Source organism: Neolamprologus multifasciatus, chromosome 14 (assembly GCF_963576455.1).
Source record: "Neolamprologus multifasciatus chromosome 14, fNeoMul1.2, whole genome shotgun sequence".
NCBI classification, from domain to species: Eukaryota; Metazoa; Chordata; class Actinopteri; order Cichliformes; family Cichlidae; genus Neolamprologus; species Neolamprologus multifasciatus.
Window position 1 is genome coordinate 27195804 of NC_140452.1, and position 144179 is coordinate 27339982.

General features: G+C 40.1%; 1 protein-coding gene and 2 long non-coding RNA genes across 3 annotated transcripts in view; all 3 read left to right on the plus strand.

Annotated features, from left to right (window-relative positions):
- zbbx (zinc finger, B-box domain containing) overlaps nt 1-6267 on the plus strand; it is a 102477-nt gene extending 96210 nt beyond the window's left edge. The window contains exon 21 of the mRNA XM_085184389.1: nt 1-6267. This exon is cut by the window's left edge and continues 22965 nt beyond it. The gene's annotated coding sequence lies outside the window, so the exon portion shown is untranslated.
- A 37468-nt stretch (nt 6268-43735) lies between these two features.
- LOC146504225 (uncharacterized) lies at nt 43736-119988 on the plus strand. Its single transcript, XR_014868639.1, has 3 exons — nt 43736-46764; nt 59371-59579; nt 114802-119988. It is a non-coding gene; the product is annotated as an uncharacterized LOC146504225 (long non-coding RNA).
- LOC146504226 (uncharacterized) lies at nt 102461-103732 on the plus strand. Its single transcript, XR_014868638.1, has 2 exons — nt 102461-103042; nt 103159-103732. It is a non-coding gene; the product is annotated as an uncharacterized LOC146504226 (long non-coding RNA).
- Nucleotides 119989-144179: the final 24191 nt, after the last annotated feature.

Below are 144179 nucleotides of genomic sequence, written 5' to 3' on the forward strand. Positions count from 1 at the left end.
GCCATTATAGAGATCCAACGTGTCAACGTTAGCCCTGCGATAGGCTGAACTGTGCAGGGTGTATCCTGCTATTCACCCAGCAGAATAGGTTACAGCCCCTCTGCAACCTTGAGTTGGATAAGCAAATGAAAATGGCTTCTGGCAGAGGACCTGAGCTTGAGGGTTAAAAGACTCCCCGGACAGAGAGTGGGAAAGTTTTATATATTTGGAGGGCATGCTTTTTTGAGTTGAGTTTGCATGCTCTCCCAGTGTTTGGGTGGTTTCTCTCCAGGTACTCTGGCTTCCTCCTCTGCTGCAGAGACTCAGGTCTTTTGGAGTGAAGGGCCCACTCCTGAAGACCTTCTATCACTCTGTGGTGGCCTCAGCCGTCTTTTATGGTGTGGTCTGCTGGGGTGGCAACATCTCTGCCGGGGACAGGAAGAGACTGAACAGGCTGATCCGCAGGGCCAGCTCTGTTCTAGGATGCCCTCTGGACCCACTGGAGGTGGTGAGTGACAGGAGAATGGTGGCTAAGCTGTCATCCCTGTTGGACAACATCTCCCACCCCATGCAGGAGACTCTGACAGCACTGAGCAGCTCCTTCAGTGGCAGGCTGCGGCGCCCACGGTGTGGGACGGAGAGATTTCGCAGGTCTTGCTGTCAGACTCCACAACAAAGACTTTTGCAGCTGATCAAACCCACACAAACCCACACAAACCCACACATGTGCAATAAGACTAAGTGCAATACTCTTTTCTGCCAAAGTTGTATTTTTACTCAGTTGTATATAGCATTTGTATTCTATTTTTATCCTATTGTATATTTTATTTTATTCTATTCTATTGTGTATAGTATTTTATATTATTCTATTCTATTCTGTACAGTTGTGTACAGTATATTATATTAGTCCGGTGTTGGCAGCGATACAGACACTGTCGTGGTGAAGATAGAGCTAAACAGTTAAAGCAAAGCTGTGGAGTCACTGGTCAATCTACCTTAACACCCTCATCTATGGCCATGAGCTTTGGGTAATGATCCATCAAATGAGAGTGTGGATACAAGCAGTGGAAATGAACTTCTTCCACAGCACGTCTGGGCTCTTCCTTACAGATAAGGTGAAGAGATGCAGTAAGTCATTCAGGTGGGGTTACAAGAATGGGGCTACAAGCAGAGCTGGAACGAAAAGGAACCAGTTGAGGCGGATTAGGCATCTAATTAGCTGCTGCTGCCCCTGCGACCTGGAGCCAGATAAGCAGTGTAAGAATCACTCTTTGATATAGAAAATTACTTATCATTACATTTATTTCAGGCTGCTGAACATAATTTCTGTCATTCCTCCTCCTCGTTGTAAAATTTCTAGCCAGTGAAATGCATCAGCTTTCTGGCTGAAATAATTTCTGATCCTGTGTGTTGACGACTGGAGCTGATTGTTTCTTGATAACAATCCTTTCTGGAATATTCTACAATGTTCCACTTGCATTCCTCCATTCCGTTTGTCTGAATCTGCCCCAATCTGTTTTTACTTTCAGCTTCCAGCCATGGCCGTGTACGCCTCACTGAATTTCCAAGTGCTGGGAAATGGTCCCCCTCTTGCTAATGAATACGCCTTTTTGGCTACGTGTTGTGCTGGAAACTGACTGAATGGTTAGATGCAAAAGCCTCAGACAACAAACCTCTGATACACACATGCACGCCTTTGCACATAAATGTGCACAGTTGGTATCCTTTACGGAGGGAGATCCTAACTAATGAAGGCTCTTTCTTTTAATGGCAAGTCAATGAGGCGTCCGAGTCTCAGTCTGCAAGAGATTCATGAGTGTGAGTTTGTGTGTGTGTGTGTGTGTGTGTATGTGTGTTCTTTCTGTCAATGGGAGTAACAGATATTTGTAACAGATAGCGCTGAGTTAAAGTGCTATGAATGAATGCTTAGGGTGATTAACATAGACCATAGTATCTTAACGTCACAGTAGCTGTTGCGCTAACCAAGCATCTCATGTAATATTAGATGCAAACAATGGCAGTTTATCATAAAGCTATTAACCACTACATTAAAAATCCTGCTTGATACCGTGTTTAGCCTTTCCTGTTGCATCCAAATAGCTCTGACCAGCAGAGCTTGGAGATGGGACCTTTGGAGGGGATTGCTGGCAGTTCATCTTTTTTGGGTCCTGGTGGGCGGGGCCTGAATTTTTATCAAAGTTGGGATCTGGTAGGTTTGATCTGAAAGGGGAAGCTGCTGCCAGACCCACATTACCTAAGCAAAACTTTGCATTCTAACCAGATAGGTTTACTTCTGGCCTGTTAATACCTTGAATAATGTTGTTTACATCTTACCTGTAGATTTCGATGTTAAAGGAAACTTCATCTGAAGTAAAACATGTCCATAAAAACTACAGATGTTAGGATTTAACCATCAATTAACCAATGAGTATTTTTGGAAGTATCCTGAATAGTTCCAAGGAAACAGACTGTGGAAGGAACGGTCTGGGGAACTCCTGAATCTGACTGTCAGATCCTCAGTAGAGGAGCTAAATCTGGAGGCTCAGGGGAGAGCCTCACCCCTGACCATTAGAGTTAGTTAAAAAGTTTTTGCAGTGCCAATACACCTGGGGGCATAATAGATCCTCCCTAAGATCCTGAAGGCGCTGGGTATTGTGGCTCTTATCTTCAGTATTGCATGGTGGTACTGGCATGTTGGTTGTACTCTCCTTTTTTCTTTCTTTTTTTGTTTTAACACAAGGAATTGAATGCTTTGCTATGACCATTAGGGTATTCCATTGTATGGTCCACCTTTAGATTAATTAAGGTGTCAAACATAGGATCAAGAAGAAGTGCCGAGTGCATTTTGAAGTTGGGGAGGGATTGTTGGTTTAGTGATACCTGAGCAGTACAAGCAAAGTATTTGGTTTGCAGTCTCTTTAGTGCCTGTTTTGTAGAGCTACATGATTAAATGTTCTGCAATGATTGGAGTGTAAAGGTTACAAGAAAATTTATGGTGGAAAATGAATGAAAAGATTCACTCATATCATCTCTGCTGATTTTTATCAGACATTCTGAACTTCTATCGCAAGCTGTAATTTCCCCCCACAAAAGAAACAACAAAAAAAATGGAAGAAAGAAAAGAAGTGGTGACTGTTACATAATACTGCCTCTCATAAGCAGCTCAAACAACACAGTGTCAGCATGAAAATGGCTGGACCAGAAATGCCATAATCATTCTGGATCGCAGCTTACAACCTCATCAACTGCCATCACACACAATTACAGCCCACTCAATTTACCCAGCAACTATGGAAAAAGACTAGAGCACTAAAGACATCCCTGAGCACCCTAATTAACACTTTCAACTTTAACACAAAAATTAAAACCAGTGAATTGGCAAAGTGAATAACAGACACCACAGCACAGAATAGTGTCTCCCTCTCTCTGCTTCCCTGTTGGCTTAAATAAACAAGACTGTTTTTTTCTCTTGGTCTTTGTTGGCCAACAAGCTACAGTTTTGGTGGACGTTAGCTGGGAGGGAAGAGAAGGTCACATGGCAGATACTACACTCCCCTCTTTTAGGTTTTCTTACTCAAATTACAAACAAATCACAGTGTGTCTTATTTTTTGCTGTTTGCAGTTTTATTCTGTGAAATTTAACTCATTTTGGGCTCTTGCACATGATATTCTTTATATATCGGTGCCAGGTTTGGCCTGATGTGATTATAGTCCTGGCAGCAAAGCACTCCATAATGTCACTACTTTAGATTCATTTATGTTCAGTTCAGCTCAGCTGTACCATCTGGTCAGGGTGATACTGACTGCCAAACTAAACCTACTGACAAAACAATTTGTAGCCATACAGAAAGAGACAAAATACCCCATGTATCACTTCACTATATATTTACATAGATCTCTCTCGTGCTCTCTCTTGCCAAAAGGGCCTTTATGCACTTTGGAACTCGTGCAGACTCAAACTAGGCAACTCTAGTTGATGCAAAAACTTTATTGAAACAACTGACTTTGAGAAACCAGCTAATATGGGAGTCCAGGGTCACAGGGAGGGAAATTGCTAGGGAAGAGGAGAGCAGAGTTCATTCCAAAGGTCTGGAGATGCTTTTTCCATTAATACCGTTTATAGTATGAGAGGCAGGGAAGGATGATTGCTCACTTGTGAGCTGACATTCTCAGGAGGAGGTATCCAGTGGGGTCTGAGGGTTTTTGAGCCAAGGAAAACCAAGAGATTATGCTCCCCAGTGTAGGAGGGCAGGCAGGTATGTGATTAGTGAGTAGGCAAGTCCAAACAGAAGTCGTGGGAAGGAACGGAGCAGTGTCGAGGAGCCAGGTGAGTTCTGGTAATTAGTGAATACTAAAGCAACTGTGGACAAGGAGAAAACAGGATTAGCACAGAGGAGGATAGAAAAAAAAAACATTTGGAGTTTACCACTGGTGAGTAGCAGACAGCATGGCCGAGAATGGAGGCTCGAGCTGGTCCTTAAGGTGTGTCTGGACCAGGGCAGGAGGAGAAAAACAAAACTTGTCCTTGGAGAAAGGAAAAAATAAACATATTCCAAAAATGCCCAAACACTTAACCGTGTGTTCTTATGTCAGTGTCAGTTTCATGTTGTTCTTTTGTAATCACTTTCATTCTTCCTTCAGTAATTGCTTTCTTTGTGTAGCTTTGGTCCTTTGTTTTCCCATCTCTGTGATTATCTGCTCTGCCTTAATCGTTTCCACCTGTGTCTCATTTGCTGTTCAGCTCCTCATAGCAGTCCCGTGTCTCCCATGTCAGTCCCTCAGTCTGCTTTCCCAGCCAGTTTACCTGCCTGTTATTCTGCTTACTACTATCGTTTTCCATGTCTGCTTGTGTGTATCCTCTGACTTTGGTTTTACACAAAAAAAAAACCAAAACAAAACACAAAACCAAACAACTGTAATACGTATAATAATCGTAACCCATTCATGGCAGTTTGTGATATATAGTCACAAGCTTTAGTGTATCGCTTTGTGTTGCTGGGCATATTTTGATGCTCTGATCCACATTTGAAAGTTGGAGGAAGAGAACTTCGACTTGGCTTGTTATGCCAGAGACCAAGTGATAGAGTTTGGAATATAGAATTTATTACAAATATGTTGCTTGGTTAACTTCAGGCATAAAAGCTGCAAGGTTAGGTTTATCCATTAAATATGTAACAATTCATGTCTACGAAACTGAAAAAAATAGATCAATTTTTTTGTTAAATGCCTGTTGCGCTGGCTATTCTCTCCTTGTGTCTCTTCATTAAACGCATCTGCACTAAAACACGAGGTGAGGAGATGTGGCAAGGAGTCAAAGGTGCACAGACTGACAAATGAGGGGCTGGATTCTGCAGACGCTTTTGTTTAGTTTTCCCTCCCAGCCAGGCTTTGTTTTACTCTTGTAATTCTAATCAAAGTTAAACGTTTGTGCTGCCTTTAGGCTTTCTTCCTCACAGTAACACAAAGGAAGCCAAAAGGTATCAGGCAGTTTTACCAAATAGCCTTGTGTATGCTGAACCTTGTAAAAATAAATTATGTTGTCATTTTTGCTTTTAATCACAGAAGTGTGATTTAGCTGTATAACTCAAGACTTCTGAAATTAACATGCAGTATGAACGTGTGTGTGTGTGTTTGTCTGTGTGCGTGAGTACGTGCATGTAATGATGAATATTTGATGTCGAGAGTCTCGCTACATACTCCTCTCAGATCATGACATCATGTTGGCACCAGGGATAATTTCTGCATTATACATGAGGTCAATCGCTCTTCAAATCAAATACCACTGATTCAGCCCCTTGTGCCTCCAGATGTTTCTCCGCTTCACTTTCTTTCATGGGGGCATATTGTATCAAATATTGAGTTTGAATATGTTGGAAGCTTGTGGGCAATAGACAAAGAAAAGCCTATATAAAACAAGATTTGATTAAAAAATATCCAGTATTACTCAGTTTATGGTGTAATTCAATATCTTTCCTTGGGGCGAAATTAGAGATGTACTATCTGTCATTTTTATTAGATATGCTGGATATATCTAATATGGGCATATTTAATCTTTGAACAAGGCATCAGCAGTACAAAGCTACAGTACATCTATCTTTTATTAACTTGCTATGTGTGTTTTCTTTTTCTTTTTTTTGCAAACTTTGAAACTTAATAAGGATAGAAGGAAAGAAGCCAAAGAATCTGCATTTCACTGATTTCCATTAGCCAGTTTTTGGAATTCCTTGGTTAACTTAACTTCAACCCTTTCTTCTTCTTCTTCTTCTTCTTCTTCTTCTTCTTCTTCTTCTTCTTCTTCTTCTTTTTTTTTTTTTTACAAAACTACTGCTAATACTGTCCTTTGTGTGTTTGACTAAGTCATATGACCCTGGGTCTGTGACACTTTTTGGAAGAAGGCTCTATAATTTGAAAACGTTTATAAATTTTGGTGAGAAAAGGACAAGTTTTTTCCCTAAAATGTGAAGTTTTGGAGATGAAAGAAGCATCGGTTATGTTGTCAGTTCAACTTCAGTTCATGCCCTCCTTCTACCCTCCATCTATCAAACTATTCTTAACTTTGAACTGGGAAAAAAAAAGAGAAAAAGCAGTGAAACGAAGGGCAAAACTACAAATTTCATGGAGCCACGTTGAGCCAAGACACCGAAGTACAAAGCAGATAGAAGCAGAAGGGAATAGTAATTATGTGTTTGTCTGTGAGGGGATATATAAGTGTGGAAAGCAGACTGGATGCAGAGACCTCCAACACAGAAGCGGAGAGGAGTTCCTCTCCACATTTCACTCTAAACAACATGCTGGAATCAAGCTGTGCAACAGTGTGAGAAGGAGGGCAAGAGGAAAAAAGGTAGAGAAATAAGCAAGAGATAGAGATAGAAAGAGAGAGAGAGCATCAAACACTCTGTAATAACTGGCTCTAATTAAGACCAGAGGGAGTAGGGGAGTTATTAGCTGTCATAAGCAAGTTTATCACACCCAGAGAGAGCATATATTAGTGTGCGTAAGTGTGTGTGAGAGAGCGAGACTGGGCGAGTAAGAGAAAATACTTGCCTGTGTTTATGCATTTCCACTGTACGTGGCTTAACGTGTGCAGCAGACATAGAGAGGGAAAAGAAATGAAGTCTGTGCACGGTCTTGTGCAAGTTTGTGTGTGTGTCTGCCCGTATGTTTGCACCTGCATTCACACAGGCAACAGTGGTATTCCCACCAAACACCCCAAATGTTACTAATATGTATGCAGCTGAGAGAGATACCCTCACATCTCCTAGCTCATCAAAAAACACTCACAAATGCGTTATTATCAATCCCCATTAAGCTGCCACACACACACACACACACACACACACACACACACACACACACACACACACACACACACACACACACACAAGGTAGAACATACTTTAATTCTTGCTCAACTTGCTTTAATTTTTTCCATTTTATGACACTTATTATTTTTCACTGCTATATTTGCTTATCCCTAAGGAAACTTTTTTTCCCCTCACAAAGCACAAAATTAAATGTCAGCTTTGAAACTAAGAGACATGCATGTGAGAATTACCAGCTGCATTTGGAACACAGTCAGCACTTTTTATTGTGAACAATAACTACTTTTAAACCTTATTTTCTCTCTTTTTTTGCCTGTGCTTTTAGCATACTGGAAAAATTCTTTAAACACAACAACATATCACCATAACACATACTTATTTCTTTCTACTTACACAGTATGAACAAAGGCTACGGCTAATGAAACTTGAAATCATGGCTAGGCTAATACTTCAGGTGCTCTTTTATGTTTCTGTGTACCATACCAATTTAGTTCAAGAAAATTAGCTTCTTTCGATGCAGTTCGATTTAGTTTGATCCCTCAGCTCTTTCTGTCCACATGTCAAAGTGTCCTTGAACAAATAACAGCACTCCAAAGCTACTGGGTGTGTGCCTGATAGATAAAGTTAATAGAATAAAGTACTATATGAATGTGTGTGAATCTTGTAGAGTAGAAGTGTTTTGAGTGTTTAATAAAAGTAGTAAAGCAATTATTACAAATACAAGCCCTACTATCATTGCCTCACAGTCACACCTGACAGCCCTTTGCTCCACCTGCAGTCTTCCTGCGTTTGTCCCATCTGTTGCTGTAAAATCAATCCATCACTTTCCATCTTGAACAATAAGAATAACTTTATTCAACTTTACAAAAGGCATTTTGGAACTTTTGCTTTAAATGCAATAAATCAATAAAGTTTTTTTCAACATAATTTAATTTCCTCAAGATTTTGAAGGACTCACTACCTACCCTGCTGAGATATACTTTATAGTTTTTACCTCTTTGGGATCCTCCTTGTTGGTATAAAAATACATTATGCCTGTCAAGTAGTGAGTCATCAGCGTACAGATAATCACTGCCACGGTTGAATGAAATGTTTCCCGATATTTTCTGAACTGGTTGCCGCAGAGGATGCTGCTGATTGATAGAGTGACTACTGTTACTAACATTATATCCATCTATCCAAACATCCATCTATACAACCATCCATTCATTCTGTTCTGCTTATCAGGGTCGCGGGGGAGCTGGAGCACATATATGTGTGTATATATACAGTGGGGCAAAAAAGTATTTAGTCAGCCACCGATTGTGCAAGTTCCCCCACTTAAAATGATGACAGAGGTCAGTAATTTGCACCAGAGGTACACTTCAACTGTGAGAGACAGAATGTGAAAAAAAAATCCATGAATTCACATGGTAGGATTTGTAAAGAATTTATTCGTAAATCAGGGTGGAAAATAAGTATTTGGTCAATAACAAAAATACAACTCAATACTTTGTAACATAACCTTTGTTGGCAATAACAGAGGTCAAACGTTTACTAAAGGTCTTTACCAGGTTTGCACACACAGTAGCTGGTATTTTGGCCCATTCCTCCATGCAGATCTTCTCAAGAGCAGTGATGTTTTGGGGCTGTCGCCGAGCAACACGGACTTTCAACTCCCGCCACAGATTTTCTATGGGGTTGAGGTCTGGAGACTGGCTAGGCCACTCCAGGACTTTCAAATGCTTCTTACGGAGCCACTCCTTTGTTGCCCAGGTGGTGTGTTTTGGATCATTGTCATGTTGGAAGACCCAGCCTCGTTTCATCTTCAAAGTTCTCACTGATGGAAGGAGGTTTTGGCTCAAAATCTCACGATACTTGGCCCCATTCATTCTGTCCTTAACACGGATCAGTCGTCCTGTCCCCTTGGCAGAAAAACAGCCCCATAGCATGATGTTTCCACCCCCATGCTTCACAGTAGGTATGGTGTTCTTGGGATGCAACTCAGTATTCTTCTTCCTCCAAACACGACGAGTTGAGTTTATACCAAAAAGTTCTACTTTGGTTTCATCTGACCACATGACATTCTCCCAATCCTCTGCTGTATCATCCATGTGCTCTCTGGCAAACTTCAGACGGGCCTGGACATGCACTGGCTTCAGCCGCGGAACACGTCTGGCACTGCGGGATTTGATTCCCTGCCGTTGTAGTGTGTTACTGAGGGTGACCTTTGTTACTTTGGTCCCAGCTCTCTGCAGGTCATTCACCAGGTCCCCCCGTGTGGTTCTGGGATCTTTGCTCACCGTTCTCATGATCATTTTGACCCCACGGGATGAGATCTTGCGTGGAGCCCCAGATCGAGGGAGATTATCAGTGGTCTTGTATGTCTTCCACAGTTGATTTTTTCACACCAAGCTGCTTGCCTATTGTAGATTCACTCTTCCCAGTCTGGTGCAGGTCTACAATTCTTTTCCTGGTGTCCTTCGAAAGCTCTTTGGTCTTGGCCATGGCGGAGTTTGGAGTCTGACTGGTTGAGGCTGTGGACAGGTGTCTTTTATACAGATGATGAGGTCAAACAGGTGCCATTCATACAGGTAACGAGTGGGGGACAGAAAAGCTTCTTACAGAAGACGTTACAGGTCTGTGAGAGCCAGGGATTTTCCTTGTTTGAGGTGACCAAATACTTATTTTCCACCCTGATTTACGAATAAATTCTTTACAAATCCTACCATGTGAATTCATGGATTTTTTTTTCACATTCTGTCTCTCACAGTTGAAGTGTACCTCTGGTGCAAATTACTGACCTCTGTCATCATTTTAAGTGGGGGAACTTGCACAATCGGTGGCTGACTAAATACTTTTTTGCCCCACTGTATATATATATACTAATATATATATATATATATATATATATATATATATATATATATATATGTGTGTATATATATATATATATATATATATGTGTATATGTGTGTGTGTATAGGTACACAATTGATAAGGTAGACAATCAATTATTAATTGCTCCAATAAGTTCCTCTGTTGTATCTGCTGTGTTACGATCACCTGCTGCTGGAAATGGAACCCAGTTATAAGTTGTGGTTTTGTCAAAAACAAAAAACAAAAGATCGACCTGTGGAGATATTATGAACCATTATCACATAGCAGTGACATCAGATATTAGATTATAACATTAAACAAAGCAACATTTTGAATGGTTCACACTGGCAGCTTACTTGGGTAAAAGACTTTTACCCAATTTAATATTGCCCCACAGTTCACATATTTTGCTAGTCAGCTTTGTGTTTTTCTCCTCCCCCCTCCAGTTTGATGTTATTCTGAGCCTGATCATTTTGATATTAAAGTGGAAGAGTGATACACCAAATACACCGAAAGGCAAGATGCCTGAAGAGTTCCAGAACTGAAGCGTCACAATCATGTATTAACCCGATCTTTTCGTACTGATCTATGCAGAAATTTGCATGCAGACTAAGCTTTTCAAAAAATGATGACACCTGTCAAGTTGTGGCCATCCCAGCCCTTAATATCTCTCCATATGAAGCCCTGCAGTTAAATAACATGCTGCTGTACCACATTACATGTTGTTGTAATAGCGAAGCTGCCCTTACAGTCCCCGTGGAAATAAAAGCAGGCTCTACTGAAGTTCACCAGACCCCAAATAAGCTCCAATAATTGAGAGAGCAGGAGTCATGTCTGCACCATATTGCTATGAGCTGCATTCACAAGTCAGGTGAGGAAAGAAGGAAGATAAGAACTGCCTGAAACGGAGATTGTATTTACACACACACACACACACACACACACACACACACACACACACACACACACACAAAATCTAATACATAATCTTGAGATCTTTAATTTTTTTTAAACATCCCCTAAAATCTTTTAGCAAAGAAACCCACCTCCACACCAGAATATAGTTGCTTCAAAGGGTGTTTCCTCTCTTTTTCTTTTTTCTGTATTTGCCTCTCTTTATTGTTAATTTTCCTCTCATTGGAGCCAATTTCCCTGTGTTGCTTTTCTTGAACCTCACAGGGGGTTTAAGTAAGCTCACTAAGGAAGCACAATTATGCAGAAATTTGCCTACGCTGATAAATGGCTTTGTATTTTTCCCTACATTGCACCTAAATTTACACTCTGCTGTTTACCTACCGCCATGAACTCGTATTACTTTATTTCCGGCTCCAGATTTTCCTCTTTAATTCAGGTAATGTATCTTTAATCCAATAATTCTGGCTTTCGCATATTCCCACCCCTCTTTCCTCTCTCTTGGCCTATAGTCACATCTTTTTGTATTTCTTCTCTGTCTCTCCACTCAACCGTCCCCTCGCCTTCTTCCTTGACCGTGCATTCCATTACAGTGCAGCTTCCATTGATTTGCTCTCTGGCTGAAGTGCTATTGATTCCAATACATGCTCCACTGCTACTGAGCTCAGGCAGTACTGCTGTGCAATAGTCATAGATACACACACATGCACATGAGCACACACCAAACACACATACTTGTTTTTCTTGTATTTCTTACATTCCGTATTGACACAAGCACATTTGGAAATACAATAGATTCCCTTCTTTTTTATGTTTTTCTTCTTTCCATCAAAACTCGTATTTCTAGGTCTGGGTATTATTGGCATATTGATTGGCTTTGCATTACCAAAAAGCACATCTTCATGTGTAATTTCTCAGCCATTATTTTGGAAATGATTGTTAGAGACTGTGCCGATAGTCAGGTTTTACAGTGAGAAAACAGGAGCCCATACAGAGAGGTTAGACTTTTAAGATGTCTAAGCACATATAGGCTTGCATGTTTAGAATTCTTTCATCTGGTAAGCCATGAGTTTATTTATTTATGCTAACATGCTGAGTGAAAGTGCTTTTTAATGAAAGAGATAGAGAGGGAGAGGCCAATGAGGCTGTGAATGTCTGTGTCCATGTGTAGCTAAAAGTGACGTATATACATTTACCCATGTGGAAAACTGCTGACATGTCACGAACTCTATATTTTTTTGCTTGAGTGCAACCTTTTTTCTTTCTTTCCCAGTTTATACCTGTTTATTTATCCCAACTGTCATAGGAAGAGAGGCGGGGTTGACAGGTTTCCAGTCTGTCCTCTGCGATCCTGAATTGGATAAGAGAATGGATGGATATTTAAATATTCATCTTTTTTAGTTCTTAGTCATTTCTTTCAAACAGAACTGAGACTAAAATTAGAGCATGAGTCGTTTGTACTGACGCCAACTTAAACCTGCATTCTATTTCAAGGATAGTTTGACGATGACAAAAGTGGGTCTATGAGAAACTGGCATTCTGACTCAAACTCGGTAAACACTTGCCTGATTGTGGTTATTGGCTCAGGTATGCACCGTAACTCATATGGAAAAGACGTTAAGTCTGTTTTGTAAATCTTGAGTCATTAGTCAGTGAGCAAGCAGTTTCACAGTCAGATCCGCCCCTCCTTGTCACATCCATTTTTTCTTAAACCAATGCTTATCTTGAGGCTTCAAAATGGGACTTAAGAGAGCAGTGAATGATGTCATAGTAGTTACAGTGCTGTGATATAGTATTTGTGCCCTTCCTTATTTATTAGTTTTTTGCATGTTTGTCACACCAAAGTACTCCTAATCCTACTTATTTAACTAAAATAGTAACTTCACTCGATTACATATTCACTCAGTTAATGAAAAGCTGTACTTTGACAATGTGTAGAATTGCTAAGAGCATATAAAAATATGTACATTATTAAGACTCAACTGAATGTTCTGAGGCAAGGTTTGTTAAATTATTGTTGTATAAAGAAGATATGCCAGGCAGTTTAGGAGTTTCTTCATTAGTGCCAGGAAATTTGGATGTCCAACCTTCATAACAATAGGTGATCAATAACCAGTAAATGAGCTGCCGCCTGTAATTTGGCTGACAATATGAAATCTATCACATATAATAATATGCAGGGCACTGTGATTAATAGATTGCAGTGGTGTTATTTTTAGTGATTGTTGGTCCCTCTAACGGCAGACTGATGAGTGAGAGGGGATTAGTAGGCATGCAGAAAGGGCAGTCTATCACTATGCTTAGTTTTTGGCTGATTTTCATATCTCACAGAGGATCCTGGTGAATAATTGAGAGTCGTGAATTTTAAAGCTTCATATTCTATAAGCCATGTAATGTCTTTTTTGTACGTAACAAAGGGTACCGGTGCAATTCAATCGTAACATAAAATCAACGTGACATCTGCAGACTCGAGTGAATTGGATCATAGTAGTAAAAACACAGGGAGACATTTATGTCATATTTAATTTTATGATTTTACGTTTTCATTTTTTTCCCCCCATTTTACTAGTTTGGACAGAACAAATTTGTGCCTTTCAAGTTGAATTATGTTTCTCCCCATAGAAGCACAGCCCCTTATTGCCTCCAACAGGATGCACGCCTCATCAGACACATTTATACACAAGACAGATCTATGCACACGCCTGCAACATACACACTTATCGCAGGGCGATCAATAGCAGTGGTGATGGATGCTGCATTCTGATGCACGCGCTGCCCTCTGACCTGTAATTGAATTTGCAGGGTTCAGACACTTTATCATGACAGGACCATTTGTGCTACAGGTCATCGGCTGCTAAATGGTTGATAAGCTGGCACACTCGGCGTCTGCAGCTCATATGTCTGCTGTCAAAGCAATGGGCTTTGCTGACTGATTTCCGGAAAGTGTGAGAAAGCCACAGATTGTGCAGGAGGTTCAAAGTCTGGACATGTTCATGTGAAACGGAGTGTGTGTGTCAGAGCCTGTATTGACCTTTTGCAAATATATTTGTATCTGAGTATAGATTTCGTATACCATAGACTTAAGATGGTCCAATGTGAGAACTTTTATTTATTTTTTGACACTTTGGCCTCAACTCTGTTGTTTACAATCTGCCTACAGTTGCCTAGAGCACATGCAGAGGAGTAGCATCACTGCTGAGCAGGTGGTGGTGGTGGTGCACAGTAAATTGTGTGAAACATGTTGATGGAAAGTCAATTAGTTTGTATGTTAACACACGCACTTACACAGAATATCATTTTTTTAACCTCCTGAATCTGATAGTACCTTCAAAAATCTAGTATCTGTTGGGCTCCACTGTGTATGATGAAGAGTAGAAGTGTAGAGATCCTCCAATCGATTCCTAATACTTGTTTTCTCTGGTTGCTTCTCATCCGAGGAGACTCTGATGGTTGCGCAGACAAACGAGTGGGAATATCACATTGCTATCGGCACCCTGCCCGATCCGTGAACCATTCATTGACTTCTCACTTTTAACACCTAGTGCTTTCCCAGGCAGTTAACTATTTGCTGAGGCCTAGTCTATATCAGCTTTCAACTTCAGGTATGTTAGTTCAACATAAATGCAAATGAGCAGAGATTAAAGTATGACGTTCTTTCAAAACTTCCCATAAAACTGCACAATAAATGTATTCCTTGTGGGATACAATTCATAAACAGAAAGCACAGCAGAATTGAACTCATTAAAGTCCAATTTGATGTTTTCACTCACATTTCCTGCTTTGCTTGAGGAATCCCATTCAGGAAACTCACATCGCTGCAATAACTTGGGTAATTGGTAATGAGTCTGTGTATTAGAAGCATTTCAAATAATCATTTCAAAAATCACACAGCAGGGAATCAGATAATGCAAACGGTAGGTGCAATAAAAACAGGTAAATTGAAAAGGAAATTAATAAGAAAAAGGAGAGAAATTTATGTCCACTAACTGTGTTTCTCTTAATCTTGAGTGCTGTGCTTTTCATTACGAGAGCAAGCTTTAATGTCAGCCTTTTCCCCAGAGGCGTCCACTATTTCTCAGCTAATAGCCTTCACAGTACTGTAACCCATTAGTTCGGAGCTTTTTAGGTTGGAAGTCATCTGCGGTTTTTGGTTGATAATTGCTACTTTTTATATTCAAGCATTGCACAATGATCAAGTACCTGGAAAACTAATGATGTTACCATGCTAACATGCTAAACAGGATAGGGCAAAAAGTAAGCGTTACACTATAGATACCAGCATGTTAACCTTGACATTTTGAGCACTATAGCTTGCTGACATTAGCGTTTTGCCCAAAGCACTGGTATGCATCACCCTCCCACCTGAAGTCAGAGGACTTTGTTTGCCAACTGACAGATCCTTTCAGCAAGTACTTACGTGATATCATTCAAGACAGGGCTCTCCTTTAGGACTGCTGAATCCTGAGACTGTGTTAAAAAGGCTGGATGTAAATCAGTGTCTCTCTTGAGTTTGGTTCCATTGTGCCAGACATGATTAATTGCTCCCAGAAAACTTATCTCTCTGTGATTTTTTTTTTCACAGCGGTGTTCTTTACATAACAGCTACTGTAGCTTTCTTTTGTGTTTCACAGGTGAATTTCAGTTGGCATAATGTATTAAAAGCACCGTGTTTCTTAGTTTTTCAGACTTTTTGGCAGGGTTGACACCTTTGAGGCTGTCCAAAGAGAATTACGTATGTGCATATATTTTAAAAATAAGTTTCTGATTTGGATTGGGCTAGGTCTTGGCAATAAAGCCAAACTTATAGGAAACTGTGTCCTTGATGCATTATTTTGAACTAACATGAAATATGGGTTTAGCCTGGCTTCCAATGAGGCTATGTGCCCTTGGTTTTATATTTACAGGAAATAGCCAATAGCCTGGATGATCATATTAATCATGTCATAGTTTCCCCTCTGCGTGCATGTTTGTCTGTGTTTGTGTGTGCTTTCGCTGTGTTGTGTTATTTCAGGATCCACTCATTACACACATACACACACGTGGTTTAGCAGGACATTTTGAGGAGAGTAAACAGCGAATATTTCATCAGCTGTGTGAGCTGGCAATATTTGGGCCTGCAGTAACAGCATTACAGTCTATTTGTTTGAGGTAGCGAGGCTGTGTATATGTGTGTATCAGCACTGCCAGAGCCTATGGTGTTGTGGGATCCAACCTCACCTAAGCTGTATTTTCCTTTGGAATAATAAACCTGCATGCAAGACATCAGATGCCGAAAAAGTGTATGTGGCAAAAATAGACATTGTAGGAACATCTGCTGTCCACAGTTTTCTGATAAATTCAGTTGAGAGCTTTGCAATTATGGAACATGCTTTCCAAAAAGTGTGGTGTAGATGAAGTGGAGGAGATGAGTGAAGACATTTAAGCTTTGAGGTAATTAACTGCAGTTCAAAGGGGTGAGCTATCACTGTACCTAGACTTGTGCTGACAGGGTATTCTCTGTCCTGCTAGCATGTAAATGCATCAACACAGACTGCTGAGGTAGCACTTTAAGATAGTCTTATTTAAGTGTGTCACAGTGTGCTATGGGTTAAGTATAAAATACATGAATACACACACATATGTATATATATATATATATATATATATAAAATTCCCCGCTCGCCCCTGTGGGCGGTCAATCCTTCAAACTCAGGTCCTCTACCAGAGGCCTGGGAGCTTGAGGGTCCTGCGCAGTATCTTAGCTGTTCCCAGGACTGCGCTCTTCTGGACAGAGATCTCCAATGTTGTTCCCGGGATCTGCTGGAGCCACTCGCCTAGCTTGGGAGTCATCACACCTAGTGCTCGGATTACCACTGGGACCACCGTCACCTTCACCCTCCACATCTTCTCAAGCTCTTCTCTGAGCCCTTGGTATTTCTCGAGCTTCTCATGTTCCTTCTTCCTGATGTTGCTGTCATTCGAAACCGCTACATCGCTCACTACGGCCGTCTTCTCATGTTTGTCTACGAGAAGCTGGTGTGTTTGGGATCATTGTCATGGTGAAAAATGAAGCTGTTGCTAATCACATGCTTTCCAGATAGTACTGCATGGTTGATCAAAATGGCACTTTCTGACAAGAAGAACACCACTGGTTAAAATACAACCCCAAACCATGACAGAGCATCCACTGTGTTTTACAGATGGCGTGGCAACTCTCTCCTGACGTCCTCAACTTGACAATGATATGAAACAAAAAATGTGAAACCGTATTTATCACTCCATAAGACCTGTTACTGCTGATTTTCAGTCCGACTCTTTAGTAATTTAGCATACCTCAGCCTTTTCTCCCAGTTTAAAATGTCATAAGAATTCCTCTTTGAAAACCACACTTTTGCTGACACCATTTCTGTTTAGGCTTCAGTGAACAGTAGATGATCAACTGAAGAGCTAGACGCAGCTTGAGAGATGCATCTAGCTACACACTGCACACAATGTCAATATATGGTAAGTTTTCAGCAAATAGCTCTTTGTAAATCACCTTGTTTGTATAAAAGTACTGTTTTCTGTCTGTCAAACTGTGTCATCTTTGGCAATTTTTACAATATCAACAAAAGAAATGGCAGCCAAGTATGTGTTTTTGACAGATGCCTATTATGAAACTGCTTAAAGATTCAATCTTTAAAAATTGCTTCTTTGTTAAGTTGACTCACTCTGAAAATGTTCCGGTACAAGGATTGGACTGAAAATGAGTGAAAAGACAGCTAAAGAAAAACTTGGGAAGACCTTTAGAAAGCCTGGAGAACTACCGCTTAAGACCACTTTTAAAAAATGACCAGAAAATCTGGTTCATTGGAAGCAAAATATATAGAAATAAGGGATAGCTCAAGACTTTTGCACAGTTCTGTACATTGAGGAGTCAGGAGGTTTTTTTCGGGAGTACATATATCTTAATATCAGTTGATACGCTCACAGATTAACCTGCCTGATAGGTGGTGATGTGTGCAAGCCCACCAAAAATGGAAAACCGGAGAGATAAGCAGAAATTTCACATTACATCTCCCCTACTAAGCATCTCCCCGTTATTCATCCTTTCACTTCATGGACTTCTCAGCTCTTGTCTCTTCCCTCATCCTAATGTTACAACTCATACTCCTGTTCATAATTAGGTCCCCTGACACTTTCCTCACTGTCCAGCTGTAAGGGTGTGCTTGTATCCTTGTGCTTGTGACACTGATAAGGAACATACTCCATTTATCATATCACAGGTATGAGTCCCCGATGAATTGAGAGTTAAAATGTCCCTTCTTCCAAGTGTGTGCTTCAATGTGTGTGTTCGGACGTGAATGTGCGAGCAGCATTTTTCAAGCAGGGCTGTGTGTACAGCAGTTTGGTGTCTGTGCATGTGATGCACGCAGTGAGAGACGAAGCAGCAGGAGAGTTGAAGGACAGTATGTGTTCTTGAAAAAATACGTCAGTAACTAAAAGGTTCAAAAAGTAGTTTCTTTTTCTCCTGCGTGTGCCACATGTGGCTTCATCCCTAGCCTGTGGAGGGCAGTGTGACCCCAATAATTCTGATGACACCCGAGAATTATAGAATAAAATCAAACTATACGGTAGAGAAATACCCTTTTACTGCTAGCTTTCTAATGCTTCTCACAAGTAGTAGCGGGTTTTGCTGTTGCCATTTTCTTAAATGATCCTTAGCTCAAGGTTGGCAACTTGCACTTTAAAGTGTAATTATGGTACAAGGGACATACTACACAAAACTATTATCTGATTCAAAACATAGTATAGTAAAGCATTTGGCCACCTAGGACAGCTCAAAAGACGCACTGGTAAAGTAACAGATATTTTCCTGGGTATTTTATATTTCCAACTGAAGATACTCTTTCAAGCCCCATGTTGATCTTATCCTCTTGTGTTCCTCTGGAAAAAAAAACTACCATGATAAGTTGTTTAATAGATGTGTGAAATATTGCCACTGCATTTCATCAGTGCCACATGTCAGAAGTCATACGAGCAGACTCTGCAGAGTTGTTGCACTTAAGAATCAAGTGCTTCTTATTCACAGAAGTGTCATGTCCTCTAGCTTAGGCTGTGCTTTTGCAGTTGACAAAGGATATATATATATGTATCTGTGATGCACAGGTTACTGTAGTATGTGAACTCCCCCCCCCCCCCCCCCCCAAAAAAAAAGAAGAAAACAACAACAAAAAAACAACCTACTTTTCTTTTCAATCTTTTTTTTTCCAATTTGTAGAAGTGGTCCTGTTCATCTACTTTATTTTGTTGTATCACAAGTGAAAATGTTTTTATGCTTTTACTTTCAACCATGAACCTGCTCCAGGTTGGGTCATAATCCCGTTGTGCTCTTGTACAGCTCCTCATAGCTTGAGAATGCACATGAATGCATCAATTCTAAATAGTGAATCTTACTGGGTGTTGGAGAGAGCAACAGTAGCTGTTCTGCCTTGAGGCAAACAGACCATGTTTTCTGAACACTGTACAGTTTGGACTCACCCTGGCTGGATACCTCATGCTCACTGGAAGCTTCCCTCTGGATATGATGTTGGCCGCTGTGTTTCCAAGACTTGGAATCTGTATCATATATTTTTCACGCACAGACATTTGTCATGAGTGAATGCCATATTATGTCAAGGAATCCCATACCTACTTCTGTAGGTCTAGTACAGTATTTCAAAGACAGCAGATGGTGGTAAATAAATTACAGCCTAGATGCTGCCCAGCAGCATGTCTTTCTCCTGCTTCTCCTCCTCATGATTGTCAGCATTAGAGGAAGTGAGAGGCAGCAGACTGTAACTGTCCACAGTCTTGAAATCATTAGGTAAAGTTTTGTGTTGCTTGTCTGCTGAAGAAATGTGAATGACATATAGGATTAGAACGGCGCATGCAGGATATACACCTTAAGGCCTTATGATTTAGTGACTATGAAAACCATTTTATTAGTTTTTGGAGATTCAAAAATTGAGTCCTAATGATTTGACAGCTTTGGAAGGGAGTAAAACCGTTAACTTACCCAGCAGCAGCAAAAATGCTGTATATTTTCAATTGGCCAGAGGGGAATAAAATACAGCGACTAAGGGAAGGAAAAACAAGAAGAGGAAGAAATCACCTAACGCTATTTTGATATGCCCCTGTAATATACTTTGTGCCCCTTGGGGGAAAACCTTTGTGATTGCTTCATTGCTCTTTTAAATCCCCTCCATTACTGTGTGTGCATTTCAAATGCTGCTCTACAAAGTACACTACTTCTGCAAGCCCTAAAGCCTTAGGGCTAGAACTATTGCCATACTAACTGGGGATTATAGGCTTGCATTTGCCATTTACTCCTTGTTATTGGTCTTCGGTGAATAGCTCCATTTCCTATGTATGAGAATGCTCTGACTGTCCAGGACTGAGCTGAAATCTCTATGCATAGTGATGCATTGGGCAGCATGCTGAATTATTGATCGGTTCCCATGGATGATGATGATGATGATGATGAGACTTTGTAGCTTGCTGGGTTAGCTCAGGGGCAGATGCTTTGATTAAGAAGAGTACCCCTCTTCTCCTGCTGAGAGAGAGAAATGAAAACAGAGAGTGGGAGAGATGGGGATAGTAAAAATCTAAAACATTCATCAGCAAACAACAACTCTCCAAAACATTTGGACAAAGAGGGAGAAAGGATGGAAAGAAAAAGAGAGTCAGGGGAGTATGCACACATAAAGGGGAGGATAAAAACCGTGAAAAGCCTGATGAAAGAATAAAGAGGCAGGAACTAAAGGGGGAAATATGAAGCATACAAATGTAAAAACCCTGCTGTCAAGACAGTAACTGTTTTACAGTCTGTGGGAAACTACTCTGTTCGTTCAGCCCAGCACTGCCTGAGCTCACTGTAAGCAGGTTGAGTCATTTTATCTCTACATTAACGTTGCAGCACTACTACAGAATGGTGTTCAATTTTTTACATTGTGCTTTCTTTCTGCTGTGCAGAAACACTTTGTATGCGCTCTGAAATCCCAACCTAAAAAATTATTAGTAGCTGCTGGTTCCTCAATCGCCTCATTCCTTTTAAAGCAATGTGTGTCAGCTCATTTTGTACTTCTGTTTCAAATGTGACGTTGTGTGCACATTGCTTGACATTATATTGGGTGTGACACAATCGCCAGTTGCTAGGGGAAAGTGTGTCTTCCCTGGGTGGTTGGCATTGGTTCGTGGAGGTTTCTGGCTGTTGAATGACGAAATCCTTCATGTGATTGCTTTGGTTGCTAGGAGATTGTCTGTAGTTTTTCATGGTTATTGGCAAATACTCGCTAACTACTATAACCAAGTGGTTGTGAGACCTGAAAAGGTGTGACACAAAGCAGAAATGGAAAAGGTTTGCCTTCAAAATAAAAGTTGCATCTAACACATTTCTAATGGCATAACTTTTACTTTGAAGGCAAATGGTTTTCATTTTTCAGTTTTCACCACACCTTTTGACGTTTTCACTAGACCTCAGAGAAGAGTGGGCCAGTGTTTGTTGACAAATCCATCCATCACTACTACTTCATTGATCACCACAGCAATATGCTACCACGAAAAGCAAACACTTGCTAGCTAGCAAGTAATACATATTTTTCTCTAGCCACAGGTTGTTTCCAGGGGGTCACTGCCTTGTCAAAGGCCTGCCAAGCAGAGCTTCACAAGAGAACAAACACAGCATCTGGTGATGTCCAAGGTTTGTATACTTACTGCAAGTTATATTAGTTTGTCCAGTTACCTTTTACTCACATATTGATTGGTTCTTTGATTTGCAACTACAAAAAAAGTTTTTGACCTAATTGCAGTATCTTAAACAGGCACAGGCTACATGCATTTGATGAAGCATTCACACTGTAGCATTAAATATTATTGAAAATGTCAGGCAAATGGCTTAAATGGGAAGTTGTACACACAAATAGAAGTATAATACATTAAACAGTGCAACTGCAAACTGAAGCGCATTACTGTTGATGGACTGAGTTAATTAATGTTTCTGTATCAGGTACATGTGTTAGCACAGCTAACAGGTGTCTAAACAAATTCATTTAAAGGTGCTTTTTATACAGCCCTGATTTAGTCTGCTGTGTAATTTTCTAATATCGTTTAACATTGAAAAGAGAAAAATGCATGCACCTTAATTTGACCACTTTATGGGGTTCTAATGTATAATTTAATTTCTTAAAACCACTGACACACTCACCAAATACAAAATATAGCCCATTAACCACCATTTCACACCCATTTCACTTAAACTCATTCAGCCTGGAAATTATAGTGAAGTGTAGCACACCATTCTCAGACTAAAGACGTGGGGATGTATGTCCATTTATTTGCTTTTAATGCAAACACATTATTTTTCAGGCTGCAGTTCAAGTGATAATGGGACGTGTGTTGATCGTCTGCAGTATTGACGACTCTGTTTGAAAAGTTTATGAAGATACAACTGACAAACAGGAATATGTTTATATTTAAAAATACCATAGCTACTCTACTGGTGAAAACTGACCATATTAAGAAATAAAACAAACAAAAAAAAAACCTTAAGTAGACAACTCCCTTTTGTGCACTTCCTGAAGCCCAAAAATGAAAAATGTAATGAGCAAAAAAACCTTTCTAAATGCTATTAATAGACTCAGAATGATTAACTGTTTCATTTTGTGTATTTCTTTGGTTTATTTTATATAAATAAATACCATCTCTTGAAGTAAAATTCAGCAGCTGCAAAACTTCATTCTTTGGCGACATTTAGTATTCAGTCTATCACCAAATAAAATCTGAACAAAATGAAAACATCATTAACTCAATTTTCTCTCTTCCTAGTGTGTCACTTTATTTCCTCTCTCCCTCCTGTTTTCTCCACAGCTTTACACTCTCTCTTTCTCTCTCTGCTTCACACTCCCTTTTACCTCAAGTTGTTTTAAAGACACTGGGGGTTTCTGTCTAAATTAGACCCAGTCAATAGAGGAAGTGTGCCCTTAGGCGAGAAAAACTGGTACTTTCCTAATATACAGTATTTGAGACAGTGAGTAAATGTGTGTGTTTCTGCAGTTATGTCTTCATGCCGCATATAAATCTGTATGCAAGCTAAGTAGGTCTGTGTAATCATTTTTGTGTTGATCAATTTTGTACAAATGCAAAATTTGGATTATAGAAAACTGCACAAATGGCAAATTAAGATATTTTGAGAAAATCTATTATTCATCATGACCAGCTCAGATGATTGACAGAAGACGGCTTAAAGAAAATCTTTAAAAATGATTTTAAATACCCAGCATGTTCTGACTGTTATTATTCACACCTTCAATTCCGTCTGTATCAATAATATGCGTGTTAATGAAAAGTACCAGCAAGGGTATACGGAAAATATTGGGATCAGATTTTGTCACCTATGATTGAATGTCTGATGGATATTCCTGCAGTCCTTACAGTGTGACATATTCAAAATACAGTCTTTATTGTTTTTTGTTTAGAGACCTTGAAAATATTATAACAGATCATTCTCTTGTTTTAAGGGAATGATCCCTTGAAACAAGCTAAGGCCAGCATGTTAGCTAAAGGAAATGAAATACAAAACAAGACTATTCATGTAAATTTGGCATCTGAGAAACTAAAGCTGCAACTAAAGCGTCATATCCTGATAGACAAAAGTCATTAGCGTCATTACACGTCAGTCAAATAAATACCTGACCATCTCAGATTTGAATCTGAAAATAAACATTCCTTAATAGGAATTATGCTACAGGTCTATGTTGTCTAAGTCTATGTTGCTATACTAAAGTATATATATATATATATATATATATATACACACACATACAAACAAAACACTTGCGCGATCCAAGTGTTTTAGGGTGTAATATCTATTATGTCTATATAAACATAGACTCTCAGAGGTGTAGCTCAAATTAAGATGGAACGATGGATGTGGGATTTCCCTAAAATATCTGGATGTCCAATCTCTTTTAAAATAATTTGGTTTCAAAGGGTGTGTGGTATAATTGCACCCAGCAGACATTGTCTGTTTTTGTCTAAAAAAAACGTCCTCCTGGCTCATGAGGGTGCATAAACTAAATTAAAACATCTTGCTCTCCAAAACAATCTTTGGCTAAGTATTTCAAGTCCTATTTGGAAAATAAGAGGGAACACTAAAACAACATTTGGATATATTAACAGCAGCCTGTTCTTCCTAAAAGTAAGTCAGATTGGGTACATGGTGTTATATCTGGCAAATAGTTAGATGACATTTTTTTTCTGTATCTTCACCAAAATTTGAAGGTAAAGCCTGAAATTTTGCATGATTTCTGTTAAGTATATTTATGTTCTTTTTTGTCCTGGCTCAAATTTCATTAATTGTGATGTAATCACCCCTTATTGCTGACACTGTAGAATGGTTAATATTCTGACGTAACTTTTAGATGTGTTCTTTGATAAAGATGTATTGAAATTGCAGTGGCAGTTGACATTGTTAGTTATGTTGTTATTTTATTTAATGGATTAATTGTAATACCTGTATTGAATACAAGGGCCACATTTTATATGTAGGTACATTATGTATCTTTTTTACATAGGTTTAATAGGTCAATAATTTTCTTGATCATCACAGATATCCACTGTCATGATTGTTAGATATATCCCTTCAATATTTCTGAAAGAAGGCATGTTGCACTGTAAGAGTAAAGTTATGTTAGTAACCCTCCTTGGAGACATAACATTTTCCTGTGTACTTTATTGCTGCTCAGCATCATTTCTTAGAACTGTGTGGTACACAGGAAATTGCATTGGAACCCATGATCATCTCTCTGCTTCAGTGATTGCCACTATGAGCTCCCAGCATGTTCCAATACAATTTCACTTTAATGATAAACTTTTTCTTTATTGATGTCCTTATTTTCAAATCTTTATTTTCAACTCATGCAAGGTGCATGAGTTGAATCATTAAGTGACTTCCCACACTGCTAAATGCAAATTAACTCTACAAGGGTTTAGTCATTTTTTACACTCTCTCTACATTTTAAATTTCAGCAACATTTAAAAAATACAATAATATCGCCCTCCTCCTATCCCCTTGAAAATTAGTGTTTTTCTAGGTTCTTAAGTTCCCAAGTATTATCATCATCATCATCATCATCATCATCATCATCATCATCATCATCTTTATTTATAAAGCACTTTAAAACAACCACAGCTGACACAAAGTGCTGTGCATTGGAATTAAATAATAAAAATACATAAAATATAAATAAAAACCAAATAAAACAAAAAAGTATGTTTTTATAAAAACTAAGAGAAATACTAAAAGAAAAACTGAGTCTTGTTTAGGCCAAAAGCCAAAGAATAAACATGAGTTTTAAGATGTGTTTTTTTTTTCTTTTTTTTAAAGATGTGTTTTAAATGTGGACAGCAAAGGAGCCACTCTACTATGTTATAACAAATATTTTGCTCTGAGAGTGAAGGCTAACTTGTGGTTCTGCTTTCCTCCACGTTTTGTGTTTTATTTTTTATCTTTCTACACCTTTTATTCCTTTTAATTCTTCTCTTTCCCCTCCCCCAGATTATCACAATAGATCCATGGCCTTCCCTAGGCTTGATTCTACCAGAGGTCTCTTCCTGTTACCAGATGCTTGGGTTTCGGTTATCACTTGATAACAATAATAAAATACAACAGCAAATGAATGAAAATGAAATCCAAAATTAATGAATGGAAGAAATAAATTTGACTGAATAAAAATAAATAATGTTCATGATGCTTTTCGATGGTCCAGGTGAGATTTTTGCCTTCAAGCGACAAAGGGGCTAAAGCTGTCCAAAGACATTTCAGTGCGCACTCAACACATGAGCAGTTGTAGAGAGCACAACTGCCTTTAATCTTTTCACTTTGATGTCAGTTGCTTCTCTTTGAAGTTTGTTGCTTCGTGGTTGTGATTCTATCATTTGGACTAAATCTGTCCACAGACAAGTAAACTAACAAACTCCTGTCCTAAATTCAAATAACAACACTGTGATTCTCACGCTGTCACAATTGGAGTATCCAAAGACCAGTTTAGAATATTCGCTGTTGTCCCAAAACTATTAGTAAAATATCAGCGAACCACACCATGATGAAGAAAGGATTAACATGTATACAAACACCTCTGTCATGATTGTTATCATCCCAGTGCCAGTGACTTTTGGTGACTTTCATGCATAATCTTAATTGCCAAAGATTCATTTGTGGTGATACACTTTGTATTTTTAACCACACCTTTTCCAGTTAGGCCAACATGGTGCAGAATTACTATAAGAAAATCTATTTTACTTGTTTTTACAGTAAGATATAATGCCAGGTTGATAAATAGACTATACGACTGTTTTCAGTATAAAATGAATCACCTTGTTAGTGTCTCCTATAGTGCTGCATAGTCTGCAAGGTTCTGCATTGTGCCCTGTAATATTATTTAAATATGACTTATAACTATCAATAATTTTGATCTCTTTTAATAATCTAAACATATTAAGTAGTGTTCCACTATTATCTATGACAGCATAATATGCATCTAAAAACGTGACCATTTTCAAAGGTTATTCTCCCCGAGGAGGTCTGAATCTGTTACATCAGGGAATTAAACAAAGTGTGTACAAAAATGTCGCGGATATCATATTTTTAAACCACAATCTGAGATAAAAATAATTTGAGATAAAATAATGTGTAACAGTTACAGATACAGATCTACAATGTTATGGTGCTGCTAAGGAGTATTAACTTTTTTTTTTTTAAGACATATGATCTGGCATTTGCACAGACTCCATGCTGTGATTGGCTGGCTCTACAGAGTTAATGTGGTTGTAAGAAATTCTAGTCCTCTTTCTATATCTTTCTTGCAATAGTTTTTCAACTACACTTTTCATGTGTATAATCCAAAGTGAAACTATCAGTGACTCCCTAAAGAAATTACTGAAAATGTGTGCAGTTATCGTCCCCTTTTCCTCTGTGGCTCCCTTCCTGTGTGGCTCTTTGAAACAACTATAAACACGTTTGATTTTTGATGTCTGCACCACATCTTAGGAACTACTTCTGAGGGACCATAAACCTGGCCCTTGCAGGAAAGTCTCTCCAGAGACTGTTACAAGTGATATCCTCTTTTAGTCTGTATGGCTGTATAAGCTGTGCAACAGTGTGGCTCATTGATGTATATATGTTTTTTCACCAGTGAAGCCTTATGGCACAAAGGAGTAAGTGAAAGCAGGGTATGGATTTACCTGTTAGTAAAATAGGTTTCAAATTGATTCACTGTTCATTTCAAAAATACAGCAAAATTCTTGCACAGAACACATATGACCATGTTCTAGTGTGAATCCTGCTTCTATCGTTTCACCTCTCAAACTTTAAAGTTTTAAACTCCAAGCTATATATGCATATTAAATAAACTGTCTACCGCAACTACTAGCTGGAGACCACAGGAAAAAAAAATACTATGACCATATGCAATGAGCTTGTGATCTTGCTGCCTTTGTAATCATTGCTTCAAAGATGGGGTCCAGGTTTGTGACTGTCACTTTCAAAGCAACTTTGATGCATCAAAACGGCATCAAGCAATAAGATGGAGTCAGTTTGCAACTGAATGGTATGGAAGCCCGTTTCTGCCACAAAAATAAATAAATTAAAAGAAAATTTAAAAAAATCCCTAACTTGAAATTTCAACTTATTAACTCTAAACTTCAACTTATTTTCTTGAAATTTTGACTTATTTTTTCAAACTTTTGACTTATTAACTCAAAATTTCAACTTATTAACTCAAAATTTTGGAGAGAAGTAACTCGGAATTTCGGGTTAGCTCTGCCAATCAGTAATCTACATGGAATGCGCACTCAAAACCGGATCGCAACAAATTGGCGCTTTCGAGAGTACGTTTGCTGATAGTAGGGCCATGTGATTCAGCTAATAACACAAGGATTTCATCATTTGTGAAGCCATGCTGAAAATAATCAGCAATTTGTGCATTCATAACTGAGTTGGCCATAACATGCAATCTGTTTGTGACAATACAGCAATTAACTGTGATAAATCTGTGAAAACTGCAAATTTGTTGGCATCTACATACATAAGAATTCAAATAAACAAAAACACACATTAATTACTATTAGGGATGCAACGATACCAATTTTTACAAACTGATACGATACCGATACTTGGATCTGAGTTGACTTGCCGATACAGAGTACAAAAACCGATACTTCTACCACACACACACACACACACAAATGCAATGAATTGGAAGACAGGTTTTATTTTATTCTCTGCCGATAAAAAATACAATCTTAATAAAAATGACCACAAAAACATTTCAAGTGAAAAATAAGCACTTCTGTTAAGTCTCCACATTGTAATTTAACAAAATATTACTGAACTATCGGCACTGTCTCGAGCTTTCAGAATAATAAATAAACACTTCTGTTTGGAATAAAATAAATACAAATTAGGTTTGAGAATAAAATAAACTTAAATTTTTGCAGTTTCCATATTGTAAACAAACAAACAAAAGAACAAAAGTATTTGGCATTGACGAACTCCTCAACTCTTGGATCATCAGTCCACTGTGCCGTTAAACCGAGAACTGACATCGCACACACACTGCTTGTCTTTACCTCTTCAGAAAGTTTTGGCACCATTATCTCTCTGATGTATGGGCGGTTGGGAATTTCATATCGCGGCTCGAGTATGCTGAGAAGAATCCTATGTTTTCCACGACTGGCATTGGCTGGTCATCCAGAGCGATAAAATGAGTCAGAGCCTCTGTTATTTAAACTGCCTGTGGATTTTCTCTTGACATTTTTCATCGCTTTTCCAAAACCTGAGCTAAAGTTGGCTGTTCCGGTCCACACTGCTGACATTTTGCTTAGCCTAGCTACAGCAGCATCCAGTTTCTCTTATTTATCTGGAGCCGCCAGTCTCACTCGCCTAACCCTGTTTCTGTTTAGCATGGGATGTCCCCCTAGTGGCCAATCTAAAAAACTACAACAGAAATGACATGCCACCCTCTGATTAATGAAATAAGTTAGTATTGGTTCATGGTATCGGTTAACTTTTACGAATATGAGTACACACACATTTTACAGTATCGACACCGATACCCGATACCAGTATCGGTATCGGTGCATCCCTAATTACTATCATTATTAAATGATACATAATAATTACATTCAGAATCCAGCCAGAACCTCATATATTTTAAACAGAAATTCTACAAATTACAAACTGTACAAATTGTATGACTATTCTACAAATAGTCATACAATTTCCTGATTAATTGCAATGTGTTGGCAATCTGTGTTTATACATTATATGGCTATTATTTCCAAACCTTGTTTGTGTGAGAGCGATTGCAGTGAGTCCTATTTGAACCATAAGTGTTGAGGCATGTTGCAAGTGCCCCATAAATGAAGTTGGATGCCCAGAGGTTGAGGATGTTATATACTCAGCCTCTGGCTGAACAGTTGAGTATCACAACTACTACAACTACTTGCAGTTGCTCTGACAACAACAACAAAACATTGAAACACTGATCCTTCCTACTCGCAAGCAGGTTGCCATCCTATTTTCACTCTTGTGTGACTGAGCCATTAAAAAAATAACACACACACACACACACACACACACAGATATGCTGACTCGTGTATATCTGTAACCCCCACATACTGTAGTTTTGGAGCCTCTAATAAATCTCCTAGTACACTGGGGCTGGGTTTTGCTGTTAGGCACACCCAAAGGCACAGTCGATCTGTTTTTTTTTTCTTTTTTGATGTGTGTAGGCTGTTGCAAACATGTCACTGCAGATGTAATCCAGATAATTTGTGTGTGTTAGTATGATGAATGGTAGCATGCATGCGGCTTTGATTAACTGCCACTGAGGTCAGATTGCAGTGGTCAGCCAAAAGGCCAAAAGCTGTTTGAGCTGTCAAAAAGGCATCCACTAAACACTGGCACACATGCAGACACACACAACGAGGAAATGTTCTAATTTCTGTTTAGAGCAGGACTTAAATAATTTCCTACAGCTCTCTTTATATGTGCAAAGTTTTTATACATTAGCTTTCTGTAGATTTAAGGGTGACAGCTTTTACTGGTGGGTCCAAATCACTGGGCAATAAATGAAAAATCATTATGAACAATAATAATTTCCTAAAATAATAAGTGAAGCTTACAGTGAGGCTGCAAGTATGCTTTTTTTTGTGTGCTCTAGCTTTGCAGATGCTGCAGAAAACTCATCTATTTTGTTTTCACTAATAAACATTTTGAAAATGTAAAGGTCAAAGCTCTGTCTACTTTTTTCTTAGAATGCTTTTGGAAAAGACAGACAAAAAGAAAATCAGCAAGAACCAAGACCTTATTTTAAGGATGAGGCAGATTCGGAGAGCCGAGACCATGAAATGAGCAAGAGAAGATTTAAAAAGGTTAACCTCTATCTCGCTGCACTTATCTCTCCACTCAGTCCATTTCATTCTTTCTTTCAACAGTCCTGTCGTACGTCTGATGGCTTAGACCCCTGCCAGTATAATGAAAGTGGAAAGTGTTCCTTTTACCCCCCATTTACTAGAAGGACAGTAACTTATATTTCACATGTGAGTACTCGCCACTGATTTATCATCATGTATGTCTTATCAAGCAGGTATAAATTTAGCTTGTAAAGCTGTCACATTAATGAATGACTGGAAACTATGAATTAAACCAAACTGAAAAGCTTCACTTAAAGTCAAACTGATTCATGTAAAAAATGAAACTATGGCAGTGATTTAAATTTCAGGCGCTGTTGCCATGCTAACCCTTAAATATCCATGTAGAGACACTGCGGAGGGGCGTGGTTTGCAGTGCCGCTTCAGGGAAGGCCGACGCACCTGAGCGGCATCCGCAATCAAAAGTCTGTGCTGACTGTGCTGCTCCCCAAAGGAGGGCCGCGGAGCAAATGCCATGCCCACCACCAGCCCACCCACCTGCTCAGCTCGAGCCGGAGGTCAGTGCGAAGAGTACGTGGGAGGAACCTGCCATGACATTGCTGGAGATTTAGGCGCGCGACAGAACTCACCAGCCGGAGTTGGGTGAGGAGGCGCCTGAGGGAATTCGCCAGCCGCAGGTGGAGCTGGAGGTTATGGGGCGCGAGGCACCTCGCCAATCGGAGGGGGAGGAGGAGGCGCGCGACAGTACTGTGAAGCCGGAGGTCAGCGTGCTGGCCAAACCGGCCTCCAACCGGCCTTGTAACAGAGCGTTGAAGTGCTGCGTGGTCCTGCGCGCCAGGCGCCTGCCCAGCCACCTGTGAGCCCCGGGTCACGAACCACACCCGCCACCAGCGTTGGGAAGGTTACTTTTAAAATGTATTCCACTACAGATTACAGAATACATGCCCCAAAATGTATTTTGTAACGTATTCTGAATACTTTGGATTAATTAATATATTATCATGCTTTTTACAACTACACGAATGTACTATTGCTGTGTGATTTATTAGTATTACTGAAGGTTACTCGCCGTACCAATACCAACTAGATGTTTAAATCTTAATATAAATGAGTAACAGTAGGTGGACATTAGGTAAGGCTGCACTTTTTGCAGCAATCTCATATAGAAAACTATTCCGCGCGTATATAAAACAGGTCCCCGGCTCTGAACCGTAGTAAAGGGACCTCTGGCCAATACGTCGTGTTCTGTGTCGGGCTGGTAGCCGAAAACTAGCTTTACTTTGTTGTCTTGGTCAACCGGAGAGAGGCGTTGAAAGGCTGCTTCAACAGAACTTATTGTTTCGGAGGAAAACACGAACACAGCGTACAGTGGAGTCTTAATAGCGTACTTACAACTGGGCTCGTCAGGCACTCTTTTTGGCTGCAGTGGTTATTAATATATTTACATGCTTCCATCTCCCGTTTCTGCTCGGTGACAGCTCGTACTTTGCTTTGTACTTTGACTCTCCTTTTTCTCCCTCCCTCGCTCACAGACACATAACGGGTATGGCAGTCCATTCTCCCTGCAGCACAGACTACACTGCCCATGAGGCTACATTCTTTAGGGCGATACCTGTAACACTCTGCCTATTGCCTTCATATTAAATCATTTTAAAACATATTCCTTCATGCCATTATGAGACATGAGATTGAGACACGGGCATTTAGCCTCTTAATGCGTGTTTTGTTTGGGTTTCCACCGGCGTGGAATTACCAAAAATAGAGAGGGCATAGCCTAACATATGAAACAGGAAAATACTGCCGTGTAATCCATTTATTTCCACAAAGTAACTGTATTCTGAACACCACCTTTTTAAACGGTAACTGTAACAGAATACAGTTACTCATATTTTGTATTTTAAATACGTAACGGCGGCCCATGTATTCCGTTACTCCCCAACACTGCCCGCCACATAGACATATACTGAAAATTAACTAATATGATGAAAGAGACAATCGGCATCTTCTTGCAGGTCACCTATGTGTAGAAACATTACATCCTATTCTTTCCTAAGCCTCATTTGATCTCATGCTCCAGCAGAACCACTGTCTTTAAAATCAATCAACCTTGGAAAAATGTTTTTAAGGCATTTTATTCATCTTCCTAGTGAAGACAGATATAAAAACATTTTTACGGCCACAATTCTCTTTCACTTTGTCACTTTGTCTCCTCTCATATTTTCTCATCTCACTGTACTTCTTTATGATACCCTTTCTATTTCAGCAGTGCCGACTAAACTTCACTAGGTCTACCTTTTTCACCAGCTGTTTTTGTTCTACACTTTTATTCCACCGGTTTGTTTGTCTTTTGTCTCACTTTCTCTCAACCCACCTAATGTACCTCTTTTAGGACTAGTATTAGTATTTTTCCTTTGTCCTATATTATTTGCTGGAAGCCTCTGATGACTGTTTCATTTCTTACTGAGAGTCCTCAGGGACATGAATTTTTAGTTTTTGCAAAAAATAAATAAATAAATCACCCGACAGCGTGGGAGTTTGGGCCTCCCTGTCAGAAGTGAACCCTCACCAACACCAACATCACCACCAGAAAAGGGATTGTTGCCTCAAGTCAACAATGTGCTACAAGAATACCAAAATTACATGATTTTCAGGATATACACTCCTGTGAAAATGTTACGAGCCACTGCCTGCTGCATGTTTTGCTCAGAAAATGCGAAATGCAGTGATTTATTGAAGCATGTGCAAACATACATGGAAATACAATATGCAAGGTAGAAACAAGGTGTGTACAGTTCTAACATGAACAGAGGTGGACATCATATTTCTGGCATTCAAATTTTGGACTACTATTTCATCCGGGTACTCCATTAGAATGTCTCAAAGTACTGTCCATGCTCCTGAGACACATGCACACAAGCATGCATGTGGACAGATATGAACACCTACATAAACACATATCCAATATTTTTGACCCTGAACTGACCTCTTGACTCCTAAATGTTCCTCAGACCAGATTCTGGGCAAAAACAGAACATCCTCATTGTCCAATCATGTTCTTTCTTCCTAAAGGTTTTTTGTCCATTTCCTGGAAGTTAGTACAAGTTCACGTGAGTGGAAGGTTTGACTATTTATATATTCCATCCATCCTTTTCTGTTTATCTAATACCCCAGCAGTCAGTGGTCTTGAAATGTTAATATATACAGGTTCTCCTGGGGACTTAAATCCCTGCTCCAACACACCCGATTAAGATAATGAACTGGATATTAAACATTGCAGCAGCCAGGAACAGCAATGGCGCCATACCCCCCTCCTGCAATGGAGCAGACCTTGTTTTGTTTTGCTATATCAGGATTCTTTGCACCATCTGAAGACATGCAGGAGAGGTTAACTTTCCTAATTATGAATGTCAGCATTAATGGTTATCGCTCTCTGTGTCCACCGTGTATTTCACTGTTTCAGGGTGTAGATCTCTTCCCCAGTGGATTCAATTGCAGCTGCCTAAACCCCTTAAGAGCATAAACAATAGCACTAATGGATGGAGGGGTTTCTGTAAGTGACCTGTCTGATCCTTCCTTTATTTAAACATCAGTGTATGTGAAAGAAGTGCGTACCACGACATTCATGCAATCATCCATTAAGCAGTGCTTTTACCTTTGGACAAAACACAAGCTACATTTCAATATATGTGCAGGTGATTTGCATAGGCGGTTGATGGCTCCATAAATAGAAATTTGACCCCAGAGGTCCACAGAGAGCCTAAGTCGATTTACGTTGCATATATATTTTTCTCTTTCTGACTTGAGTATGAGACCAGAAACCTGGTAAAATCATATGTCACATGTCTATGACTATAAACAAGAATGGAAAATGTGGCAAAACCTCAATATTCAATATTTTAGTTATATTAACAGTGTTATTGTCTTTGCACCTTCCCTTAGCTGGTATCTGAATCAATATATAAAGTGTTTTATTTCACAATAAACTGAAATATTCTAAAAACGATGCCTACGTTTGCCACAGCAAACATATTTCCATTAAATCTTAACCATGCACACCCAAATCGGTATTTATTGATCATTTTAAAAATGCTTTCATGATTCACTTTCAATACCAAAATGGCATGATGAGCTCATGATATTCAGATTTGCCTTTGCAGACCTGTCTCCTTTCAATTTGTCCTCTAAATAGTCAAGCACGGGTACATGCGCTGCCTGCTGATTAAAAGATTTCAAACAGAACTAGACATGACTACAGAACAACAAGTGGGTGGATGCTTTGAAGAAAACACTGAAACAAATGATACTTTCTGCTAATAAAGTCTGTATTTTTGTACGGAAACTGTGCAGACAGTTGTGATGTAAGAACAAGAAAATGAGGGCAGATTTCCCATTTTGTCTCATGTATTAAAATCAGTACATACCGCTTGATGTGCTGTGTTAAATCTAATCCAGTACTTGTGAAACCTAATAGAGCTTTCTTGTCGATTTTTGCTTTACAAAGCTGCTACATTTTCTGTTGTTTTTGCATTGTCAAAATGATGACAGTGCTACTTATCTATAACCCCGAGGTCATTGTGCTTTGTACATTTAAATATCTGAAAACTTCTAATACTCTGCTCCCTCGTGAATTTCGGTGGTCTGACAAAATAGGAACAACTTTAATGCAGTTTAGTACATCATTAAATCCCACTGTGACATCATTAATAAACATAAAGTAAATGAGACTGTAGGAGAAACAACCTGATGACAAGAGGGCAGCTCACTTGGACCTTCCTCTTGGTTTCAGAGCAGAACTGGTAGAATTAGTATTTTGTCCAATCATCATTTGTGACTTCTGAGTAGAAGTTGGCGTATTCTCACGTGCCTGGCTATCCCCATGTAGCTTGCAGTTATTGGTGGTAGCACTCCGTCTCCGGGCTAGTGAAGAAGTCGTCCACAAAGATGGCTGTGAAAACATGGTGCTGGCCATGATAAGACTATCTGGCGAGGGGGCATGCATCAGGGGTCACTGTTGACCTTCAGCATTGTATTTCCTTGGTATAGCACCATGACATGTATGCATCCCTGGTAAACAACTTTAATCCCCTCTTTCAATTCACATGGCTTGTTTTTGATGTCCTATCTCATGTTTCAAGCTTTTCTGTTTGACCTGTCACACGTATTTCTTCATTCCTAGCTTTTCTCTCTGGATCAGAACTCACTGGGCCGTGCACTACTGAGCAGCATTATGTGTTATTAAGAGCAAAGATGTTGTTAATAAGCCATAGTCAAACAAACTTGACTATGGCTTATTAACAAATTGGATGCATAAATTGGCTTATCATCACTTGCAATAGTGAATGGGGTGTTCAAATGCTGTGTTATCTATTTTCAAGACCAGTTTTATAAATGCTATGGAAACAACACTTATCTTAACCTTGAGCACAATTTTTCATCTGTATAATGTTAACATTTAATCAACTTCAGATTCTTAGTTTCAGTGTTATGAATGTTGGTGTGGGAGTAGTGGGGGATCACAACTGTATGTCATGAATTCTGTAGAAGTCACTCAGGTGAGCGAAAAAATGTTTCTAGCACTGAAAATGCTACGTCCAAGTGATCCGAATCAACTTTTTGGGGTACCAAATACAGTAACCCAGACTTTTGTGTTTTTAGAAAAGTACTCCTTCACCTTTGTTCAAAGTACACCTTTATTCTATTTTTAAAAGAACAATGTGGCTTGGAACAAGCACTCTTCCCATGCATAAAATACAAGCACACACCAAATTGCATCATAAAATATTAAATTAGTTTTAACAGGCTTCTATGACTATTACTCGCCCTATTGCCATACACTATATGTAGAAACTACCACCCATGGCAGTAAACAAGTAATTAAAGGTAAAAACTATATTAAGAAATCTAATTATCAGATGATATGATGAAATTCAAGAGCTCCAAATGGCTTCCTTCGTTTGTTTCTCTGCACTATATTGTTTACTGGAACACACCATGATGTCCACGATGATAGAAATTCTCATTACCCAACAAATATGTAAATAATGTTACTGAACACAGCAATTTATCTAGATTTGTTGCAGCGTATGTGCTGACAATATACCACCTAGTTAGTTAAAGGGGGGGGGGGGGGGGGGGGGGGGCACAGGCTAACTGACTTATTAAAGAAGATGCTTATAAAACTGTTGAAGCAAAGCAAAGTCAACTGAAAAGGTTTAACATTGTCTGACCAAATACTGGATACTGGATTTTTTTTAAACTGTTAATATAGTATCATATATTAGGTAAAAACTGACCAAAAACGTCATTCAAATAAATATAATGTAAATGTGTTAAAACAATAAAAAGTGATTTTTCTGAGCTCCTGGTTCCAGGAACTGATAAACTGGTACTCCATCACATTTTAGTTTGTGTGCCATATATGTTCAATAATTTAGACTGCTTCTGAAAGTAAAACATTACTTTGGCGAAATTTTAAATATTTAAGGCAATTTTTCCAGGGAGGTTCTCACAGGAGCATACAAACTACACATTATGGCCATCAATTCATATCAAAGATATATTACATTTGCAACAGCAAATACCATCTGTTTATGTTCATTTGAGAAGGCTAAGTTTTTAGTACAAAAATGAGCCTGTATGTTCTTGACCATGACCATGGAGCATGCCCACAAGCAACACAGATATAAATAGATGGCAGAGTAACTGAGTTCACAGATATCCAATCAATATCCCAATAGCCCCTCAGACTCCTGATCAGTTTGAAGCTTCTTCTGAAAGATTTGTCCAAAAGCCACACCATGATCAGCCCTCCTATAAATAACCCTTTAAAGCCTCAAAGAAAATGCACTATATAGCAATGCCTATATTTTCTAGCAACTCAATATCACGGCAAAGCTTGTAATGAACACGCCGGTCCACCGTGTCCATTTCACACTTTGCTTCTCCAAAAAAATGTACACGAAGTTGCAGTAAGCTGCATTAACAGCAGAGGGAGCAGATATTTTATTTCAAGCTAACATGAAAATAATCATGGGAAAGTGTATAAACAGACATTATTAACACATTTACATGTATATAAATATTATCCGCCAACTTAATCGTTTCCAGCGATTAAGGACCCTAGAGTGTACTTAATGCGGTTTTTGCTTACTACTGACTTTGTGGCTTTAAATATATTATCTCCCCCTGCTGGTAATCGATTTTCAGCTGCTAAATCCCTCAAATTAAAGTCTGCACTTCAGCTACAACCCTCTGTGTTGGCACATAGATGCTACACTATAAAAATGACTTTCTTCGGGAGAAATAGGAATTTGTTTTATGTATTAAAGTCAAAAGGATTATTCTCTGTTTTTTCTGGCCAAATACTCTTGGTGCAGCCTAGATCTCGGCTTAAGACCAGAGGTGACTGTGCGTTTGCCCTGGTTGCACCCAACCTGTGGAACAACCTTCCCATTGCTATTCGCGTGTCTGACTCCATCCAATTATTTAAATCACGATTAAAAACTCACTTATTTAATCTTTCTTTTCCGGTTAGTTAATGCCTGTATTTTATACTTAATTCCAATTTTATCTTTCTATACATCTTCTTCTACTTAAAACCTGTGTTTTTAGCAAGTTTGATTTGATATTCACTTTTATTTTTGTATAATTAGTGCCATTGACCTGTTAGCATATTCAGCAGTTTGTTAATGGTCTTATTTTAAATGTGCTATATAAATAAAGTTATATTTTATTGTATTGTATTGTATTTCTTGTTTCTAATTGCAACAAAAGCAAATACAAAAAAGGTGTTGTGTTCTGGACTATTCAAGAACACAGAACTGTGGCTAACCATTAAAATAAAATAAACACAGCTAATCATAGTAAGCAAGGTCAGCAAGATGCATCCACACACTGCTTGGGTGTAACACTCACACACAGATACTTAGAGTTAACACAGAAATGAAAATATTAGAATTTCTCTCACCCAGAATGGAGTACAGGTCGTTTTACTGTAACTTCTTGACCTTTGTTGTCATGAGGTTGCCAAGCAACAAGAACAGACCACAGGAAGTCATTGCTCCCAGGCATGTAGCCGTCCATAAAACGTGTGTTTATTTTAGACTTTTGATTTTTTTCATTTTTAAACAAATGGCACATGCGGAAGAGCATATTAAGAACAAAGCTGCGGGTACCTTTGGACAGTGGTAGGTTTTGCTTTTGGCAGGCAGAATTAATATGTGCCTGCTGTTCCACTGTTTTTCTTTCTTTCTTTTTTACACACAGCCTAGTTCATAAATCAGAGGCCTTCCTCCACTTCTTTTGGAATGTTAATATGGAGTGTTGGTGCTGCAGAGAACAAAGGTGAGAGGATCATGTCTGCTTAGGTAATCCTGTTGGTGTCAAACAGGCTAAGCTTTTATTTTCTGAAGTCAAGAGGAGACAAGAAGGAGCGAGTCAGATGGACAGACTTCCTCACAAGAAGCAAAGATAGACAGGTAGATCATTATGCTCATCGTTAGAGAGGCATGCCAAGTGATGGGCAAAGGCACGGATTGAACTAGGGAGAGGAAAATGAGCAGAATATTAAAATCCTCATAACAAGACAGATACTGTGGTATTATCTGTATGGGGAGATGGCAAGGTGAGGGTAGATGACACAGAGATATATAATAACAGATGGCATAAAATAGAAATATACAAAGAAAGACATGTTAAAAAGGAAAGAAACAGAGTATGTAGCAGTCATTGGACTTAATTACATCTATTGCTCAGCTTAGAAAGATCTAATTCATGTTTCTTCTAACATCAGCTACATTAATTGGAAGCAATATCTGAGCTATTGTGCCCTTCCCCAGTGTCATTCAGCCTTCATTACAGCCACTTTGATACTGAAATGAAGCAGCCTTCAGCCGAATTGTGGCCATTATACCACAGAGGCTTGCTGCTATTCAACCAAAATTACACAGTAAAGTTCCTTTTGGATTTAGCTCACTCGGTCTGGATGGGTAGTTTTTTGTTTTGTTTTTTAAATTTTGAACATGTTTGTATGTGTCTCTCTGAGTGGAGATGCATTTGCACATAGGGATGTGCATCAGTGAGCTCAGATGCTGGCGTGTGATAGCACATTTGTATATATTCTAGTGCCTTCATGCAGATTTGATTATGGCTGCTCCTGTCATACAGTATGCGTTTAAGTGAACACAAAGCAAAGCATTAACGGATACGAAGGACAGACATTTAAATCAGAGAGCAAGGACCCCGAGGCTATGAAAATTTAAAACACATCTACTAGAAAATTGTAGTAGACACTGTAGAAAATACACACAGTTGTGCAGAGACGCTCAAAATTCACATGCACGTTTCTACTTACTGGCAATTACAAGGAGCTAAACACACACTAATACACTTGTCTGTGGGAAACACACGTTCAGGTGCACATGTTAACCTTGGCTAGAGAGTTAGAGTAAGAATCCTTGAGTGAAATCCTAATCTTATCAACTCATAACACCTTCAGCTGGCAAGCAAGTACAAAAAGAGAGCAGATTTAGTCTTCTGTTGAACAGATACATACACACCCCTAGCAGTGTTGTAGCTGCAGTATATGTGGACATATGTGGACAACTGGCACACGGCATCGCTTAAAGCTGTGTTGTTTTTTCCTCTATATAGCTATGTTAAAAAAAAATAAAACAACACTAAAAGGCATCACATTTATACTGATCTATAATCTATCCTGCTAATTTATGATGTTGTCTCTTGTTCATGTTCACTCTCATCTGCATCAGTAGAAGATCTACAGCCAGCTTTTGGGCTTTTATGCATCATCTGCCGTAACAGGTCTGCTAAGTGATTTTTAAATTCTGAAACAGTGAAACAAGACCAGGGATCAGCAGCAATTTAGTTTGCGCCTTTGTTTTATGGTTATTCACTATAATAGAAAAAAAAAAAACGTGTGCAGTGCAGTGAGACTAATATGGATTTCTTTTGAATTGGAGTCATAAAAGTCTGGCTTAGTGCAACTGCTGTGTGTGAATAATTTATAGATGCTGGAAAATCCACCAAAGTTATAAAATGCTGCATGAAAAAGGATTTTATTATTTGACGTAGAAATGATTGAATTTGATTGGAAACTCTTCCCAACGACTCTTTGAGACCCAAGAAGAGTGCTGCTAATTTCGGAATTGACGGGACAGGTTAGCCTCTGTTGCTGCGCCCTACGTAACGAACCTCCACACACGCTCACGAGCACATTTGCCTTTCTTCAGAATCTGTTGCAGTGAGTGACATCGTTAATCCACTTTTCTCCGCGCTACACCTTCTTCTTCTTCTTCTTCTCTATTTTGTCATCTTCCTTCCTCCTTTTCAATTTGCTAACATCTCTACTATACCAAATGCCTGTTCATTAAAGAAATTCAGTTTAGCGTCATAATATAAGCCCTCCACCTCAAGTCTGTAAGTTAGCCTTTAGGTTTTTAAGAGATCCTCTCCCATTTTATAATTTCAAATATGCATTGCCTTATGTTAATATACAGCAAACCTCTTGTCCAACCCTGTCAGACTGCTCGCTAACCAATCTTCACACCCCAAACGAAAAAAGCGTGCTCCAGCTAAAATTTACAACCCCGTGCACCTTAAGCTTGTATGTTTATTGCCTGAAATGGCAGGATGAAATCAAATTCATTACAAGGCAGTACATCATTCGGAGCTGCCTGCCAAAGGCTTTATGTTCACGCCGCAGCTTCCCACCATGGAAATACTGAGCAATAGGTAACACGGTGTCTGTTTGCTTAGCGCATTAATTTCTGAGGGCTCCATGTAATACAAGTGTCAGACGAGGGCTGTTAGCAGGGGTTTGTAAATATTTTCAGCTTGGGACTGAAATGTAGTCTCTCCCTGTAGTTTCCCAAGCTCATTAAAACATATTGTTTTTCTTGCCTGTTTCCCAATTTGGATCTAGACCTGGAGCAGCGTCAGCCAGGCCAGCATTGAATGTGTAGCACATTATGAGTTATGAGATGCGGCACGGTGCGGGTTTAAGATTAAATTCCCTATATTATCTCCCTCCCTCTCTCTTTCTCTCTCTTTTTTTCTTGTCTGTGACAAGAAGCCTTTCCGGCCAGGAAGCAAAACTTGTGTATGTCAAGCGCTTGTGTTTTTTTTCCCCCCCTCTTCATTTATTTCCATCTCAGTCCGTATGGGATCCTATTCACTGCTTTCATCCCTCTCCTAAACCTACACCTCTTCTCCTCCCCATCCTTCTATATTATGCATCATCTCGACCGCCTTCCTTCTCGTCCTGCTCCAGTGCTCTAGATGTTCACACTGAACTGTTTAGAATAGGATTTTTGCTCCTGTCAGATTTACTAAAAAAATCGCTCTTCACTTCCTTCACCTTCCACCTTTCTTGACTTCATCTCTCCTAGTTTTGCCATCCTTCTTGCCTTTATTTCTGCTTCCACAATACACTTATCTTATAAAGCTCCATCTTCATGCATTCTGTCCTCCTGTGTCTGCTCCCCTTCTCTCTCGTTTTACTAGGCTCCCACGGCCCCCACCTCACCCGCAATAAGAGTGACAAGATAAGAGATTGCATTTCCCCGCTCGGCAGTCCGAGCTTGAAGAGGGTGTCATGTTTAAGGGGGGGGACTACCTGACATCACACATCAAACCTTTGTAACATTTCAATGGGCTTCCTATTTCTTTCCGCCACATCTTGTCAGGCATCAGCCTATTATTGACAGATTGTGGATTAGAGAAGTGGAGGAGGGGGGGGGGGACCCAGTGCTTTCTGCAGATTGCTGCTATCTGTGTTTGCTGCTATCTACATTAGAGAGAGCTATGGGACAAATGCTCGAGGAGGCAATATGATTTGCTTTGCTTTGCTTGGATAGCAGTGTATAAGCAATGTCAGGTTGTTGTACTGTGCAGACTTGACATAGGCATGCAGAGAGGTAGGGCTAAAGGGGCAAAGACGATAGATGAGGATGGATGGATTTAATCAGAGCATGATAAAAAAAATCTGATGTGTGAAAGACAGAATGAGATTGACTTTAAGTAACTTGTAAACTGATAAACTGGTATATCTGACGGCTTTTACAAATACAGCTCAGTTAACTCAGTTGCGCTTGAACTTTTGGCTATAATGCATTGTCTTTGTTAAACTGACTGTAAGAGGTCAAAGGAGCTTGCAAAGAAAAGCGTCTTTGAACAGAGGCAGTGGTTTACGACACCAACTCTCTGCCATCTATAATCCAGTTTTGAGTTCCCTTCCCAGACGCCTTAACGCCCACTCACATCCTGGGCCATCTGACCTCAGGAATTCGCATGATAAGGTGGGGCCAGGTTTCACAATGAACTCACCCGAAACTCTGGCTGATTGGGACCCACACCCAGTTTCACACCTTGGCTCAGGCGATTAGAGGATCATCAGGGGGTCCTTTTGTCCCTCTGTGGGGGGACACTCCCACTAGGTTTATATCTGGGACTCTCCACCATTTGACCGTAGAACTGAAGAAGCTTCTCGGATGAGAGGTGAAACGTCTTCAAGTAACTTAAAGAAGTCCAGACACTTTTCTTTGCAAGCTCCTTTGACTACGATGACCTGGATGACTGAGAACCTTCAGAGACATACTGACTGTAAGAGGTTTACACGAAATCTACTGGATGGATTGAGAGTAAAATAACTTACCCTTCTAACTGTGCCCCTGAGCTTCATCCATCTCCAAGCAGGTCTGATGTACAGTTCATGAAGGCTGTCCAAATTAGGGAAGAGTCACAACAAGAAGTGCTCTAAGGAAATGATCACATTGGAAGTTTGTTTCTACCATCTAAAATTACCCATGAAAGCCGCTTTAAAAACTGCTTGATTGTGGTGCTGAGGTCCCTTAGCTTTAAAACATAACTACAGGTTAGCACACATCCCGAAAGAGGAAAGTCTCAAATTAGAATGTCAATATAAAGCACAGAGATAGCAGGAGGCCAGACTATACAAACACAGACGAACTGTTCCCGTCTGGTCTCTTGTGATCTGGATCTAAGATGTCTAGAATAAGGCAAAGAAAGAAAGGGAGAGAGAGGTTTCAGAAAAGCTTGTCAACCACTACAGAAAAGAAAAAATATGTTTTTATGGCGTCTCTTATTAAAAAAGCAATCTGCATCTGACACTGTTGATGCAAAAAAGTCTGGATTAAACTCTGGAGTTTATCTGCGTAGTGCAGACAAACCGCTTGTTTGCCGATGAAACAAGCGGTTTGTCTGCACTACGCCCAAATGAACATCTGAACCCAGTATTAGCCAGGGTGGATCATCTCGCATGTGGGCTGGCTTGCTTGAGTCCAGGGATTTGCTAATGTGCTCTGGCATAAAACACAATCATCCTAAAAAAAGAAAAAGAAGACAACTGAAATGTTAGCCAATGCCGATTGTAAAAGTTGAGGAAAGAAAAATGAGAGAATCTGGTTGGCAGGTGGATTTGAAAAATTCAGAGAGAAAATGATAAAAATTAGGAAGGAATGCGAGGACTGACCGATCACCAGGAGAGGAAGAAACACCAGTAGGTAAGTTTAGCAGGAAAATAGGCATGCAGGATCTGGAGCGTGAATCTTCATGTAGAAGGAGAGAATGAAATTTGTTAACTATAAATGAGTTTACCTTAGATAAATAATTGACCAGTATTCATAAAGTAATCATAAATGCCAACATGTACATTTTAGACAGTGAAGACTTTACCATGTCTTTGCTGTCAATTCTAGACCTTGAGTTTGTGTCTTATGTGTATCTGCCACTGGCCAAATCCCCTTTAAATATACTGCGATCTGTTCATACCATTATCCATTCAACAGATCAGGAAGTAGTAAATGTCTAGTCGCAGGTGTCACAGCTTGGCCTAGATCTGCTTGAGTTTGGCCCAACGGAAAACTTCCCCCCACCATATCCCAAAATAGGACTGTGACTGCTATCATCCCCAAGAGACCAGTGGAAGCCATCAAAACACATCAGAGTTAAAATGCTTGAAGTGTCCAAAGAGTTTAATATCTAGGCAGGGCATCAGTGGGCACTGCCAATGGTGCCTCTCAGTCAGAGCCAGAATGGTGGAGATGAGAGATGGTTCACGACTGCAGTTTCACTAAATGATTGAATTTTGAAGGCAGAGTGGTGACACTGTGCAGAGAGATTGCACTGGAACAGCATCAGTCACAGTGCAGATGACAGAGTGGATGCTTGGTAAACAGCTAGACCGAGGACATTTTGGGGGGTGGGGTGTAAAGTATAGAGGTAGGTGCGAAGGCAGAGGGAAGATGGATGGCTAGATGGTAGAAAGGGGGGTAATGTGAAAGCAGGAAAGAAGGAGGCAAGGGAATGAGGACAGATTGAAGAAATATAGGGATGTTTAGTGAATGAAAAGAGGTTGAAAAAGATGGCATGAAGGAGAAGTAAACACAGAAAGGAAAACTGGTTCAGAGAGTGTGGGCCTGCTATTTGTCACAATCTCAGTTGCCACAATCACACTCTGGTATGAACGTAACTGTGACTGGAGTGGAATGAGAGTGGAAACAAGCTGCACAGCCTGTCCTCAGATTTTTAGTTGAGACCAGTGTAATATTAATACAGTCGGGCCATCTGGGGACATCAAAGAAGCTAACTCCTGATGAAGAATGATTCATAAAAAATGGAACTTAAATAAAACCATAGTTGATTTATTTTAAATTATTTTTGTCTGTAACAGAGAGGACAATTAATAAAGCATTTTAAGAATAATTCAACAATGAGTAGATCCATTAATTATGATTTCTTACCTGAAGAAAAACTCACTCAGCTTCTCATTCCCACCTGAATCCAACTTGTAAAACTTTTTTAAACACAAATGTCCTCTAAATGCCTTGAAATAAATGATTCTTTATTTTTGTGATCCACTCGACTTTTAGAGGTTCTTTGCTCAGCTGAGCTACTGCTTCTTCTTCTTCTAATAGTTGTTTCCTTACATTTCACCCTCTCCCCCTTTTTTCTTTGCCACAGGTTGTACACGTCCTTTTCGGCGTCATATGTTAAGCTAGGACACACCGACTGTCTAATCCCTGGTCTCTGTAATTGGATCTGATGGAGCATGCCCAGATGAGAGGTGATATCTCCAAGGTTATATTGTGACGGGTGCTTCCCTTATGTTTATGTTGTCTGTCATTATCCTTTAGGTAAGAGGGGCATTTCTTGGAACCAATGCTGTTAGACACCTGGACAATATCATGACCTTAAAGTTAGCTTTTAAGAGCAAAGTTTGAAGGAGGAATTAACGTAACATCATAAAACAATGACCATGACTGTATGATTTCTCTAAACGAATTGAGCACACTGTTAAAGCAGTCCATAAAGTCGATCCAAGCTCATCTCAGTGCCACATCAGCTGATAACCTTGTGCACATCCTATTGACAAATGCTGCATGGGGCACAGTCTAGCCTCAAAACAGCTACAGCTGACTCTGCAAGCCCCTCTGCAAAACTACCTCTACCACAGTTTGTATTGAGGCCTGCTCTGCCCTGTACAAGGGGTCTTGCTGCCTTTTAGTGCATTCCTTTTATGCTAAGGGTTGGTAGATCCCAAATCAGAGCTAAACAGTCAAATATAAAATTACAGTAGATGAACTCATGCTCCTGTTTTAAATAAAGTGGTCCTGACAGAACTATAAACATAACATTTAAGCCAGAAATAAAAAGCTCCACTGTTGCTTCTCATCATTCTCTTTCACTATAGATCTTCTGACACCTTTTATTCACTGGTATATATGCTATCTAAATCAAGATGTATCTACAGGGACAGGAATATAAAAGAGTTAACAGAAGAGGTTAACTTGGAAGCGGTATTACCCTGTCATAAACAATATCATCTTCATATTTTTACACACCCACGCAATATAATCCATAAACCTCTTTATTATAATTATTAGTACTGTAGATTCAGACCTAAAATAAAGCACAAAACATTTTAAGGCTTAAAATAAAATTTAAACCTGAAATACCCTGACCAGTTTTTGCCCTTTAACTGTAAGTTTCGGTCTGGGATGCTAGAAGCCACTGCAGAACCTCCTGCAGGTGTCATGGGTCTAATTTAACACAACATGTGAAGGGAAGTGCCAGCCTTATAACCCTGGTGTGTAGGAGCTTAAGTGTGGGATTTAACACACTCAGTGCTGTAACATTCAGATAAGACGCCTGGTGAATAGTGCTTCCTGATGGTCTTGTGGATTTATAGTGGCTGTGTGATGTCCTCTATAGTCACCATCTGGGAGTAAGTACATCATTCCCTGAAAATCTGAATTAGGATTCAGTATGTGAAGGCAGTGTTAGGATGATTGCACAAAGGATTGTAACATTAAATCCTTTGTGTTCCATGTACTCTGGCTTTTCTCTCTTTTCTAGCCCCCCAAAAATGATTAACATAGTGTAATATTTTATATTTTCAAATGATTTATTCATGATAATAATCTTACAAGGGCTCTGGTGTCGAATGTAATCATTTCTTTAGAAGATCTGTCAGAGTGACTCTCCAAAGTTTTTCACTGACTGCACAACTTCAAGTATATGAGATGCACAAAAATAAGACTTGGCATTGTCTTTCACAACCTGTTTAACAATAACACAGGGGAAATTTAGCAGGTGCTCATATCCAGAATGATTTACAATATGTGGAGCAGTTCAGCAGCAGAGTAGCAGCAGTTTGGATTAAGGCGAGCAGGTGGTAAAGGAGGAGTGCTAGGGCCCAATACAGATGCAGCTGAATAACTAAAACCTGTCGAATACGTGGTGCTTAGTAACAAAATAGTGCACACGCATGAAAAGCCAATATCTTTTATTTTACAGGAAGACCTGTGACTTTAGTAGGCACATTTTATGTTTATTACTCCTATTATTGTTGCAGTCGATAATTAATATTGTGCAATCCATCATCTCTCCTCTGGTTTTTACTATCTTTCAAGCTATAGAAACGAATAAAGCAGGAAATACCTCGAAAAGAGTGAATAAACATCAGTGAAATCTCATTCTACTAGTTCCTGCTGTTAGTCTTTTCTGTATTTTTTAAAAAATATTTTTTACATATATGTTTTAAAGGGTTAACGCAAGTCATTGAAGACAAGGATGCCTACTGAGAATTTGAGACACACTAGAAAGATATAACACAGTTGTCAATAATGACCGGCAATTGCCTGGTTTAAGAACAGACTAAACCATTGTACATGAATTGCATGTATAGCACGGGGACACAGAGATATTATCTTGTAAACAGATAGTCTGTCTTTGAGAGAAAACATAGGAGCAGCTTCTGTGTCCTGCTGGCGCAACCAGATGGCTTTAAACATGATGTCTCGCTGTGTGTGTGTGTTTCCTCGCCGCTGATCTTTTTTCACTCTTAGAATTCATGTGTAGTCACCATGACTCATGAGGATATGTGGAAATGAGGAGCTAATAAAAGTAACATTGCCTGAGTCTAATGAGAACTGTGGCTGAGTTCAAAAGTTGAAGGGTGAAAGATTACAGTTAGAGGGTGCCTAGTCATAGTGTGCATGTGTTCATACATGTAGCATTTAACAAGATGCAAGCCATAAATTCCGTTTCTCCCCAGACTAACTGAAATCCTCAGTGAGAGTATTTAGTTGGCAGCTCAGAATAAGTTTACTTGCGCATCAATCTCATTTCTGAAAGTGACAGTGTTAATTTGCATGTGTGTCCGACCGTGTGTGTGTGTTTTGGCAGATCGGGCATGTTAGAAAGTAAACAAATCAGGGGAAACTCAAGTCTCTGCCTTATCATAAATCATACTGAAACTGCTTAGCTTCTTAGTCTTACACACATATACATATCCGTCGGGTGCTCAGTGAATCAGGTGGCAGCGAGTTTGTGCACCCAAGTAACATTAGTCCTAAAACACATCGTGTGATGTTTTAGGAGTTGGGTAAAACTTCGTCTTTTGAAAAGAAAAAAACAAACAAACAAATATTATAATGCTGGCACAGACCTTTAAACGAAGCCCCAAAATAAAATGACAAAAATAAACAAGTAGCTCAACATCTGTCATTTCTTGTCATCCCCCATCAATCGCTGTTGCTCTTTTTCACCTCAATCAGTCTACATCACGCATAGAAAAATATGGCCACCAACTGTAGCGCTTTTGTCAAGGTCCTTTTCATCCGTTAATTTGTATCATTTTCACTTGTGACATGGGCTCTGAATTGATGAAGGGTGGGGGTGGGCGGGGGCTTTTCAAATGAATCATTTGAAGCCATAAAAACTCTTCTGGTGTCACATTTACACACGAACACACACAGCTGTGCTAGTCATGCACATGCACAAAGGTTTGTATAAAGCTACAGTCTCACTAGGGAAAACAGTGGTTGGAGACAGCAACCGTGTGCACTGAATTTGCGATCTCATTCCCTTTATTGCTTCGAAGATGGGGACCAGACTCCAGCCAGAACCTCATAGGTTTGAATTAGAAATTCTGACCCCCATAAACAGTCAAGTAATTGCTGTAGGATGACAGTTTAACATAACATAGGCGCTCGCCAGCTCTGCTTTTATGCAGGAATATAACCAGAACACAGCCAGATACCAAACAGCTGAGCTGCAAAGGGACACACCGTGGGCAGGTTCTGTTCATTGCACGCTGACTCAGACTGACTCAGATTGTTGCAATGTGCTGGATTAATGTGCTGCATTAATAAATTACAGAGCAAATATCTACAAACATTCACCAATCTGTCTGAGAGTAACTTCAGTATGTCCAAGTAGGAGATTGGAGATACGTTGCCTCCCACCAGGCAACCTGTGCAGTTCCCTTGTGACTGAAAATGTTCACCCAGAGGTAGATAGTGTTTGCATGCTCAACCTCTGGGTGACCAACTGGATGTTGCAGCTACTTGCAATTTGTCATCAAGTATGAAAAAAAAAATCAGTGTAATCACGGAGCAACCGCTGGTTTTTCCTAGCTGCAAAGAGGTGCCGTCCTGTTTTTACTCAGTGTGACTGAAGCATAAGCTCTTCTTTATACCTGCCTAAAAACTTTAATCAAATCAGTGATGAAACACAGGGGCAACATTGAGCTCAAATGCTGGAAGGTAAATTAATAGGCAGGAGAGGTTTGAAAAAGGGGCATGAAAACAAAAGACAGCAGGAGAAAATATATGACCACTAAAACAAAGTATGCAGACAAACTCACTTCAAACAATCACCTGTAAGAGGTCTAAAAAAATGAAATCCATGTGATGCAAAATTCTTTCATTCCCAATATGTCAGGTGCCAGAAACGAGTCGCAAACCATGAAGCAAATCGAGTACTTGTAGTTGTTTGCGAGTGGGGAACTATCCATGGTGGTGATCTGCCTCTACACTAGAAATGTCCTTAGCAAACGGGTTTTGGCTGAGAATTGAAAACTCTCCCCTGTGAAATACACAAAGGAAAAAGTCACATGAAAGTCAGAGATCTGCAGATGAAGGAAAAAAAAAAAAAGACTCATTGAATATTTATGACATTAAAGCAACACAGAGCTATTTTCCTTACCTTTGGGGTTACGGAAGCTAAGGGAAACTCAGTTCCAAAGTTCAACCGGAGTTCAAAAACATTTGACTTTTTGCTTTAAGCAAAATCCATGTCAGGGAGAGCCAGAGGTTTTCTTTAGGGGGGTTCAGACAAGAACAATGCTGTTAAAATCCCAGCTTTGTTCAGTTTCATTCTTTTCAGCAGCAATCTCTCCTTCTTTAACTTTGAGGTAGTGTGCACTAATACACTCACTAGAAGACAGGTGCGCCACAGCTCCCCAGAAGTGTGCACATGTAAGTTTAATTGAATGTGTGAGTTTTCGCTCATGCATGCGTTTATGTTTGCGCGCGTGTGTGTAATGTGTGTGTGTGTTTCTGTACACGCCCTCCCTCCTCCACAACTCCACTTAGTGTTACCGCTGTGAAAATTAAACCCCACTTCTCATTCAACCGTGGCCAGTTAAATAAAGGGGTAGGCAACGTGTTATCAACCGCTTGCACGCGTGAATGTCACAAATAGTGCCAACACGCTGTCACTCAGCTCTGCAACTATGAATTGTACCGCTGCAGCTCACCCATCACTTGTGATAATGATGAATAGATGACAGAGGGAACGTTCGAGAGGAACAGTATGGTCGTGAACCTGGCGTAGGAGGGAAAGTGTGTGTGTGTGTGTGTGGGGGGGGGGGGGGGGGGGGGGGGAGGGGGTGTTGAGGCTAAAAGAGTGACGAAAAAGTTTGTGTAGAGCAAAAGCATATGTGAGAGTAAATGAGAGCACCAAGTCAGATAACAAAAGGCTATGAATAACAGGCAGTTGAGAGAGAAGTGAAGGGAACGTGAAAGAGTTCATTATTTGATGAAAGCACAGAGTGAACATGGAGATAAAAAGCAGAAACTCTGAGAATGGTCTACCAAGGATGAAAGGATTATTTGGCTTGCTCTGTCTTGGGGCTACAGTATATGTCAATCAAACTTAGATGTCAGTCATCCCGCCCACACTTTTTGTCTGTGAGATGCGAAACACGAAGTGCCACGTACGTGTGTGAACATCCTGCTGGGCATGTTGCTTGTATAGATGAAGGTGAATCAGCGTGCTAAAATAGCGCACTTATTGAAAAGTATTAGGAGCTAAAGAGAAGGATAGAGGAGCTTCGGGAAAAGGGAGAATCCATTGGGGTAGGAGGCAGAGAAGAGCAGAGGGATGAGAAAGATATAGGATGGTAATTGAGAGAAAGCTCGGCCTTCCCCTAAGAAAACACAAGCACCTGAGCACAGAGCAGAGCGAGTATAAACACACATTTAGACAATCAGGTCAATGCAATTCAATCAAGTTTTATTTTATACAGTACCAAATTACAACAAGAGATGCCTCGAAGTGCATTACATACACATTGTAATGGGGAACTAGCTTATTAACCATATACTGCCTTGATGCAGATCTCTAAATTTAATACACGCATTTCCTCTCCCTGGATACAGGGATTGATTGTTTGTGCAAATGTGTACACAAATGTAGAGAGCAGGTTGGAGTGTGTGCATGTGTGTGTGTGCTATTGAATGTTAATTTTAGCAGCATGCCTGTATCTATATAACACATCTCTATCTTGGGAAACATGCTCAGAAACATTCTGGTGCAGTACAGGAGAGAGTTTGTGTGTCTGTGTGTGTGTGTGTGTGTGTGTGTGTGTGTGTGTGTATAGAGTCCAAGCAACCAGTTAGAAACCCTTGTGTGTTTATGAGGCTGGGATGCATTAAATGTTTCTGCACTCACATCAAACTGCCTCATCATATAGCTACATATGTTTTCACCCCTTGTAAGTGTATAATCAATCCACATACGAGTAAGTGATGTGGGCATATAGGTGTGTGTGTGTGTGTTTGTGCTATCCCAACTATAAAATCACTATGAGGCCTATATCTGCAGCTTGTTTCCATTCGCCTTCATTTGTATTCCATTATAAAGTACATACCGCTTCTCTTTCAATTTCAAATTGCCTGGCTTTGCTCCGAAATTGGATGCCGTGCACTCTGTGTACTTGCCCTCTTAGAAAGCATCGGCTACAGTATTAATAGAGATTATCTCTTGACACACCAAAGTTATTATAGCTGTTGGATAACGGGCATTGTCTTATGTGAGGAAAGAGATTTTTTTTTCTGTAGTTTTCTAGAAGAACTCTATCTGGCTGATTGAGCACTACTACATGATTTCATTATATCAAACTGATATCGTATTGGTATGGGTTGCAAAACTTGAAAAGCCAATAATTCCATAGTGTGAGTTTGTCTGTACAAATTGACTTGGCTAACAGGTTAGTTGGCACACTATTGAGCCTTATGAAGCTGTAATTTTTAAACTAGATAATTATGGTGGAATGTAGAGACAGGGGAGGAACTAAAAAAATATACAGGAGTTTATATGTGTGTGTCGGTGTGTGTATGTGTGTGTGCAAATGAAAGATTTAGACAGACGCACTATGATTAGGCTGCAGTTTCTTCTAGCTGTTTATCCCCATTACTGCTGCCAAGGAGCTTACCAGCTAAATTAGGCAAATTCTGGTCGCCTAAACAAATTACTCGCTCTATTTGAGGAGGGAAATCAAATTAAGAAATTAGCACAGATCCAACACTGTACCCTAGCCAGTAATACTATTAGCTCTTAGTTTAGATTTCATCTTCATTCCATCCACTAAGCTCAGGGATTCTAATACTTATGGATTACCTTAACTTTGCCAAATGTAAGTAAACTCTTAAGTTTTGATTAAATAAAAAAAAAGAATTTGTACCTAAAGAATATTGTTAAACTGGTCAGTGTGTCAGTGCCTCTTCCCTTTTGTGCTCTAATTTCCCCCCTCTCTATTCAACCTCAAATACTAATTGTTTTGGAAGTCCCGCTTTAATAATAAAGGGTGAATGCATAGTGATGGACTTGCAATGCTTGCAGCAGCAATAATTAAAGTTTTTGTTTGACTGAAAATGAATTAAAATCACACAGACTGAAACTGCCCTTGAATAAAATCAGAAAAGCAATAACAATGCTTCTTTTTGATTTCATTGTTAAACCTATTGAAACATCTCTACTTTCACCACATTAGTGTGGCCTTTACAAACCTATGTATGGCGCGTCTTTGTGCATTTGAACACATAAATTCTTCAAAGTTTGAATAAAGTGCACCTGAATGTGCTTTTACAGTATTTGCACAAGCCTGCGCATTGTATGCAGGTCTACCAGGTGAAATGATTTTGTTGCTGCCATTTGGTTGGTCTACTGATTACTGCAGGCCTTTGTACAATAGCATATGAAAGAAGGTAACAGGGAATCAAAGGATGGAGGAAATGATTAGATCTGAGTAAAAAAGGAGTAGTAAACTTATGAAGAAAGATAGAGGCAGAAAGGGAGTGGGAGACAAGAAATCACCAGCCACACGTCATCTGCTTCCCTCTCTTCTCTTTTCTTTCCCCACTTATATTTAAACTACCATCGCTGCCCATCTCTCTTTTCCCTATTGCCCTCCCTGTTTCTCCCAACGCACTCTCACCTGAGCAAGATTAATCGTTCCAGTCGAATCACATTACCTCCAAGCCCAACTCCAAACTCCCCGCCCAACACACACATACGTGTGTGAGAGAAAGAGAGAGCGAGAGAGAGGGTCCGTGAGCCAGAGACAGAAGGAGACGGTGGATGGCGGGTGGGGAATTGAGGGATTTGAATGCATGGATGGTCTGCTCATTTAACTCATCACATTATTTTAGCCCTGTGCTTTATTACACTTAACTGGGACACTAGGCACTCAGTCAAACACACACACCCACACTTACACATACACCCGGACACCTTCACACATAATCCTGTCTACACAGCTATCCTGAACTGCAGGTTCGCCATAATGTGTTTATGACGTTGCATGTTTAATTTGTAGAAGAGGATGATTCATGGCCCCTGATAACAATGCTTCATCATCCCCATAGCACCTATGGCATAAAGAGGGTTTGTGCAGGGCAGGAAAACTGTTGTTAATGGGATGCTAATCATCTCATAACCTGGAAAATGGGCAAACAGGCACAACCCCTTATGCAAATGTGCTTGTGCATTTATTTGTGCATGTTTATTAATGTTCACGTGCATCCCCCCCGTGTGTAGCTGTGGGAAGGTGTGGCATCCACATTGTTTGAGCCTGAGTGTCCCGTTTGGTGTGTGTGCACGCGTGTAAGGGTGAATATTGATCTATTGCTATGTGCTCTATCACCCTGCCAGGCATAATAAGGAAGAATGGGACACTAAGCAGGTGCTCACCCACTGCTGATTTATAAAACATATGCACCGGAGTAAACACCTCAATCACTCCAAGGGGCAAGGCTATGGGAATTAATAACATTTACATGCTAGAAGGATAATGCATTCTTAGTTTATTTTTTAATGCATGTGACCTCTTAAGGTATACAGTATTCTTCTTATTCAAGGTGCAGTGAATTGATTCTGGGATAATATATCCTTGGGAAGAAAATAATCAATGTGTAGGCTAAATGGGGTCAAAATAGCCAAATGTGAACTTGGCAAGGCTTTGATATGAAGGAGTGTCTCAGCAGCTGCACTTCAGGCTACATTTTTTCACAACTGAAAACAAAGCAAATTGATTCAATGTATTATTTCCTTCATGCTTACTTATCAAGCCACTTGGATAAAAAAAAAATTGCTTTAATGTCTATAAACTAGCATCGGACATGTACAAAGTTCCAGCCACAAATGTTCTTGTACTTATAAGATCGACGTCTGTTCTTCTGTCAGTTCCAAAGTATACTTTCATCTATACTTGTGTATGATGCATTAAGACCACCAGTGTTGGTCAAGTTACTTGAAAAAAGTAATCAGTAACTAATTACTGATTACTTCCCCCAAAAAGTAATTCAGTTACTTTACTGATTACTGATTTTCAAAAGTAATTAATTACTTAGTTACTTAGTTACTTTTTAAAAACACTCATTACAACCTGAATAGGTGATAAAACTTGTTTTATTAGTTTTAATCTTTTAAAAAATTTAATTATATGCACCATTCTCTGACTGGAAGAAATTAGTTTAAATTTAAACCTATTTTCTGCACATTCCAGCACATAAAATAAAATATTTTTTTTGTGTTTACACTCACTCCTTCAAATAGATAAAAGTGAAACACAGCAGAAAATAAATAAAGTCAAAGACTAGCGGTCCTGTTGCTCTATTTTCACCTGTAAAGCAGGAGTGGGGTAGGCAGAGGTTTACCCTGGTGCAGGTGTGCCCAGGCGGTCAGTGGAAGAATCCTCGAGTTTTTCTGTGCATTTCCCACTCGGAGCTTGCTTGGTAGTTTAGGGGGGTTTTTTTGGTGTAAAAAGAAGTTTTCTTCCCACGCACAACGGACACTAATGATTTGTCACCTTTTATGGAATCAAACTCAAAGTAAGGTCAGTACTTCCATGCTTTAAACGCTGCACACTCATACTCTCTCCCCCACTCCATATATTATCCATTGTTGATCTGCACACAGCTGTTGCCAGGAACGTTGCACTCACTTACGTCACTGTCATGAGACATTCTTGCAAAAAAAAAAATCACGGTTTTAGTAACGCAGTGTGCTTACGGGAAAGTAACGGTAATCTAATTACTGTTTTTGCAATAGTAATCCCTTACTTTACTCGTTACTTTAAAAAAGTAATCGGATTACAAGTAACACGTTACTGCCCATCTCTGAAGACCACTGAGAGAATAGATTTACTTTTTCTGACACTCATTTTGCTGAATATAATGAATATAATGTGCAAATGGCCACCCCTCCCTGAGCCTGGTTCTGCTGTAGGTTTCTTCCTGTTAAAAAGGAGTTTTTCCTTCCCACTTTCTGAAATTGGAATTAAAATATTTCTGGACAATACCTTTAAAAAAAAAAGACATAATCATAAATAATTGTATATGCAAGAACTCTAACTTAGTCTTTGACCTTAAGTACTCAGGGTGTTTTCCTGTGAGTTTGTGTGTGTGTGTTTATCTGAATAAAAAGGCAACATGATGGACTATTCTGGTCCAACAGCTACTGTCCACTCTTCTCTGTTATAGTTGTATAGTCTGTTATAGAGAAGTTGTTTTTCTCTCACATCTCCTATGTAATTTTTTGCTTCTCATTCTACCTCAACATTGTCCTCTATTATGCATCAGAATTCTTTTTAAATTAAGACATTCCCCTTTTACAACTGCCACTGTTGTGTTTGCCCCTCTCCTGTCATGCCTTTTTGTTCCCTTCTCAGTGCAACACCAACATGTTCCTCTCTTACTCTCTCTTTCCTACCTTTTATTCCACCTCTGACATGGCTGTCCATCTCTGCTCCGTGTCTTATAATCCTGCCAATATATCAAAGGTAATATAGTTTTATTTGACATGTGTCCTGGTGTCATTGGTCTCAGATAGACAGGGATACACCTGCTACAGATACTTTGTAAAATGAACAGGCCCCTCAGGGCGGAAATAGATATTAACATATAGATCAGACTGTTGTTATATTGCATGCTATAAACTCCTAATGCACAGAGTACTATAGGTGTGGATGTACTCAGAATAGCATTTGTACTATGGAAATGTTACCACAGCTAAGGTTTCTAAGGATCTTAACCTGGTGGCAAATGCGAGATTGAATAGGCATGTTAGCTATAACTTAGTCTGCGTGAAAATCATGGCAAAACTGCGTTCTTTCTGGTTCAATGTTTACATATTAATATTGTTAATGAGGATTAGTATAGCATTTTGGAGATTCACCTCCTAGTAAAGCTTTTGAATTTTCCCCTTTTCCTTGGCTGTTATTTAGTTGTTTTTTGTTTTTTTTTAAATATTGCATTAACTGTTTAGGGATTACAGTCAATGTAAATGAAGTCACGAACCAATGCCATCACCAAATGCTGTGTTTTCTCCCTTGAGATACTCTGCAAGCCCTTTACTGGAGCTTCCTTCTATTGCTCCTTGTTTATGGGTCTCTCTGCATTCAGTTTTTCTTGCAGTATCTGAAAAGCATGGTCTGTCGGGTTTAGGTCAGGTAAATTGGTTGCCCATTAAAGAATACGCATTTATTTGCCTTGAGAAACTCTTGAGTGCTTTTCGCAGTTGGCTTTGGGTAATTATCAATTTGCACTGTGAATTGCTGTCTAATCAATTTCGCAGTATTTCACTAAACAGAGAGAACAGCCTTGTAAACGCCAAAATTCATCCTGCTGCTTCTATCAGCTGTCACATCATCAATGTTGACCTGTTTCTACTGACAACCATACATCCCCATTACCTGCACTATGTTTGACAGATGATGTGGTGCTGTGATACAGGTCATAAGCTGTTTCTCTCCTTTCCATACTTTTCTCTTCCCATCAATCTAGTGCAAATTAATCGTGGTTAAATTTGTCAAAATATATATTTTAAAGAATACTGCAGATTCATTGTTTACTGCTAAAGTGTAATCTGGCCTACTTACTCTTTTTCATGAAGGTGGCTCTTGATTGTACATTCTGACAACCTCCTCAGGTGTTCTTTTTATGAATTTGTGATGAACCACTTCGGTTGTTTTCTGTGGTCTTTTAGACCTTTTAGTGTTGCTTAGTTGGCCAGTGCATTCCTCTTTTTTAAGAATTTACCAGATTGTTGATTTGGCCCCTCCGAAAGTATTTTCACTTTCTCCCTCTGATAGGTTTATTTTGGTTTGTCAGCCTAATGATGGCCTCCTTCGCTTGCACTGACTTCTTTTTAGACCTCATATTGAGAGTTCCAGTAAACAGCTACCAAATGCCAGTTTAACACATTTACAGATCTTTTCTCTGCTTATTCTCAAGTGGAATAGTGAATGAACAGACCTTACCTGGCCTTGCACCTTTTGGTCAGTCAATTTTTCAATAAAAATTAAGCCTCTGGAAATGTGGGACTATGAATAAGAATGGCTGTAATTCCTAAAATCTTAATGCAGTATTTTTGTTAACCTCCTTGAATTAAATCTTAAAGTCTGTGCTTGACATCACATCTTGGGTGATTTAAAATCCACTCACGTGGATCCACTAAGGCAATATATGAAAAAAGGTCATTGTCCAGAAATGGACCTGGATGTATGTTACACTTCTTTATACATTCAGTTAATCAGCAAAGAAATTATTTTGGATATATGGAATTTTTGCTTTGCTGTTTCTAACAAAGCAGTTTTGGGAAAAAAATTCAAAAACTTAAAACCTGTTGACTATTCTGGCGACTTCGGTCTCTTTCAGGATGTGTGTGCTCATTGCCAGATCATTTTATACTGACTGTGATTTGTATTTATTTAATATGTCTCACTATGCTAAACCTGTTAGTTTAAATAGTTGAATGCACAAGATTCAGTACTTCCTGCTGATGTCTTCGACAATTTGCTCATTTTTTTTTTTATCTTTAACCTATTAGTACACATTTGTTTAATTTTTCTTCCCACCATTTATGTTTCTGATTGCTCTTGAATACGGAGTTAAGAGTCTCACATGCCACACAAAAGGACAAGACAGTGACAAGAAAGTGTTTTGTGTTTTAAACTGCATAAAACCTCTGGGATTTAATCTGCAAAAAGGGGATGAGAATTAAAACAGACTTCAACCAAGCTGTATCTTTGTATGGATAGCACTCTGCCCTTATAATTACATGATGGCTGCCTGCACATACAAATGTATTTCAAATTCACGTATGACTCAGTAGACAATAAAATAGTTTATTTAAACGACATCTTGAATTATTCATGGTATAGGTTCCTGTCAAAAGGTAAATTTCCCACTGTGCATTCATTTGTATTAACGAGCACACACGAGTACATGTTCATTTGTCTGTGTTGCTCAGCGTGAATTTGGTCAGTGTGTGTTTTTGTGCATAAACATATCTGTGCGTGCTTTGGTAAGTACGTTGCTCACTAATGCGTGTGTGTCTGTCATCAAATTATTGTCATCAGCTCAGGATAGTCATTTGAGCTTGACCTCACGTAATGGGGTTTGACAGCCAGTGGCTAAGACAATAATTACACAACACACAGACAGCCTGTATCAAAGCGTGCTGACTAGAATAAAAATCATCTCTGAGCTGCTGTTACTAAAGAGAAGCAATTATCTGCACACAAAAGTAGGCTGAGGGACAAAAATCTGGAAAAAGGAGAGGAAATTTCAATTGGTTTCCCCCCCTTTTTTAAAAAGGTGCTGATATTAAATAACCGAGTTGAATACTTGGCAGTAAAGGTTCAAGGGGGAGCTGCTTAGTTGTGACTTCTCTTGGATTTTCAATAATACAGTGGCTCATCTGTCCATTTTTACCTCTCCTCTCCTTTCCTTTTTTCTCCTCTCCTCTTCTCTCCTCTCAGTAGATGTCACTGCAGTTCCATCACCCACCCTGCGAGCCGACGGATTGCAATGCATCGTGGGACGTAGACACCCTCAGGTTACGATAGCAGTGACGAAAGGGACTGGAGGGGAGGAGAGAGGTGTGGAAATGATATAATGAGGGGAGGAAGAGGACTGATAAAAGGAAAAAGAGAGGAGACAGTCCGGTAGAAACATTTCATCCTCACAGGTAAGCCCTGCACATGCAACATGTGCACATCTGATCCTAAATCCCAAATGTATACAGTAGCACACAATTGCACGCCACAGCAGCTGATGGTGATGACCTGTTAAAGCACACACACTCACCCACATACGCGTGCACACTCACATATCCCAGTGATGCAATTAACTGTCATGGCCCATCTCCTATCAGTTGTTAATGAAGAGATAAAGTGTTGTGGCATCAGGGGAAATGTGAGTGAAGATAGAGGTGTTGTTGACTTGCCTCTGTCAAACAGATAGCAATCTGTCAGCTCTCCAGTGCTCCACCACTTCTGCTGATTGGACGCCACTGTAATTACTTTATTCAATATGGGAAATGAAAAATATCACTGCTCATCAAGTGACATTTCAAGCGCTGTTTTTACTTTGCTCAATAAGTGTAACTTTTTTTTGTATGTCAGGTTGGTACTTCTCAACGATCCGTTTTTCTGTTTTTGCTGTATATGTACCATGTTTATTGCTAATGTGTTCTGCCTGCCGGTCATGCAGCTTCCAAACAGACTAAATGCTGAGAGAAGTGATTTTTCATGGGTTAATCCCCCACTTTTCCTCTAAATAGTTGGCCTCCTCAGTGAAAACAACCCTTAAGTGAGTCCAACTGGCACGGTCTCTGTTCTGTCTTCCCTGATGGTAGACCATTTACCAGCAGATTGTTTTAGACTTGGCTCTTCCCCAGCAAGTTGGGAAGAACTCTATCGCTCCTCTCAGGAAAGATCAGCTGCAAATTTTTGAACATTTTTAGGAAGTGAAGCAAGAATGTGAGGTTGGGCAAAAAAAACGTAAGCGCCACTACTCTATAAGCATGATCCCTTACCAAATTCAGGCTCTGAGCAATAGCCTTGTTCCCTGCCTTTCTTCATCCCATTTTCTCCCATGGTGAGGGAATTTCCACATCACAGTAATTCTACTAAACATAATTACACAGCTTGTTGATAGCGTATTTTAACTTTGACAAAAGCATTCCTGGAAGAATTAGTACAATTATGTTGGGATGACTTCTCTTTTAACGTGCGTTTTCTCTCTTGGGTAAACGCATTGTTTGAATGTTGGGTTGCACTCACTGGATACTGTTAAATTCTTTTCAAGTACCTGTTTTGGCAAAAAGAGAAAGAGACGTGAAACATTAGTGTGGAGCAGAGTAGGTTTGTGTGCGTGTGAACCTGGTTTTCCTTTTGTGCAAGAGCAAGTCTGTGTGTTGAGTGTATGCCTGTGCAGTTGTAAGCATTTTTATGTGTCACAGTTCAGCAGCAGACAAGTGGAGACGAGCATTAAACGCCCTCTTCCTCTACTAATCAGGGATTAGACAGTGTTAAAGAGCATAAGAGAGAACCATAAAACAAATGAGTGTGTGAAAGAGACTGTTGAAAACGCCTATGAGGAAAGGAAATGAATGTCTGTCTGATGTTTTGTCTTAGGCATTTGATAGTGCCAGTGTTTGATTTCCTGCAATTTCTCAGTTATTACCAGTTTCCTTTCCATTTTGACTATTCGTTTCAGCCGGTGACCATCAGAAACGTTGCATAAGTGTTTTGAAACAAACGAAAAAGAAAATAGTAAAGCAAAGAATTTTCTTTTTGATAACTCTCACCTTTTTTTAAATGATTTTTTTTTAAACTACATGTTTATGAACATCAAACAATGTCATCAGGTCAAAGAAACCTAAGAAAAACAATACTGCCATTTATTAGAGACTGCTTGAAAATGTGACAGTGGCAATTAGACAATGCACGCTTTAATTATTGTAAGAAATAACACATTGCACAGATATAATGCAAATGACAAGCATTTACCTCAATTGATTTAAATGGATAACGTGAACTTTTATCTCACTCTTCCTCAAGGGTAGTCAGTGTTGTTGCATTGTGAACTGTTGAGTCCTCCAAAACTAACATTGTCCTCAGTAACTCTATTTCATCAACTGATTTGCTGTTAGAAGAACACAGATAGTTTTTTTTCTCTCTCAATCTTCTGATTATGGGAGCCGCAGAGAGGGTGCTGTGACTGGGTTGTACTCTTTGTCCTTCTTACCTCATTGCCATTCCATGGATGAGATCATTATCTATCACAGTTGCTTGAATTTTATCTGCAATTACTATTATTGGCCTTGCTCTTCTTGTTGCCCTCTTTCTCCTCATCAAAATTCACATGCACTCCTACATGCTTATATTAATCTCATCATCCTCCTGTCCCCCAGACGGTTTCCATCCATTTTTGTACTAAACTTCAACTTTCTGGTGCTGCCTGTGCACTCTGAACTAGTATATATTGGTTTAATTGCATCATTGCCAACAGGTGTGAACACTTTTGCATCGTTTTGTGTAAGCAGTGACAGCTGTGCTGTAATTGTGTTTAACTTATGCCACCTGTGGTTACCAATGTGCATCACAAGTGTGGCACAGTGAAAATGTGTTTTAGCGAGTGAGACTTTGTTTAAAGTTTTGCAGAAAGAGTACATTAGATCTGCAAATTGCATCTAACTAGATGAAAGCTGTCAAGGTTTGCCAAAGGGAGCGACTGATTCAATAAATGGGTTCGCAGCATTGAGAACTGGCTTCAGAGAATAGTGCTGTTTTATCAGTATGGCTGCTGTATCCATTTTTATGAGAGCACAGTTTAAAGTCAAAAAAGTAGTGTACATGAAATTGTAGTAAAGCAACCAACTGCAACGGTCAATCAGCTACAAGCAAGTGAAAATTTCCAGTGAATTACTTTGCAACAAGAATGATTGAGTATAGTCTTTAAAATGCATTCACGACAAAATGTTTCAAATGTTTTTTGCACAGTAGCCCAACTTGGTAATGGCAAAGTCAAATAGACTTTTCTTAAAAACACATCAATGCCAAACACCAACTCTCAACTGTCTCAGGTGGAGAGGAACAACATTGCACATGCTAAGTGGGTTAAAATGCCTGAAAGCCAGCATGTGCTGGCTGAGCAACTTTTACAGAAATTAATGAGGTGCCATCTTGAAACGCAGTAACAAGTTCTCTTGTTATGTCTTCAGAGTCTTAAAAAGAGCTGTGTAGTGTCCTGCCATCTCAAAGAGCCATAAAACTTGTGGATGTTTCACTCACACCAGTTAAAAAGGATAATATTTCATTGTCTCACCAATACTTGAGGCAACACACCCACACTAAAGCAGCCACTTGTGTTCTCTTTTTGTTTTTTTAAACTCAGTGCTATTTTTGGTCTGAAGACTTTCCCATAATATTCTCTTACTTCGAATAAATCATTCTGCCACACACACACACTGCCATTCCGCTGCTGCTTCAGCGAATGCAAAACTTGGGAAACGTATTCCCAATGTGATAAGTTAATACAACTGGGAGATGGGTGCTAGCGTTTTTGTTGCACGTACATAAATAGGGATTTGATGAGAAGTGATAAAAAAGAATGAAAGAAGCAGTTTGTAGGGAAAACGTGACAGCGGGAGAGCGAGTGAGACACAGATACATGCAGAAGGAAAAGGAGAGAAAGAGCTAGAGTTGAAGAAGGCGAGACTTCCTGGGGATATAGCAATGATTAATGTGAAGCTGTCAGAGAGGTGGAGAGGGGAAACCACAGTGATGGGGGAAGAGTCATGGCCAGGTGCAGAGAAAAGAATATGACAGAGATAGGGGGTGGGGGTGGTGGGGGGTGAGAGAGGGAGAGAGAGAGGGAGAGAGAATCAAAACAGGCTTTAGAGAGTGAGGAAAATGTGCAGAGAGAGAGAGCGGTGAAAGCATGAAAGGGGTTTTTAGGAAAGACTGCTTAGAGGGAATGAGAGGCAAAAAAAAGAGGTGCAGAGTGAGTGGGAGAGGATGAAGGTGTGAAAGAGGATACAGCAGAGATTGCTGAGAAACAGAAAGGGAGGCAAAGAGAGCAATACAGAGACAGGCAGGGACACCAAGATGGAAAAAAAGACACAGCGTTACCTACTAAGATGAGAGACTTGTGATAGAGTGTCTTATGGTTTCTGTATGAGAGCCTACTGTGTGTGTGTGTGTGTGTCTCAGAGAGAGAAGGAGAAAGAAAGAGATTAACTATCTGAGCAAAATTAACTTATGCTTTTTAAGGCTTTTTTTCCCTTTAATGTTCAGCATCATAGTGTTCGAGTATGCGTGTGTGCGTGTCTGTGAGTGTGTGAGACGCCTTACTGTTAATTAACCTGAAATTATATTGGTCAGTAACCAGCTTTAGTGTTCAGCTTCCCCTTTGACCTTGCTCTGCTTTTTTATCCCATTCTATCAAATGTAGAAACCACTTCCTAGTTGGTTCACCAGTCATGATTTACTGTGTGTCTTTGTGTGTAGGTGTAGCAAGGCTAGAATTTGTAGACAGGACCGTAATGGGAAACTCAGTCATAACAGCTCTATTTGTTTAAGTTCCACTCAGTAACTGATTGATTTTCTATGAGAAGAGGTAAATCCATCAATGTGTACTTTGAAGCAGTATGAACACAGGTAGGCGCACATACACAAAAGGTCAGTGCAAATTAAACACCTGTATTTGTTACCCTGAATATTATTGTAATTTCATAATGACTGACACATGTGTCATATGTTGTTGTAATGGGGTAATGTGCTGAGCCCCAAGTGGCCAAAAAACTCTATAACTAACATGGTAACTTTTTCTTTTTTCTTTAACTTACCAGCTCAAAGTAAATGCCATTTATTCAGGGTAATCATTATACAATTATAAAATGTTGTAAAAAGGGCTTGCCTATAAGCCTTGCTTTCACTAAGCAGTTCTGTACATGTGACATTTATAAAATGTTCCAAGGAAATATTTTAATTGTTGTTTTAATTGGTTAAAATAAGAATGGTTTTAACTTCTTACAGCATGCTGTTTTGTGTGATGATAAATCCAGATGAATTTCTAGTTTGATTTGTGCACACCTACATATGACTTTACTCTAAATTTAAGCAAAGCTGGTCAAACAAGTCCCTCTCTCCCTCCTGGGATCAATATTTCTACACTTTGGTTAGGTTTAATCTCATAATCCCCAGACATACATTTCACCATTCTATGTACCCTTGACATTACTGACATTAATGGCCCTCGATACACCTCATGTTCATCATTATTTGCTGTGATGTTTTAAGTGGCAACTAATAACTGGCACCTTCTGTCTGTGAGCTTCCTTCTGTGAATCACTACCTTGTCATGCTTTTTTTGTGTGTCCCAATAATCCCAGGGGTTATGTTGCTGGGGGCTTATGCCTCAGGTAGGGTTTCACAAGGCAAAGTGGTGATAAGCCAGACAAAGGGCAATTCACATTGCACGTATGGGAAAATGAAAAACATCTAGTGACCATTTTTACTCTGCCCAGGACGGTTGCTTATGCCCTGCCACTGAACTTGGCTTCAGGGAGAGTGTCAGTTTGCTGAGCTCTAGCTTGAGGGAGCCAGCCTGGGGTCAAACCAGAAGTGACATGCGTCCACCCTTCTGTGGATTGTTGTATTCCCACAGTCACTGCCTATATGTTGGGGTTTCTTCCACTGGGCAAGAGGGTTGTCTGCATTTTTGTGCCAGATGAAAGCTTTCTTGGAGTCACTATTTATGGTGCTGGAGGGTGCCCCACCTTGTGACTCCATTGTCACTGGTAGGAGACTTCAACATGGGCAACGGCAGTGAGACCTGGATTGGCGTCATCAGGAGGAATGGCCTACCTGATCTTAATCTGAGTGGTGTTCTGTTTTTGGACTTTTTTGTCAACCACAGTCTATCCATAAAGAACACCATCTTCAAGCATGAGTGTGTTCTTTAGGGCTCCTGGCACTAGGACAACCTATGTAGCAAGCTGATCCATTTTGTAGTTGTATCATCAAATCTTTGGTCATATGTTTTGGATACTTGGGTGAAGAAGAGTCCACTGACTGGTAGTTAGATTGGGTGGTGGGAAAGACGCTGGACAGGCCTGGAACATCCAAACGTATAGTGATAGTGGGCTGCCCTAGTCTGTGAGATCATCCATTTCCACCTCCAGTAGGTCTTTGACAGCATTCTGAGGGAGGCTGAGGATGCTGACGATGAACGGACCATGTTATGCACCGCCATTGTTGAACCAGCTGCACAGAACTGCAAGGTGGTTGCACCGAACCGAATGATGGACACTGGAAATGAAGGGAGCCATCTAGCTGAAGAAGGAGTCCTATTGGGCTTAGTTAGCTTGTGGGACTCTAGAGGAAGATCACATCCTTTGGGAATCTCTTCAATACTTTGAGGATTTCTTCAATCCCACTTATATGCCTTTCAGAGTCTGGTGATGAAGGGGATAACTCGGCCATCACTGGGAATGGGGTCAGGTACTTAAAACTTCTCAGTGACAGGCCCCCTTGGGTGGATGATTTGCTTTAGAAGTTGTAGGGCTGTCTTGGTTGACACACCTCTACAATGTCATTGGGTATTTGGCCTATTGTTATGAGACATTCAGTCTCTGTAAAACAACAGTGAGAGCTTGGACTGCATGGCCGTTAATAAGTTGGACTCATTCATGGTAGATGTTGAATTTTGCAAGAGTTTCCCTGTCATTAATTCTGTTTATAATATTTATGGACAGAATTTCTAACTAGAGGCAGGTGGTGTAAGTAGGTGTCCTCAGGATCTTGTCTCTGCTTTTTACACATGGTGGTGGTCACCAGCTTGAACTGAAGTGGTTCATATATGAGTGTGAGGCAGCAGGAATGAGAATAAGCACCTCCAAATCTGAGATGATGATTCTTGCCCACTCCAGGGAGAAGGACAGCCTCAATACACAATGAGAAGTTCAGTCATTCAGAGGGACTCAGAGTAGAGCTGCTACTCTCCTGCATTGAAAGCAGCCAGTTGACAGGGTTCAGGAATCTGATTAGGGAGCCTCCTGGGCAAGGTGTTCTGAGCATATCCTACTAGGAGGAGGCCCTAGGGTAAACCCTGTACACGCTAGAGAGATTATGTCTCTCAGCTGACTGGGAATACCTCTGTATTCTCCTGTATGAGCTGAAGTAATTGGTTAGGGAGAGGGAGGGCTGGGCTTCTCTGTTTAGGCCACTGCTCCAGCAACTCGGCCCTGGATAAGCAATAGAAGATGGATTAATCCCAAACTTTTTTTGCTAGGCCCCCCTTTGTTTTACAAGAAAATTGTTCGCCCCCCCCCCCCCCTCCCGTGCGTGCACGCACACACGCACACACGCACAAACACATTCTCCAACCACACACACCCTTATTTTGCTCCATTGCTGTTTATTTCACAACTCAAACATTTAGCGAACAATTAAGCAAATACAAGTAATCTGCAATAAATTACAGGTAGTAATAAAATAAACTACTAACTCTTTTATGCTACCAAGGGCATAGATTTGGTTTTGGCATTGGTGGGGACAGATGATTCAACCACCAAACCCTGCCCTGTTTCTTTTTTTTCCCTTTTTGTCTTTGCTTCTTGATAAAAAAAAAAAAAAGGAGAAATATACTTGCCTACATATGCTATTCTGCATGCTTTTAAACCATTTAAAATTACAATTCATAGTTTTATATGTGAATTATATAATGTTAAATTACTATTAAACAAATGACTGACTAAAGTATTTTAGGCTTTAGTTTACTTCCACATTCCATATAAATCAGATATCATACAAACATAAAAATAGCTTCAAATACAGTTATGACAATAAAAGAATATGACTTTAAGGACTTAACAACATTACTTCAGTTATAGTACACCAACATCTCTGATACATTAGCACTAAGGGAACATTGAATGACTTGGTGGGTTTTGTCCATAAAACTACTAATCTAAGATTACCACAAAGTAAAAGATCTCTCAGCAAAATGATGCAACATTTTAGGCACTATTGCCCCGATCAAATCAGTGAGTTGGGATTTTTTATTCTAAACATGAACTACTGTTACAGCAACAGACATGGACTACTGGTGCCCCACACAACAACTCAATGTCCACTATGTGAAGCAGCCGAACACATGCCTGCTCCTCTCGTTAACGGAGATAAACTGCTGGCATATTTGTTTTACATCTATACTGTCCAGTCTCTCCTGGTGGACATGGCATACAGCAGCATTGTTTAATCTAATTTGAGTCACTGTTAACCTTACCCATCTTTTTAGTCTTCTGAGAGCACTGAAGCTTCTTTTAGCCCCAGTACATGTGTTTTATCCTCAGATTAAAATTATTATTATGTGCTTGCTTTGCCTCACCTTTGGCCCTGGCTCTTCCCCTCTGACTGCACTAGGACATATTGCTACCTAATAAAATAACACATTGATTTGTGCCATATAAAAAGTGAGACGTGTCAATTCAGATTCTTTGTCAAATATACACTAATGAATCAATTTACATCAGCAGCCTAACAGTTGTTATGATAATAAATACTAGTTAATCTATAGCACCAAATCATCTGTCAGTCACCTGTGACCTCACCTCTTCACCTCTGTCCGAGCTACAACATGGCAGAGCTGCCTCTGTCATCTGACAAATAGGACATACATGACAATAAGAATAAAATGGGTAGCTGCTTCAGTGTTTGTCAATTTGTGCAGATCTTGACTCATCAGTAATGTTTGTAGGGTGAGTGCATTTTTAAAACAATTTGTGCAAACTGCACTACAGGGTGGAATATTTGCAAAATCATGATTACCTCATGATATTTTGTCTCAAAAATTAACCCTATGAATATGTCAGTGCCATTAGGATGAAATTATTGTCACCAACATTTTAACATTACACAGCAAATCCAGCATGTCCAAATTAACACTGTCAGATTTGATTTCAACACTTTTAAAGTGTCTATATGGGTCCACACCAGAGAGTGTTAATTTAACTCTTTTTGGAGAGTTGGTATGTTAACTCTGATTTAGTGTTAAACACCAAATCTCTCTGGAGTTGATAATTTAACACTTGGTGTTAAGAGTTTATATATTAACTCTCAAAGAGTATTTTAGTTTAACTACGTAAGAGTTATCTTCTAATTAATTCTAAAAAGCGGGAATTTTACTGTTCTGAACTTCTAGAAATTTCTTTTGGAAATAAACATTTACTAAAAAGACGCACTGGTTTTTGATGTCCTTCATTCATCACTTTGTGGAACTTCAACGCACTTCTGCTCTCCCCCATATTCCATCTTCACAAGCATATCCTATGTGGAGAAATTAGTTGACACTAATTAATGGCACAAATCAATTGAAGCACAGTAAAACAAACAAACAAACAAAGGAATCCTTTTTGAGCCATTACTTGTGTAAAGTATTTTCCCAAAAGACAAGGACACAGACAACAGGTAATACTGAACTAAATGTAAAACCTCAACCTTTTTCATTTTTACCTAAACCGTGTGCACAAAACTCTGGAGGGATCTAAGTGCTAACGTAGAACTCAGTCGGGACTCGGGACATCTGCTACTGCTGTTTGCTCGTTTTTTATGGGAGATCGTTTTCAGGCTTCAAGTAGCACCATTATATCAACATTTCACATTCTAGACATTGTTTTAAGTGTATTTGACCAAGAAATTTGACTGAAAATTCACATGCAAGCTTTTTTTCAAGGCTGTGGTATTTGCCCGCAAACAATACCTTTCAGCTAGCTAAAACAGAATATTATGCTATCAGCGAGCAACATGGCTAATGCCTTCCACACAGCTTTGTCTCAACTCCAAAGAGCCACAGAAGTAAAAGCTAATAACAATAATTGAAACAATCTTTGAAAACATGACTTACCAAGCATGGCAAACAACTCAAATATGTAGAGCAAAATGTTCTGAAACGGCTTCACTTCAGCTTCGATTGGAGCCGTGCTGGGGGCGGAGTCTGTGAATTTACTCTATTAGTGTCATAGCCCCTGTAGGAGTTCAGAGTTAAGAGGTCAAGAGTTAATGTTTCCATTGTAACACCTCCAGATTTGAAATAGAAACACTCATTTTTAACACTCGATTTTAACTACTATCATTTTACACCTCACAGTTACATTAAAAGAATGTGACTCTACTTAGAGTAAAATTAACTCTAAGACTACTAACACCAAAACATTTAACACTTTTGAATTTGCTGATACAATTTTAACAGTAAATTAATATCCTGGCTCGCTCGAGGCTGCCGTTTTCTCCGACAACTTCAATCAAAATTAGAAATGCTGCTCTGTGAGTGCTGTCTGTTGTGCAGTTAGTTTACAAAACACGTTATTCATGGTTACATACAATTTTAGACTGATGTGGGCCAAAGCCTAGCATAGCCTGTAACGTTATTATGACGGACACATTTTATGAGTGAACTTGGCTTTAAGTGACTTGCAGGTTTCTTTGAAAAATACTTTCTTATATCCAGGTTCTTCCTTGTTGCTGCCATCCTCCTCTCTCCTCCTTGCAGCACAGGCTTGCTGCTGCTAAAACTAAACAGAGCTCCCTGAAAGGCACAGCCAATCACATTGGCCATATTTGTCACGTGACGTAGGACTCCAGTAGAGAACGTAATTCAACTCTTTCTGCACCGCTGGGTGAATGAGATGATGACAGATCGTTTTTTTCTTTCTATCGGGTTTGTTTTTCTTTACCCGAAGAGATCAAATTATTGGTGGGGACAATTCAATAATCGCTGGATATTGGTGGGGACACGTCCCTTCCGTCCATGCCAAATCTACACCCTTGTATGCTACGTCCACACCTACACGAGTATTTTTGACAACGCAGCTGTTTCGTCCACACGTAACTGTTCCTCTATTTAGAAAGGCTGAGGCTGTGATTATTTTACGTGTAGTTGTTTTTTTTTTCCCTGTGTAATAATATTCAACATTGCTATCAATACATTTTCAAAAAATGCCTCTCTGTGCAAAATGGGTTTAAAAACATAAACAACTGTGAGATACTGTTAATCCGTGATGTAGACAGGAGGAACAAATCATGGCAGGATCAGCCTGATGCTATTTCCCGCTGTAACTTTACTGTATAAAGAGCTAATATCTCCGAATGTCAGGAGTAGTTAGTCATTAAAACAAGCGTTTAAACTAAAAATCAAGAATGTGGGATACTGTTTGTCCGTGATTTGAAGAGCCCAGCAAAAACCAATTCTGCAGGGGAGACCTACCATGGCACTTGTGCAGGTGAAACCAAAGGGCAGACATGCTTCACCATATTTTCTAGTCTTTGGCTTAGAATGAAGTTGGTTTGGAAACATATTCAGCTATGCTTCATGACTCTAAATTCAAATCCAAAATAGTCCATATTCATCCAACTGGGCCTGAATGCAGTCCCTGTGCAGTTTGTGTTTTTAAATCCCTGTAGGATTGCAACCTAATAACTTATATCAATAATTATTTTTGCAAAGAAGGAGATCCACTTGCATATGATGTATTGAACAGGTCCCAGACCGCAGTTTCCTTTCAGTAAAGGGTTTGCAGAAGTCATGTACAAAGCACATGCAACAACAAAAACGTTATAATCCAGACATATGCTTCGTCAACCTAATCAGCTAATCAAAGCACTTCCTTTGTCGGAATAATTGTCATCACTTTGTCCGCATGAACTATCACATGGTTTAATGTGCGCCATTGTCTGCAAAAAACGGAAGTGATGCAATTTTTGTGAGAAATGTAGTACTATTGAAAGTCATGATTGACTTTGGGCCCTCTGTAAGGTTCCTGGGACACTTAGAACTTTGAATACTGGAAATAATTTATTTCTAAAAAGTTCAGGATATCCTCAACAAGTTACATTACGGTCACCGTCAGCAGGCAGAAGTGAGCTTCATTTACTCATCAACCTCTATGCGACCCCTTTCACAAATTTTTACAGCCTCTTCAAGAATAAATACACATGGATGCTTCACATCTGGCACTTTGACAGGTGAGGTAAACACCAGACTGACAGTTTACACTTAGGATAGATGAGGTGACTCAGAGATAAGAAGGTAAAATACTGCGAAATAAGCAGTCACATATCAATTTTTTATGCCTTATTTATTGTCGAGTGTTCAAATACATTAAAATGTAGTGTGTACAAAAATGTTTGTAGGCAAACTGCAGTAGAAGCTTGCCAGCTGGCTGAAAAAGGTCTTCATACTTTTATATGATGAGCTGGGAGTGACTTACTGTGGCATACAGGCCATTACTGAACTCAGCCTAAAGGACACCATTGACTTTAACAAAACCAAATTAGGGTTCACAAGGAGTGAAAACAGACTACTTTTCATTCACTATAAAATATGTGAGATACACTTTCAACAAATAAGACCTGACTTTTGTTAGGCAATTATAAAATCAGAAGTTATATTACTGCTGTAATCGTATCTTCCCATAGGAACAATAAAGTGCACTGAAGTGATCTGCAAATGCTGAACTGCCGTATAGGTGACCGTCTCCCCCAAGAGCTTTGAATTTTATTCATTTGAAACTGTAAAATCATTTTTATGACATTTCCATTTTCCTGTATATTATGCAGCAGATGGAGATGGAAAATATGGAAAATAAAGACAAAAAAGCAACACACACTGTAAGCAAGAAGTGAATTGCTACTAGTTGTTTTGCTGGAGATTTTGTGCTAAAAGAAATCAGTATGTGAGTTTTGCATCACCTAATAATAAAATAAAAAAAATAACAGTTATTTTATGTACAGCTTTGGTAGGAAATAATTATAATTATTATTATAAGTTAAAAAACAAACAAACAAATGCCTTAGTGGAAAAAGTCCCCTTTCGGCCAAGAACTATGCCAGTGGGCCAGGAGATCGACACATTTTTATGTCATTAATGATCATCTAGGCAATGCAGTTAAAAGAATATACACTGTTTTCTTTTCTTCTGTATTAGGAACGTATTTATTCACAACACCTGGTACAACATGGTGCCAGAGAGTCTCAGTAGCTTTTTATAAGCCTCTGAAGCTAAAAATGTAAGTTGCACTGAAACAGAGTGAATCTGTAGCTCTGTGTGTCAGAGGTACCAAAGGACGTCTGTCTATCTATCTTCTGTCTGCTTCGCTCTCTCCATCCCCCTTCCCATACTTCCGTTCCCACTTTCTCCCTCACTCCCATTATCTCAGTGCAGAGTGTGTAGGTGGTACAGAGTACATGATGACTGATTAAATAGTACAAGCAGCCTATACTAGAGGTTTCATTAGTCATAAAAGACCAATTCGCCAACAATTAAAACCAGCTTCACTGACTTTAATGACACCACACAGACTGCATGAGCTCCACCACTTTACAAGATAAAAGGAGCCCAAGACTATTAAAGAAAATATGGAAAGTGAGATGAGGTTTTAGAAGGGAGAGAGCTTTGAGGGTGGGTACAGTACATGCTTGGTGGTATGTTTCTTGCAAAAAAAATGTATTGTCTGCGCACACTGCGTAACGTGAAGCCAATTAGAGCAAAGCCATGCTTGGGTTGATTGAAAGGAAAAGGATATAATAGTGTTATTGTGCAATATACTTCATTATACGCTGTTACAAGATGGGCAGTAACTTAAGCAATGCACTGCAAATGAAACTAACTATGGGGCCCAGAGCTGTTTCTTGTACCAAGCTGTAAACATGTTCCTGCTGTACATTTGGGCAATTTAGCACAGGGGCCTGTGGGTATTTCTCAAGATTGTTTCTAACTATTTAAGGAACCGCGGTGTTTGTCACTTCCATGTTGTCCGTTGTTGGAATATTAGTGCCTTAGTAAGACATATGTGTGTGACATGGCAATGGCTTGTGTTCCCAGTAGAGATGTTCTAAATTAATATACGTAGCTGCTCTTTGGATGGTCTAATACACTGTCTTATCTTCAGAGTTAAGTGTCTAAAGAAAACTCATCTTATCCAGTTCTATGTTCTTTGATTAAAAGCAGAAAAGAAGATGTTAAATAAAAGTAAAGATTAAAGTATTTCCAACGTCTGGATATTAATTATGAACATTATTTGGATGTCCTTCCTGGACTCTTAGCAAAGGGGACCTTGTTTGTCACAACCTTTGCGTATTTTCCTTCTGACAATAACAACAAAGCAAGCAAACAAACAAAAAAATGGGACGTTCAAGGGGAAACAATAATACATAAAGTAATTTATTTAATAATTTCTCCCTACTTCTTTGATAGTGTCTTTGGGCTTTGAGCAGCATTTTCTGGATCTATGCTTAAGGAGAAATTATGTTTGGTTGTTTTTGTTGTTATGATTATTTTTATTATCACATTACATCTATAATCTAAATAGGTAATCTCACTGACATTGAGATCTCTCTTTCATTCTCTTTCATTGGCAGCAGTGTATTTATATACAGTTTTTTTCAAGTTGAGTGTGAATAACGAGCAGTGTTGGGGAGTAACGGAATGCATGTACCGCCGTTACATATTTAAAATACAAAAAATATGAGTAACTGTATTCCGTTACAGTTACCGTTTAAAAAGGTGGTATTTAGAATACAGTTACTTTGTTGAAATAAATGGATTACACGGCGGTACTTCCCTGTTTCATATTGTGGCGGGTCAGGACTGTTTGGGTTTTGTTTGACAGCTATGTTCTGTTGTTCCAGGTGGCAGCGTTACGGTTGCCATGGTTACAGGGTGACGCTTTCTCTCTCTCTGTGTTTCCTGGGTGAGAGAGGCCTTTTTGTTGTTGTGCTAAGCTAATAGGCAGAATGCTACCGGTATAGCTCTAAAGAATGTAGCATCATAGGCAGTGTAGTCCGTGCTGCAGGGAGAATGGACTGCCATACCCGTTATGTGTCTGTGAGCGAGGGAGGGAGAAAAAGGAAAAGTACGAGCTGTCATCGAGCAAAAACGGGAGCTGGGAGCATGTAAATATAATAGTAACCACTGCAGCCAAGAAGAGTGCCTGACGAGCCCAGTTGTAAGTAAGCTATTAAGACTCGACTGTACACCGTGTTCGTGTTTTCCTCCAAAAACAATAAGTTCCGTTGGAGCAGCCTTTCAACGCCTCTCTCTGTCTCTCGCAAGCAAAGTTGACCCACACAACAAAGTAAAGCTAGTTTTCGGCTACGAGCCCGACACAGAACCCGCCGTATTAGCCAGAGGTCCCTTTACTAAATCACAGCAATAGCACATTCATGTAGTTGTAAACAGCATGATAATATATTAAGTAATCCAAAGTATTCAGAATATGTTACTCTCATTGAGTAATGTAACGGAATACGTTACAGAATACATTTTGGGGCATGTATTCTGTAATCTGTAATGGAATACATTTTAAAAGTAACCTTCCCAACACTGATAACGAGGTACAGCTAATGTTAATATGTCCTGTGACCTGACACTGTAAGTTAGTGAGCAATCTTTGCGGTAGAGTTTTGTAAATAGACACCATATATGTCTTCTCTCTTTGATTCAATCGGAAGGATAAACCTTTAAACAGAAGATGCAATGATGGGTAAGACACGAATCGCCTGTAATGAATCGTAATGCACTTTGATACACAAAATCAACACCTGACTACAAAAGTTGTGTGATATATGCAATAGAGCTGGGAGTGTAGATTTGATTGACACCAGTGCTAGTGTCATTAACACCCTAGGGAAAAAGGTTGTCCCCTGGATGTCCTTGTATAATTTCCTACTTGCCAGTATTTGAAAAAGGTTCCAAAACTGGATTGCTGTCTCTTGTCTCAGAGTCTTAAGGCATCATGTTCTCCCTCATCTGCTCCTGTTATACACTGATGGCTCTTGAAGTTATGTGGTACAGTGTGGAATGTGAGAATCTTAGACACGCTGGCCCTCCTAATTTAGCATGCAGGACCTGAGGAACAATGCCTTTCGATTAGACCCAGTTTTGTAGGAGAGGGAATGACATTGATTGGCCGAGGGAATGGGGATTGACATTGATTGGTCCCGGCTTGTTTGTGCGGGCAGGAAGTGATTTGCATAATGCAGACATTTGCAGTCTGCTGAGGCTCTGTACGTGGTAAAGGAGGCCGGAATATAAAAATCTGGACTTAACAGTAGAAAAAGGGCACGACTGAGATGAATGCACTGTTGTCTTCTTTTATGCACATATAAGCTCATTATATTTTCGGTCAGTTTCACAACTTATAAGGACAGAAAAGGACTTGTTGAATTATTCAGGGGGTCTGGTAACTGCAAATAGAGACAGATAAACAGGACAGAAGGAGGTGAACAGAAACGGCTTTTCCTATATATTGAAAGCAGCCAGTTGACAGGGTGTATGTGTGTGTGTGTGTGTGTGTGTATATATATATATATATATATATATATATACACACATATATATATATATATATGTGTGTATATTTGTCACAAGGCCAAAATGAAGGAAAAACCAAAAATGATATTTTTATGAGTGAGAAACAAGGGGACAGTAATAAAGAGTAAGGGGCGGTGCAAGGCATAGAAGGGGAGAAGGGGAAGAGAAAATCAAGAGAGGAGAAAATAAAAGTTAGAGCAGAAGACAGGGAAGAAAAGGTAGCAGACACCAGAGAGAACAGGGAGAGTGCTGTGTCTCTTGGTTGTCTTTGTTTATGGTGACAGGGACAGGTGGAGGCTGACAGCAGGACCTTTACAGACAGCCAGTTAAATAAAGAGGGGATGGAGGGATGGAAATGAGCTGAAAGAGAGGAACAAAAGAAGAAGGGAGACGCGGAGACTAAATGCCAGTCCCCAAATGGCTGCCAACCCTTCTGTTTTCTTCCTGCTCAGAGTTGTAGCGCCATGTGGTTGATCAGCTGCATAGATCAAACTGCTTCGATTATTGGACCACCCCTTTGTCTGTTCAGTTTAAGCATTACCTTTTGATTATGGTGTCAACAGTGCAGGGGCATCATGGTTGCCTTGTTCCCTGGATGATTAATTGGAATAAATCCAATTAATCCTCCAACTCATCTACAGCCATCACTAAGTCAGTGTTTTAATTTAGGCAAAGCTGTGTTTTATGCCTAAATGACGGCAAGGCTGTAGATATTCTATCTCCCCAGCTTTACTTTATGTTCAGTGCTAATTTGGAAATAGTAAGCCAACTTAGTAAACTGAGTTTGCCAGAGTTTAGTGGTGTTTACGTTAGTGTTTATCTCAAAGCATCGCCACATGAGGATGGTTATGACATGATGCCACTAGCATGGCTGCATACTTTCTTTTTAATGGAATATATGTTTGAAGGGTGCTTCAAAGTCAAAAGAGTTAAAAGAGTAAACATCTCTGTCACACATTGTCTATTTCTCACACACTTACAGATGAGCCTTTGAACCTATGGGGTATTACAGGATTGTCTCACAGTGATTACAGAGGATCAGGGTTGCAAAAGGGGGGAAAAAATCCCCCACAAACAAGAACAACAACAACAAAAAAGAAGAACAAAGATGCATATGCGTGAGGACATACACATGCAGGAATATCCCTCACACGCAGATAGACTCACTCGTCAAGCCAGGAACTCCAGCCACTTTGACAGGGATAATCCTGTGGCAACGAGAGAGGGTAAAGTTAGGAAGAGACAAACCCAAACCCAGAAAAGCCGATTAGAGGCTGAGGGAACAAAACCCAGGCGGTGGGAGAAGGAAGAGGAGAAACAAGTAGCAGAACACCAAAGCCAAGCCAACCCTGACACAAGAGGCTGGTTATGCCTTATAGACTGGGAGAATAAAAGGGGAGGGGGAGTGGATACAGAGCACAAGAACAGATTGTGGGGAGGGAGAAGGAGATCTACAGGGAGAACGTAGAAAAGGTAGACGGTAGTCGGTGATGAATTTTGATAGAGAACCTTGGAGGGAGCTGGGTGGGGGGATGGGTGGGGGGGACAGGGGATTGTGAGATCTTAGGAAATAGAGACAAAAGACGTTTCCCATTAAATTTATAGATATTGAATATTATTGATAGGTTTGTAGCATAAACCTATTTGTTGGAACGTTCAAGACAATTTAACAACACAGCAAAGCAAGACACAAGTAGGCAAAGTTCTTTATGTTTCTCGTGCACGGGAGAGAACTGGACAAACGCCGTTCCTTCGCTTGACCCCAGTTGCTCTCGTCCGCTCCCCCGTAACACTGCTCTTTTATTGAGGTTACATGAATATACATAGGTTCATTAACATATGACGTATACATACACACAAAGAGTACCTTGCCTGTGCGTTGTGTAAGTGTGTGTGTGTGTGTGTGTGTGTGTGTGTGTGTGGGGGGGGTGTCAGAGTGTGACCCCATAAACGACTTCCTTAAACCTACTGGTCTGGAAGTCCAGCAGTTCATCTAAAGAAAAGGCACTTAGCGTAAAACAGATATAGATGTGTTTGCTATACCATATATCAGCAAGAAAAGATACAACCTTGCTCATGATCCCAAGAGGTGTGTGATCTATGCCAGAACACTCTGGAGAGGAGTGAACGTACCCCCCTCTTCATGCTACACAGAGTTGTTACAGACCTCCTAGAATGAGACATTCTTTCAATCTAAATGATTATATACTTTTAAGCATATATGAGTAGATATTTCTAAGCATAAATGACAATCAACAATATAAACCTGACAGACATCAGGCAATGCACAGCGTTCTGTGAAGCACTTTGGCATACCTGTGTTTTTTTTTTTAAATGTGCTATATAAATAAAACTGTATTGTATTGTATTATCATAAATGGAGCGGGAAAAAGGTGAAAAAAGTCAGTCCACGTAGATGCATTTGTCCTTGTCACGAAGCTACTCTATATCTCTCTTTGTCTTTCTCGATCTTTGTCTGAAGTTACACACACACACACACACACACAGCCAGCAGAACACACATTCTCTTACTTGCTCCCTGTGCAGCTATGTTTCCTTGAAAATGTTCATATATAGCTAATTTACAACAGAATATGTATTTTCCACAGCAGGGTTACATTATGTCCTTATCCATGTCCAGGGGTTTAGAGCCGCCCTTAATATCCACAGCGAGCTAGATAGGAAAAGGATAATGCCAAACAAAACAGAAAAGAAACAAGAAAAAAAAATACCCTGCAATCTTTCAGAGACATAATGAAATAACTTTATTTTGTCTCTTTACTTCTCAGTCTTTGTCTTTTCCCTTTACTATTCCCTGTGCATTGCCTGATGTCTGTCTCTCTATTACACTGTAAGGATTGTAGAGTTGTATTTCCAGTCAGTGATAAGAACAGGTCTGACACTGGAGGAGCCAAATGTGTTGTAAGCAGGAAAACACAAAAACACATGTCTGTGCACATGTGGACACATATAAAGAAAAGACTTGATCCTATCTCTGTATAGTAAAATGGTGTGCCGATATCAGCAGCGATAGATGGACTGGGGAGCCTTATGTATGTCATGATAAGCACTGGAAACATAAACTTATACAGTGGGGCAAAAAAGTATTTAGTCAGCCACCGATTGTGCAAGTTCCCCCACTTAAAATGATGACAGAGGTCAGTAATTTGCACCAGAGGTACACTTCAACTGTGAGAGACAGAATGTGAAAAAAAAATCCATGAATTCACATGGTAGGATTTGTAAAGAATTTATTCGTAAATCAGGGTGGAAAATAAGTATTTGGTCACCTCAAACAAGGAAAATCCCTGGCTCTCACAGACCTGTAACGTCTTCTGTAAGAAGCTTTTCTGTCCCCCACTCGTTACCTGTATGAATGGCACCTGTTTGACCTCATCATCTGTATAAAAGACACCTGTCCACAGCCTCAACCAGTCAGACTCCAAACTCCGCCATGGCCAAGACCAAAGAGCTTTCGAAGGACACCAGGAAAAGAATTGTAGACCTGCACCAGACTGGGAAGAGTGAATCTACAATAGGCAAGCAGCTTGGTGTGAAAAAATCAACTGTGGGAGCAATCATCAGAAAATGGAAGACATACAAGACCACTGATAATCTCCCTCGATCTGGGGCTCCACGCAAGATCTCATCCCGTGGGGTCAAAATGATCATGAGAACGGTGAGCAAAGATCCCAGAACCACACGGGGGGACCTGGTGAATGACCTGCAGAGAGCTGGGACCAAAGTAACAAAGGTCACCATCAGTAACACACTACAACGGCAGGGAATCAAATCCCGCAGTGCCAGACGTGTTCCGCTGCTGAAGCCAGTGCATGTCCAGGCCCGTCTGAAGTTTGCCAGAGAGCACATGGATGATACAGCAGAGGATTGGGAGAATGTCATGTGATCAGATGAAACCAAAGTAGAACTTTTTGGTATAAACTCAACTCGTCGTGTTTGGAGGAAGAAGAATACTGAGTTGCATCCCAAGAACACCATACCTACTGTGAAGCATGGGGGTGGAAACATCATGCTATGGGGCTGTTTTTCTGCCAAGGGGACAGGACGACTGATCCGTGTTAAGGACAGAATGAATGGGGCCAAGTATCGTGAGATTTTGAGCCAAAACCTCCTTCCATCAGTGAGAACTTTGAAGATGAAACAAGGCTGGGTCTTCCAACATGACAATGATCCAAAACACACCGCCCGGGCAACAAAGGAGTGGCTCCGTAAGAAGCATTTGAAAGTCCTGGAGTGGCCTAGCCAGTCTCCAGACCTCAACCCCATAGAAAATCTGTGGCGGGAGTTGAAAGTCCGTGTTGCTCGGCGACAGCCCCAAAACATCACTGCTCTTGAGAAGATCTGCATGGAGGAATGGGCCAAAATACCAGCTACTGTGTGTGCAAACCTGGTAAAGACCTATAGTAAACGTTTGACCTCTGTTATTGCCAACAAAGGTTATGTTACAAAGTATTGAGTTGTATTTTTGTTATTGACCAAATACTTATTTTCCACCCTGATTTACGAATAAATTCTTTACAAATCCTACCATGTGAATTCATGGATTTTTTTTTCACATTCTGTCTCTCACAGTTGAAGTGTACCTCTGGTGCAAATTACTGACCTCTGTCATCATTTTAAGTGGGGGAACTTGCACAATCGGTGGCTGACTAAATACTTTTTTGCCCCACTGTAGGTAGAAAATGGAAGGGCTGGATTAGATATTCCAGCAGGCTTCTTAACCTTTCCCTCACCACAGCTCCAGATGATCTATATTCAGATGATATTTGGCACCTATGGTTGCATGTAAATGTTTTCAATCTCTTCTCTGATCATTTCGATTATATTTAATGAAGGTGCTGTTATGGCATTTGCTCACGTGTGACTGTAAACACAGAGAGCCAAAAGAAGAGGGCTTTTTGTTGTGCTTCTAGCCCTGTCACTTCCTGATGTCCTGCTGTGATTAGATGATAAATACTGCAATTAGAAACTCTGACAGAGATAAATGTTGTTGGCCATTGTATGTTTGGGAGAATACGTGCATGTCTAAACCATCTGTGGCACTTATCACTTATCCTTAAATTGCAGGCTACAAGGGCTCAAACTAAAGAAACAAATATACAAACAATCAAGCAAACAAACAAACAAAAGTTTCAGTTAGAACCTCTTTACACACTGAGGAAAGTTTCTGTTAACGTTTTCCGTCTTGGCTCTTACGCGATATTATAGACGCTTCATAAAAGTCACATTTATTACCTAAACCACATTTAGAGCAAACTGTACTAATCATTGTTTTCATGCTGGAATTTATAGCACTGTGCAAAAGTTTTGAGCCATCCCCATGTCTTTATGTTTTTCTTGGAAAATGGCGAATGGATGCAGTGATTTATTGAAAATGTGCAAACAGAATCTGGATAAATCTACAAAGCGTATAAAGGAACAATTTCACAAGATGATGCTACGCTGCTTCAGTAATGTTGATGTCCGGGCTCTGGAGAGTCTAGTCCATTGTGTGTTTGTATATGCAGGCACGCTTTTACTGCACTGGGAGTGTGTTTCTAATTATTGTCATGCTGAAAAATGAAGCTGTTGCCAGTCAGATGTTTTTTAGATGGTACTGCATGGTGGATAAAAATCTGACAGTAGTTTTCTGAATTTATAATTCCATCAATTATAACAAGATCTCCAATATAACTGTCTGAAATGCAGCCCGAACCAAGACAGTCCAGTTTTTACGCACATCTCAGCCTTTTCTGTCACTTGGTGTTCGCTCGCTCTGTGGTATAGTATCACTTCCTGTTCCTGCTCAAACACAGTGGTGTTTCTGAGTAGCTTATTTGCTTAGCAGTTTAATTAACAACTTTTAATACATTCTTTTTTCATAGTATAATCTTCACGTGCTTCATCCGAAGCACACTTTCTGTGTACTCACTACCTAATTTATAGCCGAAGTATTCACTCACTGTCTCTGTACTGTTTCGCTAGCTTAGCTCGTAGCCGACTCGCTAGCACCATGGCTACTTCACCTGTCCCTTCTGCACTTTCTTGCTCATTGTGTCAGATGTTTAGTTACTCCTCGGCCTCCTTTAGCAGTAATGATATATGTAACAAATGTAGCATATTTGCAGCTCTGGAGGCCAGGATTACTGAACTGGAGACTCGGCTTCGCACCCTGCACTCACCCTTAGCTAGCCAGGCCCTGTAGCTGGTGCAGCCGAAGATAGCGTAGGCCCCGCTAGCTGTTCCCCGGCAGATCCCAAGCAGCTGGGGAAAGACGGCTGGGTAACGGTGAGGAGGAAGCGTAGTCCTAAACAGAAGCCCCAGGTACACCACCAACCCGTTCATTTGTCTAACCGTTTTTCCCCACTTGGTGACACACCCGCTGGGGGTCAAACTCTGGTAATTGGTGATTCTGTTCTCAGACATGTGAAGCTAGAGACACCGGCAACACAGTCAATTGTCTTCCAGGGGCCAGAGCAGGCGACATTGAAGGAAATTTAAAACTGCTGGCTAAGGGTAAACGTAAATTCAATAAAATCATAATTCACGTCGGCAGTAATGACACCCGGTTATGCCAATCGGAGGTCACTAAAATCAATATTGAATCGGTGTGCAACTTTGCCAAAACAATGTCGGACTCTGTAGTTTTCTCTGGTCCCCTCCCCAATCAGACCAGGAGTGACATGTTTAGCCGCATGTTCTCCTTAAATTGCTGGCTGTCTGAGTGGTGTCCCAGAAATGATGTGGGCTTCATAGATAATTGGCAAACCTTCTGGAGGAAACCTGGTCTTGTTAGGAGAGATGGCATCCATCCCACTTTGGATGGAGCAGCTCTCATTTCTAGAAATATCGACAAATTTATTAAACCCCTCAAAATATGACTATCCAGAATTGGGACCAGGAAGCAGAGTTGCAGTCTTACACGCCTCTCTGCAGCTTCCCTCCTCCTGCTACCCCCCCAAAAACCCATCTCCATAGAGACTGTGTCAGCTTCCAAAAAGACAAAAAACAAACTAAAAACTAGCAACAAACAACTTAAACATTTACAAAGAAAGAACAATACAGTATCCACACCTGAACCAAAGAGTAAAACAGTGAAATGTGGATTATTAAATATTAGGTCTCTCTCCTCCAAGTCTCTGTTAGTACATGACTTAATAATTGATCAACAAATTGATTTACTCTGCCTTACAGAAACCTGGTTGCAGCAGGATGATTATGTTAGTTTAAATGAATCAACACCCCCGAGTCATTCTAACTACCAGAAATCTCGAAGCACAGGTCGAGGGGGCGGTGTGGCAGCAATTTTTCACACCAGTCTATTAATTAATGAAAGACCAAGACAGACTTTTAATTCATTTGAAAGCCTGATGCTTAACATTGTCCACCCCAGCTGTGAAACTCAGAAACCAGTCTTTCTTGTTATCATCTATCGTCCACCTGGGCCTTACACAGAGTTTCTGTCTGATTTCTCAGACTTTATATCTAATTTAGTTCTGAGCTCAGATAAAATAATTATTGTGGGTGATTTTAACATCCATGTTGATGCTAAAAATGACAGCCTCAACATGGCATTTAATCTGTTGTTAGACTCAATTGGTTTCTCTCAAAATGTAAAAGAACCCACCCACCACTTTAATCACACTCTAGATCTTGTTTTAACATATGGCATAGAAACTGAACATTTAACAGTGTTTCCTGAAAACCCTCTCCTGTCTGATCATTTCTTGATAACATTTACATTTACAATAATTGATTACGCAGCAGTGGAGAGTGGACTTTATCAAAGTAGATGTCTTTCTGAAAGCGCTGTAACCAAGTTTAAGAATATAATCCAGCCACTGTTATCATCGTCAATGCCCTGTACCAACACAGAGCAGAGCAGCTATCTGAATGCTACCCCAACAGAGGTCGATTATCTTGTTAATAATTTCACCTCCTCACTACGTACGACTCTGGATACTGTAGCTCCAGTGAAAACTAAGGTCTCTAATCAGAAGTACCTGACCCCGTGGTATAATTCTCAAACACGTACCCTAAAGCAGATGACTCGTAATCTGGAGAGGAAATGGCGTGTCACAAATTTAGAGGATCATCATTTAGTCTGGAGAAATAGTTTGTTGCTTTATAAGAAAGCCCTCCGCAAAGCCAGAACAGCTTACTACTCATCACTAATTGAAGAAAATAAGAACAACCTCAGGTTTCTCTTCAGCACTGTAGCCAGGCTGACAAAAAGTCAGAGCTCTTTTGAGCCAACCATCCCTTTAACGTTAACTAGTGATGACTTCATGAACTTCTTCACAAATAAAATTTTTATCATTAGAGAAAAAATTACCAATAATCATCCCACAGATGTAATATTATCAACAGCTACTCTTAGTATCATTGATGTTAAGTTAGACTCTTTTTCTCCAATCGATCTTTCTGAGTTAACTTCAATAATTACTTCCTCCAAACCATCAACGTGTCTTTTAGACCCCATTCCTACAAAACTGCTCAAAGAAGTCCTGCCATTGATTAATTCTTCGATCTTATATATGATCAACCTATCTCTAATAATCGGCTATGTACCACAGGCCTTCAAGGTGGCTGCAGTTAAACCTTTACTCAAAAAGCCATCTCTAGACCCAGCAGTCTTAGCTAATTATAGGCCAATCTCCAACCTTCCTTTCATATCAAAAATCCTTGAAAGAGTAGTTGTCAAACAGCTAACAGATCATCTGCAGAGGAATGGTTTATTTGAAGAGTTTCAGTCAGGTTTCAGAGTTCATCACAGCACAGAAACAGCTTTAGTGAAGGTTACAAATGATCTTCTTATGGCCTCTGACAGTGGACTCATCTCTGTGCTTGTCCTTCTTGACCTTAGTGCAGCATTCGATACTGTTGACCATAATATCCTATTAGAGCGATTAGAACATGCTGTAGGTATTACAGGTATTGCACTGCAGTGGTTTGTATCATATCTATCTAATAGACTCCAATTTGTGCATGTAAATGGAGAGTCCTCTTCACACACTGAGGTTAATTATGGAGTTCCACAGGGTTCAGTGCTAGGACCAATTCTGTTTACATTATACATGCTTCCCCTAGGCAGCATCATTAGAAGACATAGCATACATTTTCACTGCTATGCAGATGACACCCAGCTCTATCTGTCCATGAAGCCAGATAACACACACCAATTAGTTAAACTGCAGGAATGTCTTAAAGACATAAAGACTTGGATGGCCACTAACTTTCTGCTTCTTAACTCAGATAAAACTGAGGTCATTGTACTCGGCACTGAAAAGCTTAGAAATATGGTATCTAACCAGATTCTTACTGTGGATGGCATTACCTTGGCCTCCAGTAACACTGTGAGGAACCTTGGAGTCATTTTTGACCAGGATATGTCCTTCAACGCACATATTAAACAAATATGTAAGACTGCGTTCTTCCATTTGTGCAACATCTCTAAAATTAGAAATATCCTGTCTCAGAGTGACGCTGAAAAACTAGTTCATGCATTTATTACTTCCAGGCTGGACTACTGCAATTCATTATTATCAGGATGTCCAAAAAACTCACTGAAAAGCCTTCAGTTAATCCAAAATGCTGCAGCAAGAGTACTGACAGGGACTAGAAAGAGAGAGCATATTTCTCCTGTTTTGGCTTCCCTTCATTGGCTTCCTGTTAAATCCAGAATTGAATTCAAAATCCTGCTCCTCACATACAAGGTCTTAAATAATCAGGCCCCATCTTATCTTAATGACCTTGTAGTACCATATCACCCTATTAGAGCACTTCGCTCCCGCTCTGCAGGCCTACTTGTTGTTCCTAGAGTATTTAAAAGTAGAATGGGAGGCAGAGCCTTCAGTTTTCAGGCCCCTCTTCTGTGGAACCAGCTTCCAGTTTGGATTCGGGAGACAGACACTATCTCTACTTTTAAGATTAGGCTTAAAACTTTCCTTTTTGCTAAAGCATATAGTTAGGGCTGGACCAGGTGACCCTGAATCCTCCCTTAGTTATGCTGCAATAGATGTAGGCTGCTGGGGGATTCCCATGATGCATTGAGTTTTTCCTTTCCAGTCACCCTTCTCGCTCACTATGTATTAACAGACCTCTCTGTATTGAATCATATCTGTTATTAACCTCTGTCTCTCTTCCACAGCATGTCTTTTATCCTGTCTTCCTTCTCTCACCCCAACCGGTCGCAGCAGATGGCCGCCCCTCCCTGAGCCTGGTTCTGCCGGAGGTTTCTTCCTGTTAAAAGGGAGTTTTTCCTTCCCACTGTTGCCAAAGTGCTTGCTCATAGGGGGTCATATGATTGTTGGGTTTTTCTCTGTATCTATGAAGCGCCTTGAGGCGACTTTTGTTGTGATTTGGCGCTATATAAATAAAATTGAATTGAATTGAATTGAAATTTTCTGTTATCCTTCCTTAAGAATGACTTCTTGACAGCCATCCTTCCACTGAGACCATATCTGATGAGGCTTCAGTGAACAGTTTTACAAAATTACATTCAGGTACTATTCATCTGTTTTTATTTATTTATTGTAATTTTTTGGTAGTTCTTTTCTCCTCCATTTTTCCACTCTTACATTTTTTAAGGATTCACTGTACAGAATGCCGAGATATGCCAAGTTTTCAGCTAATAACTTTTTTCAGAATCACCTTGTTGATATCAAAAAACCACTTTATTCCTGTCGAACTGCGTCATCTTTGGCATTTTTATTAGGTTCAACAAAGGAAATGAAAACAAATTACATTTTTTTGTGACAGGCTAGTAAAAAAGTGCGTAAAGTTGCAGTTTAAAATTGGTTAATGGCTAAGTTGCTTGTTATGTGTAGACACAATTCAGGTTTATAGTTGCTTTTCTATGCTTGTATATTTCATAGGTCAGTGTTAAGTGGCTTAAAACTCCTTTTTAAAATAGTCAGGTACAAAGACTAAACCAAAAATGTAAAAAACAGCCTGTGTCCACATAAAAAACCTTCAGAAAGCCTGGAGAACTATTGTCCAAGACCACTTTAAAATGATAAGAAATGACTTTTACACAGAACGCTACATAAAGATAATGTTATTCGAACAATTATTTTAGTTTTCTTCTTTTTTCTTAGTTATTTCTGAACCAATCCAAAAACTTCAATCACGTTTCAATCATGTTCTTTACATCATTGTTGTAAAAACAATGCACATGTTGCGTTATATTTAAATCTGACAGTCTTGTAATTGTCTCTTTTTGTGTGTCTTTTTTGGAGCTATCTTTATCTTAACAAACTGCTTTTTTATACCCTGAAGACCGCAATAGTAGCTGAATGTTAGAGGAAGAACATGCTGACAATAAAAAACTGGTGGACAGCAATTTTGTGTGTGGATGTGCAGATTTCTAATATGAGCAATCCCCCACTCATATGTATTCTTTCCGTATGCTGCTCTTCCTTCTCATGTTTAATATGTGATTTTATTTTGTCATAGGTGAGCTTGCAGGTGGAATTTATCAAGGCAATAGTCAGTATGACTCTATTCTGGAAGGAGGCATGCAGGAATTGGAAAAACACTGCAAATTGAAGTGTCATAAAGATATAGAGACAGGATGTAGCTACCAAAAGCCAGGACAAATTGGCTAGCAAACAGAAACAAGCTTATCCAGTGGAAATGACAGGCTAAATACATCCTAAACAGCTGCTGGGATATAGAAAACTGCATATGTATTGTGCTTGTGTTTGTGTTTTTATGAATGTTTGGTCAGTCTTCGATTACAATAGAAAGAGTTAAAGTTTGCGACAACAGCTACACTATCTATTTTTTCAGCCCCTTGTGGGGAAAAGCAATTTCAGTACTAACAGTTTTAGACAATTTAGGCTGAATGAGAGGAGAGAAAACAAACAGACAGTAATATTAAGAAAAAATAGGGAAATAGAGGCAAAGCTATTTTGACTAAATAAAATTCTGAGTGTCAAAGTGGGAAAATTAAATCATGATGGTGAGGGGTATAACCAGGGAGGGTAGGGAACTTAGAAGTGGGAGGGAAAGAGTTGAGTATAAAAAGGATAGGGGGATAGACAGAGACGGAGACAGAGGAGTAAAAGTATTGATATTTCCAGCATAAACGCTCGTCCTAATGGACCTGGAGAGCTGAAGCTAGAGATCGATCAGAAGACAGAAGTCTCGGCAGATGTATGGAAGGAAAATATACCTCTCATTTACTGTGAAGAGGGCATAGGAGGGGCGGAGGAATAGAGGGTGGAGATTAGGATATGACCAGACGCAGTGGGCATACAGAAAGAGGGCCGAGACTGAATCCTAATGCGCAAAATGTATTTTTCATGAGAGTGGAATCAATAGTGATTTGGATTTTTCTCTTTGTAGCTGGAATGAGTCAAGTCTGAGCAAACTAAGAGGTAGGCTATCTGGAAATCAGATAGCAAGGATGGAGAAGACGAGGGATGGATGGAGAAGAGGACTGGGTAAATTAGTGGATAGATGGATGGATAACTGAAAAGATAAATGACAGCAGCAGTTTATTAAAAGGAAGTTCCTGGAACTGGATGTGGGAGGAGGACAAAGTAGGGTAGTGGTGTGGGAAGGTGAAGGGCGATTTGGAGGTGTACCTATGTCTTGGAGAATTTGACCTTTAATTAGGGTCATTCCCATTTAAGTGTCATTTTGAGTCAGTCTTTACTTTCTCACAGAAAGTTTCACAGAGCATGGTTTTGCTGCAACAGGTGGTGTTATTTTTTACATAAGAATGGGTTGTTTGCCTTTCCAAAGGAGGACATTAAAAAAAAAAAAACATTTATTGCGTCTAAGATTATTTTAGATTATGTTTAGGTATCTGAACACTCTTTTGTGAAGTAAACTTTGATATTTTATGGCAATAAGTCTTTCTTGTTTTGGCCCAGACAGACAAGAACATAAATAAGCTTACCGCTGGTATGTTTGTGGAGCTAGCAGATCATTAGCTTAAGTTTGCCTCAGTCTTAAAGCAGTTACAAACAACTAGTCTGGCTCACAGCAGAGCTCAAAAAATATGCCTGCAAGCAGCTCTAAACCTCTGAAAATGACATGCTGTGGTTTTATCTGGAGTTATGTGCTATATTTTCTTCACGCTATGTCTACTGACATCCTGGAGCTAGTTACCTCTATGAAGTTGCCAGGCAACCGACAGAAATACTAGGAAATCTTGTTATTACAGTGTAGTTGCCAAGCAATAATAGTTACATGTAACCCCCCACAAAAGGTAAATTTTTGTTTTCACAAATCTGTTTAAGTTAAATATAAATGTGAACACAATCCAGAGTGAATATTAAGATGCTAAAAGTGATCATTCAGGTTTAGTGTGTCGCCGTGACATCACCCAGTCGTTTGTAATGGTATGTTTTTGAAGCCTCAAACCATCATCATTTTAACCACTGCCATCTTTTTTTGTAATGTACAGTAGAAATAACTGAATTTGGACAAAGGGGTGGATTGTCAAATTATCAGCTAACGTTAGCATGCTTGCTTAACAAGGCAAATATATAGACTCTATGTGTGCATGGGCAGACACAGACAGCTGCAAATATTTGTTCAAATATAAAGTAAAGATGAATGTACCAAAAAATAGAGTGCTGCCACCTCATACCAAAGGCCTTTCTGTGTGGAATTTGTTCTCTCCGTGTCTCCTTCCTTCAGGTAATCTGGCTTTTTCCTACTACTTCAAAGGCGTGTTGTAAGATTCAATGGTTTCTAAATTCCCTGGATGGATGGATTCTCCAAAAGTTAAAAGGTTCAGTTTAGTGGCTCCAGTAAGCTTGAGGCAAAGTCTAGAAAGTCAATAACATTCAGCAATTTCAAGTGACGACAGACTGGCGATGCAAAGTGGGTAGGTCCCGAGTTACACTATTCTCAACAGGAAGGAATGTGATCAATGAGAGTGAAAGGTGCAATTGACTGATACATTACAGTGGTGTAAATAAATACATCTGAGGGAATCACTTCCTCTGTGGATGCCCCTTAACAGAGATATCCTGGCTATAACTGCCTATGTCAGCATCTGTTTGTCAGTCAAAGTGTCAATGAATATAATAATGCAAACCTTAAATAGGTGAGTTAGTTAAAAACAAATACATTTAAATACCTGGGATCACCCAAGACAGCGGACAGTGCATTGCAGTGACAAAGAGAGGACAATTACAGGTGAAACAGGTGGAGACAAGTGTTAGGAGTTATTGTAAACTGAAGGATAGCATCAAGAGTGAAAAGGAACGTTTATAAGATGGTTATACATGGTTTAGAGAAAGTGGCATTAACAAAAAGACAGGAGGAAGAGATGGAGGCGGAAGAGGTGAAGACGGTAAGAATTTCATCGGGAGTGACCAAGAGGGACAGCATTAGAAAAAAGTTCATCAGCGAGATAGCTCAGGTTGAGCAGCTTGGAGACAAAGTTGGAAAGGAAAGGCTGAGATTGTTTGAACACTTGCAGAGGATATATTGGACAAAAGATGTTGAATATGGAGCTACCATGCAGGAGGAAAACATGAAGACCACAGAGAACACATGTACAGGGGTGGTGTGACAGATGAGGATGCTAAGGATAGAAAGATGGAGACAGTTGATCCTCTGTGGCATCCCCTAAAGGGAGTCGCTGAAAGAAGAAGTATTCAAAAAGAAAAACAAAATAAGGGAGTAGAGTTAACAGTAGAAAAAAAAATAGATGTGGGGACCTTTTTGTACCAAATAATGACTACATTTTAACACTGGTGTCTTTGTAGATTGCTCACTTTTACACTCAGCCTCAAGTGGCCGTTTGAAGAGCTACAGTTTTTGGCACACCCATTTTGGCTTAATTTTAGAAGGTTGCCAGTTGCTGCAATTGCAGTGCAAAAACCTTTATTCAATTTATTCACAGAAGGTGACAGAACATAAATTTGTGCCAACGCCTGTCTTCACCTTCCTCACTTAATTGCAATAAAAACAGGTAATTTCACACCCGAGTATGTGTGTTTCAGTTTATGTTAATGCCTTCACATCTTTAGTTAACACAAAGGAGTAATCGGTGTCCTGCAACGTGTGGATGAGAAATGGTGGGTGAGTCTTTTTCTCATATGCTTTCGGACACATACATGCACATATGCAAACACAGACGCAAAACTACTGCTGCTGTTTCTTACATCTGAATCCTCTGCAGTACGTTCACACAGGCTTTATGCAAATCATGTGAGGAAATTAAATACATGCTACAGTGCTTACACATATGCATATACACGCACAGTAGAGTTGCTTACACACATACACGCACACAGACACAGACACGTGGACCCAGACAGTCTCTTATTCTTTTTATGGCAGCACCTGAGCTTGGCTTTAAGTACATATTTCATGCTACATTACCCCCTATGGCAGCAAACGAGGAGAAGAATCGAGGAGACTGAAGGAGGCAGATAGATGAGGCTCGGCAATAAAATGCAGACTTCTTTCTCACCCAATGCATGTCTGCCTCAACATCCCTTCTGCCTCTTCTGTCCTTTCTGATCCGTCTAATCTTTATCCCCCCGTTTCTTTTAGCTTAATATTTTTAATGGTCACTAACCTGAATAGGCCACAGACGTGTTCCTACTGGGTCGCCATGACAAGAGTAGTGATATGTTTTAATGAGCCAAGGACACAGGGCAAGAAAAGAAATTTCTCATTTGGGTCTTATTGCAAAAAAAAAAAAAAAAAAAAAAATCTAGCCGTCTCACTCTCTCTTATGTTCCACTTTAAATGTTTCACATCATTTTCTCCATTTCATTCTTGATCTTTGTATTTTTTTTAAGTTATTTTGTATGTATCCATCTAAGCTGACTTTTATTGTCATCATTTTATTCTTATTTTATATAATGTTACTTTGTGTTTATAATCGTTTAGCTTATGTTTTGTGGGGTTAGCTGGATTGAAGCCATGCTAATATGCTAAATAAATAAATAAAATTGAGATATATAGATCAATTGGCTTGTGACTGCACTCCGACAGCTTTCAGGTGATTGGCCATGACCGGTGGCAGATCAATCGGTCTCAGATGTATTTGATTCTGTGCCAATCAAGTTAGCCTGACGTGCACCTCTCCAGGAGTGTTACTAAATGGTGCACTGTAGACCACAACAACTGTAAATGCAGTGAAAACACACAAATCAATATATCCAAGGGATATTGATTCTTGATTTCTTTTTCTAAACGAAGTATAACAGGTACAAGTCTTTATTTTTTTTGTGTACATTTTCTCTGTTTAGACTCAGTTGGTTCTGAATGTTTTTTTCAATTTCATGCAAGGCAGTAATTTTAGTTACAGTCAGTAAATGCTGTTTGATATCTATTTACTCCAACTTCATCAGGAGTCACTAGGTTTCTGTCAAAATTGCACAAAGAGATGCATCACATTTCTTCTGATTTGGAAAAGAGCACTGATGTCTGTATACTCGACTCTGTTTGGGTACACAGCAACACCAGTGTTTGTTAGCTTTCAGGGAGAAGGACAAGTACTCTGTTCATACGGGTCCATTTCACTGTTCACAAAACCATTTCCTTTTTGCTCTTTTGCCATTCACTTGTTTTAAAGGTTTGTAGGGCTGTGGCCTGACTATAGGCTGCATCTGGCATACTAAAACACTCACTGTGCTTTAAGAGTAAGTAGAGTCACTAGCAGAGGCGCACAGGCAGTCATGTGATGTTCACTGTGTAAATGGTTTGGTGGTATTTTAATCGCAGCAGACTTGAGGCAAGATCAGTATAACTGCTGGTGGACCTTGGGGTCTTTATAAAGTAAAATTCATACATTTTAAATAAAATATCAAAATAAAATTTCCTTTTTCCAACTTCTCCTTAATTTGAAATAAAATAAATTTATACTCTTCAGGACATAAAAGAAGCATTTGAACTCTTAGGCTCCCACAGGGCTAATGGAACAGAAAACACCCTAACCCAAAAAAAAGTTTTACAAAAATTTAAATAAAAAAAATTTAAAAAGTAACAAGTACATTCATTATATTTATGCATTCAGAATACTGGACGATGGCTGGATGGATGGACTACCAACATTACAGCTGATGCATTTGCACAGTATTTTTTGTTACGGTAGAAACTGTAGATAAAATGGTATAAAAAGAAACAATCAATTAATTGAAACATGAAAAAATATGGATACAAGCAAAGTCAAATAATGCATTATCTTTTAGGTTATTCTGGTTAATGAAGAAGCAGCCAGAGAAACTGGACCCCATCTTCAGCTGAATAGATGGCTCAATCTTTCTTACTCACAGAATTGTGAAGGTGATATGCGTGACTTCTCGGCCTTTCTCATAAAACATTTAACAAGGATATAAGCTTGAATCTCAGTAACCTATACAGTGAACTGTCTGTGTTGGATGAAGCCCATAAAATACTTCTAGAATCGTCCGTATGCACATGAACCTTCACACACCCACACATACTATACATATATTGAGAGTAGTACTCGCCCATCCATCAATTTCTTTTCTGAACTGGATTTTCTGCTTATCCAGTTAAGGTTACATGGGGACTGACAGCGGGCAAAAGGCAGAGGACACACTAAGCAGGTCACCAGTCCATCACGGATCAACTGACAATCAGTTTTAAAGAAGGACTAGAGGTAGCATATATTGTATAATGGTATGTTTTTAAGGTCATGTGAGAAAACTGTATTTTCCTTCTTACTGGTTATAAATACATCTGTTAATGAGTTGATGAATTGTTTTAGTGTCAATAGGGTCAGATTTGGAGCAGTTAGCACTGATTAAAGCACAGTACTGGGATACTGTTTCAGTTTTTCTCTCATTTTAATCAGTGCAGCACATTGCCAGCAGAACTAAGGAATATGTTATAAAGCAGTCAAAATAAGCCTGACATTAATTATGATTTACTGTTTCTTATGAAACTTAATGAATGTAGCCCCTGTAGAAGTATGTAGAATCTTTTAATGTATCTAAAAATTTAAAGGTTTTTAAAGGTTCCTCATACTACTTCCTCATAGATCGTGCTAGCATTTAGTTAGTAATCATGTAAAATAACAGAAACTGAAGAATTGTAAAACTTAACAAAACTTAAATTAAAAAAGTAAGGTACTTTTGGCTGGTCACTTATTCAAAAAGCGTCCCCACAGTGGGTAGCTCTGTATGTTTGATTTGGTAGCTTTTTTCAATGAATGTCCATCCCAAAGCAACCCCCAGGGGATTTGTAGCTACACCACATCAATAAATATGTTGTAAATACAAGAACTTCTACTTCACATGTCAAGGGCAAATGCTGATTATTTTTTGTAAGTCATAGCCAGTAAACACATTACATAAAACATGCCATTAGAGTTAGAAATATTACTTTTTGATGTTTCATGAAAATAAGAAAAAAAGGAAACAAAGAAAAGAAGAGTAACGCTACTAAATCTAGTCACAGCCTAAAGTTTTTGCAAAAGTCGGTGTGTGCGGTGAGTTATACTTGCCTCCAGACTTAAACAAGCACCTCTTGTTTGTCACAGATTTGTTACACGATTAGAATACTAAACTCTAAATAAATGAACATGAGTGAACTGGCCAGGTCACAGGCCAAACACAATTAATGCTATTTCTTTTAGGCAGAAAAACACAAGGAAGAGAAACAGCAGGGAGCTGGTCATTCTAAAAATAACAAATTGACATTCATCATCATAACAGCTGTGATAAATAATGTTGCGCGCTGGTTGGTGCAAACAACTGGAGATGTGTCCAACGGATTGTATCCAATGGTGGGGCGAAGAAGGAGCAATCCAGGGGTGAAATTCAGGGTGAAGGACAAGTGCAGGCGTCAATTGGGGCAACAAGCTACACAGAATAATTAGATTGCAAAATGACCTTGAGCCTTAACAATGTAGATATGTTTTACAGTGACATTTTTAAACATGCACACTGCTTCAGTCCAGTACAGTTACATTCAAATTGCTGGAGACAGTCTGTGCAGGAAAAACTAAATTAGGTTTAGGTTTATTTGCTTTTAATTGTGAGAACTGATCCTGATTTAATTGCATGGGTAAGTAGAGCATGGAGTTACAATCAGGCAAGACAGTGAGGCTGAAATAGTGGTACTGGAATGAACACTCAGTTTGAGCTATTTGTATATTTGTTTCTCCTTAGTTGTAGTTGCAACTGGATTTTCGACATTCATACTCTTTTAGCATCTTCATCAATCTTATCACTTGTTATAGAAGTTCAGCAGTAATTAAAATCCTTCCTTCTAACTGAAATCCTTAATCCAGGTTACTTAAAAACACTATGATTCATGTCTAGAAAGCAAAGCAGTAAGAATGCGTTGATTAAACAGTCATATACAGTCTGATGCAAACATCCACAAGAGTATTGCATGTACTACTGGTGTGTTCCTGTAGCTTTTGTTCTTACAATTGAAAAGGGAATTGTCTTTGGACTGTCGGTGTGCTATGACCACTAAAGCAATTATTTGAACAGGTCAGCCTTGCAGCGAGAGAAGAAAAACAGCCTGAAAATACAGACAAATTTAGCTGATGAAGCCCTGACGAAGTGTGGGTTAAAGCTCATTAACTTTTGTGAACAAGTGCCAAGGCCTTGTCTCATGGTCAAAAGACAAGATTCATATGGCTTTGAGACATGCTGTACTCATTTGTCTTGTGGCAAACATGTCTGTGTGTATTGATGTGCACTTTTTGGCAACTGTTGTTGTGATTTGGTGCTATATAAATAAAATTGAACTGAACTCAATTGAATTGATGTCTGATGTATTACATAAATGATAATGGATAATTAAAAAACTGCAGAATGCTCATCAACTATCATATACAGGATATATATATATGAAAACATACTGCCTCCATTCCTTAAAATTAAAGTTATGTCCCACTCTTTTTTAACAATCCCATAGGAAAGATAAAATAGTTTGTTCTATAGACCCTATTTATTCATCTATTCATTTATTTGATTTAACCAAATGAGGAGTGCCTTCAAAATATTTGGTTACTAGAGTAGCCCTGGTTCTCTGAAAACTGACTGGTAACACTAGGGGGCACTTTCCACGTGAGCTTAACAGAGAACCTAATAGAACAGAAGGGACAACATTGCAAATAGCTCACAAAAGTATAACATAACTACTGCATTAGCCTTGTCATTTTTTTATGAGTTAAATGTTCAACGTTCAAAGAAAATATATGTAGCCAAGTGAACTAATACTAGATATGGAAAGGGTTTAAAAAGAGGGGGTTGTGTTTTTGACTGATTGCCTGTCTACCAGAGGTCTGTTGTAGAGTTGTCATGGTGATGACTAGACCTCGCATTTTGGGGGTACACTGTCCCTTTAAGAGACACTGTAAGCCAGAGCACGCATGCACTCAAGTTTGCGTCACACACTGAGCGCTGTGAGCGGGAGCACTGGAGAGTTAGAGACTGCAAAATATTCTGTGGCTAGCTACACAAGAGGTAAATGTGCTAAAAAAAGTGTAGCATACTGGAAAATATTGTCACCAGTGTTGTAGTAGACTGTAATTAGCTACGTTTCTTTAGCAATGACTCCAGGTTTGTGACCATTTCTGTAGAGTTCTTAACGCGCGACGGGTGCATGTTTAATGGTCACGTGCTGTGAAAGGGACTGAAGAGCGGGTTGGCGTGAGTAGTTACAGTGTCCTAACAGATTTCAAAGTTGTTAAGTTTATACTGTTATTCACTTTGCATAACTCTGTATGTTTCTGTTTGATTCAGAGGGGAGATCACTTGCTGTGTGATTCCTGCGTGTGTACTTGTCCTAGCATAGTAGCTGTGTGGAGAAACCGAAGTGAGTTCATGATGTTCTCCCATAGAAATGTATGTTTAAAAGAGAGTTTACAGTGCACTTTATTGCCAGTTGACCTGCGAAGTTGTGGGATGTAAACAATGTGTTTATTTGTTTTGTTTTCTCTTTTTTGTTGTATTTGTTTCTTGACAGGTCACTACTGTTGTCTATACTGTTTGAATTTAACATGTACATATGATAGTTACTGTTGTCTCAGACCCTGAAAGGCAGTTTTAGGCTGAGCCAGTGGAATAGTTAAATTTTGCCGTTTCACTCAAAACTACAGAATTAAAACTGTGCTCCTCCGAGTACAGTCGGAGAATAAAAAAGCCCACAAAATAGTATTTCCTGTGTCCTGTCTCATTCCCCATGACCGGGCCACATAGTTTGGTGTCAGAAGTGGGATTCTCAAGTTAGTTTTGAGTTTCAGTATAGAGAGACACAGTGAGTGGGGCTTTATAGACAACAGTAGTGGCTGAGAAGATCCCAGTCCTTCCCAGAGGGCGGCAATCGCAGTGTGGACGTCCTGAGGTGGTTCTGTGCAGTGGTACAACAGGAGCCTGCTTCAGCCATTGGACGAGGAGGGCATCTGACACAGATTTTGGACTGTTGAATCTCATCTACAAGTGACTGTGGGAATCTGCTGCACTAAAGACTCAGAGACATTGCAGTATGTCACAAGAGGACGAGGGGGAAGGTCCTTCAGGGGCCAGAGCTATCCCCACTGAAGACAGTCAAGCTGCCTCGTTGTTTGACAGTGCAGGTAACCCGTTGGTGCAGCTACAAACAAAGATTAACGAACTGAGTAGGAAACATGATGCTGTTATGTCTAGTATTGCTAACATGGGTAATGTTCCAACCAGATCTGTTGTGTACATTCCAAGAGAAAAGGTGATTGTACCTTTTAGTGGGGAACCAGCAAAAGATGCTTACACTGTTGATGAATTCATAGAAGAGGTGGAAAGAGCAATAAGAACTAGGGGTCTGCGTGGAGAGGATCAAACCGACTTTATCCTCTCACAGCTGAAAGGGTCTGCCCTAGAGGAAGTTAAGTTACGTATGGCAGGCCAGGTGAAGGAACCGAGTGATCTCTTTTCATATTTGAGGGAGGCATTTAGAGAGAAGCGCACCACACCACAGCTCTTGCATGCTTTCTATGCACGCCGCCAACTAGATGGGGAAGACCTGCGAGATTATTCACATGCACTCTCTCAGTTGCTCAATGCTGCAATACAGCAGTCCCCTAATGTAGTACCCAACACACAGCTGGCACTTCGGGATCAATTCATTGAAGGTGTGCATGCCCCAAATCTTCGGCGTGAACTACGTAGGCTCACTAGGGACAAGCCTGAGTGTAGTCTCTTTGATGTTAGAGAGGAGGCAATCATGTGGACTATGGAAGATCGTCCACGCAGCACTAATGTAGCAAGACATAGAAATATAGTGAGTGACAGGCCAGATGAAAGCTGTGAAAAGACAACCTCCACCAGTGATGTACAGACAGACTTTACCATGGCTCTGCAAGAGATGGTTAAAATAATCACACAACAGGGTAAAGCCATAGGGGAGTTAACTAATGCAGTGAGGGAGCTCACAACACAGACTGCCAGTTCTGAAGACAGTAGAGGTGTTAAAGCTAAGCCCAAGCCTAGGTACACTAGAGAGGGTCAGCCTATTTGTCTCCGATGTGAAGGGGTGGGACATATGGCCAGACACTGTAATGCACCCCGACAACCTACGAGCCAGTCTGCCACCATGCCCAGTTCACCGCTAACGGGAAACGGGAACCCTCCATTGCTATGAGCCGGGCAATGCGAGGCAAGTCAGAAGGCTCAAAGGAAGCTCTAACCAAGGAACATTTTCTAGAACATGCTGTTGGTCAGTGCCCTGAAGTAGATATCCAGATAGGTGGTGTATCCCTTAGATGTCTGCTTGACACAGGAAGTAATGTAAGCACTTTGACAGAAAGCTTTTTCAGAAATCATCTCCAGGGAGAAGATGAAGATATGCACTGTACTGCCAAGTGGCTTAAAATCACAGCAGCCAACCAGTTGCCGCTGCCCTATTTAGGCTATGTGGAGTTAGATGTACAGGTCATGGGGCTCACTATACCTGAATGTGGTTTTCTTATAATCAAAGATGATAAAGCAGAAAGAGACATTCCCAAATGGTTGGATTCGTCACCCCATGGCATTATAGGGATGAACATTGCAAAACGATGTAGACAGTTAGTACTCTCAGAGTTTGACACCACTCTAGGGGGAGAGCTGGAGTCCAGCTGGAGGAAGGCCTGCCACTGCGTACAAGCTGCTGAGCTTGTGGAAAAGGTGTCTACTGCCCGTGTTGCAAGCAAACACAAAGGGCGGGTGCCTGCCTCATCCCTGACCACTGTCTATGCAAGGGGCCATGGCAAGCAGTTTGGTAGCGCATTGGTTGAACCAGGGAATGTTCAGCTCCCAGGTGGCTTATTGGTGATCCCAACTCTAGTGTCAACTAACAGCCTGGTATTCCCAGTACAGGTGATGAACATCTCACAAGAGGATGTCTGGCTTCCACCTAAGGCTAGACTAGGCATTATTAGTCCTGGCCGCTGCATTGAGGGTGACCCATGCGAGGTGAGATTTGAGCGCATATCTGCCAACCATGAGGAGGTGACGCTTAACCAAAAGGACTGTCAGGGGGCCAACAGTTGCGTACAGGACTTATTGGGAAGATTACACATAGGTGGCACACCAGGACAACAGGTCGAGGTCAGAACTCTTTTGAAAAAGTATGCGGATGTTTTTGCACTTCATGATGAGGATTTGGGGTACACTGATCGTGTGAAGCATGAAATTCCTGTTGTAGATGAAGCCCCTGTTTCTCAGCCATACAGGCGCATCCCACCAAATCAGTACAAAGAGGTTAGGGAGCACATTTCTGAACTGTTGAGAAAGGGGGTGATTCAGGAGAGTTCGAGTTCCTATGCTTCACCAGTTGTTCTGGTACGCAAGTCAGATGGGAGTCTTAGACTGTGTGTAGACTACCGCAGACTAAATGCGAAGACCAGGCGTGATGCCTTTCCACTCCCTCGCATTGAGGAGAGCCTGGATGCTTTGAGTGGTGCAGAGTTCTTCTCAACCGTAGATCTTGCCAGTGGCTACCATCAGGTAGCGGTACATGAGAAAGACAGAGACAAAACAGCATTTACCACACCATTTGGCCTGTATGAATACTTAAGGATGCCTTTTGGGTTATGTAATGCCCCCGCGACGTTTCAACGTCTTATGCAGGCCACAATGAGTGATTTGGTCTTTCAGATTGTGTTGATCTACTTGGATGATCTGCTTGTGTTTTCATCAACATTCCAGGATCACATTGTGAGACTGGAGACTGTTTTGAAAAGACTGAGGGATACGGGGCTGAAGGTTAAGGTTGAAAAGTGCCATTTCCTCCAGCCCAAGGTCAAGTTTCTCGGTCATGAAGTGTCGGCTCAGGGAATAAGCACAGATCCTGACAAGATAAGCGCTGTGGCAAAATGGCCCATTCCTAGTACTGTGAAAGAGCTAAGGTCCTTTTTAGGATTTTGCAGCTACTATAGGAGATTCATTGAGGGCTTTTCCCAAACTGCGGGGCCACTCCATGATGTAGTGAACGTCTGTGTTAAGGAGATAAGTCCTGTCAGGGCTAAACAGCTTTTTGCTTCAGCCTGGACACCACAATGTTTACAAGCTTTTGAGTTGCTTAAGGAAAAGTTGACTAGTGCCCCTGTTCTAGGCTATGCTGACTTCAATCTCCCTTTCACGCTGGAAACGGATGCTAGCAGTCTTGGATTAGGTGCTGTTCTGTCCCAAAAGCAGGGGGGAAGGAATAAAGTTATAGCTTATGCTAGTAGGAGGCTCAGAGGGGCTGAGAAGAATGATCAAAACTTTAGCAGCATGAAGCTCGAACTCCTAGCATTAAAGTGGGCAGTCACAGAAAAATTTAGGAGTTATCTGCTGGGGTCCAAGTTCACAATCATAATGGATAACAATCCCCTGTGTCACCTGCCCACTGCTAATCTAGGAGCCATTCAACAGAGGTGGGTAGCTCAGCTGTCTGTGTTTGACTTTGATGTCAAGTATCGCCCTGGCCGCTGCAACACTGCCGCTGATGCCCTCTCTCGGCAACCAACAGTTGACACGGCAGAACCTGACAGTGAGGATGCAGAATATGATGGCTCTATAGCCATATGTAATGTGCTAAGGGCAGGTACAAGTCTAGGCTCAGATCTTGTCATGGCTGGAGTTGAGGCTTGTAGGATCAGACTGCTGCAGGCCTCCGAACCAGATGAGGAAGCAGTCAGTGAGGCTGTGCTGGGCAACACCCCAATGATGCCTGGTTACTCCAATGCAGAACTCTATCGCTTCCAAGTGTCAGACCCGACAATTGGTGTCTTGAGAGAGTTTTGGAGCAGACAGAAGAGACCTACCTACAGAGAAAGAGGGGGTCTGTCTAAACCGGTACGTTCTCTACTGAAGCAGTGGCCTCGGATCAGAGAAAAGGATGGACTGCTATACCGTGTGATTGAGGATGCTCACCTTGGACAGTGCCATCAGCTGCTACTACCTGCCTGCCTTAAAGAAAAAGTGCTCAGGAGTGTGCATGATCACATGGGACACCAGGGAATTGAACGCACACTGGGATTGTTGAAACAAAGATGTTTCTGGGTGGGCATGTTTGAAGATGTTGAGCACTGGGTGAAGAAATGTCAGAGGTGTGTGTTAACAAAGATGCCTCAACCCAAAGTTCAGGCAGCCCACGCTCCATTTTTGGCTACCCGCCCACTTGAAGTTGTTGCTGTTGATTATACCACCCTAGAGCGGGCTACAGATGGTCGTGAAAACGTTCTTGTAATGACTGACGTGTTCACCAAGTTCAGTCAGGCATTTGCCACACGAGATCAAAAAGCAGATACCACAGCTAAGATTATCCTGAAAGAGTGGTTCATGAAATATGGGGTACCAGAGCGCCTACACTCAGACCAGGGCAGGAATTTTGAAAGCGCAGTGATTGCTGAGCTATGCAAACTGTATGGAGTCAAGAAAACTCGTACAACACCCCACCACCCTCAGGGTAACCCACATTGTGAGAGGTTCAACAGGACTTTGCACAACCTCCTGCGTACGCTTCCCCCTGAGAAGAAGCGGCGCTGGCCCGAGCATCTGTCAGAGCTGGTGTATGCTTACAATGTCACGCCGCACTCGACCACAGGGTATTCTCCCCATTACCTGCTGTTTGGGGTCCACCCACATCTACCCATTGATGCATTGTTGGGCCGGGAAGAAGTAAAGGATGACAAACTGGACTGGTTATTAGTGCATCAGGAGCGTCTCCAGGATGCACATGCCAGAGCCAGAGAATTTGCCGAACGGAAGGCTGCAGAGAGAGTGGTTCAGCAGCAAGGAAAGGTGTTCTGTCCACCTGTTGACATCGGACAGTTTGTGTATCTCCGTTACCGACCACCAGGAAGGAATAAGATTCAAGATGCCTGGGCAGCCCCTGTGTATAAAGTGGTTGATATCCAAGGGACAACATACACAGTAGTGCCCCTGGAAGGAGGGCCGGTGAAAAGAGTCCACAGATCTAACTTGAGGCCATGCGTGGGGTCTATACCTGCACCCAAGCCAAGGCTACGTGACCAGGAAGTCAGTTCTGCAGATGAGCACCAAGTGTCTGATACGGAGGTTGAGCATCCAGAGTTTGCCTTGATGGAGGAGGTCCAGTACCCAATGGAGCTGCCAGTGGCTCAGGAACCTGGGAACTTGGTTCCGACGGTCGACGAGCCTGGAGACCAATTGGAGAATGGAACTGAAAATGTGGGTGAGGTTCTACTAGGGCAGGAGAGCAGTGATAACCCTGATGACCTCGAGGTGGAGCCAGCAGCTTACCTTACACCTGGACCAGGAAGCATTGGTTTCTCCAGCGAAGAACCGGTGGCGAAACCTGTTCCAGCTCCTAGGAAAGGAAAAAGAGAGAAAGCGGAGGCAGGTCCACCCACACCTGCTACACGCAGGAGTAGGAGAGAAACTGCAGGGGTCCACACAAACCCATTTAATCTACCTAGGTCAGCATGCAATGCAGTATCCTTCAGTCCAGATGTACTCTCCCAGGTGTTAGCCGGTATGGTTCTCTACACCACCAAACTCAGGGGAATGGTGAATGAGCAGGGGGTCACCGAGGACGTTGACTCGTAGCAGGGGAGAATGTAGCCAAGTGAACTAATACTAGATATGGAAAGGGTTTAAAAAGAGGGGATTGTGTTTTTGACTGATTGCCTGTCTACCAGAGGTCTGTTGTAGAGTTGTCATGGTGATGACTAGACCTCGCATTTTGGGGGTACACTGTCCCTTTAAGAGACACTGTAAGCCAGAGCACGCATGCACTCAAGTTTGCGTCACACACTGAGCGCTGTGAGCGGGAGCACTGGAGAGTTAGAGACTGCAAAATATTCTGTGGCTAGCTACACAAGAGGTAAATGTGCTAAAAAAAGTGTAGCATACTGCAAAATATTGTCACCAGTGTTGTAGTAGACTGTAATTAGCTAAGTTTCTTTAGCAATGACTCCAGGTTTGTGACCATTTCTGTAGAGTTCTTAACGCGCGACGGGTGCATGTTTAATGGTCACGTGCTGTGAAAGGGACTGAAGAGCGGGTTGGCGTGAGTAGTTACAGTGTCCTAACAGATTTCAAAGTTGTTAAGTTTATACTGTTATTCACTTTGCATAACTCTGTATGTTTCTGTTTGATTCAGAGGGGAGATCACTTGCTGTGTGATTCCTGCGTGTGTACTTGTCCTAGCATAGTAGCTGTGTGGAGAAACCGAAGTGAGTTCATGATGTTCTCCCATAGAAATGTATGTTTAAAAGAGAGTTTACAGTGCACTTTATTGCCAGTTGACCTGCGAAGTTGTGGGATGTAAACAATGTGTTTATTTGTTTTGTTTTCTCTTTTTTGTTGTATTTGTTTCTTGACAGGTCACTACTGTTGTCTATACTGTTTGAATTTAACATGTACATATGATAGTTACTGTTGTCTCAGACCCTGAAAGGCAGTTTTAGGCTGAGCCAGTGGAATAGTTAAATTTTGCCGTTTCACTCAAAACTACAGAATTAAAACTGTGCTCCTCCGAGTACAGTCGGAGAATAAAAAAGCCCACAAAATAGTATTTCCTGTGTCCTGTCTCATTCCCCATGACCGGGCCACATATAAGCCTACAAAAACAAAATGAAGAATAAATAATAGTAAGTTCTAGCATGTCAGATTGGGACTGCTACTGTACAGTCCTTTTGTCTGTAATAAAAACAAATGTTTTAGTTTTAGTTTCTTTTGCTTTCAAACTAAACATCCAAGTATGATGAAACAGCTGACCTGACATACACGTCTGTATTTTCTCTCTGTCCTAAACGCCCGTTCTCTTCCATTCTACACATGCTAATGATTTGTAGATACAGGGCTTGTTATAGAGAGGCTGTTTTGTGTGTGTGAGAGTGACTGCGCTCTAATGATTAGTAGAGATCTTCACCTGCATACCTAGCTTTTTGATGTCTGCTGTTCATCTGCTTTCTTCACCACATATTTGTTTCTGTCATGGAGAAGGCATACCGCTCATTCACTGTGTCTCCTTTTCTTGTCTTTTCCTTTGCCAACCTGTCTGCCCCTTCACTGCGTCTATATATAATCATTCTCTTTGACTGTCTCTCCTGTCTCTTTCCCACAATTCATGTGTTTATCACTGTTCCTCTTCTTTTTTCGTGTCCCTGCTTCACCTTCTTGCTGCCATTTCAGTTTCGTTCAATCTGTCCTTCCTAATCATTCTCATTCCTCACTCTATGTCTCCGTCTCAGGAAAAGACCCAACCCTCTCTTCTTCCAGCAGCAAGTCATTAACTTCTGTCCCAGGTTTGTGAAAGATTTTGTGCAGTAATGGTGTTCTGTTCTGTGCGTCTGAATCAGCTGCAAAGATGTGTAAAATAATTACTACTGAAATATCCATCCCGCTGTTGACTTCTTTGAGAAATAGCATTAGTTCCCCCTTTTGTTTCAGATTTATTCTGAAGTCACTCCTAATATAGTTAAAAATCACATGTTCTTTGTGTTCTGTACAATTTAGTATATCCATCTTCTCATATCTTCTTTCAACAGTAATAAGTATGAAATGATGCAAGTTTCATATAGTCATATTTTTGAAAAGTTGGTAATACGCCGTTGTAAAGATTCTCCTGCCTGCTTTGAAGATGAAAAAAAAAATCTATTGATCTCTTTTAGCTGTTGATTCAGGCCTAGCTATAAAATGATAAAATCTGATTAAATAGCAGCCTAATAGTGAAGCTAAACATTACCCAAAAATGACAGACAACCAACAAAAGATGCATAACATTTTAGCTTCAGATGTGCCTGTGTGAAAAATAGAAGAAGAAAACCAAAACTTGCATGCATGGCTGCTAAAAGTGATATATCTTTGCTGACCGACCACTGTAGCACAGGTAATTGTGCTGTGATCTAAGGTGTGGGAGAAGCAGGTGTAGAATTTGTGGCACTGTTGTAGGCATGGCAATTATTTCTATTCATAGCAGACATTGTTAGCGTGGTGGAGTTAGGGTTGCCAACACTATCTGACAGAAATCCAAGAGATTTTAGTGGGGGGGGGGGAGAGCTGTTTGTGTATACATAACTGTTTCATTATATCAGACAAAAAGACAGAGAAGGCAAGAGTTAGAGTTTAGACACTGAAATTTAAGAAACCTCTGTAGTGTTATGACACTGAAACCACAGAGAGCAAGAATTAAACATGCTCTTTACAGTTTAGCTACACAGAACCACAAAACAAGTGAAAAATATATATATCCCAAGAAGTCTTTGGCTTTCCAGACATGTGCAATGTTTTACATAGTCCACCATCAGGACTTAATTGGCAGTCTGCAGTCAGTCAAATTAATTCATTGGCAGATGTGCTCATTTACATCATCTGTGTTTGTAAATAAAACATGTGTTGAAGCAAAACCTTCCAGCCCTAATGATAATTTGTGGTAGATTTATTATATCAAACCCTGAAACCCTTCCAGCCTTTCCCATCAAGTTCTTCCCAGCTCAGGGGTTCTGTTGGGGCAGAAAATCTAACAGCGCTGAATCCAATTACAGGGTATATATTATCTAAGGAGTGCTTACTTTACAGGTAAAATTGGTGAAATATTGTTAAAACAAAGGTTAAAAGTGATTAAAAAATAACTTTCGACGGTGTCAAATATCTTCTTGTAGTGTTTCTTACTACAGTAAAACAGAAAAAAAGGTGCATGTTAATTTTCTTTAAATCTGTTGACACAGTGTTTGTGTGACAGGTCTGGAGTGTCACCTGTTTTACTGTTACAACAGGATGCCAAAAGGTTGTCAGTCATAAGCATTTCCTGCTTTGTTATCTAATGTACTCCAATTGGGATAATTTATAAGTGAACAAAGCATCAAGTTGTGTTCAAACTAGTAAAAGAAAATTGAAACTTATCAGCAAAAAGTTATTTGGGCCATAGATCAATTGAGTAGTAGAGTAATTTTCTCATAGGGTTTTATACAATTCAACACTTTTCACATTGGCTTTACTTCCAAGGCCCTGAGGCAACATCCATTTTTTATAAACAATCTGTGCTCCCAAATGGCAATGCAAGGCTGTTTTAAACAATTTTCTGTCCATTGATTAGTTCTATCTATTTACATTTTCAGTTAATGCTATTAAATAGAACTGGGATTCTCATGGGTTTTTTTTTTTCCAATTATACATATGACTCACTAATCAGTAGTTTAACTTTTTTTCTCAATTTTCCCAAACTCTAGGTATCTGACCTCAAATTTAAAAAAGTGATGATATGGAGCTAGTTAGCGTTCCTCCTTCCATCAATAGACTGCACTGACTCTGTGCAACTCAGCAGAACATACTGGAATGCAACTTTTCAACCTTTTATCCTTCATGTCGTTCTACTTACCTTTATTATTTTTCTTTCAAGAATATTTTTTTCCTGTCAGTTCAACTGGGTATTAATTATGTCTGCTGTTGTAAATTCAGTCTATTCACCAAAGGATCAGGGCTTAGAGGCACAGTTGTACTGAAGGCCGTTCAGTTGAGACTGCAGCAAAATGAAGAATGGGCTCTACTCTCCAGAATCTTTCCTACTCAAGCTTATTAATAAGAGTTGCGGAGAAGATCGAGCTGGATAGTCAAACTCTTAACTGTCGGTCTTCCCTGTCCTTTCAGACTATTTGTCCTCTGTGGCACCCTCAGCCCCATGCTTTGATTCTCTAAAATTTCCACCATTACAACCCTTTATTATCCTGGTTAATCCCTCTTGCACATGTCCGGTGTAGACTGTAAGATGGAATTGAACAGATCTGTTCACCGACTCTCTTCTCCTGTGTCGTTCTTTTCATGCCCTTTGAAAGAGCAGAATTAGCTTTTCCCTGTAGCAGCAATGAGGCTGGCTCTTGTCCCTTTCAGTCTCTCTTTCTGCTGTCAAATAACCCACTTTGCTGCTCAGCACTGATATGATTACGCTTCTTTTTCAGCTGGATTTAACACTGAAGTCACGGTACGCCGCTCTTGTAATACCGTGAAAGAAATTCTGGAAACACTGGACAGACATGTTTCCTGTTCAATGCGGACAGTGAAAGAAAAGAAAAAGACAAAAGTAGGATAAAAGACAAAATTAAAAGTGACAACTGGGGGCTATGCATTAAGGAGAAGCAGAAATAAAATAACATGGATTTGTTAAAAAGGATGTGAAAGACACGAGGCAGCAGCTAGCTGGATGAAATTGTCAATAAGTGGCTATTTTCACTCAGTGAAAACTTTAAGTGCTTTTTTTTAGCTACTTCAGCAAACTGAGAAAGAAATGAAACCAGAGTGAAAAACTACATAACACCCTTATAAGAAATGGGTAGACAGCTAGTTAGAAGCTAAAAGAGACAAGAAATAGACTAAGAAACACTGGCCTACTTTAGTATACTTCAGCAATAGTTTAGCTAAAAGTACTTTATTTTAGCAGAGTAAAATATATTTGTGAAGTTAACCTTATATAACCCAAGCCTACACACTGCTAGTCTAATTAAGAACCATTTTCTCATGAGAAAATTAATTGCTCTTTGAACGGCACCCTTATTCACATGAACATCAATTGCTTGCAACTTGCAAGGTTATCTTCATGGTGCATTATAGTGAGAAATGAGGTGAGAAATAGGATTGGATGTTTTCCTTTGTTGTTGCTTTTTTTCCCCAAGTCCTTGCGTTTCTATGTGTTGGCATGGCACACTGGTGCATATCTCTTCTAAAATGACTTGAAAAGAATGCCAGCAGAGTATGGATTAGGGAGTTTCCGAAGCCAAATTTCCAAAGCCAACTTTTTTATGATATTATGTTGTTTTGTTAACACTGACAGCATTTCAAGTGCATTTTATGATTTTCAAGTTCAGCTCGAGGGTTTGTGTGCCCATGAATGTGTAGTAACGCAGACAACTTACATAAGATAAAGTTTTCTCCGATCTTGTTCTCCAGCAAACTGCTGTCTGGAGTGCAGCTGCACGAGCTTTCAGCAGATGAGCTCTATGTGTGTGTTTGTATCAATGTGCAGTTTTTGTGTGCTGGCATGTATAGGAATGCATATGTGCTCATGCAGCTGTGACCCCTCCATCAAACTCACTTGTACTTGATGCCTTTAAAACACAGGTTTGATTTTTGAGTAGGGATGTCTTGACACACCCCCGCTGAGCTTGCTGACAGAAGTCTCTCATGTCCCAGCTTACCTTGTGACATCGATGCGACACGCAGACACATAAGAATGTAGACACAAGCGCACACATACGTATCTCTGCAGCTGTGTTTATACTTAACTTGGAAAGCATGCCATATACTGGATGAACTATGAATATATCTGAAACCGGTCATTTTGCAGCCTGCATCATTTTATCTGATTAGCAGCCTGGTTGGTCTCCCTTTTTCACACTCAGTTCTTTTTTTCACTGTTTTTTTAAAAAAAAAAATCTTACTTCCATTTTTAATCATACATTGCTTCTCCTTTCCGTTATTTTCCCTCTACCCTCGTTCTGCATGGAGCCACAAACAGGAAGAAAAGAGGTCAGTTATGTATTAACAAGACAAAACTGTGTTCTTTTGTTTTTTCTTCTTTTCTCACTGTCTGCCTCTTATGGTATTAACCATTTGTGCTACTCATAACTGCTAGCCTACTCCGTTCTCCGTACATGGATACAGCCACATAACTACCAATACTATGTTGGACTTCAGACAACATTGCAAGCCTGGAAATGATATCGCCAATGACACTAGCAAATGACATTGCCATACTGGAATCTGAAACAAATTCAAGTGAAATTTCTTCTGTGATACTGGTAAATGTAAGTTCTGAAGTTATCCTGGTCCTGATTGCTATCAAACTAATGTCTATCTGGGTCTATTCAGGGAAATTAACCTTACCTTAACCTGTCTTCTTTTTTAGAACAGTAACGTTGGCTAATTTTTGTTTATTATGGAGAAACACTGCACTAAATAACTCAATATTTATGAATTTCATAGTGATTTGTAAAGTAAACCCTGATGCCCAAACATGCACAAGGTGAATATATAAGGGAACACACACACACACACTTCACCTTGGGAGCCTACCTAAGCGGAGGTGTGCTGTGACCCTGTGTTCTAGCAGATGGTGCTTGTGGGCAATACCAGCAATAACCATAGCAATGCTATCTCTGTTTCGCTCTCTCTTTCATTTTCTTTTATTTTCTTTTGTCTCTAAAGTGATTACCTTTTTCAGTACTATGAATAATGTAGAATAAAATGCTTAAACGCTCTCATACAGCATATCCCTGTCTGTTTGAGTGCATTTCTTATGGTAAATTTGCAACATAAGCATTTATTTGATTACTTGGCAAATCTCATTACTCCTCAATGAATTTAATGCAAGGCATAGCATGTGTATTTAATTTAAGTGTGATAGACTTGCATGTTCTCAGAATTGCAATTTCCTTTTAAAAAAAGCAGATGTGAATTTGTCTGCCTGTGAACGGTAGACATTGTGGACGATGGATTTATGCCCAGACTGTTTACTGATGTAAGAATGGAGCAGAAGGACGAACGGGAAGAAGCGAAGAAAACTAATGAGCAAGAAACAACACCCAGCCTTTATCATGGGATACTGGGGGAGATAAAGGATGATCTTTTGGCTCAAAGCAAGAACAATATATATTTTTTCCCATAATCTCCTGAATATATATAATATATACGTGTTTCGAGAGTATGAATATCTGTGTGTTTCTGCCAGAGAGAGGGAGAGAGAGAAAGACAGAGAGAGGGAGACAGCACTATAATGGCAGAATAGAAATACCAGAGTATGCTTTATCACTTACCTAATTATGTGAGTTTGCAAAACTAATCTACTACTCTATTAAAACAAGAGACCCTACAGCTCAGGGTTAAACAAAAGCAAATTACATTACCCTGTCACACACACACACTTCACTTTTCCTTTACACTGTGCCATTCTGTCAGCCAGACTTGTTCCCATTCACCCATATCTCCTCTGAGATTTTAGAAGAGCAGTCATGCATAGAGTTTAAGTCGGCTCCGAGACGATATGGATATGTAGTTGCTCTTTAAAAAAATCCCTTGTTTCTTTTGAACTTTACAGTTTCATTAAAAGTTGATTTGATTGAAAGTCAGGGACGTGCTTCCCTTTGTTTTTCTTGAAAGTAACGGGGAAAAAATTGCACATGGGATTGATGATATTGTACACGTTATTTTCCTATACGCATGAGTGACAGTGAGGTCCTGTTGTGGACACGTGACACAAAACATGTCAGGTATTTACATTTATAGATTCAATTTGTGATTTATCAGTGATCAATTTATTATTATTATTATTGTTTAATTGATTTATTGAGCCAAACTCTAATTTTATATTTCTCTTTTATCCGGTTGATCTTACATACTTTTTGCTAAATCTAATTCACTTGATTATGAACATGACAAGTGGTCATTCAGAGTGTTGCAACAGAAGGTTTTTTCTTATATTGAGTGCAACTATAGAGCAGACCAAAGACAACAGATGTTGATGTAATCTGTAGCTATGATTTGGCATTTAGTCTTTATTACTCTTTCACATCAATAAGTCTGCTTCTTTTCACAGTTAGTTTATCTGATCATGTTGCAAACAAAGGCGATACACGTGCCTAAAAATGAAATATTTACTTATTAGGCTTAATGGTTAATTTGGTTAACTAATAACTTAACGCAAGTGAATTAGATGAAACTGATATTTTATTGCATAGATAAAATTAACCGGAAGAAAACAGATGGAAATTAAATTAAATGATATCTATCTCACATTTCGTCAACATGTATGCCAGTTATTTTGCATTCCTGCAAACCAGCCAAACAATCAACCAACTAACAAAAAGAGAGAATACAGAAAGAATTATTCACTAAGTGATGAAACTGAATGAAAGGTTGTAAAACAGGTTTAACAGATTATCAGTGTAAGATCTAAAAAAAATTTCAAAAAGCAAGGATTCATTTCTACACTTTATATAACAACTTTAATGACCATGGGGGAAACAAATTCATAAACTGGTGTAGGATTTCCACAGTGGATCACAATACAGTAGTATACACCACATATATCAAGTTTTCATCCAACCATTTACTTCCACTTATCTAACTCAAGGTCGCAGGTGGGCTGGAAGCTATCCCATCAGTCACAAGCCACCCTGGACAGGTTACCAGTCTATCATTGTGCTAACACAAAGTGACAATGATTCATGCTCAAATTCACACCCAATTTAAAATCAGCTATTAATCTAACCCCGTGCATGTATTTGGACTGGGTTAAGAAGCTGGAGTAGCTGGAGACAACCCATGCATACATGGGGAGAACATGCAAACTCTACACAGAATGGCTCGCTTTAGTGCATGTGGACTGATATATGTGAAAGTAGTGTGATGGTATAGTGTACTGGATTGAGTAGGATATTGTATTACAAGTTCTGGGTTTGAGTCAGCCCTGAGGCTTTTTACTGCATGTCTTCCCCCTGGCAGACATGCAGTAAAAAGGCTAAAAAATAATATAATAATAATTTTTAAAAAATCAACTGAGATTCATACAATTCTCAAAATTATTTTGTTCAACTTACACATTTTTAGTAATTTTCAATATTTGTTATTTGTTGTTGTTGAATCATAATCTACTACTTCTTCACAGAGTTTGCATTTACAGTAACTTTTCTAAAATTATTCAACACTTCATAATTCTGCTGAATCTTCCTTAGCCTTGCTCATTAGCTCATTAGTAACCTTTACTGTTTAGGTTCACTATGTAGTAATGAAGGAGAACCAAAGACAGACACAGTCTTATCTTTGCAGGAACCAGGCTTGTATTTCCTTTGGCAGTAAAACTGGTGGAAAAGCATTTTAGCTTTTACCCTTAAACTTCAGCATATCCTGACAATTAATGGCCAACTATCATAATTTTATCACCTGTCTGCATGGTCACTTACCAAAACATTCACATACTTTCACAAAACCATGTTGAGTATCCTTCTGCCTTTCATCAGTGAACCAAAAGAAAAGTAGCTGTAGCAATACTGACTGAACAAGCGCCCAACTTTCAAAGTAAAATCTAAAATCCTCGAAGCACTGACTCAACCCAACTAAAAACATGTCTCCAGCTACTGATGTCACTAGGGCAAGAAAAACTATTTTGACACCCAAATAAATAAAACAGTTTTTTGCCAGATTCACACAACAGCACTGCATGACACAGCCCTCTCATTAGCCACCACATTGGCTGTATAGAATCTGGTCTGTCATGCAGCAGTGCATTGCAAAATTCACTGTAATCTGCCAACATGCTGTGTTGGTCAATCAAATATAACTACCACTTGTGTTATATTTGTAACGTGAACTTTATTCCGCAGTGGTTTGGCATCTAATAAGATATCATATTTCAGGTCATTTCAGTAAAAGTGGACTTCCGGGACCATAATCTAAGAAGTACTTCAGGAAAAGTGTGCCAGCACAAAAATACAGACTCAGATCAAGTTAGTTCTGGGGATAAATTCCCTGCCAGTGTATATCAGTGCACTTATTTGCAATCCCCCTGAGTCAAACTGCAGCTGTTGACACTTGTTTAGTAAGGTTACAATTTATCTCCCCAGGTGAGGACACAATAAACCTGACAGCACTGGTTATTATGGGTCATATGGGTCATTTTGGAAGGAAATGACAGCTTATTTTGTCATTCAGGTTGGAGAACTGAGGTTGTCCTCAGTGGGGTGCCAACCCCAACTATTGCTGCCACGGATGACTGAAAAATACCAACTGAGCCAGGCAGAATAACAATAGCAGTTGTAATACATCCTATACACATTTAGTAGGATGTGTATTTGAATGTTTTCACTTATGCTGGGTGCCTCTGAGTTTTTGTACCAAGGTTTCATGTCCTCCACAAATCCTCAGATAAATATTCTAAGAAAAACATTTTCTCAAGCTAGTGCCCGGGGGCAAATTTATCTAAGGTCAACCTACTTATCCACAACAGTGGTCATTTTGTGCCTGAATGCTTACCCTCATATCAGTTGACCTCCATATGAGAGTAGCCATTTTGTGTCTGATAGCAACAAAGATTCAGTCCGTGTGGGCCAGAGAACAGTTGGTACTACATAATCATTACAACTATGAAATGGTATGGTGAGACAATAATTGCTGTTCTGACCAAAGTCTGTAACGGAGGTGTGTCTGTGTGCATATGTGCCCATATTTTACAAGCTGAGAAGGGTTCACCTGTCCCTGGACCATGCAGCACAGATTCAAATCCTGAATGATAGCCTGAGAAGCTGAGAACCTGATAATTGTCTACATTTTATACATATAAGTGTGACAAAATTATAATTACTTTATACAGACTAGAACCAACATTTAGGAATTAAATGTTAATTTGAAGAAACGGAAGAAAGATGACATATACTTGCTGTGACCTGCATAAATGAATCTTTCAGCTTCTATATACTTGCTGCTGAATTAAATATTTGCTGAATGAACTGTGCACAGGGTATAATTAAATTACTAACATCGGGATATGCAACACTGAGCTCTGACATGAAAACACACAGAAGCAGGAGGGTTTGCAATATAAACCATGGTTCATGGATTGATTGATTATAACACACACCCATCCATCCTTTACATTACACAATGTGCAGGGAGCATCACAAATAAAACAAACCCGGAAAATAACCATACTATATGTCAATCATGTTCAGTGGGTAGAACGGTTGCCTATATATATATCGCTTCATAAATGTCTTCATATATATATAAAGACAAAAACGACAAGTAGCAGCTGAGTGACAAAAAAAGACACCAAGGAGGAAACATATTGGATAAAGAGGAGGTAGCATCTGGCAAAATAACAGGGGGTTTGGACCACACACAAAGTCCAAGCACAGATGAATGCTCATGTTGGCACCTGATTTTAAAATTTGTATATGAAGTTATATAGGTACAACAAAAATGGGGGCAAAGCAACCCTAAATATGCTGTGGACAGGCACGCATGCATGCTAATATGCATATTTTTAAACCTGCCACATCACATTGGCATCTGTGAAACTGCCATTTCCACTGGGGTCACTCGACCCTTCAACCTCTACCTCCTGAGTCTAGTTGGCATTTTCACAATAAAAGGCAGAAAGCATGAAAAGAGAGTGAGAGGGCTTTTGACTGTCAGCTAAAAACTCAGAGTTGGAGGGTGGACAAACAGTTCATGTCACTGCTGTGCGAGTTCTTTTTTTTGTTATGCTGCAGTTAAGAAATTTTTAAAAATATCAATAAATGTCTGTTACAGCCAGTGGCTTGCCAGACAAGCTAACAAAATGCTGATTAAGCTTACTGATGCCAGGTACATTTTGCAGCTGCAGTTAAAACTGGTATTTGTGGTTACATCTATGTGTTTGTATACTAGTAGTGTTTACATCAACCAGAGTTGACGACAGGAACTGTAAGACAGTTCTTTTGCATTAGGAGGAATTGAAAATAAAGTCATGGCTAGAGAGACTGATTTAGCATTTCCTCATCAAAAAACGTGTCAGCATGTCATGGTCCTGGCAGATGTTGCTTCTCTCTCCCTCTTGTGCTTATTTTTTATCTTTTCCCTCTCTGTCTCTTTCACTTTTTATCTTTCTTTCAGTTGGCATTTGGGAGAGGCTCTGGCTCTGGTTCTCAGCATCACCAGTGGGTGGGGCTGCTCCTGCCTCATGGGTCCAGTGAGTACACCTGTTCCTCTCTACTCATTACTTCTCTGGATTTAAGGACCGGCTGGAACCTCCATTCTCCTCCAGATTGTTGACGCCTGTGTGGGAGTAATCAGGCTCAGTTACTATGATCTCATCACTCTTTTGCAGTTCCCTGGCTGTTCTCTCAGCCTATCTCCTAGTTATTCTTCTGGCTTGATTCCTGGCTGGACCCTGCAAACAAAGAAATCTTTTACTTACTTGCCTGTCCACTCTTCACCAATCTCACCCTCTGGAAATCCTTGCGTGTCTCCCCCATCAGCAGCTACATGAAAAGATTCAAGTAAGAACACAAATGTGCTCTCAAATTGTATAACAGCGGCAAATCACATTAGTTCTTTACTAACCTGTCCTCTCCACTCTGGCAGTCCTCTGGTGAAATGCTGCACAGTCCCTGAAAAGACACTCTTACAACAGTAATACTTGCCTGCCTCAAAGCTCTTGTGTTCGAGTTCCTTGCTGCAGATAATAAAATTTGCAAACCTGCCTTTGTCTCTGGGGTCTTTCAGCTGAATTGAATAACCCAGCATGTGTCCTTTTGCTGCCTAGATACTTACACTTAAAGTATGTTTACCTGCAAATGTACACTGCTTCTCCACTGGCAGGGGTATTAATACAATATTTATATGTTCTCAATAAATAAACACTTGCTATATTCTATTTGATTAACTTTCATACAAAAAAGTTGTTTTTCACCCTCGAGTTGTGTGTGTGTGTGTAAACACTGCTAACCCTCTTTGACATTATTCTTACTCACATAAATAAAGAATCAGTGCATGTATATGACTTACTATTGACAGGATGCATTATTAAACAGTCTGGTGGTCAAAGACACAATTTCCTTATTTTGTCTGCTGTTATTTCCCAGCTTTATTGTTGGTGAATGTGGGGTGCAGCATGAATATTGACAGTGAGCAGCATTATTTTTTTTATCTGACCTTCATTAATATGGAATAATATACATAGCAGTAAGTGCAGCTGCATTTGGAAGTCAGAGATTATTAGGCATCGCTCTGCATCACTGTAATGCTTGCTGTGCTCTTAATGCAGCTTTTCATTATATGTTTATTTATTTGTTCTGCAAAGCAAACAAATTAAAAAAAAATGTGTTCTGTTCTAATCATTGCAGACAAAAATACAGAGAAATTGGGAATGTGATCATGTGAAGTAAAAAAAAATTGCATGTGTAAACACATGACTTTCACACTTACATTGTTTGCGAAGTGTTAGAGAAAACATTTAAAGCATATGCTGTTGGTCCCATACTTAAAAATCCAATACAACATGTTGATTTTGGCCTTTATCATATCCTAGACCTGCACAGTCACAATACATACTTTATTTTGAGGAGAAATTGACTTTTATTTCTGTACAATGTATTTCTGCAACATAAAGGTCACCTAAGAATGACCGGAGTAACATAGTGAAATGATAGACAAAGACAAAACAGAGAATTACTCATTTTTTAAGCTTATGAGCTGATCGATTTTGAAAATCTGGCAGAAATGAATGCTCTGTGTAAACCAGTGATATAATTCCTGCGACTTTTTGTTTTCTTTTTCCATTTTGAACCTGTACTGATAATCTATGAGAACATATACGCATAGACGAACAACTATTCCTGCTTTTGTCGTGTTTACTCTATTTGAGAAAAATCCCATCTTTAATAACAAACTGCTCTTTCATATTGCTCAGGTAAGTCAATAACTTGAACTTATTAGAGAAAGTCAAATATACACAATATATATCTGGCAGATAACAAAATATATTATCAGTGTTGGAGGAAATTAATGATTACAGCCCCGATAAGGTAACTAGTATCTGTGATAGTGTGCACCTCTAAAATAACCTCAGCAGTCCTGTGTGTTGCAAAACATGTTTGTGCGCTTGTAGTTGAATACATTTGCATGCTAATACCTCTACAAAATGACGCGTGTGTGAGTGTGTGTCTGTAATGTGTTTGTGAATGTGTCATACCCTCTTCCACTCATTATAGTAGGACATACCCATGTGTGGCATTTATCTCTAACCTCTGCTCCACAGCAGGCACAATTACTGAAAGGCCAGACTTTTCAGCTAATGTCCATCATATTGACTCTCTCTGCTCTCTCAGTTCTTATATATATATATTCATTTTCTCCTCGTCAGACTTGGTAGTGTTGCTAATCTGAAATTAAAAGAAGAAAAAAAGAGTGGAGTTAATTTGACATGTAGTTAAAAAGGTGAAGATCAATCTTTCTAGGACTCTCGTTAATGAACCGCAGCTGTTTTATGTCATTTAATTTCTGTTTCTTATTTCTAATGCATCTTCCCTGCACTTCAAATCAAAGACCAAGCAAAGTCTCCAAATCCAGTGAACAAGATAAAAAGAGAAAGATAGAGCAAAAGAGCAAAGGATGGAAAAAAGAACATAAAGACAGAACGAAAAGGGAAACCTGATTAGGGGCAGTCACAGGCCACCCTCCTGTCCCTCTACCTGCCTTCTTCTCCGCTTCCCCCACCCCTCCTACTCCCTCCATCCCCTCTCCTTCTTCGTCTGCAGGTAACAGAGCTCTTTTCCGGAGAGGATGGGATGAAGAGATTAAGAGAAAATTACACCGAGTCCTTCTCTTTGACAAGACAAGGGAAGTGGAGAGTTGAAACTTCTAACAACTTTTGAGAAGTCAGGGTCAGAGGTCAGAAAGAAAGGCTGAAGAAGAGAAGGACAGACGGATGCAGAGAGCGAGAAAGGGATAGAATAAGCCGTCTGGGATTTGAGGTCGTAGTAAATGAAGGAAGGAAGACAGAGAGGAGTGAATTAGAGAAGACAGAGAATCTCTACGTTGACCCTTATTGTGGTGGCAGAAATAAATTGTGATCTAAAGGTCATGAGACTGAGGACCAGCATTTCATAGACACAAGAAAGTCCACCTTTCCATTATTATTACTATTTTACTAGGATACCACTGGTATTAGTACGACTGATACTACTACTACTATAATAATAATACCAATTTAATTAAAACAGGGTTAAAGAAGCATGTGTCAAATGTGTCAAATTCAGGATATGGCATTTTTGTCTCAGAATAATGAACTTTGTCAAATCCTTGTCAATCTATAAAAGACAAAAAACATTCTAACACACTATTAGATGTTCTTTGTTTGCATGTTCATTTTGTTACATTGTGATCAGGCACTTTTTTTCTCTGCCATCAGTTTTCTAATTTGTGACTCAATTAATAAACTCAGGAGAGTTTAATTTTATCATAATAATTAGTCAAAAGGATGTGAATTAAGGCCTCTGTTGATGAAGAAATTGGAGAAACGACTCTTTGTGATTACAGGTGGTGCGAAATATCAACACAACAATATATCATGCGAGCTTCCTTTTGCAACACATTATTGGTAAACTGGCACCAGTTATTGATAGAATATTTATCTAAACATGCAGGCACTTTAAATGGATTCCCCCACGAATATCATTTATCCAGAATCACTACCTCATGACTCATGGTGGCGTATATCAAATCAATTAGGGTAGTGAAAGGAAGTTAACTAACTTGGAGTGAAGAAGAACAAATTCAGACATGGCACACAGCAGGGGGAAGCAAATCAGAGAACAGATTAAATGACTAAAATATTACTAAAATTGAATGAATATTTTATTTCTGTTTATTCTTCCATTATAGATATTGCATTTGCTTTGCAATTTACTGTGTATTCCTGACACACTGTGACAGTACAATTGCCCTCGTAATTGAAGGTAATATACTGTAATACAGCTGACACCGACATTCACCTATGGATTCAAACATGCAGTCAAGCGTCGAGGTAGCTGTTTTCTCTGCAAGAAAAACATGTTACAGGCATGCTAGGCCCTTACAATCATGAAAATGTCTAACAGAATAAATTCATGATTATATTTAAAAGGTTAAAAATTATCTTTACTGCACTATCATAATGTTTTACAATGTAATTTGGACCTTTATTCAGAAATATCTTGTGAATGGATTCCACATGTGTTTAGATACTAATTTAGTAGTAGTAATCACTGATGCCAGCCTCGCAAATGTGGGGACTGTAGTAGACCTTCTGTGCTAAGATTTTAGCATTCATAGTTTCTTGGCACAAGTATTCATATTTGAAAATTTGAATCATTGCACTGTCATGTAGAGAACATGGCGTTATATCAGAATTAGTTTTATTGATTGATAATATGATGGGTTTGCCAATGCATTTAGCCATAAGGCTTTAATTGCAGTGTTTATGTGGTGAACTGAATGCTTCCTCAGACCCTTTCTTTTTCACACTGCCAAAAATAAAACTGTCAGCAAACAACCACACACATCACCACGTGCTTTTAGTATAAACAGCCACATTGTCCTATTCTTTGTGTTCAGCATCTTCAGCATTACCATATGAATGTATTTGTATATAAAGTAGTAAGATAGTGAGTGCCAATTCACAGATTCATAACAAACGAACAAACAAAGCAAAACACTGTACTATGCAAAACCACTGAATGGCATCCTTAAGCAGAAGTGACGTGGCGCAAGCAAAAATAAGCTCTAAGTAAATGCATTCCAAATTTGTGAGATTGAAGTTTGGAAAGTCAAAAAGGCCCACACAAAGGTCTCACAAAGGCACACATCAAAATAGCTTTAAGCAAACGAGCTTTGCTGAGACTGAAACTAGGGAGGGTTGAAAGAAGTCCTTTCATGCATAACTCATCAAACCAGCACCGCTGTTCTCTTATCATTACCCAGCAACCTAATGTTATGTGATGTCATTCACAATGCAAAAAGAGCAAAGCGAAGACAGTGGGCTTACATTTATTAATATTTATGCATTTTAGGACCTTGAAAGATGCTGAGATATAGCTTGCCAAGACCTTAATCAAAACATGAAATATGCATACCAATATTTGTTAAAACTGCAGTGTCTCATTTGGAGCTGAAATATTTCAGAATGAATATATTATGTGTCTGTGCAAATTTATCTGGGACTTATGACTTGACAAATTACACCGAAGCACCATTTTTGAGTAATTTGTTGAAAAAAAATTAGAAATTATTTTAAATTAAACATTACAGTGATTTGGCATTAAAGCTGCTTAATTATTTATAGGATATTTGCCATACTATTTTTTTGCCAACATGAACACAGCATAAATGCATTAGCGTTTGTGTTTCCTGTCCATGTGTGCACATTGTTTGTATAATATGTGTGTATTATCAGCACGTGCATGCAGAAGTTCCTGCTGTTTTGTAATTAAAGCTGAAGTAAAGTCTCATTTCACTTACTATGCAGTTCTGGGGGTTAATTGCAAAAGCTACACTGCCTCTGGCAAGCTCTCTTCCATTTCAGTACTTTCCTGTGCAAACTACAGAGAAGACTGTCCATAGTAAATGAGAGGATGTGAAGATGCAGATAATAACAACACCATTATCCTCATGATACAATGAGCAAGTGGAGGGAGGATAACTAGTTAGTCATGCAAATATCAGAGGGGTTGAAAGAAAGGCTAATAGTTTTTTTTTTAAGAAAATGGTTAAAGAAACTCTGTGTGCATGATTTCAAGTATTTATGCAGCTGCGTGCATAGAGTTGAATTTGTCCTTGTCAGTGTTTAAATCCTTATCAGTCAGCAATACAGTGAGGGAGGTGAGTCATATAGCACATAATGTCAGTGAGTTCAGCAAAAAACATAACAAAACAAGTAAAATACTGTCTCCAAAAAGCCTTGATTTCAACATTGTGAAGTCAGTGTAGGATTCTATGAAGGGAAAGAGGTAAACTCAAGGGCCTAATGCCAGAAAGGGGGTGGGGGGGGGGTTATAGCACCTACCAAACTAAGTTGAAAACCTGTGTGCAAGATTACCTCAAGTGTACCTAGAGGAACCCATACTGTCTCCAAAGTGTGATATGAGATATTTATTGTTACTGCAATGTCTTTTTAATAAACAAAAACAAAAAATCTTTATTACTCAAAGTTACATTTTTTTTAATGCCCCAAACCTTTTCTGTACATTAGGAAATATCTCCATTTGTTTGTATGGGTATTTAGAGTTTTGTATTTTGTAATTTTTTTTATTTTATTTAGGACTTTTTTGCACATTGTTAATTTAGCTTATTTTCAGTTGGTTTCCAGAGTGGAGTTTTGTGTTTCAATTTAGATTTTCTCTTTTTTAGTTTGAAAATGTTTAGCTTTAGTTTAGTGTTTTGTAGTTTCAGTGCTATTTGTATGTAATGTAGTTATTTATGAAGTTCTGTAATTGTTTCTGACAGAAAAGCCATGGACACCAAGCACCAGACAGAAAAATAATGTGTGCACTCAAAAAGCATGAATTCATTATACACATAAACTGGTATTTATACCAGAAGAGTGTGCAATATGAGAATGCTCATACTCGGGTAGACTAATTATCCTTAGTTCTAAGTATACATATAGTTGTTTTTTTTAAATCAGAAGAAACAATGCATTGTGCAGCTCAGCAGCACCAAAATGCACCAAAGACCATGCAAGACAATTAGCATGGATAACCGAGAAGTATTTAACAAAAACCCTCCGCAACACAAAGCCAAGTCAAGAAAACTCTCAAGAAGGAAGGCATATCATTACCAAAAGTAAGAACACATCTAAGGAGTTTGCCCAGTTTAAAATAAAATCTTTGGATAGATGAAAAGAGTAACTGTAACAAGATTAACAGATTGGTGAGGGAAACAAAATAGGGAGCTAGAAAGGAACAGCTCATGACAGACAAAACATTATCTGTCAAAAATGGAGACAATGTTGTGGCATGAATGGCATATGACTGCCTGAGGAACTGAATCATTAGTGTTTACTCATGACGTGGCTCCAGATAGAAATCTGATGTACACAGGGCTATACTCTCTGTTCAGATTCAGGCAAATGCTGCATAACTGGTTTGCACAATTGGGTTAATGACCCAAAGCATACAGCAAAAGCAACCCAAGAGTTTCTCAAGATAAAGAAATGTGATATTCAGGCAATCGTTGACTGCAAAGGATTTTCATCCATGTGTTAAAAACCATACTTAACCATACATTAAATTATATTATTAGTTTTATTAATTTTGAACCTGCTGCTTTAACTCCTAAACAGCAAAATCAAATGTTTTTGTTAAACCCCTTGAATTAAAGCTGAAAATCTGCACTCAATCATACAATAAACGTTTAATGTGAAAGCCACTACGGTGGTGTAGCGAGTTAAAATCATGCACTGTATACACTGTCTTAGTTGGGAATCTGCACATTTTGCATTTGGGCCCTGGAAAAGCCAACATGAGCATGCTGGGTGGTGTGAGCGACATTGCATGTCTGTACACGCTTGGTGCCTGTAGGCAGCTAAAGTTGTGGAACTGACAGACAGTCTCTAACCTTCTCGCCATGCAACCCTGTGATTGACGTCTCCATGGTGAGAAAGTGGGCGGCAGGAGGACCAGATATTACTGCGGAGGTCAGGGTTGAGCTGAGTGAGCAATCACTTCAATCCATGTGTGTGTGCGTATTTCTGTGAGGCGATTTTTGTGCAGCTGTATCTACCTTCCCATAGCAATTTCCCCCCAGTGATGATATCAATTTAGCCGACAGATAGCATTTGCCATTGAACTGTAGAATTATCATCTGATGCCACTCGATACCTACATTTTTCCCCACAGTGTATCAGAAAATAAACAGAATGGCAAACGGGCAAATGGACAGAGGAGTGATGGACATAGGTTTGAGTGCTGCTGAGCGTAGTCAGTACCAGAGAAAATATGACTGAATATTGAGAAGACTGGGATGCCATTGTCTCTCTTTCACTCACTATTGCCTTTTTTGTTGCTGCCATCATATGTGGTCCATCCTACATGAGGGAACTCTTATATATTTCCTTAATTCCCATTTGCCTCTTTCTCAGATCATAATAGCCTCTATCCTACTACTGTAGCTGTGAAAATACAGCTGTGGCCCTGTGGACCCCCAGAATACCTTTATTGGTGAAAAGAATACATCTATTCAAAAATTTAATTGTAGAATCGAGGAGAAAAAGGGAGAGGCACCTATGCCAGTGTTTGAATCTGACTAATGCTTTTGACTTTGTTCTAATAATACAGCAATTCCACTGTGTATGCCAGCATGCTGATGCCCATTTTGGTTATTATATTTCTTGTCCTGTTTGTTCATCTGTGGTTTTCTGAATGTGAGCAAGTATCAGATGATCGAAATGAAATTTGATGGAACATATCAAAGTCAGGTCTCTGAGATTAAATGCAGCAGACACAAACATCTGTACAGACCATTTCACTGCATTTACAATGCCACAAATACTGTTTTGACTTTAATTAAAAATGAAAATGGCGTTGAGGGAAAAAACAAAGTAAACGGAGTAAGGTCTCAGTGGAAAACAAGTTTAACATTCAGTGCTAGTGTATTTCCCCCCTGTGCTTTTAACTGTGTCTTATAATTAGACCTTTATATGAGCCCACCTTGCTCTTCTCTCATGGACTCTGGTTAGCACAAGGTAAATGTGTCATTTGTGTGTGTTCGTGTATATATGCATGTGTGTGTCTGTATTAGAGAATAGATGGAGGCGTGTATATTGTCTAGTGGGTTGAGAAAAGCTCTTCGCTGTCAGCTCATTTGTCTTTATCATACACAATCAGAATTTCCCTCAAGGAGACAGCCATTACCGTCTAGGTTCTCAGCCTAACAAAGGCATGCAGATATACACGTGCAATTTCAGCCGGGTCGAGCTGCAACCTTCAGTTTAGATTCATGACACGGGTAACCACAACATTCACAATGAACATTCAAAGGAATTCAAACAGACAGGAAAAACATGCACAATTATACCATCACTCATAAAAAAATTACCTTTTACATACACAAATGTGTACAGTCTAAAGGCGCAGCCACCCAAGAATGAAATATTTCCTGCGGGAGACAGACAGCAAGTCTGATAAAGCTGATTCATAATTTATTAGGACTAATAGCCACCTGCCACTAGCTGTTATCTGCCACAAATTATGAGCTCCGAAAACCCTATGTTTTGACTGTACATGTGGAGTGACAGGCTGAAACAAAATGAGGTGAAAATGAGCCTCAGACTGTAAGATAGTAATAACTGGGTCTATTCTCTGAAAGTGAATGCTTCGAGACATCGGTCGCAGATTCTTCACGCTCTTGTTTGAGTTTAGGTTTCATGTGCCAACATGTGCTACACTTCTGCTTACCTGATGCCATTTCAAAGTACAGTATTTCTGTAGAGTATATTATTGAATGTGTTAATGGATGATGAGATGATGAGATGATGAGATGATGAGATGATGAGATGATGAGATGCGATGTGATAGCCTTTATTTGTCAGTTGCAGGTCTTTTGCCCACAACCGAGATGACAGACCTTGCCGACCGTACATACAATACACAAACATCACATTGGGGAGACAGGTCAGGCTAGGTAGCGAGGAAAAAAAAAACATCGAAATGTGTAACACAGAAGGATAATACAGGAATGCACAGATATCAACACACCATAGCACAATAAACACAGACAGCAACATGGGAAAGATAATTTCACTCCTAGAAATTGACAATAAAAAAGGAGGCAAGAGAGGAAAATGAATATGTTAGAGACTGTTTTGAATAATAACTGATTTGAGGCTATTTTTAACGATTTTTGAAGCTACCTGGTTACGTTGTTACCTGTCTCATAATTCATTAAATTAAATGGGATTTTGGATGTTGCCAAATCACCCATAACATGATAATATGATAGCCCAACTAATAATGTACTGCACTGCATTAGGAGTTGGTATTAAAAACAACAAAAAAGAAAAGTGCTGTTCAAGTCCTTCTGGACTTAGAGTTTTAGTAATTCTACTTTAGCTGCAATAGCAAAACATATAGTATTTTTTCCTTATTAGGGTTTTTTGTTTGCCCTCCAATAACAAAAGTACTATTTTGTGTGTACAGAAGTAATGCCTGTTTTTTATTTAAACATAAAGGTACATCTACTAGTGATGCTGTCGTTATCAATAAATAGGAGATATAGACCTTTACTAAGTAAACTGAAAATCAGAATTGTTTTTGTATTGTGCTTTTGTAACTATTTCATTCAGTGTATTACAAAATCTTTTGCATTGCTCTATAACAGTGCCAGATGTAGTGTAAGAAGCAGTGACACTGTGCATAAAAGATCAAAACTGACTGACAAAATAAAAAAAATATCCTTTCATACCATTAATTCTTTTTTTCTTGTCTAAACATCCCACCTACATTACCCACAATCCTACGTGAGTCAGAGATTTTGGGCGTTTCTGCTTGTAGCGGCTAATGTTGCCTGAAGCTGTTGGCCTCAAGCAGAGATGAGGAGTAGGCTAGAGTGTGCTTGTAAGCTCACCTCTTTCTCACTCCACATCCAAATGTCTCATTCATTTTTCAACTTGTATTCTTCAGTCTCAACCAACCGTGACTCCCTAGGGGCCGGCAATTTGTTGGAATTTGTGCAGCTTATTCTAGAAATCCAAATGGTTTCATACAGTTTTTTTTCTCTTTTAACATAAGCACTAGTACACATTAACAGACTTTTTTTTTTTTTTTTAAGTCTTCAAAATTCTACTCAATTACTTTTACTCTTTAATTCCCCATAAATGGATTAAGCTTTAAGATAAACTGAAAGGTGAGCAACATCTGAAAATCTTGATTAAGTGACATTTTTATCATTTTGATGCCTTCCATTTTGGGATGTATTAAAGCCAGCCTGGGTTTACTTTATCATTTCTTAAGCGCTTTACCCATTAAACCTTTGACTCTTTCCAACTACAGTACATCCACCTCTTTAACGACCCATGTCTTAATTTATTCCAGGCCTTATATGTATCTGGACAATCTGAATTAGTGATATGCTCTATAGCTCAGAAAAGGAAATACAGTAACCTGAACTTTCAAGCTCTTAATCAAAAGTTCATGAAAGTCCATCAAGTCTGTTCCAACCCACCTACATAATGCGGCTAATTTGACATTGCCCATAACGTCATTGTGATACGAGAGGAACACACTCCTTTTTCTGTTTTTTCTTCTATTGGAGCAGAAAATTGTTTCATGATTTACAGCTTATTAACTGAAATGATTGCTATAAAACTTAATGAGAGGAGTAAACCAGTGAAATGTGTAAAATGTCGGATCCTGGTGGTTAAAAGAATAAAACTTGTGGGTTTAATGGGAAGCAGACACAGAGTACACGGTAACTTGGATCATAATACATTTTATATCGGAATTCAGTGAATTTTTTCATGAGGTCCAATACAGGCCAAAAAAGCAATCTCTCTGAACAGCTGTTCACACAGTTGCAAAGAGTCATACATTAACTTTCCTTTAATATAAGAAGACCTGCAGACTGCAGGAGTTTAGCAAGACCAAGGAAGTCCCCTAAGCTGGTACTGAATAGACTCTGTACTAAATATGCATTTTCACTGCTGGACATCAGTCCCCAGATCCAAACTGGCAAAGTCAATTGGAAAAAGTAATTTAATTTTGTTACGGGTTATCAAGATTATCCCAAGGGAGAGTAATTATATGGAGACCTGCAACAAACTTTTTCCAAAATAATTTCTGAGTCTTCTTCAATTTATTTTCTCTGTCAAGATAGTTCAACATCTCAATTTGACCAGAGGAGCCTCCATGTGCCTGTTTGAGTGTGTTTTTAAAATGTGTCACCTCAATTTGTCCCTTTGCTAAGTACTTCAAAAATGGCCCCATGTTCAGTTTCGTCCATGTGTGTGTGGACAATCTTGGATTTAATAAATAATTAAAGAGGTAATTACAAAATGTAATGTGATGACTTTGAACATCCCTGATTTATAATTTACCACCATTTCATAATCCTCTTTCCTACATATCTTATCCCTGTTGGGAGCTGGATAGGTATTAAAAATGTATTGCTATAGAGATACAGACTGAACCAGTAATAATGACGCCTGCATCCTTATACGGCTTACATAAATACACCACACCTCCATGTTTTTTACCTTTAGATATAACCTCAAAGACTATATATTGGCAGATTTAACAGAAACTGTAGTGTATACACAAAAATGGCCCACAAAAAACTTATTTACAGACACTATTAGTTTTCTCTTTTAGTCTCTTGGTACCAGTGCCAACAACAATTTGTCAGGTGTCAGTATTTGGCTAAATTCTAGCCTAATTCACTGGGGAACTTTGCCAATCCACTACTAGTACTCTGGCATCAGAACTTATCTGATCACAGAATATAGGTGGAGGTACAAGAGGCAGAAGGCAGAGACTCAGAAGTATGAAAGCGACTGAGTCTGCATAATTGTGTTTGCATTTGACGTTACGTGGATGCTTAGTGTCCTTTTTATTGTATGTGCATGTGCCAGGTTGTGTAGCATTTGTGTTTGTATAAATGTATATCTCTCTTTTTCATTGGAATAAGTTGTGTATGGAGATGAATATGTGATTGATGCATAATAATGCAATCAAAGGCTGTCAATCTTTCCACTGTTAGGTGACTGCTCTGTCATACTGGTTGTTAATTCTGACTCTGTGACAGCCTTTATAGTCTATTTGCCTTTATTTTGACTGCATACTAATCATGTTTGGAATGTGAATGGGAAGTTTAGGTCACCCTGTCTCATTGTCAAGAACAATACAACAAGCCTGCACTCCCTCAGACTTGAGAGGGGAATTTGTAAGCAAGTGCTGGGACACTAAAAAGCATCCATATGAAGAGACACAAGCAGACATGCCAACACGCATGCACACACACTAATTGAAGCTTGTACATTGGACACCTGTTCATTATTTCTCTCAGTAGGGAACTTAGTTTCCTGCCACTCTCCATGTTGTTACACCCACATTCGTACTGTGCATCATGGCTGTGTAGATGTATTTAAATTTGTTGCTATACGTGTGTTATTTGCATACCTTTTCTGTCAGTAAGCAAGAATATTTTGGATTGCACTGTTGTTTGCAAATCGTGAAATATGCTCTGTTGTTGAAGAAGCAGCAAGATAACAGGCCACTTGCTAGATAGCAGTCCTTGGAGTTCGGTAATTTGTGGAAATCCAGTTTAGGACTATATAAAGTCTGGAGAAGTGAGGTTAACAAAGGACTTTTGTGCAGCCTAATAGCCAACGGCAGCAAAACCAAGAAACACACACAAATAGTGCTGTGGAAAATGGGACCAGCTGCTTTGGACTGAAAATCTGGAATTATTTAGATCTTAGTTAGTTAGATCCTCAGTGAATTTTCCTCAATTAAGTTTTTTTTAAATCTAATCTAAACAAGATAAAGGCTGTATTTCTAACAAAGTTAAAGCCCCTGCTCAAAAACCTAGAACCTGGTTACATGAGGAAGTGAAACTGTGCAAGGTCAATGTTACATAGTAGAAATATAGAGGCAAACAGTAGCTTTGACCAGGAAGATGATTGAAAAATTGGTATGCATATGACACACAGCTTTACAATTATGAGTGAAGGAGAAGAAACAGCACCAGCTATCAATGCTGCACAGTCCTTGCTCCGAGATCCCATCCAGAACTCCATCATATCTCCAACATAATCCTTCTTTCTAAAATGAGCACCACGCATGTTTTGTTTGTGGCAGATGCAGCAGTGTCCCATCACCTCACATGCACAAAATTCCCCCGGGCATGTTAAAAAAAAGAGAATCTTCTTCTTCCTGTCATGAAAAGCTGTAGACTTAATGCTCTGTAAGGCTCAAGTTTGTGCTACTGGGACACACAGTAATTCATTATGATGAATTATTACTCACAATTACTTACAGATACTTGGGGAAAAAAAGAGAAAACAGGACTCAAACTCACTACCATTTACTACTGGACAGAGACAGAGAGCATAGAGTCCTCTCAGTTACTTAACACAGTATGATATGTACTGTGTTTTTAAGAGAGCCGCAATTCAATTTGTCATCTGAATTTTAGCCTTTTTCTCTTAAACATAAATCATCCATTAGCTTTTCAAACATTCATTTCCAAGAAATATTATATATGAATTAAAAAAACAACAGAATAAAATCTAGGTTGCCCTTTAAGGAAGGTAATGTATTAGCTGAAGGACTTAACAACAGTAATGCAACACAAATAAGTGGTCTGTGGACAATAATGAAACATGGTGAAGACGATCAGTTGGCATATAATGGTGTGGAGCATACCATTATATGTGGCTACCTACAGAGCTATGGTTAGGTTAATATAAAGACTTTAGCAGAGCGAAAATGGAGGATAAGGATAAACTTTTTTTCCCCTTAATAAAAGTCAACACAAGAGTCCCTGATGGGCAGAAACAAATGTAGTCTTATGGCAGGGAAAGGACACCGACAATGGACTTAATGTCAATCAAGAGAAATCTGAGATGATTGATCCAAAACACAAGGTTAGTCATTAATAATAATATTAATATGCTGCTTTGTGGTTTGGATGACTCAATTTGAAAAATTCCAGATCCCAAGCTTCATGTTACCATTGAGATCTTAGTTAGCCTCGGAGTGATTATTTTCTAAAACTTTCAAATATTTGGTGTCTGGCAAACCATGAACCCACGGGCTGTAGCTACACTGTAAGAATTTAAGAACCAAGCTCAAAGGTGTGCTGCAGAGGAATAGTGGTAATAAAAAGATAGAGAATACAATAATGACCACTGATCATTTTTAGGGGATTGTTTATATGAAAGAAAACAAGATACACAGCAATGCGACACTTTAAAAAGACAACAGGATTAATGCACACTATAGGAGCTTAATATGCCATCGTTTGACAAGCAGATGATGTCCAGTCATTCCCCCAAAATGTCACCGACCCAAAACATATAACTAGGGACTCCAAGAACTATCTTCAGAGAGAATGAGAATTACTAGTCTAGAAAGACTTCACCGTCCCTAAATTGATCTGGATTTACATTAAGACTGGGACGGATGGACAAATTCATCCATCCATCTTCATCCGCTTTATCCGAGGCCGGGTCGCGGGGGCAGCAAAGAGGCCCAGACCTCCCTCTCCCCAGCCACCTCCCCCAGCTTATCCGGGGGAACACCAAGGCGTTCCCAGGCCAGCCGAGAGATATAATCTCTCCAGCGTGTGCTGGGTCTGCCCCGGGGCCTCCTCCCGGTGGGAGATGCCTGGAAAACCTCACCCAGGAGGCGCCCAGGGGGCATCCTTGTCAGATGCCCGAACCACCTCAGCTGGCTCCTTTCGATGTGGAGCAGCAGCGGCTCTACTCTGAGCCCCTCCCGGATGGCCGAACTTCTCACCCTATCTCTAAGGGAGAGGCCAGCCACCCTTCGGAGGAAGCTCATTTCCGCCGCTTGTATCCGCGATCTCGTTCTTTCGGTCACTACCCACAGCTCGTGGCCATAGGTGAGGGTAGGGACGTAGATCGACTGGTAAATTGAGAGCTTCGCTTTTACACTCAGCTCCCTCTTCACCACGAGGGACCGGTGCAGCGTCTGCATTACTGCAGCTGCAGCCCCAATCCGTCTGTCGATCTCCGGCTCCCTTCTCCCATCACTCGCGAACAAGACCCCGAGATACTTGAACTCCTCCACTTGGGGCAGGAACTCATCCCCGACCCGGAGTGGGCACTCCACCCTTTTCCGGCTGAGAACCATGGCCTCAGATTTGGAGGTGCTGATCCTCATTCCCGCTGCTTCACACTCGGCTGCGAACTGCTCCATTGCGATATGGAGGCCCTCACCCGATGAAGCCAACAGAACCACATCATCCGCAAAAATCAGAGATGAGATTCTGAGGCCACCAAAGCGAAAGCTCTCCGCCACTTGGCTGCGCCTAGAAATCCTGTCCATAAAAATTATGAACAGAACCGGTGACAAAGGGCAGCCCTGGCGGAGCCCATCACCCACTGGGAACGAGTCCGACTTATTGCCGGCAATGCGAACCAAGCTCTTGCAACGGTTGTATAGGGATCGAATGGCCCGTAGCAATGGGCCAGACACCCCATACTCCCGCAACACCTCCCACAGGACACCCCGAGGGACACGGTCGAATGCCTTCTCCAAGTCCACAAAACACATGTAGACTGGTTGGGCAAACTCCCATGCACCCTCAAGTATCCTCGAGAGGATGAAGAGCTGGTCCAGTGTTCCGCGACCAGGACGAAAACCGCATTGTTCCTCCTGTATCCGAGGTTCGACTAGCGGACGAACTCTCCTTTCCAGCACCCTGGCATAGACTTTCCCAGGGAGGCTGAGGAGTGTGATCCCCCTGTAGTTGGAACACACCCTCCAGTCCCCCTTCTTAAAGATGGGGACCACCACCCCGGTCTGCCAGTCCACGGGTACTGCCCCTGATCTCCACGCAACATTGCAGAGGCGTGTCAACCAGGACAGCCCTACAACGTCCAGAGCCTTCAGGAACTCGGGGCGGACCTCATCAACACCAGAGGCTCTGCCACCAAGGAGTTGTTTAACTGCCTCAGTGACCTCGCCTCCGGAAATTGGCGGGTCATTCCCCTCATCCCCAGACTCTGCTTCCTCCTCGGAAGACGTGTCAGTGGGATTAAGGAGGTCCTCGAAGTATTCCTTCCACCGCCTGACAATTTTCTCAGTCGACGTCAGCAGCGCTCCTCCAGCACTTTACACAGTGCAGGTAGAGCACCGCTTTCCCCTCCTGAGACGCCTGACGGTTTGCCAGAATCTCTTCAAGGCAGTCCGAAAGTCTTTTTCCATAGCCTCTCCAAACTCCTCCCACACCCGAGTTTTTGCTTCAGCCACTGCCCGTGCCGCATTCCGCTTGGCCTGTCGATACCTGTCAGCTGCCTCCGGAGTCCCACAGGCTAACCAAGCCCGATAGGACTCCTTCTTCAGCCTGGTGGCTCCCTTCACCTCTGGTGTCCACCATTTGGTTCGGGGATTACCACCACGGCAGGCACCAACCACCTTGCGGCCGCAGCTCAATGCAGCAGTTTCGGCAATGGAGACGCTGAACATGGTCCATTCGGACTCAATGTCCCCCGCCTCCCTCGGAATGCTGTTGAAGCTCTGCCCGAGGTGTGCGTTGAAGATCTCGTGGACTGGGGCCTCTGCTAGTCGTTCCCAGCACACCCTCACTACGCGTTTAGGTGCACCAGGTCTGTCCAGCGTCTTCCCCCGCCACCTGATCCAACTCACCACCAGGTGGTGATCAGTTGACAGCTCAGCCCCTCTCTTTACCCGAGTGTCCAGAACATATGGTCTCAGGTCTGGTGATACGATTACAAACTCGATCATCGACCTACGGCCTAGAGCGTCCTGGTGCCACGTGCACTTATGGACACTCTTATGTTCGAACAAGGTGTTCGTTATGGCCAGTGTTGGGACTAACGCGTTATTAAGTAACGCGTTACAGTAACTACGTTATTATTGTGGTAACGAGCACGGTAACTAGTTATTATGCCAAAATCAGGAACGCGTTAGTCGTTACTGGGATTTAGATAGGCTCGTTACTCGTTACTTCGTGTGGTGGCTATTGCAGAGCTTCCACAGATTCAGTAACATTAGCAAGTGGTGGACGCAGCAGGTGGATGAGAGAAAGGGGAGGCAGGAGGAGGAGCAGAGCCCCGAGGCAGCAGCTGGTCCGACTGTCAGGTCAACTGAACTTCAGGTAAGAAGTTATGACTTGCAGTCTGAGTCAGATATAAACCAAGTTTATTTATTTATTTCCGTTATTCTGACTTTTTCGGTACTGCGTACTAGCTAGCATGACAGAGTTTCTATACAGCTGGGTGGGTGCTATGAAGATCCATCCATCCATCCATCCATTCGCTTCCGCTTATCCTTTTCAGGGTCGCGGGGGGCGCTGGAGCCTATCCCAGCTGTCATAGGGCGAGAGGCGGGGTACACCCTGGACAGGTCGCCAGTCTGTCGCAGGGCCAACACACAGGGACAGACAACCATTCGCACTCACATTCACTCGCACATTCACACCTAGTGGCAATTTGGATTATCCAATTAACCTATCCCCACAAGCTGCATGTCTTTGGACGGTGGGAGGAAGCCGGAACCCGGCGAGAACCCACGCAAACACGGGGAGAACATGCAAACTCCACACAGAAAGACCCCGACCTGATGGTGGAATTGAACTCAGGACCTTCTTGCTGTGCGGCAACAGTGCTAACCACCGTGCTATGAAGATGTTGAACTTTATTTTGTTCATAAGGTTAATTATTAGAGTTTCCGAGAGTAAAAAACAGAATAGTCTTGTATTCAGAGAAAATATTGCGCGTTTCGTATTGAGGTGAAAAGACACACAGTTTGTCCCGGACTTCAGCTACAATGAAAAAGGCACAAAGCTGGAGTTATTCTGTGTCTTTGCTGCACAGCTGCCTCTTCTTCTCTCATTCTCTCCCCTCCCTCTCCTGTTTCTACTTCGATCATGACACTGATCAACGATCAGCTGATCGGCTTTTCTCTCTTGTTTGTTTATCACCCACTTTGCGCCAGAAAGAAACCAGCTGATGTCGCTAAACAACAGCAGCACATTTAAGCTTGATCAGCTGTAGTTAGAATTTATTTACTATTAATTTCTATCAGCTGGTGTTTGCTGGAGCCACAGCTGTATAGCTGCTCATCTGCAGTCTGGTGTTGCCTACATCTTCCTATTCAGAAGTCAGAATTTCCGAGTACAATCAAAAGCATCAGGACTGCAGTTTTTGTGTTGGATGTAAAAAGCGCACATGATGCTGTGATGTAGGCTAGAATCATGGCCGCGGTCAACGACGGTCCAGGCGTGGGATTTCTCTTGTGGAAATATGCACATTATTATTATTTTTTCTATTGGTAGGTGGCACAGTGCACTTGTGGCAAGTAAGCAAGCTAGAAGACTGGCAAAGTTATGGAAGCAACACATTAACAAGAGAATTCTGAGTAAAACCAAAGTTACTTTCCCTAGTAACTAGTTACTTTGAAAGTAACGAGTAACTTGAAGTAACTGAGTTACTTTTGATAGAAGTAACTAGTAATGTAACTAAGTTACTAATTTAAAGTAACTTACCCAACACTGGTTATGGCCAAACTGTGATTAGCACAGAAGTCCAATAACAAAGCACCACTCGGGTTCAGATCAGGGAGGCCGTTCCTCCCAATCATGCCCCTCCAGGTCTCGCTGTCGTTACCCACGTGAGCATTGAAGTCTCCCAGCAGGACAACAGAGTCTCCAGGTGGAGCACCTTCCAGCACCCCCCCCCCCCCCCCCCCCCCCAAGGACTCTAAGAAGGCTGGGTACTCCGAACTGCCACTCGGCGCATAAGCGCAGATGACAGTCAGGACTCGTTCCCCGACCCTAAGGCGCAGAGAACAAACCCTCTCGTCCACCGGGAAAAACCCCAACGTACCGGCAGCAAGCCGAGGGGATATTAGACAAATTCAGTCCTGTAGAAAAAAAGAAAAAGAGGCAATTCTTGTAGAATTAGATTTCTGAAAAACCTAACTGCTAATGACTTACTACAAGTGTACCTTAGAGGATATGTGCTGTTAGTAAGACTTAGTTGTATTGATTTTGAATGCATAGACTCCTTTAGACACCCATATTGTAACTACATGTAACTAATTTACATTTCACCAATTTCTGCTTTACTGGACCCTGAATCTCTTCCAGTACTGCTGTTTTTTTGTTGTTTTTTTGTTGTTTTTTTTATCATTGCCTGTTATCGCAAATACTTGATTGCAGTTGTTGCTGCTAAGGGTGGCCCAACCAGTCAGTTGGTCCAGGGGGCAATTGCTTTTTCACACAAGGGCATGTAGGGTTGGATTTTTCCCCCAAAATAAGAAAAACACCTTCATGTAGAAACTGCATTTTTTTTGTGTTTACTTGCGTTATTTTTGTCTAATATTTCATTTAGTTTGCTGATCTGAAACATTTACGTGTGACAAACATACAAAAGAAATTAGGAGGTGGGCAAACACGTTTTCACACCACTATATACGTATACATATGTAGATCTTCATTAACTGAATTACTGACCATAACTGAAATCATATCCATTAAAATAGTATACATTTATTTTTTTTACTTACTACATTGTGTGCTTTCAGAAATGACAGGAAATCTGTTGAAAGCACCGTCAAAAAAAAATGTTATGCCCCAAATGCTGAGTTTAATTAACTTAGTAACATGCATCTTTTCCATGTTATTTATTTATTTATTTTTTTTTTACATGAGATTGATGTAACATGCTAAAGTTAATGGAATCTGGTCAAAATGACATTTACTTGATTGATGTTCATTCACTTTATAGCAGGCACATTTTCCTTAGTGATTAATTTGAATAAATAAACATTTGATTTGTTTATATTTCAGTTGCATTTAACTTGATATAATTGCTTCATTTTTATTGAGGGAGAAGAATCTTTTTGAGTACAGTAGTTTATTGTGTTTATAGTGACAGTTACATCCCCCCAGCAGAAGTTAAAAATCTAAAATCAATGATGCAATTGCCTATTGGTTTAATAGGGTAAACAGAGCTGACCTATTTCTTATGACCTCATACTCTGTTCTGGGTTTAATCTGTGGTGTAATTTAGCTTGGTGCTGATATGAAAATGGGAAAAAATATATATATTTTTTTATTAAGCCTGAATAATGTTACAGAATTGGAAATTGCTGTCTAGCCTTCTTAGCCAGAACTCTTCTTCTTCTTAGTCTTGTAGAATTAACTTAACACTTAGCATTATTATGGAGGGCACATGTATGTTAGTGCATTAACTTCTCAGGGTAATAAAATATGGAACAGGAACACTACACATTTTGTCTCCTGCCCAAGAATGGTAGTGTCTGTTGTTCCAATAAATGTTCATTATTATATACCAAATATAAGGATTTGTGTAGCAGTTAGACAATGCAGAAAGCAGATACAATTATATGGGGAGAAAAAAAAAATCAGCAACAGAAAAAGAAGCCATGAAAAGGGAGACTTGGAGAGACGGACAAAGAGACAAGTGTTAAATCTATGAGGTTTTTTCATGAGAAATAACTCTAATCATCTCTGCCTCATTAAATCCTACTTTTCTCCACCTCCTCCTCCTCTATACAGGCATTAAGATACCTGTATTATACCACCTAAAGAGGATTTTGTTCAGAGATATTGGCTTACGTTTAATTGAAGAAGGTGCAATTAAAGCTTTCTTGTTGCAGTGAGAGAAATATATTGCAATGGAAGTTGAAAATATGGAATATGAGGCCAAAACAATCTAATGGATTAATCTATATCATCAAAATGTGTGTATGCATTTACGCGTGTATGTGTATTGGCTTCACCTTGAAGCAGCAGCAGGCTGAACAATCAGATATTTGATCTGGGCTTAGAGGGAAGATTTAATCCCCGGAACGGTGAAAAGGTTTTCTCCCAAGTTGCATTTATGCAATTTTGCCATCTTGAGCAATTCTATAGAATTGTATTACTGCAATTTCAACATCCCAGCTAGGATTAGTGTGTGTTGGCATCTATTTGTGTGCATTTGTGTATTCGTGTGTTCATGTGTGTGAGGTCTGGAAATCGGTCTGGTCTGGTTTGTGAGCTTGTGTGAAGCGGCAAATACCTCAAAGCAACTGTCAACCAAGTGTGAGAGGGTGCTTTGAGAAAGGATGGAAACATGAAATTCCTTCTTTGAGTGTAACTCCTTAGGGCAGATGGCACACACATGCACATATGTACATGCAAAGAGAAAAAGACAGAGAATATGAAGGCATCCAGAGATTAAATCCTTGATGCGTGAATACATTTTAAATTTCATTAGATAGATATTAGATATTATGTGTGAAAACTTTAATGATAAGAACCAGCCATAATAATGATATATTTTAAAATGTTTAAATAATGCCAGTGAAACACTCTTCCGTAAAGCGGTTAAATCATATAATCCTATTCCAGAGTGGAATAAATATGCTTTTGAACTCTATATACAAGCCAAAAAACCTCTAAAAACTGGGTTTTATCCAGTAAAGCTAGACATGAACCAGAATTTGAACAAGAGAAATGTGCAAATGCAAGATTTAAATATGCTGTGTGGTTTATTAAAAGAAATGAGCAGACCATGAGGGCTAAGTCCATGGCCAAATAGCTGCTGCAGACATTTTTTTAAATGAATTTTGGAAAGAAGCAAATCGTAACAATGCCTTTGCCATCCAGTATCAATGGGGTCACTGAGGCTGAAAATATTGTTTAAAGGTGAAGAAAGCATTACAGGGATCTTTTCAACTGTGTTAAGCGATAGGTTCAATGTTGTTCAGGTTTCAAACAAAATCTGTGTTGTTATTAGGCTGGAGGAAGTGAGCTGCACTGCTGAGAACTTGGCAGTAACCAAACACGTGGCCATTATGGAATAACAGTTAAACGTCTGCCGTTTGCCTGGAGAAGAGTCTCAGTATCACTTGCATTGTGCTTTCCTGGATTATTAAAGATGGCATCCTATTGAAGTCTGTTAAATGCTCTGTTGGTGCCTGCAGTCAAAGGCAAAACTGGTAAAATATTCAGCATTGAAGTGTTTTTACAGGCCAGTTGCTTTGGCTTACATGCTGTCAATAATATTAGAACAAATTATTTGGGTTTGGCTTTGATAATATATAACAACCACGTCAATTAGATTTTAAAAGTAAGCACAACAATGATTTGTGCATCAGTGCTCTGAAATAGGTTGTTTCCAAGAACAGGAGACAAGACTGTACAATGATCAAGCATAACATTATGGCCATCTCTTCATCATGGTACCTGTTAGTGGGATTTAGTCGGGAGCAAGTAAACATTTTGTCCTCAAAGTTGATGTGTTAGAAGTAGAAAATATGGGCAAGCGTGAGAATTTGTGCAAGTCCTACAAGAGCCAGATTGTGAGAGCTAGACGACTGGCTGGTTTGAACCCATCCAGTAGATTAGTTTCTCACTTAGTCAACAAAGCTAATGCTGGCTCTGATAGAAACACCCTCAGATGTAGCAGTTTGTTGCACAGCCACAAACCATACAGAGGGGGCCCATGTTGACCCTTGTCCACCACTGAAAGCACCAACAATGGACACATCACAACTGGACATAGGAGCAATGGAGACAATGACCTGGCCTGACGAATCCCTTTTTGATGGCCAGGTGTGTGTGTCACTTACCTGGGGAACACCTGGCACCTGGACACACTATAGAAGACATGCCAGTAGAGTCAGTGTTGTAGTTTAGGCAATATGCTGTTGGGAAACCTTGTGTCCTGCAGTCCGCGTGTAACAAACAAGTCAGATCCATGGTGACCTCAACTCGAAACTTAGATGACTTAAACAATTTGTTGCCAACTTTTTGGTGCCGAGGATGCCTTCAGGTGTGTCGCACTTTCTGGGTAACGACTGTTTTGGCAGCAAAAGGGAGACCATCACAGTATTAGTCAGGCGTGTCATGGTACTGGGTCTGCAACCCAGTATTTGTGTTTTAAATCTTGGTTTAATATTCTTTGATGATTTATATTCCTGGTTTTGCTTATCTTTCGTTTGTGCTTAGTGATCTTAGTTCTTCTTTTCTTTGTATTTTTCTTAGCCTGTGTTTAGCCTCTGCTCCCATGTTTTCTCGGTGTCCGTCCTGGTCCCTCGACTCATGTCTAGTCACCCTTGTCTCTATGCTCCCTCTGTTCCTGAGTCAGTCATGTCTCAGTGTCACTGTTGCGTCGTACCCACACTATGTTGTGTTTCTTCCCTCCGTAATTCCCAGGTCTCTGTTCCTGGTTTATTTTCTGGTGTTTTAGTTTGGGTTTTCTTGTTTCTAGTTTTGAGATTTATTTTGTATTTGTAGTAGTGATTTTGAGCAATAAAGCTGCTGCTTGCAAGCGAATTTCCCGTGTATGAGTCGTGCGTTTGGGTCCTGCATCCTGCCTGCCACACAGCAAACCTTGACAGAATGTCATTGTAGCCAGCAGAGTCAGCCCGAGAGCGCGATCTGGCCTGCATCTTCAGCCTCTCACCTCATTCAGTTTGGGACAAAAAGTTTTAAATATGGTGACCAAAGTTAGGTATTTGGGTCTCATCATCAGGAATGATCTCCGTCCATAAATTCTACTTGTTGTTAAAATATCTTCTTTTTTCAGAGCTTTTTCAAATTCAAATTCAAATTCAAATTTTATTTGTCACACACACACAACCATACACAGTATGACATGGGGGGTGAAATGCTTGTAGCTGCGCAATGCCCGACCATTAAATGACAGAAAAAAGATTTACAGTATTTACAATTTACTACAAAATTTACAAATTAACTTAGGAATTTACAGTAAAAATAAAAATAAATAAAAATGTGCAAACAGCAGAGAGAGATTATAAAGATTATAAATTATAGGAAATTATAGGAAATGTGTGGTGGTGCGTGTGGTGATGTGATGTGTGTGAGAGTCCAGTCTTATAGTGATGTGTGCGGGAGAGTACAGTCCTACACCTGGTTCAGGGCCCGAATAGCCTGGGGGAAGAAGCTCCTCCTCATTCTCTCTGTTTTGGCCTTAAGGGAGCGGAAGCGCTTCCCAGACCTCAACAGTGAGAAGAGTCCATTGTTGGGATGGGAGAGGTCCATCATAATCTTCCTAGCTTTGGACTTGCACCGCTTGGTGTAGATGGACAGCAGGTCAGGGAGCTCTGATTGAATGATGCATTCGGCTGAGCGCACCACTCTTTGCAGATCTCGTCTGTCCTGCTTGGTGCTGTTCCCAAACCAGGTGCAGATGTTTGCCGTCAGGACGCTCTCGATGGTGCAGCAGTAGAAGTTCTTGAGCACCTTCAGTGGCAGATGGAAGTCTCTAAGTCTTCTGAGGAAGAAGAGACGCTGACGGGCTTTCTTAACCTGGGTGTTGATGTGGCAGGACCATGACAGGTCCTGAGTGATGTGGACACCCAGGTATCGGAAACTGTCCACTCTCTCCACTGGCGTGCCACTGATGATGAGGGGTTTGTAATTCCTCGCCTGCTTTGTGGTGAAGTCCACGATCAGCTCCTTAGTCTTGCTGATGTTTAGGAGGAGGTTATTCTCCTGGCACCAGGTCTCCAGGTTTCTAATCTCCTCCAGGTAGGCCGTCTCGATGTTGTCGGAGATCAGGCCTACAACAACAGTGTCATCAGCAAACTTGACAATGGAGGTGGTGTCTGATGTGGCTACACAGTCATGAGTGTACAGTGAGTACAGCAGGGGGCTTAAAACGCAGCCCTGAGGCACTCCAGTGCTGAGTGAGATGGAGGGGGAGACTTGTTTTCCCACCCTCACTGATTGGGGTCTGTCTGTGAGGAAGTTGAGGATCCACTGACCCAGTGATGAGCTGAGTCCTAGATCCGTCAACTTGGTGAAAAGCTTAGAGGGAATTATTGTGTTGAATGCTGAACTGTAGTCCACGAACAGCATCCTAACATAATTCCCTCTGCCAGTGTCCAGGTGACTCAGGGATGTGTGGAGCAGGTGAGATATGGCATCGTCTGTGGAACGATTAGTCCGGTAAGCAAACTGAAGTGAGTCGATGGTGGCAGGAAGTGAAGAAGTGATGTGATCTCTCATCAGTCTTTCAAAACACTTCATCACAATTGAGGTCAGTGCTACTGGACGGTAGTCATTGTGGCAAGCGGGCTGTTGTTTCTTTGGAACAGGAACTATAATGGACTGTTTGAAGCACGTGGGAACCACAGCTTGGGCCAGGGAGAGGTTGAAGATCTCCGTGAACACCGGTGTTAGCTGGTCAGCGCAGGCTCTCAGGACCCGGCCAGGGATTGCATCTGGTCCTGCTGCCTTCCTGGTGTTCACCCTCCTGAAGGTGTTCCTCACGGCATGCTCTGTGATGATGAATGCATTTTCTTCACTGGTGCACTCCGAGCGCGCGCAGCCGTTTGTTGTTTTCATTGCTGCGGCGTCGAAGCGAGCATAAAACGTGTTCAGCTCATCAGCCAGTGAAGCATCGGCATTCATCATTGAAGAAGCTGGTCGTTTATAGTCCGTTATAGTCCGCAGTCCTTTCCACAGGCTCCTAGAGTCGCACTGTCGTAGCTGTGACTCTAGTTTTTCCCCGTAGCTCCGCTTTGCCTTTCTGACCGCGCTGCGCACGTTGTAGGACGCAGCCTTGTATAGGTCCATATTACCGGAGACGAGCCCTTCATTGTAGGCAGCGGTGCGTGATCTCAGAGCGTCGCGGATGTTTTTATCCACCCACGGCTTCTGGTTGGGAAACGTTCGGATGATAGTTCTTTCTGCTGTGTCGTCCGCTAGTTTCCCGATAAATCCCACAACCGCTTCCGTAAACATGTTGATGTCGTCAGAGCTGCGCCGAAACATGTCCCAGTCTGCGTCATCCAGTGCGTCCTGCAGCGCGGCCACTGATTGGTCCGTCCAGCGAGCGATCTCCCTCCTGATTGGTGGTTGCTGCTTTAGCCTTTGTTTGTAAGCAGGCATGAGGAAGATGGCGGCATGGTCCGATTTCCCAAATGCCGGCAGGGGTTGAGCCTTGTAACAGTTCTTGAACGGGGTGGAGCAGTGATCTAATGTCCTAGTGCCCCGGGTGGGGCAGTTGATGTGCTGGTGAAGGTTGTGAAATGTCCGTTTGAGATTCACTCTGTTAAAATCTCCCATAACAATGAGTGCGGCATCTTGGTGAAGTGTTTGTTGATGTGTGAGAGCCTCATGTAGCTCACATAAGGCAGTGTCCGAGTCCGCGTGTGGCGGAATGTAAACAGTGCAGGCAATGACCGCAGTGAATTCCCGAGGGAGATAGAAAGGGCGACATTTAACGATCAAAAGTTCCAGATTGGGCGAGCAAGAGCGTGTGAGTGGGTAGATGTTTGTGCTGTCGCATCATCTGTTGTTCACCATCAAACACACTCCACCACCATTTTTCTTCCCCGACTCCATTGTCCTGTCCATACGGTAAACCGAAAAGAACCCCGTCGGCTGCACGGCGTGGTCTGGTATCGCTGGGTTCAGCCAAGTCTCAGTGAAGCAGAGGAGGTTGCAGTCCCGAATGTCTCTCTGGAACTTGATTCTGGCTCTGAGGTCATCAAGCTTGTTCTCGATGGATTGAACATTGGCTAGCAGGATACTGGGCATGGGTGCGCGGTGTGCGCGAGCCCGTAGCCTGTTCCTGATGCCGGCTCGTTTACCTCGAGGCCGTCGCTTAGGGTCGCGTCCTTTGTTCTCTCTCAGGATCTCCTTTGGCCAGGTTGGGTCCGGAGTTAAACATGGTGAAATGTTCGTGTATTGTAGACCAATAGAAACCAAAGTGTCTCTACTGTAGCGAATTTGTGTGTTTTGCATGATGCCCATGCAAGATTATGGCAGATATAGCAAAAAGTGACGAAAAACTGCAGAAAGTGGAGAAGTTGGGGCAGAGCATCCAGCACGGCAGCCGACCTCACCAGCGCCATCTTAGATTTTTTTAGCTTGTTATATACTGTGGTGCACTTACAGTATGTCAAAAATGAGAAAGTTTCAGGTGGCAAATACGGTAATGATGAACTCAGGATTTTGCTTAAGCTTCGAACATGGAAGTGTAAGTGTAAGCCAAATGTCTGTGATAAGTAATGTTCCTACCTTTCATGTTTTACCAAGAAATTTTATATGCAAATCTATGTGCTGATAAACTGATTCAGAAAAACTGGTCATGATGGTTTTAACTGTTTTTTCTTTAAATGATAAAATATATTTCTCTCTTCTGAGAACACTGGAACGATTGCTGAGCCATTTTGTATCTGATTCTTTCATTTTTGTGTTATCTTTTCTTTTATATTCAAATAGTCTGCAATGTCTGACGTTTAAGAAATAGCGGGGCACAGAGATAGAAATCCTTCACATATATATATATATATATATATATATATTTTTTTTTTAATTTTATTTTAGAACAACTTTTAAGCCTGTAAGCATGACAACACTACATTCACTCAAAATTGAAACTCCACACTTTACCAGAGGTGCTGTAGCAGTAGCTAGAGCGATAACCAAGTCAATTTATCTGAATACAAAAGTGTCTGGGACTTTTGCTGCTGTTTTACTACCTCACTATTCCTTTAACTGCCTTCATAAAATTTGTGTTGTTGTCATCTGTAAAAGTGTCACTTGTAAACTGTGATGAACTTTAATGAGTTTCCCTGTTATTTTGCATTACATTTTTGAGTGAAACATATCTACACTTAGTTCCCTTAATTAGCTTGTTAAGATTGCCGGTGTGTCTATCTTGAAACAATGGGGTACAACTATTGTTTTTCTCGCCTTTACTCATCTCCCCTTTCCCGGTCTGTTGCCTTCTCTTCTTTCACTGCATGTAAACACAGCCAGGACTTGGTGCTTGGTTAAAGGGATGGACACAGTTCACAGACCTTGGGGCCATCTGTTCCCCCTGATTAAAGGGGAGTGTAAATATCTCTCTGGCCAAATATTGATATCAATTCAATGAGAGGTGCCATCTTCTTGCTTATCTGAGCCAAAACTGCGTGTATGTGTGTACTTTTCAATATCTGTGCGTGTCTAGCCATAAGACAGGCCCATGGGCGATGACAGCACAGACTCATCTCATCTCGTCCACCTTTACTCTCCTGAGTCTGTGTTTTCATCATTCAGATGACTGTGTATGGGATTGTGTGGGTGTGGGTGCTGGCTGCTGCCTGTGTGGCTCTGTTTATGTGTTTATGCATAAAACATGTTGATGTGTTTGATTTTGCAGCTCCAAAATGACTAGGTCACCAGACTGCTATCAGATTTAGTCAGTCCCTGCCTGAGTTGGGTAAATAAGAAGTAATGAAGGAGCCAAGAATAAATTCTCTGGTGGCTTCACAGCACTGGCCTCAGTTTAAACAACTCACCAGCCAACATAGCCACAGCATAATGAGTAAGAATCTCCCTAGAGTATTGGGATGAATCTAAAAACTCAGTGTAACCTATCAGCATGTGTATTTTTTTTGATGCGCACATGCCTGTGAATGAGGTTCTTCTCTCAAGAGCACTTGGGTAAATCTAAACGCAGCTCATTGGCATAAGAGGATTTGACTTTTTCGTTGTCGTGGTAATGAGCTGTGATAAACACCAGCAGATAAGTTGCATGTTATACACAAACAGTAATAATAAATAAAATAGTAATAATAACACATTGTCAGTGCTACCATGCAGATTTCCCAAGAGTCTTGTTGTAGCAGGAAGTTGGAGATGATGTTTACTTTCCCTCTGTGTAGGTCTAACTCAAACCATTGATTATGGCTTAAATTTGCTACATTTGAGTTCATTTATGTTTAAAAAATGTATCTCACAATTATGTAAGGGCCATCATCACCTTCAGAAGT